The 142,500-nt window shown below is 43.9% G+C and overlaps 6 protein-coding genes, 1 long non-coding RNA gene and 1 other non-coding gene across 12 annotated transcripts in view; 2 read left to right on the forward strand and 6 right to left on the reverse strand.

The window, feature by feature from the left end:
• Positions 1 to 2,192: 2,192 nt before the first annotated feature.
• Positions 2,193 to 26,848, reverse strand: tbc1d16 (TBC1 domain family, member 16). The gene is made up of 13 exons (XM_071516236.1): positions 26,678 to 26,848; positions 23,169 to 23,381; positions 20,230 to 20,392; positions 19,098 to 19,409; positions 12,986 to 13,180; positions 12,459 to 12,606; positions 12,169 to 12,333; positions 11,172 to 11,320; positions 8,791 to 8,925; positions 7,719 to 7,905; positions 7,169 to 7,348; positions 5,129 to 5,275; positions 2,193 to 4,321 (listed from the first exon to the last, which is right to left on the reverse strand). Exons 2-13 carry the CDS (start codon positions 23,347 to 23,349, stop codon positions 4,022 to 4,024), a joined length of 2,262 nt encoding a protein of 753 aa, XP_071372337.1. The 5' UTR covers positions 23,350 to 23,381; positions 26,678 to 26,848; the 3' UTR covers positions 2,193 to 4,021.
• An 898-nt stretch (positions 26,849 to 27,746) lies between these two features.
• On the reverse strand, positions 27,747 to 36,689 carry gaa (alpha glucosidase). Its single transcript, XM_071516224.1, has 19 exons — positions 35,958 to 36,689; positions 35,499 to 35,650; positions 35,074 to 35,239; positions 34,829 to 34,925; positions 34,552 to 34,671; positions 34,258 to 34,376; positions 33,736 to 33,867; positions 33,369 to 33,479; positions 33,119 to 33,232; positions 32,872 to 32,956; positions 32,552 to 32,669; positions 31,846 to 31,979; positions 31,291 to 31,442; positions 30,827 to 30,975; positions 30,473 to 30,614; positions 29,854 to 29,952; positions 29,005 to 29,169; positions 28,704 to 28,856; positions 27,747 to 28,457 (listed from the first exon to the last, which is right to left on the reverse strand). Exons 1-19 carry the CDS (start codon positions 36,501 to 36,503, stop codon positions 28,392 to 28,394), a joined length of 2,820 nt encoding a protein of 939 aa, XP_071372325.1. The 5' UTR covers positions 36,504 to 36,689; the 3' UTR covers positions 27,747 to 28,391.
• A 2,571-nt stretch (positions 36,690 to 39,260) lies between these two features.
• Positions 39,261 to 47,634, reverse strand: samd9l (sterile alpha motif domain containing 9 like). 2 transcript variants are annotated; one of them, XM_071516225.1, is made up of 3 exons: positions 47,408 to 47,634; positions 46,601 to 46,696; positions 39,261 to 45,450 (listed from the first exon to the last, which is right to left on the reverse strand). In XM_071516225.1, the coding sequence occupies exons 2-3, from the start codon at positions 46,602 to 46,604 to the stop codon at positions 40,805 to 40,807; spliced, it is 4,650 nt and encodes a 1,549-aa protein (XP_071372326.1). In that variant the 5' UTR covers positions 46,605 to 46,696; positions 47,408 to 47,634; the 3' UTR covers positions 39,261 to 40,804. The 2 variants fall into 2 exon arrangements, with proteins under 2 accessions (XP_071372326.1, XP_071372327.1); XM_071516226.1 differs by having other exon boundaries at positions 47,390 to 47,634.
• A 2,793-nt stretch (positions 47,635 to 50,427) lies between these two features.
• ern1 (endoplasmic reticulum to nucleus signaling 1) lies at positions 50,428 to 70,796 on the reverse strand. 4 transcript variants are annotated; one of them, XM_071516220.1, is made up of 23 exons: positions 70,566 to 70,796; positions 66,997 to 67,016; positions 64,946 to 65,066; positions 62,672 to 62,705; positions 62,344 to 62,416; positions 62,052 to 62,124; positions 61,005 to 61,127; positions 60,177 to 60,278; positions 59,737 to 59,998; positions 58,679 to 58,757; positions 57,662 to 57,821; positions 56,624 to 56,739; positions 56,267 to 56,461; positions 55,605 to 55,872; positions 55,397 to 55,487; positions 55,031 to 55,220; positions 54,306 to 54,405; positions 53,974 to 54,173; positions 53,536 to 53,683; positions 52,844 to 52,971; positions 52,468 to 52,591; positions 51,638 to 51,705; positions 50,428 to 51,526 (listed from the first exon to the last, which is right to left on the reverse strand). In XM_071516220.1, the coding sequence occupies exons 1-23, from the start codon at positions 70,621 to 70,623 to the stop codon at positions 50,939 to 50,941; spliced, it is 3,321 nt and encodes a 1,106-aa protein (XP_071372321.1). In that variant the 5' UTR covers positions 70,624 to 70,796; the 3' UTR covers positions 50,428 to 50,938. The 4 variants fall into 4 exon arrangements, with proteins under 4 accessions (XP_071372321.1, XP_071372317.1, XP_071372320.1 ...); XM_071516216.1 differs by lacking the exon at positions 66,997 to 67,016 and having other exon boundaries at positions 70,546 to 70,796; XM_071516219.1 differs by lacking the exons at positions 66,997 to 67,016; positions 70,566 to 70,796 and adding an exon at positions 67,841 to 67,912.
• Positions 70,797 to 70,969: 173 nt separating this feature from the next.
• On the forward strand, positions 70,970 to 72,015 carry LOC139641693 (uncharacterized). The gene is made up of 4 exons (XR_011694983.1): positions 70,970 to 71,217; positions 71,298 to 71,409; positions 71,594 to 71,626; positions 71,806 to 72,015. It is a non-coding gene; the product is annotated as an uncharacterized lncRNA (long non-coding RNA).
• Positions 72,016 to 72,071: 56 nt separating this feature from the next.
• Positions 72,072 to 72,211, forward strand: LOC139641694 (small nucleolar RNA SNORA50). The gene has a single exon (XR_011694984.1). It is a non-coding gene; the product is annotated as a small nucleolar RNA SNORA50 (small nucleolar RNA).
• A 241-nt stretch (positions 72,212 to 72,452) lies between these two features.
• Positions 72,453 to 102,445, reverse strand: tex2 (testis expressed 2). Its single transcript, XM_071516221.1, has 13 exons — positions 102,334 to 102,445; positions 100,802 to 100,896; positions 85,541 to 87,329; positions 83,358 to 83,558; positions 82,055 to 82,418; positions 80,892 to 81,187; positions 80,553 to 80,696; positions 80,266 to 80,365; positions 78,113 to 78,233; positions 77,273 to 77,389; positions 76,759 to 76,968; positions 75,510 to 75,630; positions 72,453 to 74,665 (listed from the first exon to the last, which is right to left on the reverse strand). The coding sequence occupies exons 3-13, from the start codon at positions 87,302 to 87,304 to the stop codon at positions 74,516 to 74,518; spliced, it is 3,588 nt and encodes a 1,195-aa protein (XP_071372322.1). The 5' UTR covers positions 87,305 to 87,329; positions 100,802 to 100,896; positions 102,334 to 102,445; the 3' UTR covers positions 72,453 to 74,515.
• Positions 102,446 to 135,117: 32,672 nt separating this feature from the next.
• Positions 135,118 to 142,500, reverse strand: part of axin2 (axin 2 (conductin, axil)) — a 16,670-nt gene continuing 9,287 nt past the window's right edge. Inside the window, exons 6-11 of the mRNA XM_071516223.1 lie at positions 141,953 to 142,473; positions 141,649 to 141,825; positions 141,251 to 141,469; positions 140,809 to 140,943; positions 139,829 to 139,996; positions 135,118 to 136,859 (exon numbers count right to left, since the gene is read on the reverse strand). Of these exons, the coding sequence (XP_071372324.1) occupies positions 136,733 to 136,859; positions 139,829 to 139,996; positions 140,809 to 140,943; positions 141,251 to 141,469; positions 141,649 to 141,825; positions 141,953 to 142,473 (1,347 nt within the window). The 3' untranslated portion in view covers positions 135,118 to 136,732. The remainder of the gene's footprint in view (positions 136,860 to 139,828; positions 139,997 to 140,808; positions 140,944 to 141,250; positions 141,470 to 141,648; positions 141,826 to 141,952; positions 142,474 to 142,500) is intronic.

A 142,500-nucleotide genomic window follows, 5' to 3' on the forward strand; every position in this document is an offset into this window, starting at 1 on the left:
TGCCTTTTATTCTTGCAGAATTAAAGAAAGGCAACACGGAAAAACAACATACACCTAATTTAATAGGTCCTTAAGCGAACACAGCAGTGTCAGTGCTTCCAATTGGAAATACCAAATCTTCTTGAGTACTTTTATTTTCTTAAATCTGGGTTTCAGGATTTGCTACATCAAAATTATGTTACAAATTGCGTGGTTATTGTGAAAACTACAAGTAGTAGCAGATGGCTTTCTGTTGGCTCGACACTGTTTTGTTATGGGACTACGCAAAAAACAGAAAAGGCTAGCAAATTATCCTGTTAGCTAATGGACTCTGCTTACTTCCAAAAGCTGAGGTAACTATGGCTGCAGAGAGGAATGCCACTGTCGAAAATGTAATGGGCAACACTGTCAACCACATTTTATCAGAGTTCACACTTCAGCAATTCTTCACTGCTGAGGAGATTTTGCAAAAGAGGCAAGAGCTGCCACCATGAGACCAGCAGTTTCCCCGGGGAAAGAGTTGCTGGAACAGAGAGAGGGGCTGGAGAGGCTCGGGCGACCAGTGACAGGTGGATTTTGCACAGCCATGCCCACGAGATTGAGAGTATATGCTGCAATGATGGGAACATCACAGTTTTTGCTTGAATCCACAGCTGACAATGAAAGTGTCAATGCAAACATTGAACTTTGTGTAAGACAATCACTTTTTTGTGGCACCACAGAAGGTGACAGGCATGTTCGATTCTTTTTGCTCTTTTTATGTATCATTTGTACATCTGCTTGGCAACTATTTCTAGGCTAGTCCAGCTAAGTTAGCTAGCTTTGTGCTAAGCAAACAATGTTTTTCTTGCCTCTCCTGCCTCAGTTGGCCATGCCCATTTTTTTAATTAGTCGCACCCTGACATAATGGCATTCATCTGGGGGCGGGGGTGTAGTGCTCAGTGTAGTGCAACGCATGCTGGAAAACTGAGTATCTTAAAGTAAGTAAGTTGTCTCACGGTTTCTCCCCACGCTGTTTCTAGCAAAACTGGTGCACAATCCAGGTTATTATGGAATATAATAGGCATGGTTAAGCATTTTATATTAGTTATTCCTCCCGGTGTCACCTTCCATTAGGTTTAGAACTGGATACATAAATAATCGTTTTTTTGGGGCACACGGGTGGCACAGCAGGAAAACCATAGCCCACCACCGGGTTTGTATCCTGGCAGCAGTGCCTCAGGCTTGGCCAGGGGTCCTTACAAACACAATCAGCACTGATTGCAGGTGGGATGCCGGCAAGGGAGCCTGTCCTCGTCATTGAAAGAGGGACTTCTACTGGTTGGTCGGGGCACCTGCTCAGTGGGGAGGCGGGGATCTGGAGGAGATAGCATGAACCTTCGCACGCATTGCACTCTCCAGGAGAAACTTTAGTGGCTAGCGACTCCATGTCTGTCGGAGGAGACACCTGGTAGTCTACACCCTCCCCGGCTGACAGGGGGGACTGTGGAGTTCATTGGGAATTGGCAACTACAAAATTAGGAGAATATTAGGGTAGATGTTGTTATTCAGTAAAACATTATCTAGAAATGTTGCCAGAAAGTATGATCGTATTTTTTATTAAGACCCAGAATTAGAATAGCCTCTTTTTTCGGTGATGTTAACAGCAATACATTATCATAGAGCTTGACAGCAATATTGTACATTCAGTGATCACTGGTCACAACTCCTTTCAATAGGAGTAGCAATTAATGAAGCTAGTGACTTACAGTGTGTGCAGACAATGTGATTTCAATAAACATTTTAATAAAATTCATATGGGCCCATATAGGCCCCCCCACACACACACACACACACACACACACAAACACACAAACACACACACACACACACACACACACACACACACACACACACACACACACTCCAGTTACTTTCCATTTGTGCAGCTCTGGGTTAGCTCAATCTAAAGTGGCCGCCCAATCTCCAAAACTCTCCAGGCATTTTTAGCAAGCAGCTGCACATGATAACTAATAGGGAAAACGACCAGTAATGTATGTCATTTGCAGAGACTGCATGTTGAGAGAGAGAGAGAGAGGGAGAGGGAGGGGGAGAGAGAGGGTGGGAGAGAGGGAGGTGGAGGAAGGGAGATTTGAGATCCTAATGTTACCTTTTAGCAGCAATTTGAAGATGTTTCCCCCCCCCCCAGGAGTGTCACTCAAAGCCCTCCTGGGAATTTCTCAGAGTGGAGGCCATCTTTACAACTAGGACTTGCAAATCACAGAGGCAAGATGCAGATCGCTGTACTTCACTGTGTGAAGCCTAAAGCTTGCAAAATTACTCTGTGTAATAGTCCCTTTTGCTCTCCATCTCTCTTCCGTCCTCTTCTCTCTGCAGCGCAGAGCTGGAGAGTCTATACTACTGGCTTTTCTCTCTCTTCTTTCTCTCCCTGGTTCTCTCCATGATGAGTGGTATAATTAAGTAGATTGGTCAGGAGGAGGCCTTCTAAGGCTGTTCTCCAACTCATTACCAGATGTTTGGAGGTCACTACAGTTTATACACACACTTACACACACACACACACACACACACACCCACACACACACACACCCCAAAGCGAAGCACACTGTTTAGTGGAGTGAGAGAAGCAAAGAACTGATACATTCATGTGGACTGATTCTCTTGGTTTAGTGTTGATAGTGCGTTGTTGACAGTCATTCATTTGAAAGTGAGTGGGAAGAATGCTAGGAAACAAACAATGATACTGTGCTGTTGATTTTTCACCACCCTGTCTAAACATGATTAAACACAGAAGACAAAACTTCAAGTAAAAACAGAAGCCCATTGTTTTCTCTGTCGCGAAATAAGCATGATCTATGCCCTTACACTCCCTTTGGCTGACAATATTGTCACATCCATCCAATACCACAGTCAGGATGTGCTCTTGTATCTCTCCTCATTCATCAGACATTCCGCGGTAATGTTTCTGCATCTTCATATTTCAGCTCCTATTGCTTCGATAGGTAACATATTAATTTATATCTCACTTTATCAAAAGGAAACTTGCAGCTAGCTTCCTCCTTCCTGACGCGATGCGCCATTTGATACAGAGAGAAACCATGAGAAAGTTCCTTACCACAATCTGATAAGGAAATATGTGTAGCCCTATCCTGATGTGAGTGTTTGTCGTGTAAACACATTCTCACCTCTGTTTTGGGCTTAAGTGTTTTTCAACAAACAAGTTGTGCCCTATATATGTAAAGAATCGCTCATGCAAGGATATAACCATATAATATTGCTAAATATTTGTAATTGCTGACGTAAACGCAAACATACACTTATTGACTCTGAAAAATCTGAAAAATTAAATTGAACAAACTTAAAAGTACCAGTAATTCCTCATAATCCTATTTGTGGGTTGACCCTTCTTTGTTTACATCAAGGGTTTGGATTTCATGTTAAAAAGGTCTGTGTCTTGCTCAGACTTGAGATATGCACATATAATTTGATTATTCACACAAACATTCCATTGTGAGCATAGGAATATTTCCAAAGTTCAAGTTCAAGTCCCGTGAATGACTCCCCAGTCTCGTTTGACCCTTGAGAGAGTTTGCACGGATTCAACCCAGTAGCCTCAGACCCTACATGCGACCCCTTCCCACGAAGCCACTGGCAGCGTGCCAAGTCAGCAACAGACTAGAACCTGAAATTGCTCCAGACCAACATAGTGGCTGGTGATTGTCCATTCTCCTCCAAAAAGGAAAGCAGCTTCTTCACCTCTTGCCCATTCCACCCAACAGCAACGCATCCTCACCGTGCCGCCCGGAGGGATGTGATACTGAATGTTTGAAATACATTCTTATAAGGCAGTGTTCCACATTGCACCACATGAAAGGATCAAGTGACAAAACTCCTTATGAAGATGCTGATTGCAAACTAGAAGCAGGGACTGTGGAGAGAGGAGTCCGAGGGCAGCAAATAGTTCAGGAATCCAAGAGATGGATCCAACCCTTGCTGTACTAATTGCAGCCAACACCAGCAAAACCTCCCCATAATCTCCATCTCAGGACTGTTTCCGGAAGGTGAAAATATCCCGGGTCTTAGAGCCCTTCTTGCACTCCGGGGGAGGGGTGGGTGTGAGGTTCGGCGAGGGCGAGGGTGTGTTTGATGGGGAGGGCGAGGAGGGCTGGGGGGTGGAGGTGCCTCCATAGGGGCAGCTCTGTGAATCTGGGTGTTCACCAGAACATTCCACAGTGGGGATGTAGCGGCTGTCCCACATCCCTGGGCCACACAGTTTACAAAGGTCGTGTAGGCTACAAGGGATCCTGGGTAGGAGGCGGAACTGGTAGAGAAGGCTGCGGGCCTGGAAGAGCAAGAAGAGAGGCCTGAGAAAGGTATAGGCATGGAGTGGTTGTGAAAACAAGTGTGGCTGTGGTCATGTGCTGGTGAGATGGGGTAACAAAGGGAAACACGAGATATGGATGCAAAACAGCTAACTGCAAATATCAAACATAGTAGATTAAACATTTGAGTAAATCAATAGCCTTGTCCCTCGGGTAGAAGATAACAAAACAAAGTCAAGGTCAGTGTTACATTGTGGTAACTCCAGGGTAAAGCCAGCCGGTCTGCTTGTGGAGCAAGGGATGCAAAATCTCTTACGGGTGACAACAAAAGGGGTAACACCAGCTGCATGCTAACATGAACTCAGGCTATGCTGGCTGTGGTTGCAGCAGGACTAACGCAGCATCCATAAACATGAGGATGTGGACACAGACACAGTAGCAGGGATGCAGATCATAAATCCTCTGCATGGCATGGCAGCGTCGCACTTAGCACCTCAAGGCCTCTGTGGGCAGGCTACAGTGTGTCAAAGATATTTTCCTGCAGCATTGGGAAGGGCTCCTGGACACAAGCACTACACTGGCTTGGATTAATTGTAATGCTATGTGGAAGAAATGCTTTGAGCACGGTCATATAATGCTGGATATTATAATATTCTGAGAGTAATGGCTGGCCATGCACAGTGGGGGCAGAGAGGTGCAGAGAAACAAAACAGAACCGTTTAAACACATAATCATGACTTGCAAGGATATGATAGCAAAGCAAGAAAACAGACAATAGCATTTATTGTGTCATCCACGCATGACTTAGCCTTGTGCTAAGATATCACCTTGCGTAGCACCAGTTCTCCATTCATGTGCATGGAGAGGTTGCTGAAGTGGAGCAACATTTGGTCAGTGGCTAGCTGCTGTTCTGTTACATCCTCCCCATAGAGTACAATGATGGCCACACACAGGAACAGGTGGAAGTAGTCCGTCTGAAGAAAGGGAGAGGCTATTTATTATCGGGTAGCGCAGGACATCAATGACAAATTCATTTGATAGGAGGGGAGTTGTGGTGGTGGACAAATGCATATTCAGTAGAAAATAAATAGTATGTAATAGTAATAGTGAGTATCACCTACTTGACAGATGCATTATTCATAAAAAGCAGGAAATGGGCTGATCTAAAATCTCCCATTAGGATTAATTTTAAGGTTCTCTTTCAAATATTATTGCTATCTCAGTTTATCATCTTCTTGGAGCCCATTAGGCAGATGTTTTTGTGATTCCACCCAAAAATCCAATAATGTGATCTCAGGTCACCGCAATGACATCTTGCTGTGGTTGCTTGGGAACAAGTGCTTTAATTTGCCAAAACTGTAATACTGTATTCAGTCAATTCATGCCTTGCTCAGGGGTAAAATATTTGTATGCAAGAATATTTCTGTGGAATTTAAAACAAAGTGAAAGTTACCTTGGAACAAGGGAAGACAGAGAGCATATCTGCACAAAATGCACATTAAGATTCATTGAAATCTTGTTCAAAAATGTATCGCACTGCATTCAAAATTTTTGACATCTTCAGCCTCCCGAATGGCCTGAAATATACGGAATATGACCGCAGTTTAACTGAAACAGAGCGCTAAAGGTTTTCAGGTTCTGGGTACAGGAGAATATGCATGTATGCCAAGGGCAGATATTTTTATATTATTACACCTCATTCTTTGTCTTCCCGCTGACTGGGTACATCAAAGAGTGGCCATCTTTGACACCATGAAGGATTTCTCTGAGCCAGTCTGCTGCCAACACATTTTTTCCTCTTGCCTCTGGTTCCACGTCTCCCTCTTTCCTCTTTCCCTTCTCTAGCTTCTCAACGATCTCACTCTTTAATGGGAAGTCAATTTTTCTGGCATTGCTCCACATGTCCTTCTCTAGGTCATTCAGCCCTTCCTCAGCAGAACTCTTTATTCTTTTGCTATTTCACTGGATCGCTCCTTCCCCTTTTCCACCATGCAAATCGTCTCCAGAGAAGACCCACTGCTGCTGGCTGTTTGTTATGTTGGTTCTGAAATGTCTCTCTCTGACCACATTATCTCCCTCTTTTCTTGCTTATTTAACGTTTTTCTGGAGCGCAGACTCAATACTTCTGGTTTTATGTGGTTTTGGCTCTGAGATCGACACCAGAGCCTCTTTATATGGCCTCATGACCCAGAGTTGCTGGCTCTCCATGTCCAAAAACATCTTGCCTAGCAAATCCATGGGAGCTACTAATTGACTTGTGTCTAATAGCCAATATCAGTTGCCTTCAAAATCCATCTCCATGTCTGGATTAAAAACCTCTTTTTGATCCTTTTTAGGCAGTCAGAAAAGCTTCCTCTTGGTCTACAGCAGGGATCAGTCCATCCTGTATGTGACATTCTATCTAAAACCAACGTCTCACTTTCCTATCTCCTCCCCCGTCACCTGCAGCTGAAGCCGAGTGCCTCTCAGAGGGATTTTGAACAGATCGCTTGAAGCAGAAACAGCAATATTGGACACTACCCAGCTAGCAAAACGTGTCAAGTGCTGTCGTGCTGTCACTTGGTTACTGGACCCTGATACAAGACCATAAAGTAATATTACATTTTTATGGGCATTCAATTGGACTACAATGCTCTTCGGTGGCAAACTTTGAAGGAAAAACATGGACTCATTCTGTGAAATTGGTTTTCTGTCTAGGAGAATGTTAATGGTGCATTTCTGCATGCCCAGCTACAGGTTGAGAACCAAATGATTGGTTCTGTAGTGAATCAAACGGTGTATAGCCAAAGCCACGTTCACTGATATATATTCAAACTTCTTTTTACAAGCGTGTGTATGCAAAAGAGCTACTTGGACTTTGCCCTGACCTGGTAGTGTGCCCAGCAGGCCTCCCACATGCGCAGGGCCTCGGTGTCGGGGAACTCTCGTTTGAAGCAGAGCAGGATCCAGCGGTGGCAGAAGAGCAGCTGAAGGCCGTCCTCCCCCAGCCTGGTCAGGTGCTGGTGGAAGCGGGGCATCATCAGGCGCAGCAGCTCCCGCAGATACATCTGCAGGGTGGGGGGGTGGGGGGGGGGGTGGGGGGGGGGCGGTCAGGGAGGGAGGGTGAGCATGCATGGAAGCACATACATGTAAGCACTGTACATACATGCAAGCATAAACAGACAGGTGGGCGGGCACTCTCTCTCAAACACACACAAGCATTTCAACATGCAAATTCATGTACTCCCTCTCACACATACACACTGTGCTATACATGAGGATATTCCATTGACTTACAGTCATTATCTAATCTCATCCACTAAATGCCTAATTATATGACCCTACCTTATTCTTTGCATAACCGTAGTTCTAAGTCAAACCTTATCCTTATGAACACACACACACACACACACACACACACACACTCAACATCCTCACCAGCTGCCTCTCCATGTCCTCGTCACGTGGCGAGCTGATGAAGATGGTGTTCTCCATGAGGCCAACAAAGCACCAGAAGGTGTCGCTTTCATCCTGGACCTCAGTCAGCAGGGGGGCCACCAGGTCTGACATGCCCTGGCAGTAGCCCATGTCTGGATTAAACACGGCGTAGTTGAGCAGGATACGCCTGGGGCAGGAACAGCCACGGACATGTTAGTCCTATTATAATGTCTCAGCAGAAAACAGCACCTCTAATGTGAACATACTGTCAGTGTCCCACACAAACACTCCATTTGCTGCTTTTTTGGTTGCTATGCCAACTCTTGTGGTAACCGGGGAGCTAATTAATGATCTTTCTTGTTTTTCCCCTGTCTTTTATTTTTGTGTATAGATACAACCTTGAAGAAAATTTCCCAGACAGTACCCATGCATTGGTAAATATTGTATAAAATTATTGAGGACCTTGGGGATGTTTTATTGTGATTAGTGCTATATCAAATGTCAAAAAACATGAATGTCAATTGAATATATTTAATTTAGGTCAAATGAACTACTAATACTGAATGACCCAGTCGGTACAATAGATGTGAGATGAGAAACAGTGGGATAAAAGGCTCTGCCACTGGACATGTGCAGTGCTGCTATCAACCCACCCAGTCTCAACTACAGACATAATACCTACACAAATACCAGGAGCCGTGATGAGAGTCACTAAACTAATATGCTATTTAAATCCTCTTGCTCCTCGTTTAGAAAGCCATTAGCTCTGAGTATGCATCAAAAGTGCTCTAACAGCTTAGTCAGAGTCAATAAAGCATGAAACTCATTTGCTGCTCCCCCAGGGTTCAGAATATGAAATGAATAGGTACTCCTGTGCACTGGGCTATGGGATGGGAATGATAAGGACGGATTGAGAAGGTGACGGAGGGAAAGGGAGGGAGAGGCAAAGATAGACAGAGATTAGGAGGAGGCCAAAAAAGGACATGGAGAGGGTGAAAATGATGGAAAAAAATCTGAAGAGAGACAGAAAGAAAAGATAAAGAAGGGTGAAAATTAAGAGAGGTATTCTGACCTCATGATCTCCACATTGGGGTTGTTCTCCCCTCTGAAGAAGAGGTTGCTGCGGTCCGTTCTCACCACGTCTTTATCCACCGTGAACTGGACCTTCCTCCAGAACTCGCTGTGCTCCTCCGGGCTCATGGACAACCTGGACAAACACACAAACACCCGGCAGAAAAGGAGTTACATACGGGAAACAACAGGGAGTTTCATCCTGCAGCTATTTTCTTCATCAAGACTGAATTCAGCAGCTAATTAATGTAACATTTCTGTGAAATGGCGCAGTTATGATAGATTAGACAGACAGGAGCAAGGGAGTTAAAGGTCTTATGAACAAAATGCAATCATTTAGGTAAATATTGTATTGTGCAATGCCAGATAATTAGGGAAAAAAATAAAACATTATCACATAATCTTTACCGCAAATGTTACTCTGGTGTAAAAGACTAATGGTTAGCTAAAAATGAACTAAAAATGTGGAGGTGGGCAACCAGTGGGCTGAAGGGGCATTTCACCATCAAACGCTCCTTTGAGGATAAAACCACAACCATAAAATCCACATCTATCCCTCTAAATGTTACAGGATATATTAGTAGCATACTCCATGTACGGCACTAATGTAGTCAAGTCCTAACAAGCAGAGGGGATTTAATTAACACTGTTTGTTTTCCATGTGGCCCCACCAGGAATAATGAGAGCACACCTGATGCAACGCCGCGCAACTGTTTAGTTTCGAGGCCCTGTGTTTGTGTTGTTGGACCCTCCCTGCACACTCTCTCTCTCTTTTTTTTCTCTCTCTCTCTCTCTGGAGGTTGGAAGTCAGGAGTTCAGTACATGTTCTAATTACTTTATTTCTGAGGCTGTATTTACACAGGAAAAGAAAGTGCCTTTTTTGACACTACATGACCCAGGCATGATAGTTTTAGTACTTGTTTAAAAACAGAAAAAAAATATCACATCTGCACTGTATAATGTCAAAAGTCGGATTTTTAACATTCTGGTTCAATAACAGAACATAGAAAGGCAGAAATGGAAAGAATGGCAAGATGTGAGGAAAAAGAGGTAAAGAATGACAGAGGGAACGGAATGGAATTTCCTCCTTCTCTTCCACTAAGCCAGCAAGCAATAGAGCAATTTTGGCACCGTATTCACTGGTGCGCCAAAATTGAGATGTAACCATTTTCTCTTCATGCCAGCTGTCCATTTTCCTATATTCAGCATAGAGTAGGTTGCATTATTCAATCACAATTTATTACTGATCATTCAAACAAAAATCATGACCACAATAACTCTTTGAAGCAGCAGTGTTTCAGTGTTAGGGAGGGCGGTCATTCAACACAGTGATTTAGCACCAGCTTCTCCACAATGACAACAACTCAACTCCACAGTAGCAGATGCCTCAATATTTTAAACCTCATTCTCTCTCTCTCGCTCACTCTCTCTCCTTCACCACTTCTTCCCCTCCATCTGCAGTGATCTAGTCTTTCCTTAAGCGACTGTATATGAACTCATTGCAGCTGTGTTGCTTCCATATGCAGTTGCCTAGTTATCAGAAATGAGGGAGAGGAGAGATGTAACTGTTATCCTTGTTCCTTAATGATCAACCAGTGGCCCTGGAGGCTGCTCCAGTCAAGTGGTTTTTATAGGAATCCACATCAGAGTCAGACCAAGGGCTCTAATTACCTGACTTAGATAAGACCTTCTGATGTATTCAAAATGTTAATAGGCCATACGGCTGAAACCTGTCCAATTATCATTTTCATTACAGACGGAGAGGTGGTATGTGAGAAAATATGTGCACACACGCACACGCACACGCACACGCACACGCACACGCACATACACATACACACTCAACTGGCTGTGGGGCAGACTCAGAGACGTGTGTGTGTGTGTGCATGTGTGTGTGTGTGTGGGCGTGTGTGCTTGTGTGTGCGTACCAGAGCTGGGTTTTTCTTCCTACTGATGTGAGAGAATGATCTGATAAGCGCTGACATGTTTTTTCCCCAGAGACTTTTTATTTCACACCCGGCACCTCCCCTTAACACTTCCCTGATTGTGCCTATTGATTGCTCTGTGCCTGCGATGAGAAGCCACAAAAGACCCACATATGGTTTAATGTTTATTTGACTGAGCATTTGGCAGCCAATACCGCAGCCATGCGATGGTTTGTTCACTGTATCAATGTCAAAATACCGGCAAGTCTCTGTCAGATTTTTTAAAATGAATTGTCAGCGGTATCAATTTGTCTGCGCTGTTATAGCTCAGGATAACTCAGTGCTTGTCACTCAAAACTCATTTCAAGGCATGCACGTATACATTATCAGTTGCCAAGACATCTCCATCCTCCCATACCACACACACACACTTTGTCTTTCTCCTTGCTTCTCCCACCTTTTCTGCTGGATGTCGTGGTAGTCGGCGCGCTTTTGCAGCCTCCAGGCCTCTCTCTCCTGGGAGCTGGAGTCGCAGCTGTAGTAGTGCAGCAGGAAGGGCCACACCTCGCCACGGATGGACGGGTCGATACCGCCAAAGAAGATGGCCTGTTGAGGAGCGGGAGGTGAACGAACAGAGTGAGCACAGAGGGCGCGCTCTCAAACATTGGCGGGGCTAACGGAGGCAGCTAGCGTCAGCATTGGACCATCACCTCCGGTAGCAATTTGTGTGAATACAACACATGCATACAAGACATGCAGACAGCGGTGTAGGTGGCACAGTCTCTTCTGCGTTCAACTATGACTTTGCAAAACTAGTAGATGTACTATTTTTCATGGCTTTGAGAGTCAATGAGTCATTGAGAGCTGCTCGCGATTGATAGTCTGCCACTTACATTTGCAATGGGATGACGAATGTTGTTGCAATACTGAAACCCTTGAAGGACGCATCTTATAATTCACATGTCCAGTGAAAAAGCTGCTGCCTCGGCACTTATTAGTATACTGAGGAAACGTCTTGGCCGCAATCTAACTGCCGCTGAGTCATTTCAGCAACTTGGTTAACCTTGAATGAGCCAATCCCAGAGATGTCAAATGACTCAAACTGGCAGATTGGCCAAGACCAAACCCCCCCTCGTCATTTATAGACGAGAGGCAGAGCGGGGTGCTGATTAAGACTGAAACTTACACACTTTCAGGTTTGACTTTCAAGATGCATTTCAGTACATATAGTTGTGAGGAGGATGCGAAAAAAAAGCTGAGGCTTGACTACAGTAAACAGTATATGTGCAGTAGAGGGTGAGATCAACTTGTGGGCTTTTTCACTGGACTCATAGACACAGTGATACATTCTCTCCTGTACAGTCCTCAAATAAACACACAACTATTTTTCTATTCTTGTGGGGCCAATTGGATCCCATAGGATTGTAAAAATGCACACGCGCACACAGACATACCTTGCGTAGTTTATACTCCTCCTCCACCTGTCCATTTTGGTTGAGGTGGCGTAGCCAGGTGGTGACGTCCAGCCGCCGGTAAAGCTTTTCCTCTGGGTGGGTCTCAGCCGAGGGCAGGGTGGGCCTCCGGATGGAAAACTGCATACAGGACTTCTCATCTGACACCTGATAGAGAGAGAGAGACGCAGAGGGAGTGTGAGGGTGTATGTGACACAGGAAAAGAACGAACTGCCATTTGAAATTTACCCGTGAGGCTAGATGCCAAACTGGACTTTGTTTTATAGCCTGACCTGGTCTTTGAGCTGGGTCTCCCTGCAGCACTTCCACTGTTGGAAGACCTCAGCCAACTTGTCCAGGCCAGCGTGATGGAAGTGGAGGATCTTATACTGGCTCTCTCTGCTGGCTATTACCAGCTGGCCACTGGTACATGCCTCGTCACTGCAACAGTACAATACAGGCTGGTAAAGGTAAGAAAATAACATTGACCCAAACCTTTTTCTCCACAGATATGAAGGAATCTTTAATTTATTAGCGTAAACTAAGGAGAACATTAAAGTCAAAGACATTGTGAAGGGAAATAACACACAAATTCATGATTGATGAACCATTTTCTCAAAAACTCAGACTCAGACTCTCACCTAAATACTTTTCACATTCATTTCCATCCAAATGATGACAATTTCTCCACTCAGTATCATAAACCAAACAAACACTGTCCTGAAACCTACTGTTACAACCACACAACTCAGCGTGAGAGATCACACGAAACAACATGACCCCCCGTGACCTCCCTGTGACCCCTGCACTCCTGGCTGACCTGAAGAAGAGTCTGAGCGACCTCATGTGACCCAGGTCGACCCGGAACACTCCACACAACTGCTCCAGGGCCAGCACCTTCTGCTGCTCCTCCCACCGCACACCCTGCGATTGGCTGCAGCTCTCTGAGGGGGCGTGGCTGTCCAGGCTGGAGGCGGAGCTTGCCGAGTGGGTCATGGACTCGTCGCACAGCTCCCTGGGAAACAAAACAAGCTTTTAGGAATAAAGTTTTTAGGAATAAAGGTTTCAGATGCTGGGATGGATTGTAGGGAATGATGGTTGAAATTCTGAGTTGAATTTTAGGAAAGGGCATTTTAGATTATGAGCTGATTGTAGGGAATGACATTTGAAATTCTGAGTTGAACTTTAGGAAGCAAGATTTTGGGAGATTTGGATTGTGGAAATCAGACTTCAAATTCCAAGTTGGATACCAGGAAATAAGATTTGAACGTTTGATTGTGCTGTAGGGAACTGAGTCATAGGTTCCATGAAATCAAATGAATGATACCTCGGATCTTGTCTTGTCTCGCCCTGATGCCGAAACTTTGGATGTGTACAAAATCTGTCCTTCGTCGGGCCTCAGCCTAACTTTCAGATACTCAACCATTCTCATTCTCCATGATATTCATTAATAATGAATATCATGTAGACAGTGGCTGGTGGTGTTTAGCCCGGTGATGATTGTGCAGACATATAGGCTTATCCCAAGCTCAGTCCTGCCCTGTTGTTTTGTGTCTCAATATGGTTCCGCCAGGAGGCTGAGAATGGGAGGAATGCATGGCTTCTGAGGACACACACACACACACACACACACACACACACACACACACACAGTGCACACATCAGGAACTCTGTACACACACAAATCACACTGTCTGCCGTCCAATTTCCCCTGTCATTCCCCCATGGCCAGCATGTTGTTCCCGGCACTGAAACCTGAGCCTAGGGTTCCTCTGCTGCGGGAGTAGAACACACACGCACGCACACACACACACACACACATATATACAGGAAGACACACATACACAAAGACGCAGAAAATAGGACAAAATCTCTATGTGGCCAATACAAATACGCATCTGCACCCTAGCAAACAGGCACAAGTTTTTCTCCCACAAGAAACACTGGCAGGCATGCATTCTCTCTCTCTCGCTCGCTCTCTCTCTCTCTCTCTCACACACACACACACACACACTCACACAGTAAAAGAGTGAATGGACCATAGCTAATGACCATAATGCACTCTCAAACACGTCTCAAGACATACTAATGCTGAGAAACAGACCAACACTGAAATGTGTTAAACCCACTGACACTTGAGAAGTAGACATCTTAATAAAACGAATATATATAAAAAAATGCAAACATTTCATTGGACCAAAAATGTTAGAAGTTAAATATCTTGTAAAAAAAGAAGGTTACAAGCACTGTTTCCACCAATGTGTGAAGTCATAAATGTCCTTTTGTAAAAACACAGAACTATTTTCTAAACATACTTTTCACCCAGCTTGCTATTTATCAATTCAGCAACGCAGGCGGCATATCGGTGCTGTGAGAAGAACAGAGAGGCCAGGTCTGATCCATTACACCCTGAATCAATCATGTCTGGCTAATCATTTCCCTGTTAGCAGATGGGGAAATAACAAGCCTGATCAATCCAGGCTGCGCGGTTTCCTCTGCTATCTGGTGATTTACTGCTCTCTGTCTCATGTATCACACCACAAACCAGTACTGGGAGACTGGGAGAGAGGCAAGGAGAGCTCTGGTGAGGGAGTTGAGCAAGCTGGAATATGGAGGAGTTCTTCTAGATAACTACTGTACTCGTTTTCTCAGTAACTCCGATGGCTGTCAAACTCGGGGTGTTTACTAGGCCTGTGAGCCCGTTTAAAACAGCCATTTCCTTCATTGTGCTTGCACTTAAAGTACATATGGCGAAACGTTTTTGCATGTTTCTCTGCACTGGAATAAAAATGCAAAAAACATGTAAAATGAGTGCAGAAAGCAAATGAATCTTGCTGTTTCAGAGTGTGGGCTGTCTACTGCGCTGTATTCAAGTGGAAACTAAATGAGCGATTAACAACCTCTGTCGGTGTCAAAGGGTTCCATTCATATCTGACTCGAAACAAATGTAGGCAGTAGCCAAGCCATACGCTATACAGAGAGCAGATTATGTAAACAAGCTGTTTTGATGGAGTAAGGCTGCTGTAAATGGCATGTCCCTCCAGGCCTGGGTGAGATCAAACTGCCCTGAGGCAGTCCACAACACCTTGCTCCACAAGTGAGGCAAGTGAGTGATGAAGGGTGGATACTCCACACACACGCACACACACTGGAAAGTGGACAGCAAATGGTCTTTGGGGAAAGACGACGAAAATTCCCGGAAGAGACAATTTTGTGTTATTTGTTAATCATGTTTTTCGCAAGGGTGGAAGTAGCTAATTGCATTTACTCCCATAACTGTAATTGGGTAGCTTTTGTGTACTTGTACTTTTTAAAATATTTTGTTTAAGTGAGTAATTTTACTTTTACTTAAGTATGATTTCACTGAAGTATTGTACTTGGCTACATTTTAAATTACATCCATTACAGATAACAGATTTTGTGGCTCTCCATGAGCATCAGAAACTGGATAATCGTCAATTGACAAATTGAGGAGCCATTCACAGTGAACAGTCAGTCAGTAAAGAAGAGAAGAATAATCTGGCTTTACTTTGTTTGTGGACTTCATTGCATAATTTCTAATTTCGTCCAATTAAAAGAATCTAATTTGAACTCTGTCCTCTCCTCCTTTTAGATTTGCATGGAAAAGATCATATGCAACAATGTTCTCTTTTCTAAAAAGTCACTCAGTAAATTTTAAATTATACATGAGCTACTATTTACTTGACAAATTTTACTACTACTTAAGTAAAATTTCAGTAAAGTAACAGTCCTACTTGAGTAGGATGTTTAAGTGCTCTTTCCACCCCTGGTTATTCCTATTATCTCAGAAAAATCAGTATTGATGTAAACATGTTCGCAACTTCGCCCAAGGCTGGAAGCAAGAAAGTCTGGACTCTGCAGATGATATTAGTAAGAGGCAAAACCCTGGATGGGTTCACACCTGCTAGCACTGCAATAACACACAAACTATTTGGATGTAATAGCGTAACCAAACATTCCTGAGCCCACAAAAACTCTCCAAAAGTCTCCAATTCACTGACAGTTGTTCATCTACTGTTTTAAAGTGGATTTTGCTTATATGACTTTTCACAAAGGAAAACACACATCATATGTTAAAACTATCCAGTCTTTAAAGCCTCGAAAAGGGACAGCACATTGAAAGCAACAGTAGTTTATTACACTGTACTAAACTTTTAAGAAACTTGTTAAAAACATGTTGGAGATCGCTGAGGATTTCTCTCTCCCTCTCTCTCTTCTCTCTCCCCCTTTCATCCGCACTTGCACTCCCATACTCGGTTCTTTCTCTTTGAATGATTCCAAGTGACATGTTTCCAGTTCCTGGCCCCTTAACAGTGTCAATTAAAGCAAGAGAGAGAGAAAGAGAGATTGAGTGGGTTCCAGGGTTTTGGCTGCTGCACCGCTCTCTTCAGTCCTCTAATCCGGAGAGCTGACATTCAGCCCAGCACAACAACCCCGGGAGCACTGGGAATCAAAGGGCTTCACACAGACTTTAGGAAGGAGAGGGAGGGAGGGGAGGGGGAGAGGGCAAGATATTTGAGAGGTGGAGAGCACCGAAAGAAACAATATTGAGAGAATAACTTAGAGGAACAGATGTAAAAGGAGAAAATAAAGGGTTGAAGGAATGAACAGATAGAGGGATAGAGAGAGAAGCGAGGGGAAGGAGGGAAAATAGGAGCAGGGGGAAGCCGCACAAAGGATGAATCCGAGTGCCAGGGAAGCTGAAGTGGGGAGGCTAACAGCGAGCGAGGCGCAGAGGAGAAGAGGGAGAGGGGGGGACAGAGTAAAGGTTAGAAGCTGTGAAGGAGAGAGCGCTGCCAAGTCACACACTGACTGCACTTACAGCGAGCTGGGGTCTGAGAGTGGTTAAAAGGCTTAAACACACACTGACTCACTCTCTCGCACTCTCTGTCTCTCTCGCTCACACTCACGCTCACACACACACACACATACACACACAGGCATACACATTCTGGGCAACATGTCAGGCCAAATAGCTGTGTGTGGAAACGACCTCAGAGGGAATCATAAAGTCAAATGGCCGTGAGGTCAGAACAGCAACACAATCGCTGTCCAGATGGCTCCCTTGATTAGAGAACGGTCTCTGGCAGCACTGAGGTTGTAGGTTCAACGCCCTACTGGGACTTAGATGGAAAAGGATGAGGGCTTTGGGATTGGGCCATCTGCAACATTATAAAACATTTAGCAGAAGCTATTTTAGGTATATGGACGCATCTTATCAATACAACCCAATAACCATTTAATACGCCCCACTGAGCTCATCTACCTGCCTTCTACTTCCTGAGACATTCAATTCCCAGTGGAGTGCAGGGAGCCACCATGCGGCCTCAGGCTGTAAACCAGCACTTCTTGCCATCAATTCTTTTCTCTTTGGCTCCACCTTGTGGTAGCTAAGATACATTAAAAAAAAAAAAAAACATATTTAGGATGAATGGGGTAACTTGTGTGATAAACGACCATCTGGGCTACTATGGTCCAGTAGGATATTGCAGCATGTCGTTCAAGGTCATTTAGCTGAATACAGAAAACTGCTACTGTTTCTCTGTCTGGCAGTGGAGAAGCAATTAAATGCCTTGTCCTGAGAGCATAATGGGGCATGGTACACAGGACAGATGGACTACAAGTGACAATAAAGGTAAATTCCAAATATCAATCAAATATAATCAGTAAATTAGCTGTTAGTGCCGTTTTTGAATATAATAATAACTTTTCATACAGACTATGCAGCTCAAAGTGCTTTGACAGTTCAGCACACCCATATCACAAAGATGAATAGTTCGGCACAACCATATCACAACCATATCACAATAATGAGTAATAAGTAAAAGCAATATAATGAGTAAAAACAATAAAATAAGTAAAAACATTAAAAACAATAAAAGCAATAGAAAAACAATATATATATTAAAAAAAATAAAAATAAAAATAAAAAGAGTAGGAAAGAGGTATTAGTGATTGTATGCCAGGTTAAAAAGATATGTTTTTAGCTGACGTTTAAAAATGTCTACTGAGCCCACCTCTCTAATACCTTTAGGCAGGGAGTTCCACAATTTTGGCACGTAGTGAATGAAGGCAGCTTCCCCAATTTTCTTTTGGGGAACCTGCGGTACTTTTAAAAGACCTGCCTCAGAGGATATAAAGGGCAGCACTGGGGGAGTATTTTTCTAACCCCAACACAAATTATAAAGTGTAGTAATGAAAAAAAACACACAGAAAACACACCCTTACTGTATTTGTAGCACATTCTATTGACTTATATTTATTTCCTAATCCCTAACCCTAGGCCTCACGGCTGCATGACTAACCATGACTCTTTGCACAAATTCTATTTCAAAACCTAACCCTAAAAATAACCTTTTACCTAATTAGGTCTGAAAAACAGTGACAACTTTTCAGGAAGGCAAGTGAGCACTTTTGTAGGTTTTCCATTGAAGCGGGGACACTTGGATGTTGGCGGGGGAATTAAAATACAAAATAATTCAAATCTTTTAAGCACTTGTTAAAGCAATAAGTGCAGTAGCCCTTTATAGGTGCTCGGGTGGAGGGGTGGGGTGGGTGGTACACATGATTGAAGTGAGTTTGACTTTAAAATCTCTGTTATAACCAAAGTGCTGTGGTTGCACAGTGTTGTTGTAACTAAGAGAATATTTAACAAAATAGTACAATTACAAATTCATGCGTTGACTTAGTGTTCTCTTAAATCATAAGAAAGAGGTTCTGGTGTTGTTTTCATTGTTCCCACTTTTTATTCTTCATGGATTGGATTTGAGAAAGATGACAGTGTAACCTTGCCACCACTGACTCACACAACAAAGTATAAACACTAAATAAATAATAAACTCTTTCATGTAAAAAAATATAAATCACACACAAACACCTGCCACATCCAAAAATCCTACCCTGTTGCTGACCTGCTTTCATTGTCCAGGAAGACGGAGCCGCCGCTCTCGCAGAGGGCCTCGCTGACGGGGGACAGGCAGAAGGGGGAGGAGAAGGTGTCCGAGTCCGAGCCCATGGTGCTGTCCCGGCTCACCTCGTCCGACAGCTCGCAGGAGCCCTCGTCGCCCTCCTCCCCGGCCGGGGGCAGCGGCTGTTGGTGCGGAGAGGGCTCTGCGCTGGCCTCTCCCCCCAGGCTCTGGCTCTCTCCGGCGGCTGCGCTGCTGGTGAGGTTCCTCTCATCGTCCTCGTCCTCCTCCTGGGCTGCTGGGGGGCGGGAGTGGGGTCTGGAGGGGTAGGGGTGGTTGAAATCACAGTTGATATCATATGGTATTGAAGTAGGGCTGCACACGTAATAAAAAAATGTTGGTATAACAGCGATTTCCAAATTGCAGGAGGCTAGTTTACTAATCAAGCTGTATACAAATTCTAGACATCCTTCTCCTTCACAATAAGATTTTTGTCAATATTGTGCAGCACATACTGCGCACTTTCTCTAAAAGGGAATATCCTCAGGAGTGTACTTTAAGAGATGCATCATTGGTTATCATCATAATAACTTCCTCTTGATTTGATCACCTCAATCCACAGTAAGTCAATGAAAGACAGAGGATTTCACTGCTAGGACGTCTTGGGAAACGATGCTTTTGTGTGTTAACGTGTAGTATAATTGTAATATGATTGTTTTAAAGTACATGCATCGATAAATATTTGTTTGTTACTGAAGGGCCACAGACAGAGACTAATGCAAGTCCTCTCTGATTAGGGTTTCTCTTCGATAGCTATAATAGTAATCATGATATTAGCGGTCAGCAGCATATCCAGGGTGTCTGCAAGTGAAATTTAAGACTTTTTAGGACCTTTTCAGTGCTAGTTAGAATGATATATAGGACCAAATTCACAAGTGAAATTCAGGTGAAAATGAAAACAACTGTATATCTCTCAGAACACAGCGTGACTGGATGGATTTCACACCAGAAAAGGTAGAAACCACAACATTTTTTAAGACCTCTGAAACTGAATTTAAGACTTAAAATGCTATGTTTAACTGCATTCAAGACCCTTTAAAACCTTGTGTTTAAACAATATAATTTAAGATATCCCTACCGTCGGCCTCTGCGGCGTGCGTTCCTGCGTACGGGGGAGCTCTCCGGCGTGATGTAGCGCAGCGCCTCCTCATCCTGCCTCTGGATGCGGGAGTTGGGCACCCAGGTCAGGATCAGAGTGGTGCCCAGGCTGTCATCCTTCTCCATGTGCACGCACAGGTAGCCTGCAGGGGGCAACACACACCACGGTTCATTTTCATCTGCACTCTGCAATCATCAGGTATCGTGAGAGGAAATGACATGAGTGCTCAAAGGTAGCTGCAGGGAATCAAACACAGTCCCACCTGTAATCTGACACACACACACACACACGCATACACACACAAAAAGATGACTTGAAGCGATGTTGTAATATGCATATTTACACAAAGTTACTCAACACAGGGAAACCTGAGAGGTGAGTTAAGGCAATGCAACACACACACACACACATACGCACACAGATAAAGAGATGAGCATCACAGATGAATGGTAGAGAGATAAAGAGAAGGAGAGATGAAGGAAATGAATAAGTCATTTTCATTTCTTGGTGGTGGAACACTTTCAACTTTCAGTGCTCATACTTGTGTGAGTTATTATACAGGCCACTCTGTGGCTGTATAGTCACCACTCACTTACATTTTGAAAAATTCAATGTCAAAATCAGACATCCAAAACATGCACAAATAAGACAATGTAAACCCAGGTAATACTATTTCATTCTGCATCCACAAGGGTTCTAATTTTCAAGAAGTAATGTTCCCTGTTTACATGAAGCACTAGTGAGACTGTTAATGTTGGAGACTGACAATAATTTTGCCAGCAATGTTAGATTTAACTTTAATCTTAGTTTAAACAAACCTTTAATCACGTTTTAACCATGTATATCCAATTTTAGTTTTTATTAGTTTTAGTTAGCAAAATCTCTCTATATTTTAGTCTAGTTTTGTCACATTTCATACATTATATGCAATGTATGAAATCAACTTTTTGTCTCACCTGCCAAGGGCTGGTAAACAAGCAAATGCACTTACCAAGAGTCATTTTTACAAGCCAAAATTAATTTGTTTTCAATGCTATTTCATTTACAGAATCAGGTACTGTGTTTTACATTAAAACTGGCTCACTAACGTATACAATGGATCAAGTTGATATGTCATTATGAAGTGCAACAGAATTCAAAGTACAAGTAAACATGAAATGTAGACATAAGGGTTAAGTTGGTGGGGAGGACAGTGGTTAAGTGATGGTGGAGAGAGAGAGAGAGTGTAAAACAGATGGAGAGTGAGATAGATAGAAGGTATGTAGTGTTAGAGAGTGAGGAAGTGAGATCCAAATGGGGCTGTAAATAAGAATCTAGAAGAGATAGAAAAGGAAACAGTCGATCAAAGACAGAAGCGTGGGGAATGGGAGTAGAGGAGCAAAAACCTAATGTAGAGAGAAAGGCAAATGAAGAGCACCAGTCAGTGTCAGATGTTGCACAGGGGAAATCAGAGAATCCAGAAATAAAGCATCTGCACACACTGTATATAATGATAACCCCTGTGTACTTTATCCCTTAGCAGTGACAAGACACACTTGTTTTTTCAAAAATGTTTCATCAGGTCCAGAGAAACTGACCACACTCTCTCCAACTTCCTCCTTGGCCTTCCTTCTAGGAGTTTCATAGTCAGAAAAACAACATTTGTCACTTCACTGTGTCTTGTATCATGTGATTTTAGAAGCTTTCCACTAATGAACACCTTGCCCCATGTTTTTGGTGACTGATTATTTAATGATTGATGACTACACAGCTGCCATGAAGGAAAGGTGATTCTATTCTTGAAGTACACCTATTTATATATTCATCGGACAAGTCATACATCTTGTTCAACAACTGGCCATTTTACCAATACACAGGCTCTGATGTCACTATCCCTTGTGCCGTTTTGGGTGAGCACCTTGCCTGGATGTTTGAGAAAAGCAGGGTGGGCGAGAGCGGTTATGTCATGTGGGTGATGAAGAGAGCACCTCCCATCACACATCTGTGGGTGAACTAGGTCTATGGCACCTGCAGAAGGTTCAACAGAAAACTCCCTCCACCCTCATCCACACTGAGCTCTGACGCCTGATCAAAAATAGTATATAGTATTTACACCTTACTTGCCAATCCTCCTGTGATTTATATTGCCCATTTCTCCCGGTGTTCTCCCATGGTGTCATTTCTCCCAATTTTCTCCCATGTTTTGCTCAAATTTCAAAATCCTCATACTATATTTATTAGAGATAGTAACCCAGGCCGTATACTATCACCGCTGTCTCCAAACAGTCATCAAAATACGTTACATCAAAACGTAGTCTCTGCGGTTACATTATTATTACAGTGATGGTTGGAGCCAAATGCGTATATACCACGAAAAAAGAAATGGAGAGCTCGAAGAAAAAGAAATACGCCTGTAACTTTCAGTCGACGTGCAAGGACGAACTGACTTTTCAGACAGTTTTAAAGGATTTGCCTTCTGCAAGGTTTTTCAAGTTTATTTTTGTGTGGAGCACGGGGGTCAAAATGATGTCTGCCACCACAAAGAAGCAGATAACTAGTAAGAAGGCGATGGAAATGCATCAGAAGAAGCCCAGCGGGCTCGCGGGCATGCTGGGAAAAGGATTCTACTATATTTAGCCTACTACTATATTATGTACTATATTTTAATTGTTATTTTACACATAAAAAGTCACCAGAATGCAGGAAATAAGGTCTCTGAATCTTACAATTTTCCGGTGGAAAACCCCCACACCCCCTGCTTTGGGTTTGAAAATTTCCCTATTTCTGGACTCTCAGGGACAGCTGTTCCTGCTGGCCTGAAATGGCCCACTCAGCAATTGTATTCATACCACAGAGAAAAAACAGTTTCAACACTTGTGGAAAGATGTTCCTGTTCACCCTGCGGATGATTTCAGGAGCAGGTATGAGTGCAGCCTCACCTGGGTGGTGCTCTGCCAGGCCAGGCAGGGGCTCGGCGGGATGCACGCACACATTGTTTTTGGAGAAGATGATCTCTCCGTCCAGGCCCGAACGCGACGATGAGCCCCCTGCCCCGGGGTTAAAGGTCAGGAGGTCGGAGGCCTTGGAGGAGGCGCGCCGCAGGAGCCGACCCAGAGACATCTCCTCAGGCACCGGGACACTGGGCCCATCCTCTGGGAGCGGGGAGAAGGGAGGTATGGAGAGAGCGAGGTGGAAAAAGGGGGTTTTAGAGAGAGTGCAGAGGAGGGGCGAGGACAAACCAGGAGAGAAGAGTTAAAAGGCAGGGGGGAGTAGGAGAGGCAGAGGGAGTGAGAGATAAGGGCAGAAAAAAGGGAGTGTGAGAGTCGGATAAGTTTTTTGAGGACAGTGTGACACAGTTTTGCTGTGTGGGCCTGCACTGATCCAGACCTTTACCTTACCTACACTATCACATGTGTGCTTCTATTTACTGCAGTGTCCTTACTGCAGAGGGCAACCCGAGAATCCCCACTTCCCTCTGTACCTGTTCAGCGTTTCCTTATGCCACGTTTTCTTCGCATACAGACACACACACACACACAGAGCCCGGATACTGTAGTGTGTCACTAAATGTGTGTCCCACCTTATGTAAACAACACACACACACACACACAAAGACATGTGCAAACACAGTCCGCTCCATCCGTGTGAAATTCCAAGCAGTTATCAGTAGTCAACAGATGTCAGCAACATCAATACTGAAGTGAGCTCAAGATGTCATGCTACCAGCGCTCAACATGTCTACTGCAGTGAGAAAACTCTGTGTGATGTGACAAACCTCCAGTGAAGTAAAACAAAACGGGGCTTTTATCCTTTTGATGCACACCTTTCTTCTGTAAAAAGGCTCAGAAGGGATCTTACTGTTCAGGCTCAAAGGACACCAAAAGCAATTCATGTCAAAAGCATTAGTGAATATCTGTATACAGTAGTTTAACAGTTATATGTGTTTTTTTGTCCTATTCATTCTCTCTCACATATATAAAGCTTTTACATCTGTACTGTGTCTTTGGGCCCAGCTCATGTGTGAGAGTGTAACCTCGTCTTCATCTTTGCCAAACACTCGGACGTGTCATCACCGCTCCATCTGTGGAATGTTCCCTCCTTTTTCCTCAGAAGCCATGTTTACCCCCGCCTGATTAAGCAGGCACCCTGCTTCCTGATGCCAGGCCCCGGACAGGAAGTCTGCTGCCATGGAATCCAGGCATGACCCAGGAGGAGAGGGAGTCTGACTTGTACCATCATTTTGCCTACATAAAACAAAAGTGGAGTGTCCCTTTTGGTCCAGAATTTCCCCAGAATCGGTCGGTAAACGCTGTAAAAGGGGCCGCTGTTTGCTGCTGTTGTTAATGATCAACAGTGCATACATATACATAAGATAGATTGCAGTGATTTCTGAAAGAGCTGAGTATAAACTTCAGACAAAACAATCAACAAAAAACAGGACAAAGTTTGTGCTTGTCAATTCAGAGTTCCTACCTATCCAGCAAGCCCCTGCATCACTACTGAATATGAGCTGCTACTAGGCTATTTGCATGCTAACTGCTTAAAAAAGCACTAGGCTAATCCGCTTGTAAATGTGTGGTGAACCAGGGTCGACTCGTCATGCTGGGTATTCAGTGTCAAACATCCTCAGAGCCGCCATTCCTCACACACACACACACACACACACACACACTCATACACAAAAACATGCTACCTGACCATAATGCGGATAATGATAAGTTGGGTCTTAAAACATGACGCACAGCTGTTTTCAGTGGCCTGATAACAGCAATAATATGTTCCATGCTGTGTTCCTGGCCGGTGGTTATTTTGGTCTGTGTGTGATTACAGGACCTAGTGGGTCAGTTTGATAGGACGGGTCCAGGCTGGGAGCCCGGCTGATACAGCACAAAGTTCTCTCACTCCCTTCTTCTCGCTCCATCTTTTATGCTGTCAACACCTCAGTGTGTGTTCACACACGCTGCCTCTCCTCTCTGACCTAATGCTGCTGTCTCAAGTGACTTGGACGCTTTGGACTGAAATGCCATCCTAAACTCAAACTAATCCCACTGTGACCAACACAACACTTCACGTGTTTAACAAACTTTTAACAGATCGCCTGCCAAAGACAACTTTTAATAAGATCATGAACCTAAATCATGATAATTCTGCTATGAATAAAGCAGAAGCAGAAGGTTGGAGGGTCTCAGCTTCTTAGGGGAGCTGGGTTCACCTCTGGGTCACATTAATTAAGTTGTCACGCTGACATCTGAATAGAGCAGCCTATACTGAACTCCCCTTTTCATCCGCACTGTAGACTATAGTGCCTGGGGCAGCTGAAAGGAGCCCGGCTACAAAGAAGCTTGAAAAACGAGCTTCGTGTGGACTCTCCAACGGCTGTGTACGTTATGAGGAAACTTTATGAATGACTCAGTGACGGTCTGTGGAGGGAGTTGAAGCTTTGGCTTCATGTGAGGTTGTGAGTAAGTGGCACATGAGTAGCTGATGAAACCCATTTGATGTCCTAAAGTAACCCACCGCTTTGTGCCATAAAATTGAAATGCGTCTAGATGAAGATTAGAAATTAGATTAGATTAGAAATATCAAAAGAAGGTACTACATCCATATATTGCATGCTACCAATAGCTTATATCAAGTGATGTAGTGGTAAAGTATCAGGTGGGTAAAATATGAGCTCCAGTTGTCCAGTCATAAGGCAAACAATGACCATTACGAACAAAAATTAATTTGTGCTTTTCCCCCCCTTAAAACGCCCTATCTTCATATAGCTCACATCAGTTTGATCATTCTTGGTATGATGCATACTATGGATTTAGATCAAAAGTATTTATGTCACCTGTAAAGATGGGTAAACTCTACTCTACAAGGGAAATAAGAAGGTGAGTCAGCTGAGTTAAGGCGGGCTCATCCCTGGTTGTAGCAGATCTAGAGGAAATGCTACAGTAGTAACACTGTAGCCCGGCTGGAAGAGGCGTGCCACGATGACGGGGGGCTACATCAGCTATCAATACACTGAATCTCTGACAGGCAGCATCCGCCTGACAGGAGAGGGAAGGATGGGACGAAGCTTTTACCACCGCAGCACTATCAACCCACAGGCCCTCATTCATGACATTTGCTATAGGGGTTTTTGGCCCGAGCAGGGGGATTATATAGCCTCTCTGTACCGTCTTCAACATAAATATTTTAGTTTAGCTGGTTAGACCATGGCCGCAATTCATTCCCGGTCACATTCCGCACTGTCCACATCGCCAGGCAACTTTAAAGTTTGTTTTAGCAGCGCGTTGGAAAACACAAAATCAGTCCGGGCTATTTGTAATCACAGATAGATGTTTGTCTTGGCCGTCGGCGTACACCTGTCCGCGCAGGGGAAATGAATGAATGGCCCAACAGTAGCCAATGCATATAGCCTATGTACAAAAACGGGGGCAAACGCCTGAGCTCTCACCTTCAGTCCCGCCGGAGAAGCCTACAGCCCATGTCGGACATCCATCTCGTCAGGGAGGCAGGGGCTGTGCAGCATGTACCGGCCGTGTTTATGCTCCTTTTCTTCAGGATTTAGCTTAGTTATTATGAAGTGTAGCCTTGTTTGTATCCTTGCGGTCCGACAGTGACACCACACGTTTGACTGCTGCCGTTTCCAGACCCAACTACTGTCAAACCGACCAGAACAAAAATAAGACGTCCGGTCGTAACTTTCAAAATAAAAGCCTCCTTGATGACCATGTGCTGTAGGGCCTTTGGTGAGATTGTGAAGCTTTTATTTTGGAAGGAAATTGCTTTACTTTCGGTCGTAGTCCGGCTATGCCTGTATGGCTTGACGCAGATCTAGACCAACCCCCCAAAATCCCACTGCTTCCGGAATGGTGAAGGCTTTTTCCAAGACACGAACCGGGAATTTTAGACTTCAGATAGAAAACACAGAGAAAACACGAATCCTCTTAAAAAAATATAAGAATTAAAAACGTCAACCTCAAATGAACCAAAGTCATCATCCGACATAGCCTACGGTAAAAAGCTGACCATTTTCATCATAACGTGACGTTTTAGAGGTCACTAGCAAAAGCTTGAATGCAGTTGGTTCATCATCAGGACCAGAGCTGGAGTCAGAGCATCTCGTCACGGTGCGCAGGGAGAGAGCTGCTGTGGGCTTCACACTTAATACCCTTTACCTGTGGGATTAAACTGTTTTTTTTATGGATTTAGAAGGCAATCAATCATCTCTCCCTTTACCAAAACAAAACCGACAATAACGTACAGTAAACTGCCTACAACCAATAAATGCAGGAATTTAAAATATATTTATGTTTTCATTCTAAATTTGAATGTTATTTTGATTTTGACTGGGACAAAAAAATTGCAGCTCCTCTTATAATTAATATTTACAATTAATTATTTATATTTATATTTTTATTCAGTAAATACTGTACATTAATGGCACTACTATGCTGACTGCTAGAGGTCAGCATATTCACACCCATACGTTAGATTCCCTAACTGATGACACTGGAGCCTATAGTAAATGATTATTAACAAATTAGAGATATTTGGCTATGACCGCTTGTTGCCCCATAATTTTGTCAAACTACACTGATGATGAAAAGCAGGACCTAATGACACAAGCTGGTAAAATGGATCTTTTTTCAGAGCAAGATAAATAAGACAACATGAAACATCTACAGCAGGATCTCAAGAAATACTCAGTAAGTAATCTTAAACAGTAAGTAAATAAAACCATCTGATAAGGAGCGCTCAGCATATTACCATTGCTGTAGACAAATACATGTTTTTGCAAAAATATATATATGTAGTTATCACATTCATTAAAATTCAGAAGGCATGATAATTTCTTGATTCAGAGCAGCAATTAACACAGAGAGTGCTGAGTAAGGGAACCAGCCACATCAAGATGATGGCTTCCCGGTTTGATGTCATCACATTTTTAAATACATAGTACAAAGCTTCCAAATGTTAATATCCACTCTTGCCACTTTGGAGCAAAAGGCAGAGCAAATGTAAGGTGCACATTGCACTATTGGATGTTCTGGGGAAATCAAGTGGTGTCAGTCCAGGATAGTGCCATGTTAATGTAGCGGGTCTTTTCAGGGGCAGTACAGAATGCAAGGACTCCCTAAGGCACCTGGGTAATGAAGTCCAGTGGATCACAGAGTCCATTGGACTGTGAAGACCGCTGACATGGGCAGAGCCAGACTGGTCACTGTCAAAGCCTGTAGGGAGAGACAGACGTATAGACATAGTGTCAGACTGGTAGGATTTTCAGACAGATAGACCTGATATACAAGAGGAAGACACAAAAAACAACAGAATGACTACAAAGGGAGGGGGAAGGACAGACAGGACAATTAGGTATACAGGTGGAAAGACAGGCAGACGCTCATCTGTAGAATAACATCATTATCTGTCTCAGGAGGACAAACACCAAAGGAAGCAGTGCTGAGTCAGGCAGAAGTCACCTTGGTGTCAGTGCGGTAGGTGAAATCCCTGACTTTCTCCCCATTGGCCCATACATAGCGGGGCGGGGAAGGCACTCCGAACACCCGCAGCCCCCCCAGCACCAGGCCGTCCAGCGCCCCATTCAGCCTGAGAGGGTCACTCACCACCTGGGACTGAAGTAGAGAACATGTAGATGAGTATTTTTTGCATCATTTGGTAAAGCAGCTTTTGCAGCCGGTGCTAAAATGCTGGATTGAATTAGCAAAGCGCCATGTCATCAGCTTTTCAAAGGCACACAAAGGTCACTCGTCTGTTCCCTACCTGTCCAGCGATGAAGATGACGTAGCAGTAGTTTCCCGTCTCGAAGGTGTCAAGACTGTTCCCATCATCCCAGAACAAGTCTCCCCAGGCCCAGCCCCCCGATGACAGCGCCACCGTCAGGTAGAAAGGGTTTCCGCGTGAGGCTGTGGTTGTCAAGGCTGGCTCCTACACAACCAAAAGGGTATTGAAGAAAACATAAAAGATATGATGCAAAATGCTCTTCACTCACATGTGCTTCAGTTATTTTTCAGCTGCCTCTGTCTCTGATAGATCAACATGACCTTAAATTTCATCTGGTACCACATCTGCAAGCAATCACACCTGTACACCTGTAGTGTCAAATCATAGCTGTTTCATTAAATAATAAGGCGTACTGCTTTTATAAAGGTGTAACACACAACTGTATTAATAAGAATCAAAATGTTCAATGAATCCATCTTTTTTAAATCAATGATATATAATAATAATTAAATGTTATTCTTCCACCAAGGAATATAGTTCTTGAACAGTAGTTAAAGTGGTTGCTAAGCGAAACACTGTAATTGCTGCAATACTGAAAACTAACCAACAATAAATAATAATTAGGCCTAAATTTCGACCATCTGCCAAGGAACAGAACCAGAACCACACAGTGCATAACTGGTAAGCAGTTAAACCCAAAATTTATTTCAAAATTATCCATTGTAATATTCAATTCAGGTGTGCACTCAAATATTTTCATATTTGCAATTATATTTTATTGCATTTATCTGCCCCACCTCATCTCCCATTGAACCAAACACAATACGGAGAGTGCTAAGGCCAGCAAACCCAGCTGCATCTTGGGACCTCTCCAGAGCAGACACCCACCTGTTGAGGGATAATGTGTCCTTCCCCCACATGGACGTTAATGGTGTCCAGAGGGGCTGGCAGGAGCAGGTACTGGCCCTTACTGTAGAAGGGCTGACCCTGGGGACGGCAAAACACAGACAGACACACACCAAAAAGGACCAACATGACTAATGAAACAAGGTGAACACTTCAGTCATGCATTACCACAATAAGCCTCAAGCATGATGGGCTTTTGTCAGTGGACAAAAATATGTCCACGTCGATACTGGACTGGAACCTTTAGATTGATTGGAATCTTTTTTTTGGAATCCGCAGGCTTATTTAGAAGTCATCGCATTCTACTAGGCTCGGTTGATATCCAAAATGTAATATCGCGATACTGTCCCACCAAAATATCGTCGGCCGTTTTTTTTGTTTTGTTTCAGGGGTTTTTTCTTTGTTTATTTTTTACTTTATTTAATCTAAATTACATCAAATTTCTAGGCTATTGATAATAATAATGATTATTAATAGCCTAGTAAGAAAGTATTGAATAGTATCTTACTATTCAAGCATTGAAGGAATATTTGATTTGATTGAATATCAGCCCAAGCCTACATTCTATATACGAACATAAATTCTGGTAGAAGCTACTTACATTGTCAAGACTGTACCAAGTCCCCGGGGGGAGGTAGGCGGCCAGCTCCACTGCCCCTTGCTCTAAGACAGGACTAATGAGAAGTGAATTCCCCCACAGGAACTGTCTGTCTATGGCCTGACAGTTAGGGTCAGTGGGAAACCTGAGTGAGATGATACACATGGAAATAAAAGCTTATTGACAGTGAAGAGTGAACAGTGATGCAATTGTTGTTTGGTTATGTAGTAGATAGCTTATAGGAAAGAAAGGACTTGTGAGAGGAGAGGAGAGGAGAGGAAAGGAGAGGAAAGGAGAAGAGAGGAGAGGAGAGGAGAGGAGAGGAGAGGAAAGGAGAGGAGAGGAGAGGAGACATACTCCATGAAGAGAGGTCTGGCCACAGTGGCAGCAGAGGTGTGTGCGTGGTAGAAGAGTGTGTAGAGGAACGGAAGAAGGGAGTAACGGAGATTCAATGCGCTCCGCATGGCTGCCTGGGCCCGCTGCCCAAATACATAGGGTTCCTGAGGCTGTGGCACAGAGACACATACAAACACACACAATGAAAAGAGCTAGAGTTACCTCTATTCATAATACATGTAACAGATGGACTGCTCTAGACACAGTGGAAAGACATTGGCAGTGCAGGCACCATACTTCTTCACAAAAACACTGGGGCTGTTCTGACAACGTTGCACTTACAGCAGAAGTTTGCACTAACTTGTACTTGATTAAACTCAATGAAACACGATTAAGCACACAGATACACACATGCACATACGCAACACACATACTGTACACTCACAGACACACACACACACAGGCAGCCTCTCTCTCTCTCTCACAGCATTGGGTTCGTCGTTGTGGTTCCTCATGAACGGGTAGAAGGCCCCGAGCTGCATCCAGCGCACACACAGCTCCTCTGTGGTGTTGCCCCCAAAGCCACAGATGTCCGCCCCCACCAGCGGCACCCCGAACAGGCTGAACTGCAGCACCGCTGGGGGGAAGGGATGTAGAGGGGGGTGCAAAAGGTCATTCTAAATCTATCAGGCAGTGTGTAGCCACTTCAAAAAAGATAAAATACTCTTTCTGCTGGTTTGGTTGAAGCTTTTATTCTACCACATACAGGTCCATGACAAACTAGAGCTGAAACCGTTTCAAATCTTATCTCAGAGCACATTTTCAAAAAGAGACGTTACTCATTACTCTCCGACACCAAGAACAAAATCCCTTGCTCTATACATCAAGTGTCTGTCAGGAGAGAGAACCTTAAAACTAAATAATCACTGAATAACTACATGCATTCTTGTAAAAATATCATGGATGGAATAATAAGTATTATTCCATCTCAGATCATGACACATACACACAAAGATCTTTAAAAATCTAATCCTCCTCACCAGGGATGGAGTATCGCAGCTGCTCCCAGTCGCTCCTGACGTCTCCTGTCCACACCCCAGAGAAGCGTCCCATGCCGGGGAAGGAAGAGCGGGACAGAACAAAGGGTCGTTTCCCCCGTACCTTCACGAGAGCACTGAGGACAGCAACCAACCCCAAGATAAATGGACAGATCAACAAGTCCCAAAGAACATCCTGGTCCATATACTGTATATTGTCATAAAACGGATTGTTCCAGTCCTCATTTCTGATTGGCTAAGTCACATTCCATTGTACACCAGATAAACGTATACCTGCAACTGCATGATAGTTCATTTAAATATCCATGTGCTAAATCACCACTCGTACCAGTACTTATGTGTTGGTGAGCAGCCATGTTGTTTAGCTACTGTTCAAACTATATTGCTAGATGGGAAAATAACATTTAAATATCAGTTATTATTAATTAAAAATGTTTATTCTTTATTCTATCTTTTATTGCATTGGTGTGTTACAACCATTTTATAAAACCTCTGCCTAACAAAGCCCTCTTATTTTCTAATATCACTGTAAACCATGGCCTGTTGTCGTGGCTTATTGTTTAAGTTCACTTTACTAATCATAGTGAAACAACTCAACTATGTGCAAATATGGGCTGCAAAATTAACTGTGCAACTTCTTAACAATCAATAGCTCAGTGTGCTCAGTGTGATCCCTGCATGGTCTAACCTGTGGGTGGCACTAGCCTCCGTCAGCCCATAGACATTGTGCAGGTTGTAGTGAGTGGACAGCCTCTGCTGGGCGGACATACAAAGAGTTCCCGAGTTCAGCTGACCACCAACCACTCCTGTATGATGGGAGAGAGACACACAGGCTCCAAATGCATGTAACATATCTGGCAACTGCTAATGAATAGATCAACTAAATATCAATAGTCATCCACAGGGAGTCTTGTAGAGCTACAGTAGCGGATATGTGAATACTTTATATTAAAATATGAAGTGGATAAAGTTTACATTCCATTAAATCTCCAGATCCAGCACACTTACTTGGCGTATATGGGGGGTTCTCCAGATCACTCTCAGGACAGCCGTCCACTGAGCCCTGGACAAAACTGGCAGGTTCATTCATATCCTGGGAGGATCAATGGAGTCACTCTTTTTATGTTGCTAAGTTGCAAATTAAACATATCACCAATAAGTCCTTCAATACATGTTTTGGAGTGAAAGTTAAAAACCTGTCCTCTAGATGTGTGTGTGTGTGTGTGTGTGTGTGTGTGTGTGCGTGTTAACTCACAATCCACAGACCGTCCACAGGGACTTTAGAATGGAACTCTCTGATGCAGTCTTCCCACCAGTTTCTGGTCTCTGGGTTGGTGAAGTCTGGGAAGGCTGTTGGGCCAGGCCACACCTGGAGGAACAGTATGGGGATATAATACCACATGTACATAACGGCATGCATAAACACACGTGCACAGATTAACAGATGCACACACACCCCACATTTGGACAGAATGGCATAGATCCCCAGAAGAAAGAAGTCTGACCTTCCCTATCAGGGTCTGTCCTGTAGCATTTTTAATGAAGACCTCTCTTCTCAGCCCATCGTCAAAGGGAGGGTAAGTTCCCGGGGGACTGGTGCTGCTGATCCCAGGGTCCTGAGGCAGAGATCAAGAGAGAATGCCTCAGTGCTAAAAACAAGTTGAGACTCACAGTTTTTGCTGCCATCTGCTGGAGATAAACTGTTAATGATTCCTTACCCGACTTATCCAGTACTCTCACCAATTTAGGCAATCAAGTGTTGAGTTTTTTCTCAGTCATAATGCAAAAACTGTTTGATAAATCAGGGTCATTGTGTTTTAGAGTGCTGGTGAGTTTATTTTGAAGTTAGTGACGTTTTTGAAGATGTCTCACCAGGATAAGGATGTACTTCATGCCTCTCTGATGGAACTCCTCCACCATCTCTGGGAGGTCCCCGAATCGCCAGGGGTCAAAGGTGAATACCCTGCGCTTATCTGCATAGTCCAGGTCATTCCACTGCACATCCTGATGAAAGAAACAAAATCATCTCAGCTACAAAGTGGCCAATTAATGAGCAAGATAATGAGGAGTTAAATTCTAATTGGATGTAAAGATTGTCCAATGCTAGTATTAAACAAGAGTGATGTCATTATCTGATGTAATGTAAATATTTTCCTCAATGTTCATTTTATTGCATTGAAAGCATTACGTTTTGGCCACGATGGCCTTCATCAGATCCTATCAGATGAACATATCTGAACATACCTGTGAACATACCATGTTTTTAATGCAATAACGTCTATATTTAGCAAGTGTTGCATCTTACTTTTTTGTTCTCTTTTCTGACATTTTTATAGGCAGCACCTCAACTCTGGCTGCTTGAGCACAACTTAGTTAACCTCCATGTGCATTTACCAGAGGGAAGTTGGCACTGTGCATGTGTTGTGCCACCTGCCGGGTTGCATTAGTGGTTGTGTAGCCCCAACGACACAGATGGAAGCCCAGTGACCAATAGGGAGGCAGCATAGGATAGCCTGGGGATGGATGAACAAGCACATATGTTCACTCTTTTCCAGCAAACCCTATGGCCAATTCAAATATACTCACACTGACATGCTTTTAAAAATTCTTACACTTAGAGGTCCACATTTACCCTGTCTGTATGCATGCATGCCTACTGCTGTTGTTTTGGTTTTGAGAGTGACATACCAATAACCTGGAGGTACTGCCGGACTACACTCTGGGGGTCAGGACCCAAGAAAATGTACAGGTCCAGGATTCCACCGATGGCCACCCAGGTGAGAGCAGGGGTCGGCTGCAAAATCACCTCTACAGAGTAGTTTGTAAAGACAATTAGCAATAATATGTGCCCTCATAAGCTAGAAGGATAGTTTTTCAATACTAATATATGAGCTATGGAAAAGTACATGTCCAAAAATGGAAGTGTGATGCTATGAGTGTCTTAGATAAACAGATATCACTGTACCCATGGCATTGCTGTTGAGTAGGAAAACTCCATGTGCCAGGCCATCCTCCTCCTGCACAATGTAGAATGGGTGGGAGCCATAGAGGTTAGCATTACCCTGTGGAGAAAAACAGTCTTGACTTGCTTTGAGTACACAATGGGGGACATTTCATCTTGAAATGTTTGTTCTATTCAAAATATTCTCTCCATCTCCATAGTTTCAGGTCAGGTATCATTAAAATATATTCCACAGCCCACAGACTCACTTGAGGTGCCATGTCTTTGTTCCAGAGAGTGAGGGAGGTCCAGTTAAGGTCCAAGCGGAGGGAGGTGTAATGCTCCCCAAGCCCAGACACCAGAGAGGAGGCCAGGGTGGTGGACAGCTGCAGGTACTGGTCAGCAAACAGCAGCGGAGCGACCGTGGTGTTCATACTGGACAAGAAGGACAGAAAAGACAAACAAGTGGTATGCCATGGTCATGATCATGAAGAAGAAAATGACTATATCACTGGTCATTTTACACAAAAGTAGTCTGATACAATGACAAATGCTGACTATGTCAGAGTAAGTGGGCTGGTGATAAAGACAGAAATAGGTTAGGCTGTGCAACAGTAACTATTTAGTGAGTGCTATTAATGTGTATACTGCATCCTAAATAGATAGAGAGCTGAGGATATGAAGATCTACTCACATGACCCTTCCGTTGGATTTGCGTCGTACTATGAAGCCAAATGGGTCTGGGTGGAATTCGGTGGTGTAGAGGGGATCTTGGGTATCAACATTGCTCCGGGGCTTACCAGTGGGCAGCTGAACTTCATATCGCTGAGACGACGGGTCCTTCAACTAGAGGGAAATAAAATGTTGCTTCAATTTTAACAGGGTCAGATATGCACATCCTAACTAAATGTACATAGAAGAAAAGTAGCAGGTCTAATTTGTGTACTTGATCTAGACCCTATTCACATTCTTTAATTGTTTTATAGATTCTCTTCCATTCAGGCCAGAGTCCAATCTCCCAAACTCAGTAACTCATAGGGAACATAAGTGATCCTCTGTGCATTTCTTTCATTGCTTCTTATCATTTGGTATTATGAATGTTAGTGGAATAAGGGAGAGGAAAAGCAGAGTATTAACCCGTACAGGTACTCACAGTGAGGTGCAAGCGGCCTGCGGCCTCCTCCATGACCTCTAGGCAGAGAGTGGAGATATCTCTGGGGAGATAGGAGGGGTTGGGCCGCGTCAGGGTGGCAGCCTGGCCTCTCGGCGTGGGAGTGAGCGGACCCATTTTGTAGCCACTGTACGACCAGGGGTAGAAGCACCAAGGAGGTCCTCTGGAATTAGGCAGAGGGGCATAACAGCACCCTCTCTCCTCACACTCTCTCTGGCTAAGAGCTCTGTCCCTGGCACAGTCAAATCGACTCTCTAGGGCCATGGCACATTTATCATTTCTGAGAACATCAGTGGGGGTCTCCTGTGTGTGTGGTTGGAGGTTTCCCCATCCCTCCACTGAATTGTTATGTAGCTTTGCTGGATGATTGACATGTCTTGCAAATGCTAAGATTTTATTTTGCTTTGCATAGACTGACTTAATCAGTCTGACCTCGTGGTCAGAGAAATGGCTGATGTACAAGCATGTTAGCAAAGTCAAGGCCAGGAGGAGCACAGCTGGGGTGGCTGCAGCAGACAGCAGACCCATGCCCTCATCAAAGATGCTCTGCCAGGTCAAAGGGCTTTTAGGGTGAGTTGTGTTTCTGCAATAAACGACCCGTTATGGTGTAAACAGTCAGTAGCAGTTTGAAAGAAACATTGGCAGAAGCTGTTAATAAGGAAACATTTGATTTTACAGGGAGGCATCACATAATGAACATATAACTAATGGAGATTGTTTAGGCTCACTGTTTTGTTCATCTTGTGGTAAAAGTCTTCCTTGATGTGGATCGACTTGTTGCGTTTATAAACAAGGAACTGCACTCAGTTCAGTGGCAGTTGGATATTTGTTAGCTAGCTAGCTAGCTATCAAACAGCTCAGGTTGGGAGCCATTTACAGCTGTTCTCACAAGGCACATAACATGCTAGCAGTGGCAGAAAGCAATTTGTTAAAAAGTCGGCGCACAAGCACAATTGCCGTGAAAGTACAATTTGCAATGACATAACAGGCACAGTGAACCAGTCAGCAACTCTCACTAGTCGGTCGTTCGCAAACTAAGGCAAGCGTAGTAGGACAAAAGCGCTCAAACATACACGTTGAGGTAGCCTCTTGACTTTTTTTTTAATGAGGAATCTCATCAATAACCTTTTTGGAAATGCATATTGCTGTGTTTAGTTGTACTGAATGTAACAAGGATTTGTAAATTATTATTAGTAATCGAAAGCACAGCATTCCGTTTCTTTTCTTTAGTTTTTTTTAACTTGGACCACAAGGTGAGTGAAACAAGATGATGTGAGCTTCTACGCTACTTTAAATAGTAGGCTGTAAGTAACCGATAATGTGACGATCTTTAACATGATTTCTGTCCTTCACTGAAGCTGAACAGCATAGTATAGCCTACTATTTCAAGAAACTATCTTCTACTATCTGACTAATAGCCTACTATCTATTTCCATTTAGCCTATTGTTTTCATAATGGGTATTGTGTCCTTTGAGACTCTAACGTGATTAGTGATTAGGGTATAGCCTACAAATAAACTTGACTTGAATATTTTGTTTTTTATTTATGGGTTATAATTCATATAGAAAAATCATTACACATAGCCTAGTATAGTCCCATTGGGTCCAAGGGAAGTCTGGAGTGCGAAATGGTAATCCTAGTCATTTAGATCAAGATTTGGTCTCCTCAATGTTAGATTAGCCTATTCAACAAAACCGTTATCCATAGCCTAATGATTTTATCTCTTCTAACAGTCACAATTTCTTTATGGTGATTGAAACATAGTTAAACTGTAATGAAGTTTAGCCCCTAAATTAAGCTGCTATCTAATTTGTCTTACTTTACCAAACCCAAAATAATTTGGAGAATACTCATCTTTTCCAGACCAAAGACCAAATTGTTTACATTTAAAAAGAAACAGTCTATTTTATGTGTTGGTGTATCAACCTCTAAAATATTAGAACAACTTAATCCCTGAATTTTCAGATTTTTTATTGACTAGGTAGCCCACAACAAAAGTTCTCATTCTTGGAGACTTTAATGTATGTTGTAGAAATATTTGGGTCAAAAATGTTTACATCTAATTTTATCTATTAATCTTAAATTCAATCAGTAACAGGACCAACTCATAAACGCGACCATACACTTGATCTTGTAATCAAGCTTTGCTTTGAACAATTTAGAAACTAAGGATTTATTTGTTTCTGATGGTCTTGGTATTGTTGTTAATGTGCCTTGTTATTCTCCTAGTAAGATTGTATCAAATTCTCTAGAGGTTTCATGGGCCTAATTCAACAAAATATCTGTGATGGGAGGTGTCCACTTAACCCCAGTGACTCCGCACTCACACACTCAACCCTGTAACATTTAGATTAGGTGGCTGGTGAATGAGGCTGCTTGCCTGACGGTCCTGTAGATTTATAACAGAGCTTGATGTCCTTTTTATTCATCTGAGTCTGGCTTCTTCCTGAATGCTCACCTTGGATTATGGCACAGTGCATTGCAACATCAAATCCTGTGTAGGCCTATTGGTAAACTGAAAGCCACCAGAGCAAGCAAATATCAGTGGAACCACTTGTAGACATTGTATCTCATAAGAAACCCTCATCATGTTCTCTAGATATAATATGCATTTGTCTCTTAAAAGAGGTTACTGTAGGCTATGTCCTAATATTATCTCAAAAGAAATCTGATTCCAGTCCCTGTAACTTTAGCTAAGCATGGTGGACTTGTCTGGTGTTCATACCAGTTAAAAACATATGAAGGAATAACTGAATATGAGCATCAGTCGCACTGATGTACAAATGTGTAATCTTAGATCTACAGACAAAGCTCTCTTGACTGTTCCCAAGGCTAAAATAAAAAGGTGATTGAGCAATCAGGGCCCCTAAACTTTAGAACTTACCTGAATACAAACAGCTTACAATCAACAAACTGTTGTTTGTTGATGTTTTTCTTTTTTTCCTGGTATGATTTCATTTGCTGTATTTCCTTTTCCTTTTTTTATTCTATGTAAAGCATGCACTTTGTGACTTTGTTTTGAAAAGTGCTAACAAACAAAGTTTATTATAATATCAATAATCATTATTATTATGGAAATGGTCAATAATACAAACACTTGATGAGATAGTGACCTTCTGGGTCTAATCCAATCCTTTCCAATTAAGTAAGGGTTAGGTGAAACTTACAAAATATCTGCCTGTTCTATCACTATGAATGAATTTCTGCTGATAGATTTACTTTCAGTAGAACATGAAAAGGGCATATAATTAGTAAATTAATAAAGAATTATGAGAGAATGAAACTGAAATTGAAGAATATTTTTATTCTGGTTAGCAGTCTGCTTTTACATACAATTCAGAGCATTAAGTTTTACTGAGTCAAATCTTCATGTTAATATCAAACAACAATTTCATTCAGTATGAAAAAAACAACTACACACAGTAGCTTAATATCTACATAACTGTTAGCAATTTCATCATAAAGACAGGTTTGTCAGTTTGTGTCAAGGATGTTGTTCTATATACAAAGTAAATTCTGCACTTTAACATATTATATCTCTTACTATTGCATATCAACATGTTACATTGTCTGTTGGTCTTACACTCGTAATCTTTTTCATGTCAGGAAAATCCTCAATATATCTGTACATAGAAGTGGATGAGTGATTTCACTGACACTTCATACTGTATATTTTTAAGAGCAATTATAATGAAGGCACACATCTTACAGTATTTCTCTACAAATGAAACTCCATTATTACATTGCAGTTGAAAAAAATATCTCATAGTTTCATTGGAATCCCTGTTGACTCACAAACAAATTGCAAAATGTACATATCAAAACATCTTATATAGGCCAATTACAAAATAGAAACAGGTGCGCTTCTTCCAAAAGGCTGTAGCTGGGTGCTGGACTTCAATGATAAGAGTTTGAGTTGAAAGAAACCAGCACACCAATATAATAATATAAAAGAATATAACAAAAAAGACATCACCTCATTTTACCATGTATTTTTTGGCCATGACTGCTAACGCGTTTCGGTATTACACCTTCATCAGAGCATCAAGACAATAAGTAACAACACTTTCTATATATACTGTACAAATCAGTGTAACAAGCCGCACCTGCCGGGGGCAGTACCCTAATAAATATATAGTGATACCTGAATACGCATCGGTCAGCAGAATGAATCCAATCTACTACACGGACTATTAGGAAAAAAATATATACAGTACTGTGTAAAAGTCTTAGGCATATGTCAAAGAAATCCATAAGGCGAAGATGCTTTCAAAACTAATGAAATGAAAAGTTTGCGAATATCAAAAATTTACAATAAACAGCAGTCTACTCACACACTAATGCAGAAAACAAATAAACATCTAAGACTCCTAAGAAATTGATATAAAAAATCTAGGGTGCCTAAGACTTTTGCACAGTACTGTATATATACACACACACACATATGAATTTGCATACATATACAAACATAACACATCTGTGCAGGACAAAAAGATATATGCCTACACATAAATCATTAAAATCAGAAGATAATGAAGATAAATAAGCCCCAAAGAGCAACTAAATAATATCATAAGCTATATAAATGCAATCTACTGTACTTGCAAAACAATACATTATTAATACCATATCAGGCGGTTATGCATTTTTAGCTACCCCTTTTATTTGCTTCTTGAAAAATTTAAATTAGAAACTAACTTGTTTTTAAATGAAGCAACCTTTTGAGAATTTGTTCTCGGCCTAGGTAATGAGATGAAGATATTAGGTTCATGATCCAGCATGTTAACATGACAGCCATATACATCAAGACCATTGTTGAAGGGCAAAACTAGCTTTTCAAAGTGATGTTGTATGCAACAGGTCCTCTGAATGTAAATCCCAAGTAGAATGTGATGTTTTCATTACCATGAGGCACTGAAGGTGCATAAAGAGCGGGGATACTGAACTTCTTTTTCTGCGGACCCTCAAGGTACACTGTTCCATCTTCAGTCCAACCAGAGACACGTTTCAACATCTTGGCAATCTCTGGCATTTTCCATGCTTCTCCCCTGTACCATTTCATTCGTTTCTCAGAGACGGAGAGCACCTTTGTGATTGTTTCAAACTTGCTCTTGTGGACAATTTTGTTCAAGCCACTCCCATTACTCAGAAAGAAATGGGTGAAAATCCTTTTCTTTCGCTGAGGAATGTCCTTCATCTTGGTCCAGTAGTCTCTTTTCAGGTGTTCAACAGCCAACTGTACAATTTCATATTTGGTTTCTTTTTCATGATCTCTGTCATGATCCTCTGGCCAAAATAGCAAGGTAAGCAAGAACAGGGCACTAGGACTGCATCTCTTTTTCTCAGTTGGAAATTGGTGACTAAGTGCCTGTAGATCTTTCAGAGCAGCTACCTTTGCAGATTGAGGTGATAGGCAATTCAAAGCAATATGGGCCACTATGTAACTAACAAGATCCATTTGATTTAAGTTGGCCTTGAATGGATTGCTGGGGTAGAGCGATAGGATGGCCTCAAAAAGCCCTACTGGATCCTTTTCTTTCTGGTCAGTCAGTTTGGAGAGGATGGAGGTTATATTTCCCCCACCAAGATGATAGATAATCATGCGTTTCATGAAAGGAGTTAAATTGGCTGGGTTTGACAGACAGTACTTCAGAGGTGCGCAAGGATAAGCTTCACTGAAGTACTTCCCATACTCAGATGATTTTTTTGCCAACCATGACAGGGGATGGCTTGTCTTCGTATCAGGACCTTCAGTGATCTCTTCATGTGCACCAAAGTCTGTCTGGAAGTAACTGAGGTCCTCTGAGATCCATTCTAAGGCTTCATGCAGTGTCTTCTGGAGTTTTTTCAAACGGCCATGAAAGGACTCCCAGGGTTCTTTAACTTCCTCAGGAATGTAATCGGTTAGCAGGTACTTCATACATTCTGAATGGCCACTGTTTCTGTTTGAAAACACTTGCAACGAAAAAATCAGTTTGAGCAGGCTGCACCCAACCTCAACTTCAGCAAAAAATCCTGAATTGTTCATGGTTTCAATGTCTGCGACAGCTGCTTTCTCGCATTCTTTAAAACACTCCATGGCTTTCAATGCAGTGTCTACAGCATCTGCTGTATTTTGGGCGGTCTTTGTTACATTCTCAATGGCTTTGCACTTGGCTTGGAACCATTTTCTGTACACCTGGCCTTTTGTGTCTAGAATGTATGAATTGTTGGGCATCTGTTTGGCTGCCATCTCTGCCCAGTGTTTTGCCTCTTCGAACTTTTCATAGGTATAGTGAAGGCGAGCAAGTTGTTGTGCAAAGAATGCATCTTTATGGAAACGTTCGTATGCTTCCTTGAGTAATGTGATTGCTTCTTCTGGGTTTTCATTTTCACACACATGCTCAATCAGAGGGGAGAAAAAACTATCAAATTCATCCCCTTTGTTTATCCTGGAACGTCTTAAGAATAGTGCTCTCAAAAACGTCATGTAATCCTCCTTTCCAAATCTGTGCTCAAAAAGCACATTCTCGCAGAGCAGATTCATTGCCAAGCTACTTTGGCTCTTTTGGTCCTCCAGAAGTTGTTGGAGAATTTCCTTTGCAACGAGTGGATGGATGATTCTGATTGATTCAATGTGAGTCTTGTCATCTCTAAGGTGTAAGAAGACCAGTTCAGCCTGCTCACTCAGAGATTTCTCAAACCCATGCCGGCGAAACCTTTCCATGTGGAAGGTTAGTGCAAGCAGAGCTTCACAATGGGATTGAGAGATAAAAGAGTTCTGAACGTATGTATTCAGCAATGCCACATAGTGAATGAGGCGAGTGACAACAGATTCACGATCAATGTCTTGGAGCAAATGTTTCACAAATTGTCCAACATAATGCACAATCGTTTGATGGTTGAATTCTTCGCTCATCAAAACAAATGTGAGGATGAACTGAGGCTGATAGCATTCCTCAAGTGTCTGTCGCCTTCGGGCAAACTTTCTCTTCTCCTGATCAGATAGTTTGTGAGTGACAGATACATTCTGTAATGGAGACTCCTTGCATCTCTTCTCTGGATTATTGGATCGTCTGCAGCTCAGCAAAATGAAACATGGGTTTCCATACTGGATTCGCTTGGTGTGAATGGCAACCTCTAGCTCATTCCGTAGATCATCAAGGTATTCTTTGTCCGAGTCTTCAATGAGGAGCAGCACAGGAAGACACTTCTGCGGATCTTTTTCTTCATATTCTCTGAGCTCAGCTGCGTGTTGTGTGACATTAGCAGCTGAGTATGAGGGCTTCACAACAGCACATCTTAGGTCTTTCCTGTTGTTCCACAGCACTTGTCTTGCCACAGTGCTTCCACCACTTCCTGGATGATGGTAGATGTTGATACAACTCACAGGACTCTGATCGACATTCCATTTCAAAGCATCACTGAGAAGTTTCGAAGCGTCATGATAAGCATCCCTTTCAATTACCTCTCCAACATAGCTATGCTCAGCAAGCCAGAAATTCAACCAGGTCACTCTCCCTCCATGGTAGAACTGACATTCAATGTTAGATTTCTCTGCATTGATGTAGTCTTTGCTCGTTTCATCACAATGATCGGTGGTCAGAATTTCCAGAGAAGACATCCTTTCCTCTACATGTGTTTCAAGAAGACATTGCCCTTTTACAAAGATGGGTAAGTGTTTGGTAGCAGATGAGTTTACTTGTTGGACTGGCAGCAATGTTGCATTAACATGGCTCATTTTCATCCCAACAACACTGGAACGGTTCACCGTTTCTGTTCCACATGAGCCCTCAGCAAAGCTTTGCCACTTTTGAAAGTTTTCCTCAGATTCAGAGATGCAAACGATGTCTTCATGGCCTTCCATATCGGTGAAAAACTCATAAAAGGTGTGCAAGAGTGGTTTCTCGACTGGTGATGTGAGAAGGAAAAGTACCAGGAATGTGCCTTTTGGCAAGATTTGTTTGCAGATCAAGGACACAGATTCCCTCAGGAGAGTCATTTTTGTCTTGATCCAAGCCATTTCATCACAGGGGGTTTCATTTCCTTTGTAATCAGTACGGCCATTACAAAAGATCCAGCTAGTTTGCTCAAACAGATGCAAGTGGCTTTCGAATTCTTTGATGCTCATGTCACTGGATATCCTATAGCTCTGCATGAAGTGCATGTTTGCAGCATGATGCTGAATGTATCTACTGCAAAGTCCTGATAGCTTTGAGTCTGGGTCAAAGTCGAACACACAGAATATCTTCATGTTAAGTAGCCAGTCAATGTTGCAAAGGTCATCAGGATTGAATTTGTTTGTGACAAGTATGTACCATTTGTCCTTTTCAATGAATTTCTTTCCACTAGTCATAAGCATTGTGAGCTTCCGTCCAAGGTCTGGGCAGATGTCTGGTGTACTGAGGAACTGACAGTTCTCTGCTTCTTCTCTTTGAGCATCCCTGTCTCTGACTCGTTGGTAGAAATCACATTGGTCCTTCTCACTCACTGGCTCTGTTTTTGACCCCACCCGCCGAAAAATTGTTTCTTTCTCATGTTCTATTTTGTTAGCTGACTCTTTGAAGTTTGGCAGACGAACTGAATACACTCTGCTCTTGACAATACTTATTGATGGCACAATGTCAACCTCTACCACATACCTTTTTTCTGTACTTTTTCGATCCATCACTTCAATGAACCTAGGTGGCCGCACACACTGACGTACATGCTCCCTGTCAGAGGGAGAGAAACTCCTCTCAATGTGATCTAAAGCATCTACATACATGTCCTTCTCTTGTACAGGAATACCAATTATCTCACCATGTGTGTAGCCTGCATCATCTTTGCTGTCCATCACACCAAAGTGTATTGTGCCATTTGATCTGATATTCATACAGCCAGTCCCAAATTTAAGAACCTCTTTGGCAAATTTTGCTTGTAACCTTGTGCGGTCTAACGTAGCAGCTATAGCAAAAGACTTATATTCGTGGCAAGGAGATATCAGATCAAAGGCACCAGACTCAGGTTGCAGAACCCTGTGCTTAACATATGTGAAATCAATGCCTTCTTTATCAAATGGCCGTGGTTTGCAGTCTTCCTTTGAAGTAAAAACACAGACATACTGTTCTTGATCAGTTTGTTTCTCCTCTAAGACTCCTTGATCTGTCTCTGGAATCTGTGGTGGATGACTTTCAGTTGTCACAGGAAGTTGTTGAACTGATTTCTTTTTTGGTCCTGACTCACTTTTTTGGTCACCGATGGGCCTTTGCCTCTCCTGGGATTTTTGCTGGGAGTTAATAAGATCATCTCTCTTTTTGATGATCAAATGAGCAGGCCCTGATTTCATACCAGTCTCTGTCTTCAAAAAGTCCTCACTCAGTTCAAGGAGGATTCGTCCATCTACCTCTTCCTCAAACAGTTTTTTGATGTACTGCTCCTTCACTCCAATAGTTCTTAGCCAGGAGCTTACTTGAGATTCAGTCCATTTCTCAGGCGGTTGCTTGAGTTCGTCAGCTGTGTAATGAGAAAAGAGACAGAACAGCAGCTTTGATTGTAAATAATTTGATGATGGGACTTTTGAAATCACTGTACTTCAGTCACTTATCTAAGTTAAAGCTACATTCACTAAGATTGGAATGCAGACCATGTAGAATCAAACATGATACAATTACATCACAGACATAAGTCTTGGGGTCACTCTTTTTTTGTGGGGGGAGGGGGGGGGCGAATTTGCTCATGTAGGAAACACAAATCTAGACATAAAGTCACAATGACACCGCATTTTGAAAGCATCTTGCTTCCTTAATGTGATGCATTTACTGTTGAAACAGGATATTGGGGCGGGACATAACACAGGAAGGGATCATTCAAAAGTGTAAACCAATGGGATCAGTTAGGGCAGTTTTATTTAATGGGAAAGGAGGAGGGGTGGGAGGGATTGTTCAAAAATCTGAGATGGTGTTATTGGTTGGAATTTTTTTATGTACAAAAGTAATGAGATTTTGATATTAAAATATGAGAAAATAAACGTATAGTCATATTTTGGCATAAATTGTCAAATAGGCTAGATGTATGGTATGATAGAATGAGCTATAAAAGGCAGTGTGACTTTAATGTTACTTATGGGAATGACATGGGAATTCTGGTTTAGGGTGGGTTTTCACTTAAAGACAGCATATTTGATATAGGGGAAAATAAGGTCAGTTGACCCACTTTGACATTCTGAGTTTCCATGGAGAAGGAAATGCACTAATCTCTATCAAAGTGATCCACTTGGATCTTGCACCTCTATTAAAAACATCATCTGTCCTGTGAATGCTGCAATTTGAAAAATTATGATCATTCAAACAGAAGTTGATATTTTAGCTCAATTTACCCCTAGGTGGGCATAAGTTGTACAAGCGTTAGGGGTAAATAGTGTTAATTAATAATATTATTGATAGTGTTTAGTAAATGAATTAAAACACAAAAAAGCTGGTTCCTAGTATTGGCCACTGATCAGTGCAGGTTTCAGGGGATAACATGTCACACATCTCAACAAATAGTCTGATGTATTTTTATATTTATTGCCAACATTTCAGGATGTTTTCTGCATAATATGAAGGTCTAAAGCCGTTGTTCAAAAACACTTCAGACAAACGGCGACTTTTGCCAATGCACTTACCCATGGTGCTCGTTTCTTTCTCTTTGTTAGGCTACATAAACCCTCCTTGGATGTTACACCATCAACTTGGCCATGATGGAATGGATCAAATTACCTCTGGGGAAAAAAAAAAAAAAAAAAAAACACTGTTAGATTCAGCCTATTTTCATCCTGCAATAGATGAATACATGAAAACTGTCCACATGTAGGCCTGCTTCATCAAACTTGAGGCTGTGGCAAACATTCCAACTAGAATGAGATCGAGTTTTTTTTTTATCCCTTTTATGCCAACAAAATTTTGCTCTACCTGCCACGGTCGGCTAGCTACTGTAGTACTAAGAACATGTCATTCCAGATCATCAGTCATTAGGATCCACCATCAAAATAGAAATACATCCACCTAGCAACTCGAATTTCCATAAAATCTCAAGTTTTCTTTGTGTCCCTGTGCAATGCTTCTGGAATGGGATCCAGGATGGGCAGAATCCCCGCAATTACACTGTAAAATAATGGTCGATTGTTCTCTTGAAATCACTGAAATTCCCCTTAACGTTATTTTCAGTCCATGTACAGAGCCCGCGACTATAGGCTGCTGACTGACACACTGGCAGCGGGCAATCAGACCGAGAACAATATTACGGCCTAAAGCTTTTATGCAGTTAGTTTCCCTAGATGATGACGTAAGATTACAAAATCCAGACTCGATCATGAAAATAAGTTATAGTCCACGACATTTCACATGGGATCTGATCTGGATTTATTTGTTTAAGCATGATTTTAGCATCAAAACTCAAGAATAAGTAAACCCACTTGAGGGGGCGATGTTACCTTGAACTCCATGCAGCAAAATCCGTTTTTCCTTTTTTTGGTGTAGCCTAGTTTTTTGTTGTTGTTGTTGTTGTTTCTTTTAATCAAATACTTAAGTCGAATCCTTCCAGATGCTTCTGTTTGTACAAAAACTAAGATTAGATGTCAACACCCTCCTGCTGCTGCTGCACATCGACGCTTCTGTCTTTGAGGAAACCGTTCGCGTTTGTACCAGACCACTCCGTGTGTTTCGTTTCTGAGGAAATGCACAGGAGTACAGTCCGGTATTGTCTAGTTGATAAAATCAGGAACAACACCCAACGTGTCATGTTACTGGCTGGGCAGAAAAAATGATTTTATGATACATACAGTAGGCTAAACCTTTTTTTAATGAATACACTTGTTCTAGACGTATTGCTCTCATTGGCAATTGGCATTCAACATCATATGAAACGAATCAGTCAGGGCTTTGTTATAGCAGTATACTGTAAACCAGAAGATAGACAGCCATGTGCCACTGAGGGTAGAGTCTGCAGGTAGCAGCTGATTTAACTGATTAGATGATCCTCTGGTTGGAGGTGTGCTAATCAGTGAAATCAAAGTCCAGCCAGTTTCAAGACTGCAGTGAGTCTGTGCCTGGCAACTCATAACACGACTGTGCAGATAGATAGATAGATAAATAGATTCATACATACATACTTTAAGTAAAACACTCGAGACACAGTAAACAACATACAAGAAAGGTAACACACATATCTGTACCCACATATTCCGATATTGAGATATAGTGCAAATCCACATTTTGACTGTCCTTGTTCACCTAGCAAGTTGCAACATTGTGGTATGAACAAATCGCTGAAGGTGCATTTCATTTTAGTCAGCTTGTCATGGAGTTTTCAACCATTTTTATTTCCACCTCTGCCTCCAGTGATTTACACTTTATTCCAGTGACAGAGTTAACCTTAACTAGCTTGTTCAGCCTGTAGGTGTGCCCTGGGTCGATACTGCCACCACACCAAACAACAGCACAGAATCTGACATGGGTCCACAACAACAAGACACCACTGGAAGAATCTGCCCCTCCACCTCAGTGCTTGCTCTTTGCAGCACCATTCAGAACCATTACATAACTCCACAGGTGTTGTTTTTGAGAAAGTACACCACACCCCTGCATCAACCACAGAGGACATTCCAGTTATTGTCTAGCTGCTGGATCACCAACATGGAACAACACCAGAATGAGTCACGCTGGTTGGGCATAAAAAAGATTTATGCCCATGTCCTGACTCATTTGCTTTAAGAAAATTCAACATTTGGATTATTATATTGGATTATTCTGTATCCCATTATCATATGAACCTCAAAACAACAAAACATTACAATGACTGTATCCCTTCACTGGCTCCATGTTGCCTAGTGTTGGCCTCTGCTAGTCTCTGAGGGGCTGTGTCCTCTCTTCATCATTATGAATTTATACAGGGGAAATGGTTGCATTGAACTTTTTAGTCGTTTAGAATGTAGCACAATTTCAGTCTGACTTTTAAAGTTTTGGCCTATTGAATCTCCTGGTATTTCCTAGTATTGTTACTCTCTATTTATTGGTAAGAACACTGTAGAAAAACATCAGAAAGAACATGATTAGACAGAGCATGCTTGTCCTTGGCCCCTAGTGGGGTAATGAGCATGCATGAGAGAGATAACTTATCTAGTTTGAAGAGTGAGGTAGTTCGCTGCCATGTGCTGATGCCTGGTGTGTGATGTTGTACACACTTGAAAAAGAAGTGAAAGAAGAAATCACATGGTCCAGACATGTACACAGGACCAAAACCACCATGAGTTCCAGGTGGTGTTCAAAGAAGTAATGTTTGGGACAAAGCCTAAATGCAGGAAAAAGTGTTGCAGGATTTGTCTGAGGAGAGCTGTTAATTTTGGTCTGAAATAATGAATACATTTGGAATATCAAAATTCTGGGCAATCAGTAAATATTTAGAACAGCAGCTCTGACACGTCTTTCAAATTCATCAGTAAAGTCCATGCTCCCTCTCCTACTCAAAGTACAATTACAATCATCAAAGGTGGCAGCCTAAATAGAGTGGCATTTTCATGCCCACTGGTGCCAAATGGTTCCCTTTGGTGCAAAGGTCTTTGGGGTTGGCTGTGGTTTATCAACCTTGCCTGTATGATCATGCCACAATGACGCCATCTTCCCGTTTGACTGCTCTAGGGTGGAGTCCTATCTAGAATAAACATTTCATAGCTAAAAGGGGGGAACACACACAGGCAAAAAGGCGGTGACTCAAGCCATTGTGGTTCCCCTTCAACACGTCTCTGTTAACATGAATTAGGCTGTACTCCAATTCTGTTCATTACATGAAACCCGATATAGATTCTACAGTTGCAATTAGAGGTAACTAATAGAGGAAGTGTCTGTGGCAGTAGCTTCCCCAGATTCTTGAGTACAAACAAAAGGCTTGGAGGACCTGGAAATAAACATGTATTATTATTGTATATTCAGCAAGCATTCAGGAGCAACAATAATCAGTGCTGAAGTTGTCATTAGGCACTGATCATAATTCAGCTTTCCTGCCTTTTCTAATTTTAGGAAATGACAAAGCTGACCTCTGATCCCCCTCTTGAGGTATCTGTGCAAAGTGAAGGTAAAATCAAATGAACAGGCATACTCATTAATCTACGTATTTGAAAAAGCATTTAATGTGCAAGTTATTTACTTCACTCTCACTTTGATGACACCCTAAAAAAAAGTCATCATACATGAAAGCCTACTGCAGCCTAGTCAACATCTAAACTCAATGTTGACCACATATCAATCAAATGAGGATAAAATTACCTACTGTGTTCAGAATCAAATCTGAACACCCTTTGGAATACAGTCCGCTGTTGCTGAGCAAGTCAGTACAATAGTCTTGATTGACAAAAGAGAAGCAGTCTAGCAGCATCAACTGACAACAAGCGCATTTAGCATAGTCAATTTCAGAGATCTGTACCCTTACAGCACAGTGTTATTTAAAAAGGCACATTGGCCACATTAAATGATTCATTATCAATGATCCAAATTCTGAATCAATCTATACAAAAATATACATATCTGTGCAGTGAATAGGCTCACTGAGAAAAACAACATTGCACAATAAAACTACCCAAGTGTTCAACATCAAGACAGATATTCCCCACAATACAAGCCAGGTATTTGGGAAGAACAACACTATTTTTGGACATGCCATTGTAAAATAAAACAAATTCTCTTTGCACAGTACAGCTACAAGATAATGTCCAACAACACCCTGTTGACAGGACAGCCTCCGACTTCAAGGCAGAGAAAGACTTGTGGACGGTTCGGTTGGGAGTCATTTTAACCCAGGCGAGCAGAAGGCACTTAATTTGGGGTGCTGCTGCTCCGTGCCTAGCAGTGGATCCCAGGCACTGCAGGCCTGGTCCTCACCAGCACAGGGCACAACAGCAGAGCCCCAGCAGGTGTCCACTCGTTAAGGCAATGCTCCTCTCTGTGCTGCGTCCACCCGACTCCGGTCCAGTTCACACCGGTTCACTGACCAGCGGAGGAGGATCTGGTGGTGTGTGCGTTTCAGGCTGAACGGAATCTCTTTGCCCGAGAGAAACTGTGGATGATTCTGAGGCAAGTGTAGGGTTCACTGTCTGAACGGGCAAGTCTGTCAGTGTGGACGATGCTGGCGCAGTTGGCACCACTGTCTGAACTGGCAAAATTGAAGATACAGGCTCATCTGGTGATGTGGGTGGCACTGATTGAGTAGGTATTGTGTGTGAGACTGGCACTGGCTGTGGAGGTTCTGTGGTGGACAGTGGTTGAAGTGATTTGGATTCCTGGGGTTGTGAGGGTGACGATGTGTGTGTTGGCAATTGTTGCGTGTGTGGCTCGTCTTGTCTCTGTGGCCCGAGGTGTTTGTACAGGGCCTGTGTTCTTGCAAGCTGCTCTACACTGGGGTAGTAAGGCAGAAATGGCCTCTCATGCGCACAGGTTCGCATGGCCAGGTAGGTGTGCTTCAGCAGGTGGGGGAAGCGGGAGGTGAAGTAGGAGACAAAGTCATCAGGGATGGAGCCCAGAGTCTCCTGTACCTCAGCAGGCAGCTCCCGGTAATGGTGTTTCTGTTGAGGGCAGGAACAGGTTGTAAGTCTGACAGGTAACTACACAAAGGGAAAAATCTGTTTCATTTAATACAATGCAAATTGTCCTTGGCAATGAGAACACACACTTACCTTGTTTCTCATTGCACGGAGCAGATCTCTAACTGACCCCCCCTTATAGGAACGGAATTTGCGCAGATCTGCCAAAGAAAGAAACCACATCCAACGTGTCAAACACAGAGTGCATTCCAAATCATTATCTAGCAAGGCAGCAGTAAACAGGATGCCTTGGAATGATGCATCTCCCTACCAGTAACAAATATGTCACCTTGTTTTGACCTGTAATTGTAGTGAGCCCCCCCCCAGTCAGTGGAATTTTGAAAATACAACAGAGAGATGAAATGCATGATTTCCTCTAAGTTTCATTAAAATCCAGTCAGTGGTGTCTGAGATATTGACTGACAAATGGACAGAAAAACAAACAGTATGATACAAAAGAACGATACAGCCTTTAAAGAATGTAGTTGCTCTGTAAATATAGAAACACATGAGTATACATGTGCAAATAACAGTGTCACAGTGATCTGTCTCTTTACTGATCAATAAATGACTATATCTGTGCTATTTGCCTTACTGGTCAAAGTTAATCATTTCAAGAACATTTCCTGAGGTTTTGATACTCAGTGGGTAGCAATGCTGACAGGAAGCAGTGTGCTTGCTGCACCAAGCTCTGCAAAATTTTCTGGGTCAAGGATACAGCAAACACATCCAGTGCGACTGAAATTACACCACGCATGCAGGGCAAAACATTGCTCCAACTACTGCTAAACTACTGACTTAGCTACTAACTAGCCCATCTGCCTAGCAGCACAAAAACACATAGATCAAGACCACCGTTTTACAACAGAATGCTCCTGGAGCGGTATTTGACAGTTGCTGTGTAACTTAAGCCAGTCTCGTACCTGTCTGCAGAGGCACTGTGATATGTTCTCTCCAGTCACCCTTGACAACAGCCCTCCCCCCTCTCTCCAGCTGCCTCACGATTGGTCCGTCCAGCGGCTCCTTTTCTATTCTGTCACTCACGTCCTGCAAGGGACCACAGAATAATTGTCAGTGACTTGCCCAGTAATATGCCAGGCAGCCTGAAAACACTTGGAACATTCATAGCTTTATTATATGCAAAACCACACCTCTTTTACAACTTATGGTGTTAAGAGTCTAAAACATGTACCATTAAAACAAACAATATAGAATATATAATACATGCATTATGCAACAGCTATAAATGGACTTTATTCCACAAGAGGTGTATTTTCATATGTGACATGTGGCTCAGACCTGGAAGAACTGCAGCTCCCTCTCCAGGCTCCAGAAGAAAGGGTGTTTGAGAACGCTCTCAGCTGAAGGCCTCCTAAAGGGCTCCATGCTCAACATCTGCTCTATCAGATCTCTGGCCACAATGTCCTCTGGTGGAGTCAGGGATACAAACACGCTGGTCATTACAAAGTTTACTCAAGCTATAAACTACATATATAATACATATATAATACATATATAATACAAAATCTGTGATATTCACCATGGTCTGTGGTCTTTCATTCTCCTTTTAAATTTTCATTTTACTTCATTTCAGACCACAAAGTACTATCATCCATTTAAAACCATTAGCAAATTCTAGTCTATATTAATACACAGGAGCTGATGTAATTTTCTCTTCTGCTACATTGGGGGAGCACCTATGTTGAAATCTATCTTGGATTTCGGAGGAAAAAGGTGGGTGAGAATGGGTATGTCTTTGTGGTTATTAAGTGGGCGTCACCCATCACAGATGTTTAGTTGAATTTGGCCGTTAAGTGCCGTAAAGTAACCAGCCTCCTCCGCAATCGCTCTCAAAAGTGATCAGAACTACACTCATCTACACTACCCTCTACCTGCACTTAGTAATCTACATTGCCCAACAACCACATTACTATTGTTGTATATCTTGGGGAGCGAGTGATTTGGGACAGAAAGAGAAGTGTACTCCTCACCATGTTTGTCAGGTTGCAGATGGTCGAGGCTGTATGTGCCAAGTAGGATGTTGGCTTGCCTCTGCAGAGACTTGCCAAAGGGATGGCTACCTTGGGACACCACATAGTAAAACACACAGCCGGCAGAGAATATATCAACCGTGCAGGTCTACATAGGACAAAGGGAGAAAGAAAGGATGGAGGAAGGTCACTATCTGACATAAGAGGACACATAGAACATTTAACACCAACAATTGTACATAGTGTCAAAGATTAGATTTATTTTTTATTGGTTTATTTAGTTTACTCAATCATGGTTGTACTGGGTGCTATTGGACAAATGGACATTGCAACCTGTAATCAAGCAACTCTATATTGATCTATAATGGAGTTGTGCTGTTAATAAAGGACAAATCCATCCTTGGGCCTTTGCTTGGATTTTCATGACCACTGACATACCGGGTTGTCTTTGCAGTCCTCACTGAGGACCTCAGGGGCGATCCAGCCCTCAGTCCCTGGCACGCCAGACCTTCTGCTGAAACTGTGGCGGCCCACAGCTAACTTCTTACACAAGCCAAAGTCAGAGATCATGGCCCGGACTCGGCCGTGGGCATTGGGCATGGACACCAGGATGTTGTGGGGCTTCAGGTCTCTGTGGACTGGAGGAAGGGTATCAAGGTGAGAGAAGGAAATCGAGCCATGAGTCACTGTGGTCGTGCAGGTATTGGGCGGTAATACACAACCAATAATCATAAGGATGTAAACATGATTTTGTATTAACTGATGGATACCTATGTTGAGAGAGTGCAGGTGGGCCAGTCCTGACATGGTCTGCTGAAGAAGCATCACCGGCTCTAGTCCATGACGGTCAAAATCCTTCTTCTCCACATACTAGAAAAAGACACAAAAGAAACACCTCAAAATCACTGAGCAGGGTTGCATCCAGTGTAGTCAAATAATTATACGCGAGACGGCCTCATTTCACAGAGGTTGAAGTTGTGTAAAGCACTATTTAAACTGGATTAGTTTTAGTGTTGGAGGTCCTGTATTGTAGTTTTTAGGCACTGTGTGTGTAATTTCAATATGACCATTCATAGAGATAAAGAATCTCTGCCATTTCCATGAAATTACTGGTTGTAGCCCAGATGTAAAACGTTACGTGGTACACTGGCCACACAATCTGCTGGCTGCCAAAAACGTAATGCATCATTACAGAGACATCGATTCAAACTGGCTTGCTATTAGATGATCTCTGAATTTGCTGAAACACAGTAGACAATTTACACCAGATTTTCTTCTTCCTGGTCTAGTAAAAATTACTGACATGGTAGATTTGTACTGAATTACAATTATGGATGCGGTTGGTAATAACAACAATTGCAGGACCTGCCTCTGTAGTTCCTGCAAATAGTGCTTATGAGACTTACCTCACATATCATGCCTGTTAAATTTGTTGCGCCTGTATACAGTCAAATTACCAATGAGTGTTAAAGTGTTCTATCAAGCCATCCAGTACCTCCTGAAGTGAAGCAGCACACAGCTCAATGGCGATGTATTGGAACTGACGGTCCCTCTCAGTGCAGAAGTAACGGATGACATTGGGGTGCTCGTCTGATTCCCTCAGCAACTGCACCTCCCGGTCCGCAAAGCTGAAGCACTCTGGGAGAATTCTTTTCACTGCCACTGGACGGTTGTCAAACTGACCCCTGGTGGACAAGGAGTGGAAATACAGTGTTAGGGTGTGTTAGGATGTAGTGATATTAAAAACCCACACCAAATTTGGCCAATGCATTAGCCGTCAATGATGTGAGGATTAGAAAATTGAACAATTATTAAACCAAAAATTATGAGGGATAATTTGTAGACCGAGGATCAGACTTACTTGTACACAATGGTACCCTCAGCACCATGACCTAAGACATTCTTGGGATGGAAGGTTATGTTGCCCACTCTGGCAATATTGGAGTCCTCATCTGATACAACAAACACATAATGCACATCAGTATGATACACTTAAACTGTATTTCAGACTTCAAACTTCATTTCAGTGTGTGCGTGTATTCTTCATTTCTCAGATTGTCACTCCTTACCTCCGTCCTCGTGCTCATTGGCAGAGCTGCCCAACTCGGACACAGACAGGTTAGAGTGGTTGGAGGCACGAGGAGTGATGTTGGGACTGCTGTGGTCGGAGCTTTCAGAGCGGGCGCGGGCCACCTCTAGGTAGTCACTGTCCGGGGCCAATGCCAGGGCCAGGTCTGCAGGTGGGGGGAAGGGCTGCTGCCTCTGGAGAAGCTCCAGCTTCTCCTCCATCTGCCTCTGGAACTCCTGGTGCTGCAGCTGCTGCTGCTTGTGCACACTCTGGGGTAGGGGGGGGGGGGGGTAAGATTATGAAACCGGATCTGTCTTTGTTGTTGTACTGTATCTTCTGACTCCCTGGTAATTTGTAAAGTGCTTCATGATGTGTTTTTATTGTTTTTGTTTTCTCATGTGTTTTTCATGTATATTTTTACTGTAAACCCTATCTATTGACATATGTGACAATAAAGTTTCAATTGAATATGTAAGAGTTTTGAGGGGCTGATTCTGAGGGATGATTACCAGGATGCATTACATATCAAAAAGCAAATAGGTGACAAAACTGTGTGTACACACAGGTCAAAAATTTTATGCTGATATTTTTTCTCCACTCAACAAGTTTGTTTAGCCAGTAACAGGTCCACAATGGTCCACTAGATGGCGCTGTTTGACTTGCCTTTGGGTAGGTAATCACAAAGGCCACCCAGCCAGCCAGGAGGAAGGTGGAGAAGATGATGGTGGCCATGTCTTTGAGCATGGAGTCCACAGGGGCCTCTGGCCGGGCAGGGCGCCCACTGGCTCCGGGCTCCTGGATGGAGGTCTCAGGCTGAGGAGAAGGGGGACCATCATCCATACCACTCTCATTCACCTTCTACAACATGGAGGGAAGGGGCCCAAAGAAGTGAGGAGAGGTAGGTAGAGAGTTAGAAAATCTGTGTAGATATTTGGATAAAATTTGTACAATATGACTGAGGCAACATTTTAACACAGTATCTCATGGGCCACACACTGAGACACACACATACACACATACCTCCTCTATGGTCTTGTCAGTGGTAGGTGGGATCACGTTGCCCTGACTGCGAGGAATGCTGTCAGGGAACTTCTCCAGGATCTTGGTATGAGCTTCAGGGGGGGTCTCATGATGACCTGGAATAGAGAGAGAAATATATTCATCATCATCAGCATCATGAACGTCCAGCTAAACCAAACAGCCCCTTCAGTAAAACTGATGCCACTATAAATGTTGTTGCACCTTTTTTAAGATTCTTTTTGGGGCATTTTTGCCTTTATTAGACAGATCAAAGTGGAGACAGGCAGGAAAGACTGGGATGGAGATAGGTGGATGACATGCAACAAGGGACCTGAGCTGGATGGGATTTGAACCCAGGACGGTACGTACCAGGGTCACCAGGATGCCTCCACTTAGTGCCTTTTAACGTCCAGCAGAGGGCAGTCTCAATGCAACACAACTACTGAAAGTGCAGAGGAAGCCCATATTTGACCTGGGCCATAGGCACAGCAGCATACATTGCCCTAGAGTTTAACATGCTGCCAGTTTAACACTGTAAGTGTGCATGCCAGGAAGAAAGGCCACAACGGCCCATCCATCAGTAGAGACACCTAATCTTGTTTCATACTTCTCTTGCATCTTTCACTATATCAAGTTGAATCTCAGTTGAGGTTGACCCCATGTCAAACCAGACATGGGGTCAAATTGTAAATGAAACACTTGACAGGAATTTGTCCCATGGACCCCCATCTAATAAGCCTTTTGTTTTCCATCTGTACTGTAGGTGGAGGGGGGGGGACAGTGGTGAGAGTGAAATCTCTGAACAGACTAGCCATTCTTTCCTGATGAAATGTGAAACTAGACTTTTCCTCATTTCACTAGGGAGCCACTCGAACCCCCCCCCCCACCCTCCACCCCCAAGGACCCCTGAAGGTCCCTGGACCTCTGTTTGGAAACCACTGTTTCCAAACCACTGTACAGCACCAGGCAAGGCCAACTAAATCAGAGGGAATAGTGTTGACCTAGTAGTTTGGTCTGATTTATCGAGTGGTATAGTACCTATAAGGAGCAGGTAGTTCCTCATGAAGTTGATGCGATGTCGCTCCCGGAGGGCAGCATTGAACTTGACACTGGTGCTAGGGGTGATCACACACTCCTTGTCCTCCTCAGTCTCCTGGCTGTCAGGACCCTCCAGCATAGGGAAGGTGCTGCCGCGAGGCTGCACACACACAAACAAAAATTTTATTTGCATCCTACCTTCAACTGAAACTGAAAGTTCTTACAAACTTAATGTTTTGAGACTTGCCATCTTTATGCACACTCAATCAGAAGTCGAAATGAATGCCCTATCACAGTGGTTCTCAACCTGCGGGTTGAGGATAATTTTCAGGGGTCGCGAGATGATTTATGGGATAGGGTGGGAAAAAATCTATTTCTACTATACATACTATATTATTATCATGTCTATTTTTTCAGTTTTTTCTCAACTTTTTTTGCTTTTTTAGCAATACTAAACTAAGCAGAAATACTAAACAGCTTTCACTGAAACAAGCTGAAAAAAGATAAAACATCCTTTATATTGTTCTTTCTCTATGCGCTCCTGTAACGGGGATCGCCAGTAGGCATCAAGTGGTTTTAAGGGGTCACGAGCCAAAAAGGTTGAGAACCACTGCCCTATCAGACACATCACATGAGTACATGAAAAACTGTGTGAGAACTGTAAACTACTATTCCACAGAGCAAAGCCAGTAGGGTGAAGTGACCTGGGCCGGGGCAAGCTAAGCCCTCCAAGACACCAGTGGAACAGGGTCACACTGACTCACTAGCATACCCTCAATGCACTAACCAAGAACGAGGACCAATATAACGTATTCAACTAGGAAAACAACAAAACAGCATGACATATTTTTGGGGAAAGAGTAAATAAATACAAAACTTCCCAAGCAATGAAGGGCAATGCTAAAAAAAAAAAATACCAGTGAACCTACATACTCTTGGTGATGTATTATTGATCTGACAGGTTGTATTATGGTTGAACACAAAGATATGGGACAGAGACATGGAAGTGTCACTCACCACCACAGTGACTCCATCATGCACCAGGGAGGGAGAGGCATACAGACTTGTGGAGTATTTACCCACATACAAAGTAGCCCTGGGAAAGGAAAAAAACATGGTGAAGTAATTGTTTTCTTACTTGTGAGAATATATTAGTAGCACTTTCATAATTCTCCCTGACCTCACCCTCGAGGCAAAACTTGGCCGTTCTTTCACAGCACACACACTGTGGATCAACCACTGAAAGTCCTGTTTCTCTATTCCGCTGAGAGCAGGTGTGAATAAAAAAAAAATATATATAAAAACAGCAGCACTGTAATGTGAAACCAGGGCTGAAACCAGCACCATCCGCACCAACTTGTTCATAAATCCATCAGACATTGCATGTCTACACTCCATCCCCACCTTGGGCAATCTCACATAAATAAAAGTGTATCTTGATTTCACCTGTCAATGATTTAGGTGATGCATAGGCTACAAAGGCTCCAACATGTTTAAGAGAGTGTTAGGCCAGTGCTTGTTCCCTGGACGGTATTCAAGACCAAATGGGTTACTTCTTACAACATTAAGACTTGCTTCACTCGGTGCTACACTACTTCAGACTTCAAAGGCGGAATGAAGGCCTTTTCAAAGGTTTGGCTGATTCCTTAAAGGAAAAATGATCCAAATGATAAAAAAAAAAATCATCAAAAAGAGAATGTACCAACTAAACAGCATGCAAAATTCACTTTAGAAACCAAGTGCTTCAGTGACATTCAGAAAAAGATGAAACTCAAATTTCAAAAGGAATAGCCTTCAACAGCAGACCATGACAAAAAGCGGAGATGGAACAAGGCTGATTTTCTGGAATTTACATTGTTGAAATTTGCCTTTTAAGCATACATTTTCATTCAACAGTAGCAGAATAAACCCTTATCCCATATGTCTATGGACTGTGGAAACAATTTAGTGATGAAGCTTGAATTAGTCAATATTGAACTTCCATAAAATGAAAGTCAACAATAAAAATCTCTAGCCTGACTTTTATACTTCCAGGACAGTGAGCAAGTATCAGTCATCAGACCCAGCCTGCTTACATGAGCTTGTTCTTGGGCTTCTTCTCTTTGGGAAATGGGTACTTCCACTGGGTGATGCGGCCAACCTCTCCAGACATGAAAGTGAGGTAGCGCAGGGTCTCCACGGCCACATTGGTGTGGGAAACCTTGCGGAGGCCCTCGCGCTGCCAGATGTACATGGCCACCACCGGAGAGTTATAGTTCTGAACCCACTGAACGTCACCAGACTCGTTGTCCACAGTCACCACAAGGCCGTCACCGTTGGACACAAAGTGAGCCATCTCTGTGGGGGGGGCAGAGGACAGAGAAATGATCACATGTCAACAACATATTAGAGGACATTATAAGATTATAAGATGTGAAATTAACTGGTTGCACTGCCTGATGTGATCGCCATCATTTGGCTTGTGATGTGTTAGAAACTAAGGCTACAATAGAGCCAGTATGTGCAAGTGTCTTACTGTATTTGGTGTCGTCGTCCGGAAGGGTGGAGGCGTAGTCGGAGTAGGTGGCATTCCAGCGCAACTCTCTGCTCTTGGTGTCATACATGGTGATGGTATACTCTAAAGTGGAGATGAACAACGAAGAGGGGACATTACATATACACACAGGAAAATGAAATGCTGCTCCATAGGAGATTTAATACTCAGCTTCGCTCAAAACAGCACCAGTCTCCTTATGTAACTTGCAAAAAAAGTCAGGTTTTGTAGTATACATACAAGTATACATTGCTAGGTAAAAATGGTTAGCGGTGTTGAATTTCTTCTGCCTCAAAGGAAGGGATTCATAGAATGGGAGAGAGGGGGACTCAACGAAACAAGATCATGGATATATACAAGAGGCTGAGAAGCTGGGCTTTGCATTGACACCTAGCTTTGGTTTTACATAAGTGTCATTCAGTGGGCTCTCACGCTCTAGGTCCTTGTCTCCAATTACCATCCTAGCTTCCCCAGGCATGGAGGACCACAGGGACAGGGGGGGTGCTGGTCTAAGTGTTGGGACGGAGGTGGAATAGCTTAATAGATAAGCAAGAGGTGAATAGGGTGTGCAAGCAACTTGGGGTTAGAGAATGCAAGGCAAATAGGCCAAGTGGTTAGTAAGACTAAATCAACTGCTTAATTAAATGGGATGGGCAGCAATACAAATAGATGATGCCTTGAGATAATTAGACATTTTGGAGTGACAGACTGGCTAGGTGAGAAAATGACATTTGTGATTGTGAATGGAGAGGTAAGAATAGGGACTCTTTTTAAACTTAGTGTGTATTGTTGCAGGGTTTTTTTTTTTACCTGTACGTCCCAGATAGAGAAGAGAGGAGGACGGACACAACATCTCAGCAAAGGAGGAGGTCAGGGTCTGCTGTTTCTCACCAGTCAACAGGTCCACCACATACCATAGGTCTTGCTTCTTACCTGTGCACAAGTGCATACACATACAAATTTTTTTTTTTACCTCTGGCATGATGATAACACTTCTATTCTATTAAATTGTCCAAACTGTGGCCAAGAGGGTGCAATGTGTGCAAACCCAGTCAAGCAAAATCAACTGTAGCCATTTAAACATGTTACGTCCACATGGTATTGGGTGTTGCCTAATTACCATTAAATAACAAGCCTCTTTGGCCTCTTTGCACTGGCATCTCCACATTCAGTTGGTGCAGGGTGTGGCAGCAGTACCTAGGTAATAGTCTACTATGGCTGGCCCAAAAGTAGATGAGGAAACAGTGCCTTCTCTTTAGATAATTCTGGTGTGGCCTAAGCACTTCCTCAAACTCCACTCTGCACACACTTCTTAAATGGACAGGTGGGCGTTTGCCTGGCACAACATCAGTTGTGAAGAATGATTATTTAAGCCTGTAGCATTTACAGACCTTAGGATGTGCAACTTGCTTTGTGCTGGCAGTGGCTTCAGTTGAATGAAAACAAAAGCTGCACAGATAATGACCATGGGGAAGCAAATGTCACCCGTTTTTCTTCAAACAATGGCACAGTCACCAAGGTAGATTAGCTTTCCCAATCTGACTGTTGTAAATTCAAAAGAACACAGGCTACGACCACAAGTTGAGTGAAATGGAAATGCAGTGTAACGTCTTTTGTTCAAGCCAGATAACACCAATTAATTTAGGTGCGGAGACAGACTGGGACTTCGACTGCACCCGTTTATGGATGATGAAGCTCGTCACCACAACAATTCAATTCATCCCTGCTATCAATTTGTTCAAATGCCACATCAGTCAATACAAGAGGAGAATGCAACAAACAGAACAATCATTTCAATGCGCTCGATCAAAATGCATACTTCTATCTGGCATTATCTTTGTGAAAGTTGTGTCTTACCCATGTAAAGGACTCCATCAGAACTGCGACAGGGAGAGGCTTGGACCAACTCAGGGATAGTGAATGGTAATTTCTGTTTGAGTACAATGAATCAACATTATCATCCTTAGATAGCTATAGTGTGCTCTGTGTGCTATGGCAATATATTGGGTATATCTTGCATACATCAACACAACCTTGCACTACTTTCTGCAGAAAAGAAGATACACTCTTGTCTAGAAAGAGGGAACTGAGTAGTGTGTTTCTTGGCACTTAGAAGCGATGAATTTGTGATAAAGGTGTTTCCTCTTACCGTCAGCCCTTCGTTGTTCTTTCCTCCCAGAGAGTACAGGCTGCCATCATTGGGGTCAGGCAGAAATGCTGGCCTGGGGGGGGAAAGGGGAGATGAAACAAAATAGCCAAAGAGTTATATCTCATGATCCGTAGGTAAAGTTTTAGTGAAATACCACTTTTAGGAATCATGTAAGCAATAAAAAAAGCATTTTGTTTAAATTGAGAGATGTATGAGCTCAACAGCTTCCAATTCACACGTGTATTCACTGTCTTTGTTACACACACATGCAGGCCAACATACAATGTGCAGGGATACATACGCACACACACGTGTGACAAATACTTACTCTGCCACATGTGTGGGGACCTGAAGAACTGGATCTGTGAGTAGAGACAAAGATATAAGACGTAAGTCAAGACAGACAAGAATATTAATCAACAATGCAAACCATGGCCAGTAGCTGTTGAGCAAGAGTATGACATGAATATCCATGACAAACAATCGCACGCACGGAACACAAAGTCCAACTAAACAAATTCCTTTGTAGCAAACATGAAGACCGTCATCTCTGGAAACAGAACAGCTTTGCATGAATTCCTAGAAAGTTGCAGGCATGCAACAACAACAGTAAAAGAAATCATATTGTTTGTCTAATGAACTGATATTAGATCATATTCTCTAAAACACACTCTAGAACACACTAACGTTTCACTGATAAGAGGCCGATGACCCTGATACCAAATACCCATCCCACACACTGAAAACAAGGGGCTTATTCTAGGAAGCAGATTTTACACTTAGCCAGGTACAGTGAAAAAAAATGTGCGATGTGTTTTGGAAATTAATTTCTAAAACTTGAATATTAAAATTTGTCTGGTTTAGGTTGTAATTCCTCTTCCTGAAATTCCTCCCAGGGAAGGCTATCCAGACTTTAGCCAAACGTTGAGCCCCAACCTCCATTACTACTAGACAAACACACACCTCCCTACAGTGTGAACATACAGGGTGTGGGCCAGATGGTGTTGAGCTCGGTGGAGGTGCCTGAAGGGGTCAACAATAGTAGAGGGGTGGAGGATTACCTGAAGGTGTCAATGACTGCTATGCCCAGGGAGCATCAACATTCATTATATGTAATTGCACAGAGAGGGACGGTGAGCTGAAAAACAATAGTTTTCTATGTCGCATAGAAGGACATTCACCAAGGTTGGCTCACCGGCAAATGTCTGTTAGGAAAGCCAACAGGCAGCGACAGGCAGTGAGGGGATAGATGTGTTCTGTCACCGCTGACCTGGGTTGTACTGGCTAGGACCGAGCCAAAGGTTTCAGCTTCCCCCTGGTTCTAAGGGTGTATGGCTGCCTGACTAGAATACAACAGGTGTTTGTGAAGCGTGACCCAGAACTGTTTAGATCTATATTCAATAGCTGTTCCAGAAAAACAGATGATGCGGAGGAAGCAGCTCCTGCATTCATGTTTATTAATGATTTGGGTATTAGGTGTACCTAGCCAGGGCCTGTAGGCCCACACTGCAAAAAAATGCCCATCTTAACAAGTCATTTAGTATAGTACAGAGTAGAGTCTTAAAATCTTGTTTTCCTTAAATCAAGTAAAAGAAAATCTGCCTATGGGGTGAGATCATTTTACTTGTTTCCAATGCAATTTCACCTTTTTCCGAGAATGTTCTTGAAACAAGTGACATCTTAAATAAGGCACATCACTCCACTAGTATCAAGATAATGCCGCTTGATACAAGAAGATTCTTAAAACAAGGTGATTTTACATTGGAAACAGGTGAAATTCAATTCAATTCTCATTCCATTATCAGATATTTTTCACTTATTTTAAGAAAAATCCAATTTCAAGACTCAATAATAAACGACTTGTTAAGACAGACATTTGAGAACACTATTTCCGATAAGCCTGACTGATCTAATGTAATTACCTAGCATATGGTGCCTACATTAACATGTTAACCATAGTAAATGCTTACACAGTCAGAATGTTTAGATAGGAGTACAGGTGCTATTACAGCAGAGTAGCTCACCCTTGCCCACTGTGACCTTGATTACATTGCTGTATTTGCCCCCCTCTTTGTTAATGATTACATGTTTCCATGCCTAACAGGACATTTACTGACTTTAGTACAGGCTACACAACAGATACAATCCAAAACCATTTATTATCACAGTTCATAAATAAACACCTATAACTTATAATACCACTTTTATAAAATCATAACACCAAAGTTGAATAACCATAAAACTGAGGTGCAACTTCTGATTGGTATCCAGTGGCGATCAATGGAAACCAGTGTCCTCAGTTGTAAATAGTAAGAAACAGAACTTAGTAATTAAAGTAAGCAAGCTACATTCTTCCAACCTGTCTTGAATTGCTGTGCCCTAACTATAACCTTTGTGACAAATCAGATTGCATACAACAAAAGACAAAAACACCTCACTGGTCTTCAAAAAAGCAGTGGGATCTCATTGTCTTCCCTGTAGCAGCAGACAAAAGCACTTTGTTTTTGGAAATGTAACCTGAACATGGAACTGAGCCCTGAGAAAGGCACACAAACAAACACTTGCCAGTGAGTTACACTCGACTCTAGTCCTCTCCTCTTACCTTCTTTCAGCGTCCATTTGATAGAGCCCGATTTCTTGCTAACAGCATGCAGGTTTCCATCCAGAGTGGACACAAAGAGCAGGCTTTCAGGGAGGGAAACAGTGCTGGCACTGCAAAAGCCCTGCAAGACAGCAACACAACACAAAAGCAAGGTGATTAAAACAACCACATCTCTATGCAGCATTGAAAAATATTAGTCAAACATATTAAGAATGCACCTAAATGCCAAATTATTACCCTGCATGCATGCTCACACTCACACACAGAGGTCAGATCAAAATGTGTGCTCCTGCATTGAGATTGTGAATAATCGCCTCAGCGACTAATCACTCAGACATTATAATCTTTGCATCCACCTGGATTCATCAGGTGTTATCTCATGTTATTACATCAAGCTAATGAAATCATCCACACACTCTGATAGGGACAAACCCCACATAAAAAAGGAGATCAACTCCCTGGCAGGTTTTATGGCACTGTAGGAATGCTTACAGATGGAGAGGAGAGGACTGTTTCCCTCCTTACCCGGATATAGTTAGCCTTTTGTTGGAAGGGGGGATGGGGGATGCCTGAGGGATAACTGCTACCCTGTCCCACATTACAAATCAATGAACCCCGAGCCAAAAGCTTAGAATGGCTGTTGAAGAGCAAGCCAGGGGATAGGAAGCCAGCTAGCTAGCTACCTGGGGGCAGTAGGTAGCTGGGCGAACTCTGAGAGGGTTGGAGATAACAGTGGGACAGTTGAGATAAGGAGCTGAGGGTCACAATTGTTGGAGAATGGTGCACAAACAGTGTGAGGCTGAGCACGTGTGCATATTCTGAACTTCAGCAACACATCCATGCTGTTAAACAGCACAACCCTTAAGGTATGTTTTTTACAATGGAATGCACAACAAACAAAGTGAGAGAGTGCTTCAACTTCTCTCTGCACAGATGAAGAGTGGGCTGAGCTGGCCATGTGTGTGCCCTTCTCTCCAGTCCCCTCTACTCCCACTCAGAAATATGGGAGACATGAGCGCATATGGGAAGGCTTGGATGGGTTCAGAAAATGACAGAAAAGGACAATACATGTGAAAGAGGAGAGAAAGACTGACAGAGACAGACAGGGCTAGAGAGAGAAAGCACACAGAATGAGGAAAAACAAAGTGAAGATGCAGCAGGGAGATCGCAGATTCAAGCAACAACTGAACCCCTGACCACAACGCCGGCTAAGTGACCCAGCCTCATGACTAGGCTTGTGCCAGAATTAACAACACTGTGGGTGATGTGTGCTTTACTCACCCACCATGGAATTCTAAAAACGCTGCTCTCGATAACCAAGCTGTGGGCTTCCTCTTGTTTTTGGCACCAGTGTGCAGGGAGAGGTCCAGTGGGGGTGGCATTGCTTGAGAACTCTGCCTGCCCACCAGGCCACAGAGGAACACCTAAAACCAGCCTAGCCGCACTCTGTTTTGCACTTAGATAAAAAGTGCAGTCCCTATTCAAAATGATACCCAAATGGGCGTCCTGGTGATTCAGTAGGCTAAGACCAGTACCATGTAAAAACACGACGTCTTGGGTATGAATCCGACCCAAGACCTTTTGTCGCATATCATCCCTCTCTCTCTCCCAATCTTTCCTGTCTAATAAAGGCGAGAATGCCAAAAAAATTATCTGTACAAAAAAAAAAGATAAACTGAAACACATGACTTTTCTTTACCGTGAGAGTTGGGGAGGCTGGGATAACTATTCTAATAACTATTCTACTAATCTACAGTGGTCTTTTACATTTACATTTTAGGCATTTTTAGGCCAATATGGCACTCTCATCTAGACTGACCGAAAGTAAGTGAGCAGTTAGGGTTCAGTGTCTTAGTCAAAGACAAGTCAGTGGGATACATGGCTGGTGAAAGAATCAAACCTGTAATCTTTCTGCTATGGGATTGACAATCTAACCAATAAGCCTGCTGTCTTGACTATAAGAGTCTAAGAAAAGCTGAAAAGATACAGCAGAGTCAAGACAGGCCTCTTTCTCCTGCTGAACCACGGTGGTATTGATCAACATCCCCGACTAATCCCCCTGAACAGGACCCTGGGGGCAGTGCAACTACCCCCCTGTGTTTAATGCAGATTACAAATCTATAATTACTAAGACACTCTTCTGAGCACTTAGCCACTTATGGGGGAGAGAAGGAAGGTGGGAGCTGAAGTGCTCTTAACCCAGACACAAACAGCCTTCCAGAGCCAGTGAGCCAGGCCTGAGCACACAGCATGCAGAGCAAACACAACAGCCATCACCGAGTCACTCAGGGTGCTCTCTAGATCACACGGCCTTCATTTCCTCGCACCCAATGCCATGAAATAGGCCAGCACAAGACTACTCAAGCGTTGCCGGGGGGCCAAGCTGTTGTTTTACAATGTTCTACGCTTTCTCTCTGTGTGCTCTTCAGCTGGAACTGTAAATGGGGAAAATACTATGCCATCGTCACTGGGCCAACACGGGGAAACCAAGCGCAAAATGACTCCACAGTGAACAATGACTGAGGGCATTGTTCACTTCTGTTCTTTTAACACGTTTGCACTATCTTTAGGAGAAAACTGTGTCCTTCCACATTTAGATCCTCTGCTGTAATCTAACAGTCTACACACTGGCACGTGTGTCAATACAGCACACCTGTGACTGTTCCCACTGTGCTGCAAACTCACTAGTATCACATACCACAACTGTATTGAGAGAATAATAATAACTAATGTCTGTTTATTTGGCCCGTCGTAACCTCTTGGTTCTTGGTTTCACAAGCCAAAAAGTACCTTAACATCTGTTAGCCAACTACTTTTGGGTGGGAATTGATACACAAATGTTGAACATTTTAAAGTGTTAGGCTTTAGGAACGTTCTCATTTGTACAATGTTTACCAGGCTGCTCAGAGTGATTGAGGGGGTCCAGTTGTTTACAGCCATCTCTTAGAGGACACAGACATCAGGGCCTTCCCCTCTCATTTCCTTGTTCTAGTGCATTTTAACAGAGAAAAGTAAGACATTGCATAAGTGAGTTACATAATACAACAGAACTGGGCGAAACCAAATTCTTGGCAAGTTCTGTGCTCCTTACTTTCCCTTCTGCAATGAGGCCAGGCCATGGCTTAAAGGGACAGTGACTACAATGCTCATGATATCATTGGCGGCAGGCTGGGCTAGAATGTCATTGTGCTCAACAGCCTCCTGGATGGCTCACCAACCTTGACAGAGAGTAGGCTGTGATTGGCAGCTTTCTCTTCTGTCAATTGACAATGACACTGAGTGAACACAAGCACAATGGCAGTGTAATCGGATGTTCCTCAATTCTAAAACCTTAATTTTTGTCAGATACTTTGGCTTACATAATATCTATTGTCTCCATTGTCACACCTGCCTTGGTCAACAGGATGGTGAATTGTTATAAAGCACTGCCAGCAACCAATAGTTAGGGGTGCAAGGGTTAAAACTACAGTACCTAGACCACAGATGTAACAATGTATTCCTGTGTCTCTAGAGTGTGTGTGATAGGGTAAAGACATAAGAGCCAAGCAGAGAGAGGGCCTATTTATAAGACAGTAAAAAGACCAGATACAAGTAGTGGGGGTGGTGATTTATGGGAGAGAGGAAGGTAAAGGAGAATATTATGTGAAGAGTTTCTTCTTAATTTGGTCTAACCTAACCTCACCATTTCTTCATCTTCTGTGCTAAGTTTACAAAACAACCGGGCACTTTCCTACCATTGCCTTGTCTGCAAGCAATAAGCATCCTGTTTGCTACTTGCTTGAGTGCAGGCATTAAGTAGCACAGGAACTAACAAATACTTATCATCACATCTCTGGTTAGGCTATATGTCATGTGAGATGTAGGGCAGCCACAGATTCAAGTCACCAAAGATATGTTTTGAAAGGCAATGAAGAAATTGCTTACTGTATTTAAGGCAATGTGACTAACACAGTTTTAAACATAACCTGATGATCCATAAGTCTCAAAGCCCACACAGATGTTTTCATTTGAATTTTTCCTTCTGGGCTGTGTAAATGTGAAAGATCACGCAGGCCTGGGGATGTTTGATTTCTTTTATTGTGTCAACAGACACAAATAGTGGAATTGAACTTTACAAGAAGAGCACAGGCACAGACCTTTACCATGTGGAGACAAATGTTCGAGAACTAACATTTTTCACATGTTAGGCTTAAGTAGAGATCTCTGGAAAACCATTTGAACCACCTTCCCTGTCAACACATTCACTATCAGCTTGGCCTTGCTTCAGTGGGGGGTGTCACGTGTAGACCCTAGTTCAGGCACACTCAGACAGTCAATGCACAACCAATCTACTGTTGTGATAAGATAGTGTAAGTACCAACTTTGTTTCAGCAAATCAGCCTCTTAGTTCAATCTGAATTCAGTCTACAAAAAAGCAAAGTGCAAGAATGTGGCCATGGTGATGGAGAGATATGAATCTACCAATAAACGATGGCTGGGAGACTATTATCTTTTGTATGTTATCTTTGAAAACCATTTGTAGTCTAATGCCTGATGTCAGAGGTCTTATAAGGGATGCTAGTTCTATAAGGGACATGCAGGCATAGGCATAATGCGAGAAGATGAGGCTAAGTACAAACATAATAATGGTTATGCTGAAACAGCTAGCTAGCATTTAATCTCTTGCAGCCCCTCTTCACGCTGGCTGGGAAAATCAGCAGACCTTAATAGCTCAATTGTGAATGACAGACAAAGGACACTGGACAGAGAGACATTATCTATCTCACTCTCATTCCCTCTCTCTCTCTCTCACCCTAATTCTATATACTACACAGACACACACCTAATGCTATAATCTATACATCTATTGTATGTTTAATTTATTGTTTTGGCAGCCTGTGCTCTGGAAAGACTTGTTCCACTGCACCACCAGACTAATAACTGGATAAAAGGGCAGGTGAAGAACCAGAGAAATTATATAGGTTTACTAGGCTAATCTAATCTACTGCTTAGCTAACGTGGTTTACCAGCTGGGTTGCTAATCGTTTCTGCCTGGAGTCTTGTTATTAGGGCTTTGGTTTATCTTCAGCAAGTAGCTGGCTCCCTTGTCTACCAGCTACTTAGATGAGTAATGTTACCTATCCCTAGTTAACACTAGCATTCCTTGGTAGAAATCACCTTAGCTGATAATACCTGAGCAGAGTGATTTTTTAACTCACCAGGTACTGTGACAGGAGATGGAAAAGTTTCATAGCCTGACTGGGATATGCCTCCTTTATTAGTGACACTGAACCGACTGGCTGGACTGATCATTTAGAAATTATCTACGCTGGGCAAGTAAGATTTGTACATTTAACGTTAAGCATTTTAAAGCACAAATTAGCTTGCAATGAGCATTGCTTTTAGCTAGCAAGCCTGCTCACTTCTGTTATGTCAAGAAAACACGCAGCCAAAGACAGAATTCAACCATTCATTGAAAGCCATGAGTGATTGGGAGCTGATAACATACTCATGTTATTGAAGGCAGAGAATTAGGTCAGTAAAGGTAGTGTTTAACGTGATTTGTTTTATAATTATCGAGCTAGCTAACTTATGCTAGCGTATCCAGTTAGCACACTTACCTTTTGTGGGAGACCAACGCAGCAAAGCAACGCCAAAATGCACCACACAAGGGCCCGACTGCTTACTGTCCAGTCCATATTTTGTAGTCTCAAACCGGGATAGACAGTGGGTTTAAACGGCAAGCTAACTGTCGACTACATAGAAAATGTGACTTGGCTACAACCAAAGGCTACGAAATTAAATAAATGTTCATATATAAAAGGCATTTAGCCAGCTGTGGCGGAGCTGGATCTACTGTCGGTTGAGAATTTGTGCTTGCCTGCTTCTTCCTGAAATGAAAACTGTGGGGGTTGGACTTTGGGATAGCTGTCCACACTAGTGGAGGAGGGGGACTGGAGAATCCGTCTGAGCCAATGAGAGACATGTACAGTTACCGGATGTGGTATAAAATACTTCCGGGGGACATTTTCTACAGCAGTTCTCCTGGAGAGCACGCTGTTTGCTGTTAGCGAAGTCCGAGGCGAATTTACGCTCAATGTATTTATAATTATGTCTGTCACACTGCAGTGTGTTGAGCATAGTGTTAAAATGTCGAGGTGGGCGCGTACCTTCATATGTGAGGCAGTATCGTGATAGATACCTGGAGTTTAGAGAGGAATTACTCTCCGCCATGTGACCGTGCAGCATGTAGAGCCGCGTGAGCAGGCCGCAGCGGCCTGACACATGGAAAGGTAAGGTTGCATTCTTAAATCTAACATTGCACTGGACATCCAAGGCAGTACCTTGCTCTAACCTACAGTGCTTTACACAGGATCGGTGTTACAACTCTACCCATGTGAGCCCTGAGGAGATGTGTCTATCCACGTGGACCAAGTGTGGTGCATTTTCAGACGGAAGGCCGTGGATGGCTCCCATGCGTCACTGTAAGTGTTGCTTGGAGAAGGAATTTAATCTATGTTTTGGTTCATGAATGATGACCTTAATGCGTTAGACTTCTGATATGATAATGAAGTCAAAATTCAGTCTGACATAATCCACCATCAGCAGTCTTGGTGAGTAGGGGTGATTCAGTGATTGAGCTCACTCAAACTTGTGTTTGTCATGCAGGAAGCAGGGTGTGGATGGATCCCTGGAACAACTGTAAGTGCCTTCAGAAGAATTTTAATTTTGGCTTTTGGTTTATGAATGATGATCCCAATGCGTTAGACTTCTGATTCAATAGTGAAGTCAATTTTAAATCTGATGTAACCCACCTACAGCAGTCTGTGACAAATGATGTTTCAACAACAGCTCATTTAAAATTGTTTTACATTCTATAGGGATCAGACTGTGACACCTGTGGAATGGACATGGCTGTTGCAAGATGACATTACCAATCACGCCATAGAAATGATGGACAAAATCATTGAAATGCCAATGAGGAATGTGTGACTTTTTTTTTTTAAGTAAAACTTGGACCAAAGCATATTTCTGAACTGAAAGACTTAACAAACTTCTGTATGAATAAAGAGTTTGTCTATGGGCTTACACTGTCTTGCATTCATTTCATGTTACTGGTCCTTTATTTGATAAATGTGATGTATTTAAGCACTACCTTTGACCCTGATTGGCCTCTTCCATGGCCGCCCAGGCCAAGCTGTAGTGCAAGAACATACCATGGCTTGTTATAACTGGGGTTTCTTGGCAGTTCCACCCAAGTCTCTCTTTTAAAAGCAATTCACAGAATATAATTCATCAGTTCATGATGGTTAAAACTTCTCACGCATGCTTCAGCATTAACTTCAATTCTTCATAATTCTCACTTTAAAGTGCACCATCATCATTCTTTAAATGCATTAAAGAATTATCCTATTAAACTACATTTAACATATTCAGAGACAATACATTTGGAAAAATTAAAGTTGAAAGATATGGGGCATTCCTACTCTATCAGAGGTACAATTTCAGGTTTTTTGGACACAAAATGAGCAAGTTTTTTTTTTTTTGCTTCCTGATCATATCCCTTTCCTTGTTTTGGGCTGGTTCCCATCTCAATGGACCAAGATGTTCCAAGCACAAAGACACATTATTTCCAAGCAAAAGGTTTTTTATTGATCCACAACGATCGGAACCATAACATTCTGTGACATCACTGATCACAACAGCAATGTTTGATATTTTCATCACTGTGCAAATGAACTACACCAAAACTTGTGAAAACCAAGGACATGTCTTTATCAGACACACGGATGGCACAAATAACTTGTAGACGTTTTCTCTATCCTCAAACGATGCAACAAATGTGATGACTCACTATGGAGGAATGTTAGATTATTTTAAAGGCACTTTCTGCCTCATACACTTTGCCAACATTGGCTACACATTTGAACAGAAAACATGTAAACTCAAAGTAATCTATAAAGCAACAGAGTATATCTTGGCAAATTACAAATTTGCTGTCATTCGAGTTGGTAGTTATTCCTCTTGAATATGTACAGTACAGTAAAAACAGCAAATTAATAAATAAGAAAACAGAAGCATTCATCAGCTGGATGTCTCCTGACAACATTAGACAGTATGGCTAATATCCAGTGTGTGATTTATTCAAATGAAACAAGGGATGGTGGGGATGTTTTTCCTCTCTTTTCACCTAAATTCAAGGTGTATGTATTACATACTTGAGGTTAATGGGAGGGTTTCAAACTCCTTTCACCCCAACCCCTATCACTCCCTGTGGATATCTCTTTGTCTTATGAATTGCCAGCAATGGTCATCCAAACATTGGCTGTAGGCCTACATCTCAGTCGTTAGTGGCATATGTCTAGAATCCAGTCGGTCCAACCAAAGCAATGGGATCACTAGGTAATTAACCCACTGCTTATTTGTCACCGTTTACCACACACCTTCCAAACAGGACTGAATGATTGCTTTGGCAATTAAAACAGAAAAGTCACGTTACTTTTGTTCAACTCTCTGAATGTAATATGAAAATAACTTAAGAACATTGTGTTTATAAGCACATCATTAGCAAGTGAACTGCTCCATACACAGCTATGGGGAACTGCATTTCTTGTTATACATTCATCATACCTAGACAATGTTTAGCTGTTGTGTTTGCAGATTTATTTTAATTTGTACACCCACTCTAAAGTTAGTTTTAGTACTAAGGGCTACAAACACAGAGTGTCCAGTGCTTTCAGTAAGAGCACTCAGGATATTAACTATGACTAAGTGTTTGTCCATCTCCAGCAGTCCAGAGAGGGTGCTTTAGGGTTTGGAACTCACCTGGTATCATTGATGGACACAGTGGCATTGATCTGTTTGCATATAAGTGCCAGGCAGCTGGCACAGGCAGCAGTGTGGACGGGTGGGAGACCAGTCTTGACGTCCCTGTGAAATGTGCATTGGATGCAGGGGCCTATAGCAAAACCATCTCCAAATTTATGATAATTTCCTCAAACATTCGCTCGCTCAAACGCACACACACACACGCTTAATCAGTGGCCTAATAAAGTTCTCATGTAATAGCAACAATAAACCACTCATGTAGAAATGTCACACAAAAGTGTATACTGTACAACTATGATGTTTGGTGCAGCTGTACATCACAGGTATTATGGTTCTTCTTGTGGTTGAATCGGATGGTGACTTGTCTATCCACCTCACACACTGTTAACATTCCCAACATGCCCCATCTATTGTATTTCATCACAGAACCAACTATGATCAATATTTCATGTCACACAAATAAAACTGAGTGACTTGTAAATGCACTGATGACCAATCTAGCAGTCACCGTTCTCTTCCATTCACTTGTTTTTAGTGGCCACAGATGATTACGAGCTTGTCATCTCCCAGTCTTGTGAGTGACAAGTCTCTTCACTTCCTGAGTGGCCACAGACTGGTGCAGCAATGGGATTGGAATACGGTTACAAAGATTGGACAGTTGGCCCCGCCCTCTGCTGCACCCGTGGCTGCTGAGGGGGCGGGGACTTGTCATATTGCCATGGTAATAGAATGTCCATCAACATACGCTGTAAACAGCAGTCTTCACATATCAGAGACCTCAGATTCCAAGGGTTCTGGGTCCTTCAAGGCATCGTTTGTCACAGTAACCAAGTTGGCATTTGAACGTGTGTCCATGGCAGAGTGCATGATGGGTAGCCATACGTCATCCATGTTTGGCATCACAAATATTTTCTGTTGGAGGACAAAGACAATAGGGAGGCCAGTGGCAGTGCAAGAAAATTCAATCATGAGTTCAATAATAAAAAAAGTAGCAGGAGGTTCTGCCTTTTGAAATATGCCAGTTCATTACAAAACGCTAATGTGTCTAGATGTGGAAAAGGAGCGGCAACTACAGATTAATATGCATGTACAGCTAACAAATATTCACCAAATCATCAGATACAGGCATGAGATTACATCTGTAAACATGACAGATCTGGAACAACTTCTATAATACATCTTAGTTGTGCACCCAACCCTGCATTGTTATGTTTTCTAACCACTGAGACTTCTATTGACAGTCTAACTGTCTGAGCTTGGTATTTGTGGGGAGCCAGACATACACACTCACTCACAAGTGACAACACAAAGCATTGCAGCACTGTATTTTACTGGAGGCGGGATTGGAGGCGGTGGTACATAATAATAACTCCCAGAAGAGTCAGGCAGGGATAAATGTAGCTGTACAACAGAGTTGACGGAGAGACTTTGCTGCAATAGTCTGCAGGTGTGCCTCAGGCCAGTTATCTAGCAGTAGGTGTATGATTACTGTGGCTATATATGAAGAGTGGGAGAGCCACAGGCACACTGCTTTGAAGTGCGAGTTAGTGGGCAGCCGTAAATTAATCCCAGAGTCCTCTTTTATAACCTTGTTCTCCTCCTAAAATATTTTGGGTGGGGGCTTTCCCTTTGTGTCTCCTTGTTAAGCAAACCTTTCAACCCCTCAGTCAGGCCAGTATGTTCCTTAATTTGATTTCCTCAAACTTGTGACTAAACATTAGCATGCACACAATTTCCCGTGTTTCTCACTGTGTACCTGGAACTCCTGGTCCAGTTTCTTCTCGATCCAGTCCGTCACATGGGCTAAAGTGACCTCCCTCTCACCCAGCTTAGGCCGCGCTTTCAGCTCCAGGTGAGGGGGACTCCGGAAACCATACCTGCCAGCAAAACAAAGGTTCATGTTAATAACAATGCAGGTTCCACAGTCTAGAAAAAAAGAGGCAATTAGGCCTTTGCCATTAGGGCTCCTGGACTGGAATGACTATCCTGAAGGAGTGCTTTTAAATCTCTTCTTAAAACTCACTTTGATTTGACTTGCTTTTAAGTAATAATCTTGTATGAATCATTCTTGAAACATTCTTTTTTTGCGTTACTTTAAATGTTTAAATGTTTTGCTTTTACATTTTATGTTTTGCTTTGCTTTTATGTTTCTTGATGTGCTTACAGTATTCTTTACTTTTGATTTATCTTCTTTATTTTGTTTTACTAATTCATGAAGCACTTTATGACTGTATTGTGGAAAAGTGCTACACAAATAAAGATCTTCACTATCAGTAAGAGATTCATATTAATGAAGTTTATAAATGAAAATGTTTTAAATAAATTAAATTAAAAGTTTTAGAAATGAAGCATGCAACATGTATATTACAGTATCAAAGTGTAGGTACCTGTATTGAATCAGATAATCCAAATTTTAGATGTTCCATCTTTTTATTCATATCCTTATCATATCTTATTCTTAAATGCAAAGCGTATTACAATTCAGTTGTCAATAACATCTTCACCCCGCACCACTCCTTCTCTACAAGCATGCCTGTATTTGACCAGCAGAGGGTGCAGTGTTATATTCTTAATCCAGGACTCCCATACACTGACTACACTGCAACGCATTTCCTCCTTAACAAATCATTTAGTCTAGTATTCAGTCTCAAAATCTTATTTTTCTGAAAACAAGTGAAAATTTTGCCAATAGGGAGAGATAATTCCACTTGTTTCCAATGCAACTTGGAAACAAACATCAACTTGTTTAAAGATTTTTTTTGAATCAAACATCATTTTCCTGACACTAGTGGAGTGTTCTGCCTTACTCTACCTTGTCTCCTGATATTGACACTTATTCCTAGTAAATTCCTGGAACCGGTGAAACTTTACTTGTTTTTTTACTTGTTTTAAGAAAAGTAAGATTTTAAGACTGGAAATGAGAGTAAATTACTTGTTTTTTGCAGGGTATATCCTAATAATATACACACATTTTTCAATATTCTCCCCCCTAGAAGTGAACGTACCATATCCTGTCGGTGGGGGGAGGTGGGATGTTGACGGCCAACGTCCCGCGGCACTCTTGCACCTCCACGGTGAGCAGCAGGGGTGTATTGGACACCTCCTCCATCTTCTTCTTGATGAACTCCGTCTCTGTGGCCTTCTGGAAGTATTTTGACTTGGCTATCTTGTCCACAAAGCGCATGATCTTGCTGGGCCTGTGGCCTCCCACATAACTAAGTGAGCAGAGAAGGAGGATGGAAAAGAAGAGGAGGGGAGGCAAGGAGTGAGTCAGATTCATCATTTATTCATAACAGCATCTCTTGCTACTCAGCGCCCACGGTGGAGGGGAGTGAGTGGGTGCTACATTATATCAGCAGTAAGCTTTCAAATGTGCAGGTTGAAGTGGCTGGGTAGGCGGGAGGGTGGACCGACAGGGCAGAACATTCTGCTTCAGCACATCAGTGCGAGTAAGCTTCTGCCCATTTCCATTCTAATTCAGATGCGTGATGATGTCAGTGCAAAGAGACACTTGCTTACCCCTCGCCTCCAGGAAGAATGGCTTTATCAGTCAGGAGTTCTGGGGGATCCTCCTCATCAGATGAGCCGGCACTAGAGGATTCCTCATCGCTGTCTGCCAGACAGTATGTCCGAGGCCTGGGCCTGTCACACACACACACACACACACACACACACGCACACACATTCATTATTACAATGTCAGGCTCTAATGGCTTTTCACAGAATCATTAACCATTAAAACAAAATCCCATTTAATACAGCTATGCAAATTTTGCCAATTTATGTTACAATGTCCCCATTGCTAAATATCTCAGGGAATGGATCTATGCTAAATCACACTGGAACAGAAACTGTAATCTGGAATACAATTTATTATTTCAGTGACAGGCGTCTATTCCACAACTCACCAGTCACAGGACAAATCCAGTGATAAGCATCCAGAGAGGATTAGTACATGGAAAGAAGGGAGAAAGAGTCAACAGAAAAAGGAGAGGAATAGTGAAAAACAGATCTGACAACTAATATGGCTCCAAATACAAATCCACCCATTTAGCATCCAGCTCAGAGTTGTTTGTTACATCTAGGAATCGATTCTTTGTTTGACAAAAGAAGCTAATCCCTCCAACATCCTCTTATTTTGGCCCAGTCACTGAATATGCAGTGCAATACAATAACAAAGACAAAACGGGGGACTGATGATAAGCTGTGAAGGAAAAGAACTATATGAAAGACACTCAAAATCTTTAAGACTCCAAGATTTAAAAAAAAAAAATCTAACTCCATTTTATAAGCCTCACCATAACCTCACACAAAAATGCAGTAAATGCAGTAAATGCTGAATGTATTTCAAAGCCTCACCACTCTTTCCCCTGCTCCCCTATCCCCTCGCCCTCCTTCCCCAGACGGGCCAGGTTCATCTTGGTCTCCAGTGTCATGAGGAAGGAACCTGTGTAGGAGATCTCCAGATCAAACCACAGACCTGGAAAGAGAGGGAGAGAGAGAGAGAGAGAGAGAGAGAGAGAGAGAGAGAGAGAGAGAGAGAGAGAAAGAGAGAGAGAGAGAGAGACTGACAGAGAGAGAGAGAGAGATGTCAATGTCATGATTCCAACCACATTACACATCCTGTTCTGATGTCAAAATGACAATAGTTTTACATCATGTTTTACCACCATTAGCACCATTGTTCAACTCCCAACAAAACCACAACAGGGTCAAGCTCACAGACTCTGTGAATGCTATTTCTGTGGACAAAACAGCAGTCTCCTGCCTCGTTTCTAATTGCAGCGTGGCCCCCCTGCAGAGCTGCCAGGAAGAGGATTTATCCTCCAGCAAACACTGGAAAGGTCAGCTTGGGGGCAGCGGCGCCTCCTCATTGGCTAAGTTCGACAGGCTACTTCCTGTTCACACATCACACCTCTCAGCAGGGGACGGGAAAGGGATCCTGATTTCGACTCCCCTGCTGTTTGCTCAGTGAACCCTAACCTCTACAACTGAGCCTGCTAAGTGCGGCTTATTTTTGCTCTATCTCAATCATCCTTCCTCTTCATTTCCCACTCTCCATAAATGCTCATTGATTTGTGTGTGTGTGTGTGTGGCAGCGGTGTCAGAGAGACGCTAAATGACACCATTAAACCAGACCACGTCACAAAGTGTCTCCTCGCCCCTGTCTGGAACTTAGACACACGATAGAGAGAGACAGTCTGGAGGACCCTATTAATTTTGGAGTAATCAATATAATCTGCACCATTCGTACATGTCCATGTCCGTGTGTGTGTGTGTGTGTGCGTGTGTGTGTGTGCTTCTGCACAAGTGTGCGCAGTTAGTACCTCATGAAGCACAATATGAACATTCTAAGTCCAGTCTTCCTAACATTAAGGACTCCAATAGTAAGGACTCTCTCGGTTCTCTTCTTCTTCCCGCCATCAGCATGAGAGCAAAGAGATATCTATAGCATATGAAATGAAGTATAATGTAACTATAGGAAAACGTGCATAGATAACTGCCAAGTTTTACATGCAGGAGCACAGAGCTACTGGAGACACTATTTCCACAAGGCTAATTATGTGCTGGGATCAAATGATAATGCTTGGTAAGTAGACCTGTGGGCGTATGGGTTCAGTAAGACAGAACGTATTAATGAGCCTTGGAGACTCAGCCATGGAAACGTGGCTAACAGACAGGAAAAGGAATCGTGACTCGCTCCTACCACTTCATAGGAAAAGGTGCTGAGACTCTTGCCAACTCTCTTAGGTGGGCAGTCATTTGAGAAGACCTGGATATTCCCAAGATTAGATGTGAAGGATGTAAATAAGGCTACCAACCCAGAAAGCGCTGAGGAAGTTAAGAACGTACAGAAAAACCTCAACCCTGGCTCTAGCACTTAATAACTGAAACAATACACCCCTCCCTCTCCCCTTTTCCTCCTCCTGCTTTTCCTCCTCTTGATTTTCCTCTTCCTCTTCTCTCATCTACTCCCCCAAAACCAGTCGACTCTGTGAGGATTAATAAGCCCTGCATCTCTGCATTGTCTCTGGGTGTTGAACGAGTCCCTTAGCTGGGGCTCCAGGCAGGCGGCAGGCAGGGTGAGTCAGTGTCTCAGTAATGGATGAAGGGGACCCAGGACGTGAAGTTTAATTACTCTGGCTAATAGAGCGAGGCGCGCAGAGGGGAAAGTCAGAGAGGGGTTGGAGGATAGGGGAGATGTCTTAATCCAGACAGAAGAAAGGGTGAGAGAGGGGGAAAGATGGAGGGAGGGAGGAAAGTAAAGGGAGAGATGGAGGAGATGGATAGATTGAGGGGAGCAGAAGAGGGAGAGCATGTCTCAATAGTCCATCAGACAGGGGAGAGGGGGAACTGATAGACGCATGCATGGCTAAGAATTATGGATGGAGGAGAACACAGGAGGAGGGAGAAGACTGTGTAATGAAACTATGAACTGAAATAAATCTCCATTGTAGCAGACTAGCCAAGATGCTCAGTGAATAACATGACATAGTGTAGTCTTTTCCTACCTTGATGGTCCACAGAGGGTTTGGAGGCATGGAGTATCTTAGGGATGGCAAAGCCCATGTCTAGCTCTGTCAGAGTCAGCTCATTCATAAAGTATGGCAGCTGAAACACACAAAAAAGTAAAAGAATAAAGTAAAAAATATTTAGACTTACTTGTGGATATGATAAAAGTTTGCCAACAGAATTGGACTGATTGGAGTGATCACATCAATCAAACAAACCAAAAAAACATTGTTGTGCCTTTGTGGGTATAGATGTATATTTGTGCAGTAGTAGTAGCACTACCCACCCTGATCTTACTGAGCTTCATTTGGATTTTTTTGGAGACTACGTTGGCCCAGTACTTCTCTCCCAGGAAGTCCCAGAATATCCTTCCCAGTAAAGCATTAACCCAAGCCTCAGGCTCCACATTCTCTGCTGAACTCCTGGGCATCTGAAGGAGACACGTACAGCTGTGTGACTTGAATTTTCTTGACATAATTTTAAGCTAATAAATTAAAGATACTAATACTTAAAAAGTTAGTCAGGACAAGCAAGAATAAAGACATGGCAGCTGTTCAAGGTCCAGATCAAGCCTGTGTTTAACCCCATGGCCCTTCAGCCTTTCCCCCATCCCTCTATCCCCTACCTTCTTGGTGGCTCTGGGGCTGCTCTCAGGGCTGTGTCCGGGGCTGCCAGTGGCAGTTGGGCTGCCCAGCGGTGGCTGGGGGTTGACATACTTGGCCATGTAGATATTATAGTCCAGCAGCATCTTCTGCCTCATCCCTCCAGCAGACCCACAGGGCAGAGCAGAGGAAGGGTCTCTCTGGCGAGGCTGAGACTGAGGCAGCTCCTCCAGGCTTCCCCGGCTGCTGCTCCTGCTGTCGGCCTCCAGACCTCCGCCAGACTGGGTGCTGCCACTGCGGCTGTGGGAGGGCAAGAAGGCTGAAGGTGGGGTGTGAGTTAGGGATTTGAAACACAGGGGATAAGGGAAGGGAATGGATGACAGAAGGAATACAGGGTGGTGGGGAATAAGGGAGATACAGAGGGGAGGATGGGTTGATTAATTTGATACAATTATGCATCAATGGGCACACATCCTAATGAAATAAACTGTGCGTCCAATCAATGCATCACATTTGATATCTACATAATGCATGTTCAACACGTTCAGCAGGCTTGGATAGTTAGCATCTATTTTGCATTCATTTACTCACAACATATTGTACTGCAACACCCAGTACCAGCATGCCTCACACTGGATGATACACCAAACCATCTCTCTGACTCATACTCGTCCTGTAATAATCATATTCAACATCAACTTGATATTGGAAATCATCTTTCCAGTAATCCTATCCACCCTGCACTGGCCTGTGTCCGCCGGCATTACAGCGGCCCATGGACACACAATACCAGTGTTTCCTTTTGGATTGGGCCTTACACTCGCAGGCTTATATCTCACAGTGGAGGCCAGTGCTATAATATGGTGCGTCTCAGTGCATGTAATCCTCCTGACCCATTCACACTCATCTGTTGGCTCAGTTGAGGGGATTGGCAGTCCCTAAGCTGGGGCTTATGCACAGATCTGATGGCTGTGCAGTTACATACTCCAGAGAATGGTTAGTCAGACTGTGAGTCGTGATGTGTGTCTGTGTAAATGTGTGTGTAAGATTGTGTCTGTGGGTGTGTGCGAGTGTGTGTGAAGGGGGGAGAGAGTGAGGTAGAGAGAGACATAAATGCACATGCATGTGTGAGTTTGCGTGTGTATTTAGGTGTGTGACTGCGTATACGGCTGAGTGTCGTGCTCACCACTCTTGCAGATGCCAGGCAGACTGCCACTCCTCCCCTCTGACTTAAACCGGGACGCCAGCAGAAACCTGCGGAACCACTCCTCCTTCTCCCGACCTGTCCTCCCAAACAGGTAGATTATCAGATCCCCGCCTCCCGAAGCCGGTCTCTTGGTTTCCTCTCCTGCTCCCGGTGCTTCAACCTTCTCCAACTTGTCCAATCTGTCCAGCTTCTCACACACTCCGGCTGACCTCTCCTCCCCAGCTTCGACCCTCTCTCCCTGGGCCTTGGACATGAAGTCCTCCTGCTTAGCCAGCTCAATGCAGATGGGGTACTTCTTGTTCCAGACTCTCTTCCTGGCCAAGCTCTGGGGCACCAGGTGGATCTGTGGGACAGACGGACATAGTTTTTTTTTTTTTATCTAGACTAGTCCACATACTTGAGAAGCCAGGCCAACCATAATTTATACCATTACTTTATTAGACAGATTAAGAACTCAGGGTGTTTTTCTTTTTGATAGAGTCCCATGTTGAAATGAGGACAAACTGTGCAGACATAATTTGAGTCCAAGATTAATTGGTACTCATGCAATTTTGTAGAGCACATTGAGACTATACACATGGTTTGAGAAAGACAATATCAACTTTAGCCTCCATAAGCGTGCATAACTTTTTACTGCACTACACTGTTGCTCCAACCTTGGGAGGAATTATTTAGATTTTGTTGCCCTTTTTTCAGCCATTTGAAGGCACAAAGACTGATCTGGCTACTGGTCATTTTAGAGAAATTAATTTTATGTCACAATACTCGGCAGGGTTAGACGTCGGGTAGATGCACGATGGTGACAACTAAAGTGACTACCACTGCATGACACACTGGAACGACAAATGGCATGTTACTGTTGTGCCTTAAGATATGCAAAACCATACGGTCAGGAAGCATAAAAGCCCACAAGACACACAGCCATGTGTACAGGGCCATGACATTCACTCCCTGTTTACATGGAGTGTGTGACTCTGAAAATGAGTAGCTGTGTCACTGAACATGACCTATTAGCAAGAACACACTCAGACACAGACAAATATGGGGGGACGTGTGCTTGGTGTCACTGTCTGTTAAGCTCATACTCAAGTACCCAAATATACAGACATGCCAGCACACACACATATACACACACATGCTAAAACACAGTAATATTCCCCTTGTTTCTTTCCCTATCTCACACACATAAACACACTCATATCTCAAGCCCACACAAGCATACATGGCAAAACTTTGGCCTCGCTCTTTTTTTGTGGACCGCACACACCCACAACCACCGCACCTTGCTGTCGGTCAGGTCGTAGATCTTCTGGCTGATGTAGGTGACGTCGGGTTTGGGCTCGTTGTGTGTGGCGCGGCGGGCGATGTTGCGGTTGGGCTTGGACAGACGCAGGACGGAGCCCTCTAGGCGGACGTAGACGGAGTGGGTCAGGGTGGCGTGGTACATCTCCGGGTCGTAGCTGTGGATCTCGTTCATCCAGCCCTGGGTGTGGAGGGGTGAAGGAGAGGATTACTCACTGACACAGACTCAAAATGAATTCTCACGGCGCACATATACACATCAGGCGCCGAGTCAAATGCTGAGGATTTAGGGTTATAAATTTACTCAACTGCACTGTTTTTATTTTACATTTAGTGACTAAAGTATTGTATAGTTGACTTTCCATGTGGTTATTGGTGATTTGATATTGTATTAAATGTAGTTTTTGTTAGGATTATTTCTATTGTTGGTACGTACGTCTAGTCATGTGCCATGTTTTTTATGGCTTGGTCTTCCTTCTGTATTAGGTACTGCGTATCGTGTGTATTGTGTAGTGTGTAGTACCAACCTCATCTATTCTATTCTATTCCATTGTGTTCTACTTACTGTGCGTACATACAGGGAGATTTGAAGGACGATGAAGGAGGATGGTATCCTGTAGGTTAGCATGTTTTAAATGCATCCTCCTCTTCCAATATACTATAGACTTAAGGGAAGACAATATTTCACTGCCCATTCCTGCTCTTGATAAATATGAAATCACACTGTCCTAAGAGTATTCTCTAGAACCAGAATCAAATCACATATACTGTATGTCACCGCAAACATCAGCAGTGCCACAACGTTCATACCATACAACAAAACATATCAGCTGAAGCAGGGCATGTGGAAAGGCATTTGAAATGGACTTCTTGTTGATCCTCTGAAGAAGAGGAGGAGGAGGAAGATTATGCAGACTGGATGTGAGTGTGAGGTTTGTCCCCTCTGCTGTTGCCCTGCTCTGTGTGCGCTCTAGGGTCTATCATCCATATGCGCTGCCATCATGTTCCGCATGACTGCAGCGCTCCCCTCTTGGAACAGCTGTGCCCTCTAGGCATAAGGCCCTCCTGTGCAACAGCTTGGCGCCCACTAAGGCTAAACACTCACATGTATGCCGCCACCCCTCCTCCCCCCACCACACACACACACACACACACACACACACACACACGCTTACATAACTCCTGGCTAACTGCTAAACGTTTCTCCTCTGGAAGAGTTTCCACTACATTGAGTGAGTTTAAAGGAGAATAGGGGGCAAATGGTCTGGCTCTCTCATCTGATTGTTTGGTTCAAGGCAAAACTGCAGAAGTCGCTGGAAAAAGAATGTAATATAACCTCAATATGTTGTTGCTGGTCCCCATGTGGTTGTACACAGCATAATTCTCATCCAAACTGCTGTTTTATCAATCCCAAAGGGAGGCTCTGTGTGCAAAGCCAATTGAATTGAAACAACAGGGGAAATTTCAGTGCTTGGCTACAACGTCAGGATGGTAAAATGTTAGTGAAGAACAAATAGTCTAAAATAGATACAGAAAAACAGCCCAGCGAGTTACTTTTTTCTGATTGGTGAGGGACAATCCCACCAACTACAATAAATGCTTGATATTGAGTAGATAGCTGGAATTTGCTAATTTTCAGACATTAGGTATCCTGTGCACTATATGGTATCTACACTTAGCATAATTTCTCCAAGGTACTGTTATGTAAATGCAATGCACTAGGCACTTATCGTGTCGATGCTATCAACATGTGTACATCCTGCAAGGCTAAATCTAATATAGGCTGCAGCTGGGGGCCATCTATTTCAGGTAATGACTGTTGGCTACAGAGAACAAAGTCTGTGTAACTTGCCTTGAATATAATTTGTCTATATATAGCAACAAATGAAGATAACCACCATTTGAAACAAGTGCAAATCTGTACAGTAGCGCAAGATCTTCAAAATCCTGATGCAAAAGCCTGCACTTTGTTGGGTAAGTTAGGCTAGAGCAATATCAGTGATCAAACATATATCTATCCTGGAGAGCTGCTTAATGTTGAGATCTTTTTATAACCCATGTAGCTCTCATATTGTGGAGTTCCATCACGTTATAGTGTCGCCTGCTGTATGATAGCAGTGGTGACATCACAGCCTTGGCCATCCTTGCTGTGCTTTGTCTCACCTTGAATATGCCTGGTTCCTTGACATCCAGCTGGGCCACGTTCCAGTGCTCCACCCTCCGTCTCCCTGAAGAGGAGCGATGACTTGAGGACAGCCAAAGGACCAGGATGGCCAACATGAACCCCGCCACCATCCCATGCACGATCGCGCATACATACGGTGGCATGGGCAGGACCAAGTACCAGTACACCAACTGTGTCAGGAAGATGAGGGCAGTCACGGGCACAGACTCCGCCACCTCCTCCTCTTCCTCCTCTTCCTCCGTATCAAGTTCACTACACAACCCTGTGCTGCCGGTAAGGGGCTGCCGCGACCCGGGACGATCCCCGTCCGGCGTCTCCGTATCGGTGCACAACTCAAAGTCTTCGCTGTAGAGTTCACAGAAGTCCTCGTCTTCCTGCCGAGCCACCAGGGCCGACATAGAGCAGCGGCCCAGCGTGAGAGAGGGAGACTTGGAGAGAATGGAGGAGGAGGCCTGGGCGAGGGCCGGAGCTGGTGCCAGCGACGGGAAGGAGAAAAACACGGAGTCAGGACCCTCGCCGGTGGGAGTCTCCTCCTCTTCTTCCCCTTCACCCCCCTCCTCCTCCTTGATGCTGTAGTTGCTGTTGCCGTCCGCGTGCCCGTTCACGGCTGTCACGCTGCTGAGCTCCGACGCGCTGGAGGAGAGAGATTTGGCGCGGTGGATGGCACTTCCCACAGCTCCCGCGCCCGCTGTGCCCGACTCATCTCCCATGATCTTACTGAAAAGCTGCAGGGGGTCGGACATCACCTCTGACAGCCGGCGCTTGGTATCTTCTATCTTGGCCTCCACCTCTTGGACCTTGAAGAAGGACCTGCCATCTGGGGACGTGAGGGGGGAGGAGGGGGCTGTTTTGGAATCCCCCCCCGCCTGGGTGATGATGACAGTGCCGGTGGACAAGCGAGGCTGGGAGAACTGCTTGAAGAGCTGCATGTTGCGACGCGATTCCGGCGGTGGGCGTTGGGATGGCTGTGTCTGCTGATGATGGTGATGATAGGGATGAGGAGGCCCCTCCTGATGTTCGGGCTTGGAAGTGTCCGTGGAAAGAGACTTAACAAAAGATTTCATTAAGTGTCGGTGTCGCGCGTGGGCAGGTGGTGCGGCGGCAGACGCGGGCGTGCTTTCCCGAGACTCCACATCGTTGGAGAGGGACCTGACCAGGCTGAGGAAGGGCTTGGAGGAGGACAAGGCTGCGGACTTGCAAGGGGAGGAGGAACTGGAGCTCGTGGTAGGGGGATTGGCCGAGGGCCGGTCAGAGGGCCAGGAGGAACTGGCCGGAGGGGTGGTGCTCAGGTAGGAGTGGCTGGAGGTGGGGATAATAGTCACGGCTGGAGAGTGCGTGAGTGGGTGTGTGTGCTGGGCTGCGGGCTGCACAGACAGGGTGGTGGAGGACACGGGGAGCACGGCAGCTCCGGGGGCGGTATCCACACCCCCAGACTCAAACAGCAGCTCCTCACTCGCCTCCAACCCCGTGGCGACGCTCTGCTCCTCAGCCCCCGACGTCCCAGGACCGTGAATCCCCCCTGCACCCTCCGGCTCAGGTGAAGCCCCAACAGGACCAACAGGTGCCCCGTAGAGCTCCTCCTCCTCATCTTCCTCCTCCTTCCCCAGGGCAGAGAAGTGGATGGTGATGGTGTCTCGAGAGAGCGAGCGCTGTACCTGCAGCTTGGGTCCGGGGGCGTGGCGGGGGGGAGGAGTGTTAGCATGCTGGCCGCTTCCCCGACTGCCGCTGCCCTGGCTCGTCATCACCACCCTGCACAGGGCTTACAGCCTGGGAGAGAGAAGAGAGAGAGCGGGAGAGAGAGAGATGGAGGGAGAGAGAGAGAGAGCAGAAAGAAACAATTCACTGTTATTAACATTGACTCCCCTCCTCTTTGAAATATTGATGTGAGGAAGAGGGTAGGCAAACACATTGCAGTGCAAATCACCAACGCTAAACAGCTTCAGAGAATCCTACATACACTCCACACACTCCACACGTGGGCGCACGTACACACACACACACACACACACACACACACACACACACACACACACACACACACACACACACACACACACACAGGGCCTCGGACAGAAGAGAACAGCCTTGCAGCTCTCTATTCAGCCTAATGTGAGTAGACTGGGCAGGTATGTCTCTGCTCCCTCCATCCATTAGCGCTCATTATGCAGAGCCGGAGCTGACAGACTGTGTCGCTCTCAGGCCTGCCCTCTCCCGTCTCGCCCACGCCAGCCCCTCCCCGCCCCCACGATGGGAACATGATTAATGGGTTACTTCTGAACATAGAGCCTTAAGGAGAGGTGCCCATCACTTCAGCTGCATTTAACTCCATTCGCCATAGGGGGCACAGTGCAGCTGATGAGACGCTGTGGTGTGGGGAGGAGAAGGAAGGGGAAGACAGGGGAGCAGCGGCTGCTGTGGAGGACAAATCGTCACGCTCAAAAAAACAAACAAAAACAAAAAAATCATAACTCCAGTTCTGATGATGTGCATGTTTTAAGTTCAATTGGAGGATCACATGCTCCTCTGTCTGCTGAGAAAATTCTACCATGCTTGGGTTTAGGAAACAAAGAAGATATACTCAAAAATGCATAGCTGTCAAGCTGAAAACATGGCTGTTTTTCTTATTTACAAGTGCAAAAGCAATGGAAGCCACTGTCTTGCTCAAGCCCACACACATTAAAGCACATGTATTCTTACATGTTCAACATTCATAGTCAAGCGTGGTTGAATAAGGGTTAAAACATAACAAATACATAAGACACACCCTCCCTCCCCCCACACACAAACAAAACACACACGTGCAGGCTGTAATCACACAACAAAGTAGCTGTTAAGCCCCAGTAATCATAGAAACAAGGCATCTATTGTATATTCCCAACACAGCGGAACCAAAGTCATTCATCATGCAGTGATTTCACTAAATGAGGCCTCATGTTGTTATTGAGTTATTGTGCCTGTTTATTCTTCCACATCGCATAGAGTCCATCACCCCCAGTTAGCCTCATCAAACAGACGACGGCAAGCACACACACACACAGAACGATACACACACACACATTCACATATGCACACACAGAGTGTCGCTGGCTTTCAGGTGGTTGATAAAAATGGCCTGTAATGGAAGAAGGGGAGATGGGACGAAACAACACAGCAGTTAGCTTGTGTGATTGTCTGCATTTCTGAGAAAGCCTCGGCGCCCCTCAGGGCTCTCCGGCTGGCACAGAGATTGTATTTGCTGGGATGGAATAACAAAGCATTTGACTTTCCCAGCCAGCCCTTCGCTTGGCTGTGCTACAATGGGTTTTGTGTGTGTCTTTTTGAGTGTGTATGTGTGCCTTGCTTCTGTCATGGCCGTGCTAGGGGCGCAGGAGATCGGGGAAAAAAAACAGCGAAAGAAAAAGAGTGAGAAAAAGGCGAGGGAAAGAAAGAAAGACGAAGAGCCACAGGGGGTCTGTAGAGGCTGCGGACGACCTTTCAGAGACAAGCCTTTGAAGAAGAATTCACTTGGAGACAGAAAAAAAGCCTCCTTCTGAAGAGGGAGAACGGGGCAGAGACGGAGAGAGAGAGAGAGAGAGAGAGAGAAAAAGTGGGGAGGACGATAAAGAGGCGAGATAGCGGCAGAGAGAAGAGAGGAAGGAGGAGAGACAGAGCGGAGAGAGAGGCGGAGAGATGGAAGTTGTTGTGATCAAAGCCTGAAGGACAGACTAAAACAGTGGAGGTCGAGGGGGCGAGAGGAGAGAGAGAATGCTTCCAAGTGTTCCTGGTCTCAGCTTTAGGAGAGCATAGCCAAAAGACACAGAGCATCCCTCACCAAATCACCGTAAAACCGTACCACTGAAGAAGAAGTCACAAAACCGTACCACTGAAGAAGAAGTCCCAAAACCGTACCACTGAAGAAGAATTCACAAATAGAGGAACTGTGAAGACAAACACCCACATTCAAACAGGCAAACAAACCTCTATATCACTTGTGCATGTAGGATCAATAGACTGACACACTTGTCCAATGTGTGATTCCAATGTGTGTTTCCTCACACACCCACAGTTTTGGTAAATTCTCTCATCAAATGCGCCATTGCCATTAAAAGCTGTGTGTTTGTTTTAGCCATTTCTGGATCTTACAAAAGCTTTCACTTGTATCCGATTAGACTGGTGATCCTGAAATGTACTTTAGCTGAGAGGAGAGGAGAGGAGAGGAGAGGAGAGGAGAGGAGTCTGGCAAGGAAACAAGACTCCCATCCAATTAATCAAAGCAAGCAGGGCCACTCTAATCAGCTAAAGCCAGCCACCCTGGGAGAGGAGAGAGGAGGAGGGAGAGGAAGAGGTAGAAAACAGCAGGGTAAAGGAAGGATACAACAGGGAGAACAGGCAGAGAAGAAAGGGAAAAGGAAGAGCAAAGTAAACAGAGGAAGGGGAGACGAGGAGACAAGAGAAAAGCAGAAAGCGGCAGAGAAAAAGGTTTACTGAAAAGCTCAAGCAAGACGAGAGAGAAGATCAGAGAATAAGGGAGAAAAGAGAAAGTTCTTTTTGGAGAAAGAGGCTCATTGTACATGATGTAAGAAACTAGATATTCAAACTAGTCTATTCAAGATGTGTAATGATGACAGAAAGAGGGAAAAGGTGTACCTGCAGGATATTAGGTATGGTAATAAAGGAGCAAATACATCACTGATGCTAGTCTCAGTATGTGAGAGCATGAATGTCAGACTAAAAGCTCACTACTGAATGATAAGTAGTTGTCTGTATTCAGGAAACTTCACATACACATAAAAGCCGACCCAGCCAGTATACAACCATGCGTTGTATACTCATATTTGTATATTAGCAATCCATTAATGTTACTTCATGGAAAATGGTGTATCTTTAGTGGTTACTTCATCACATACCAGTAGTCATGGAATAGAATTTCCAACCAATAATACCATCACATATTTTTGAACAAGCCCCTGCTCCTCCACCCCTCCCATCATATAAAACCTGCAACTTTACAACTTTCAAAGTGACAGAGTGGCAACGTGGGACGGTGGTGCATTTTTGTTTGTGTGTGTGTGTGACCGAATTTTTATTCATTTTTTAGTTAGAAAGATAGAAGACAGATAGAAGAAAATGTACAAAAAATAAATGAATAAATAAATAAGTAAAGCAACAATTTGTAAAAACTGTCAAACATTTCATTGTATGTAACCCCAGCTGCTGGTATTCCCCATCCCAATCCAGCCCCAACTCTTGTACATGATTTTTCAAGAGCATTTTTTTTGGTTGCAGTCCTGGTGGCTTGAATTTATTCACTTTGAAGAATCCGAAATTTGTGACTGCTCAATATTATGCGCAAAGAATTTTTTAACTTTTAAAACAGTCCCTCCCTGCGTTACGTCCCACCGCATATATAATAATATAAACATAAATATATTAAGTTACAGGAGCAAGACACCATCGAAATGCCATCCACTTGCGACTTTAAGACTGAGAGCAAAAGGAAAATACATTGCGTAATCCCACCAAGAAGGAAAGGAGAGAGAGCTCAGAGGATGGAGTCAGATGGAGGAGGAGTGGTGAGGAGGGAGGTGGTGAGGGGTGGGTGGGGGGGTACAGAGTGGTTGCTGAAGGAGAGGCGGAGGCGTACAGTATATGGTCATCAGTGTGCGTCGCCTGCGGTGCATTCCAGCTCGTCTTCTCTCCACTGAATGAACCGCTGAATATCACCGATTCACTCCTTTCTCTAAGAGCCAAGAAGAGCGCTTAATTGATTTAACACACCGGGCTGCGCTTCAAAAAACAGTATTCGCTACAGTCTTGTGTTTTTTTTCTCGCCTTTTCACTCCTATTGAAACCACAGCTGGTATAGGCCTGACAGATGCTGCAGCGGATTTCATATATGCCTACTTCATGGTCTTTTTTTTTTTTTTTTTGGTTTGACAGATAGACAGAGACTCACCTGGCCCCCCCTCCCCCCTCTCTCTCTGTGTTTGATGGATGGGTAGATACTTCTGGACTGTCACGCACACTGACAAATATCAGGCCCTGTGGACTAAGGAGAGGGAAGTGGAGTTGGGGGGGGGGGGGAGTGTCCCGGTAGCTCTATCCCTGTGAGGACCCACTGTCCTTATAAAAGACAAAGAGTCACACAACACATGACAGGGAATGGGTTAGACTTAAGAATTTAGCGGTTATGGTTACTGTAAAGGTTAAGGTTGTGAATGAATGTAAGTCCACAAGCATAGCAATTAACATGAGCATTTGCTTTTACACTGTATGTGTCCAATATGAAACAATGTGCTTTTTTTGTGCTTTTTTAGTGCTTTTTCTATGCTAAATACCTCCAATAGAGGAATATCATATAAATAGTCATTTCTATCGATTCTGAATATATTGTAATATCGATAATTGAGACATTGCTGTTCACTTCACAAAGTATGACCTGAGGTTGACCTGTTTGGATCAATAGAGTTGGGAGTCTGTCTCCATAAGTAATAGAAACCATAGATTCAACCTTCCAATATGCTAGAGGTGGAGGATGGAATAACAGACAGCGCTCATGCCGTGAGAGAGGAAGGTGAGAGAAGCGTGAGATGGAGAGGAAACGGAGGAATAAATGAACGACATTGTGTGGTGCCAAGATCAATGGGTGTCAAGCAGAGTTAAAGGTGCATTAAGTGAGACTTTCACTATCCTATAGCACAAAATGACCATAATATATCTGGAGGGGGGTTATATAAGGATGATCAATTACTTTGTTGAAATTTCTGGCTTTCAAAAGCTCGATTTTGAACCTGTCCATGTTGTTGCAATTCCTTGATCACACATAGAGATCGGCAAAAGTCATAAATTAAATGATAGTGTGCAGATCTGACCTTGTGTTACGGTGTATAAAAAGTCTTGACACAATGTGGCCTGAAATGAGAAGCACTCACTGTATTATCTATGCTGTTCCTGACCAGTACCTACAATGATTTCTGTTGAAGTACATAAACTTAGGTTACACATCAATGTGTCAAATTACTAAAAAGGGCTTTTTCCTTGTAGGATCATATAGAATGATAAAAATAAGAAAAGAAATGAAGGCTAGCGCCGGGAACACGGTGAGTGGATGAAAACGCAGAGCAAGTCGAGTAAGAAGCGAGTCGGCGAGGCATTAAAAGGGAGGGTGACAGCGGGAAGATAGATAGGGCGAGACAGAGAGAGATGAGATGAACGAGGGATGAGAAGAGAGAGAGAGAGAGAGAGAGAGGGAGGCTGACGGGGAGCAGTCGATTGTCACTAACAGCCCAGAGACACACACACACACACACACACACAAGCCTGACGAGAGTTTTCTCACTAATAGGCACGCACGCTCGCAGGCACACACACTTACACATGCATACACACAAGAAATGAAGCTCCTCTGTCACAACAGTACAGAATAGTACTATTGAATAGTACACAATGGTATAGAGGCCTAGACGTAGATGCACACAAACACTCACACAGAGAGAGAGAGAGAGAGAGGGAGAGAGAGAGAGAGAGACAGAGGGAGAGAGAAAGAGAGTCAGTTAATGAGCAGAAAGCAGGTAAACCAGGTAGAGGGTGAGAGAAATAGAGACAGGGAGAAAGACAGAATGAAACAGAAAGAAGAGAGAGAGAAAAAGAGAGAGAGAAAGAGAGAGAGAGAGAGAGAGAGAGAGAGCCTTTGCCACCCAGCACAGTACAGTACAGACCACAGACAAACACACACAGAGTCACATAATAAGCAGAGAGCAGGTAAACACACTGCAGGGCTTCTTTTCATGCTCCACTGCTCTCTCCTGGGAACGCAGGTTCCAGTCGTCACTAATGCCCTGGTTACACCACACACATACACACACACACACACACACACATAAATATATATACACAGATGCACACACACAAGTGCAGCGAGGGCACAGTTAGGGGAGAAATTACAAGAAAAACAACAACCTATGGTAAAGATGTTGACTGGTCGTCTCTATTTTGCCTCAATAAAAACACCAAAACAAGGCAGGAAAATAGACAAGGGGGGGCTTGAGAGAGAGGAGCTGTGAAAGATGGAGAGACTGCGGGTGACAGGTGGTTTACTCTTCCCACATCATCTCTGCAAGGAAACATGAAAGCCGAAGGTCATCCACTCCCTCTTACCAAGGAAACTCTGATCTGACTGCGACCGTGAGTAAGCAACAAGCGCAGTTCTTAAAATAGCACGGGGGTTGTCGAGGTGTTAGTCCCACAACACAGTCCCAGCCACTTAAAGCTATAGCTGGAGGGCATAGATAGATGGAGCAATGAACGGAGGTGGAGAGAGAGAGAGAGAGGACAGGAGGAAGGGAGGGCGAGGACAGATAAGTGGTCCTCTAAGGAGAGGAGACTCACTTTCCAGGCAAAACAAAAATAAAAAAAATATGACGCATGCACAAAGTCATGTGTGTTGACTGCTCTTTTCACACCCCTGTGCACTCACAAATAGACACACACACGCCAACACACATTAGGGTTTGACCAACATGGGTTTTTGAAGGCTGATGCTGTTATTTTTAGACTGAAGTTAATGATAGCCTATAATCAATATCTTTCAAGCTGACAATTTTCATGCCAAAACATTACAAGTATGCAGTGTTTCCCCCAGAACTGTATCACTGGCAGGGTTGCAAAATCCTCTGAAACAGCATTTAGATCATGGGACTCTAAAACTCTCCAGTGCACATAGACAATGGTAGGGTAAACTCTGGGATACATTAGGCCTTTAATTGAAGAATTAATTGAATTTACAAAAACATAATTGAACAATTACATGAAAAAAAGGAAAAGAAAGAAAAGAAAATCTCATTACACGTTTTATAGGCTGTTTTATGTAGCTGTGGTCAGGCAGGAACCACCATCATATCAGCAGTGGACGACATGAAATGGCCAAACTAGTATATTGGTCTGGCCCTAATATACATACACTCAAACTTCCAAATGCACACACACATTCATTGACACAAAGCCTGCTCCAGGGTTTGAGTACACAGGCTGGATGATAGGATCCAGCAGCAGCAGAAGAGTACATCTCTTTCTTGAACCAGAAATACTAGGAAGAGATGCTGTGGTGAGTCTCACTGCTCTGAATCATGCAGCGCTCTCTTAGGGAAGGAGGAGTGAGAAAAAAACCAACAACAAACAGCCAGGCAGATAAAGAACACTCACGCAGTCGCACTGGATCAAACCGGTTTTCTTCACCTCTCTCTCTCTCTATCCCTTCCTCTCTCTACCCCCGAATCTACCATCGACGCGTCAAACATCAAACCTTGCCATGCAGATGATCGGCTGGTTGCCATGCCAACAGCGAAGCTTTCATCTCGTTCTGCTATTATCCCTTTGTCCTTTTGTTTGGCAGCTCCTCCTCACAGTATAACCTTGGTCTTCCAGGAGTGTGTGGAGTGTTTGTTAGCACAAGATCTTCAGTGAAGGGTTCCAGTTGCGTGTGTGTGTGTGTGTGTGTGTGTGTGTATTTCTGTGTGGGATGCGTAGGCGCTAATTGAAAGTGCAAGGAAGAAAAAGGAGAGAGCTCAGATCCAGGAGCCTGCTTGAGAAGAGAGAGAGACAGAAGGAGAGAGAGAGCGAGAAAGAGAGAGAGAGAGAGTGTGCGTGTGTGTGTGTGTGTGTGTGTGTGTGAATCATGTACCACCTTACCATAGATGCAAGAGCGCCTCATCAATTAGTAACCCCTAATTACGGTTGTCACAGCCAATACACTTTCTCCTGACAACTTCAGCTGTTGATGGCAGTCTGAGAGGAAGATGAAGATGTGTGCGCTGCTCGACATTACAGGCTGCAGAGCTGCTCAAAGCGCCAAATGGCCTTTACTCTTCACTTCGATAAATGACGGATTTGCATCGGATATCAATGTCTGGTTCCCGCCTAACCTGATTTGACGGTGCAGAGATCAAAAGGTGGATAGACGCGCAATCCCAACCGCACCCACACGATCTCACACACAACCACATAGGCATCCAAATATATTAAGCAATTCATAATCTGTGTGAAAGCTGCTTGACAGCCAGCAAACAGCCAGAGGGTTGGTATTAGTCATAATCCACCCAATTACATGATGAATAGGGTGATGGAGGGGAGTGAGACAGAGGGGTGGTGGGGTAAGGGGGGGCTGGGGGTGCAAGAGAGACAGAGAGTGAGTGACAGAGACAGACAGAGTGAAAGAAAGACAGAAACATAATCAGTAAGCGTATATATGCACACAAAGCTGAATATTGAAATACTGTAATGCTACTGTCCCATATGACCCTCCAGAGACACGAAGTGGCCCATATTACTTTTAGGATTACTGTGTTACAGAGTGAGTGCCGTCGCACACAGCGTCTGGTTGTGAGCTTTACACACAATCTCCGATTAGTAAGAGAGAGCGATGAAAGGAGAGACAGAACGGGAAAAGGAGGACAAGGAGACAATATCCTGCGGCTGATACAGTAAGAGACAGAAAGAACGAGAAATAGGAATGAATCATAAATATAACATCTGAAATAAGTATTCATGGATAACTATGTAAAGTTGCTGCAAGCCTTCAAGGCGTTTAAATGAGACTCTACAAAGAAGCAAAATTATATTTGTACATTGTATTGTACCCCAAACACCTTCTGCTACACACTCCCAGCATCTGCACTGCCTACCAGACATCATGAAAAGATTCTAGGCGCCAAAAATGTATTTATTTTCCCCAATTTTTTATTGCACTGAGCCAGACGATAGAGGCGTCTGCAAAGAGCCTGAATGGAATTACCATTACAGTTACATTAAACCAGGAAGAAGTAGATTTCTAAGGCTTAATCTGCATATGAAAAGGCGCAATCTTTTCTACATCTACCTTTCTGCATCTGTGGTGACACTGTGGCAACAGTACTGGTGGGAACCCAGCCGGCCAACTCTCTCCTGAACTATCATTAATATAAAAGCTCCTTTCCTCCATCTAAAGTGGCGAGGCCCTGAAACAGCTATCAGCTACTGGCGTCTATACAAGCTCTTAGGTGATTTAACATAAGGCTGTGCATAGACAATCTCAGGAGTAATCCCCCTGTAATGGATAATATAATGACTCTAACTTTTAAACAGTATGACGCAGGGGCGAGTCACGCCTGAGGAGAAGGGCGAGACAGGATGAGAAAAGGAGAGGAGAGATAGTAACGGCTGAGAGGAGGAAGAATAGGAGAGAGGAGGAACAGACTGCGATTGACACACACACATAACATGCACATGTCAAATATACAAAGTCCAGCTTATTCTCCATATTCCTAGACTAAAACTTCCAGGATGCTGTTAGCATATACTGTAGCATAGTGGTAGTATACTGTAACTCTACCATCCAATTAAGCCGATAATTAAAAAAGACAGTGGGGAAAGGTCGTCCAAGGTAGCCTTAAAGATAAATCAAAAATAAACAGCTAGGAAGTACTTTGAATGCAAAATGGGAAAGTGTATTAATGCCACACATAAGCGCACAAATGAACAATGAACAATGAACAAGCGTAAGCAAGGGATGAACACAATAGAGGCTTTTGTGTCTGTCCCTTTGCTTACTTATGCGCTTGCTTACAAAAAGCGCATAATGAGGGCTTGGAGCCATAAGTGTGATTTTGGGCAAATATGAGTATTATATATCAATTGAAAGGTCTCAGTGAGATCTTTTCAGTGCCAAAAGGACACAACTGAAATCATGACCCATAAGTTTTAATTAAACAAAAACTGAAAGCCGTAACAGTAAAAGTAGGGTTTTGTTTGCTGCCATAAGTGCGTAACTGCACTTACGCCCTTTTGACACCAAAACCCTACTTTTGACACTGAACAGCATTGTGGGCAGAGGACTCTAACAGCACTTCGGTCAACTCAAAATGCATGCTGACGTAAGTAATACTAGCATGGCAGCATGATCACATCATTTGTAGTATCCTATTCATATCCTAATTAATATTCTAGGTCAATATTAGATGAATGTAAATATGTTAATATCCCCATGAAATACTTAGTCCTTAGATTCAAAGTGTTATTTTATAATGTTAGGAGTGTGAACTGGTCAAGATGAGCTCTGATAGTCAGACTGCTGGTAGCTGAAGTCCTCCCTCAGTGTTATGAGGAGTTTTACAGATCTTTGTATGTGTCCCACATCATGTGTCCTGGAACACATACAAAAATGTATTATACTAGCAAAAGAAAAAAAAAAGTAGTAGTTTAGAATCAAAAGTAGTTTCTTATGTCTATAGAGGTTTATTAAAATGGTTTATTAAAAGTTTTTAACAGAAAAAAATGTATCAATCAATTTGATATGTTCCATGTAGCCTACAATTTTAAAGGCCTTGGTGAAAAGTTGCTGAGCATTACTTCAAGATAAAGATATTCATTCTGATCTTGTTTTATATTTCAGTATTGATTGAAGTGTAATTGCTAGATTTGTATTAAAATGAATGTGTTTTACTTACATACGCCCGTATTCTGCATGGCTGTATTGGGACAATGTTTGAGCCAAAAAGGCGTATTTCACTCTTTTGCCATTTTTAAAAAAGTTAACAAATATAATTCAACTTAAACTGTAGCAGTATTGTTTTTATAGTAATGCGCAATCTGACAACACAAAAAGTTAAAATATTGTGCTTAGTATGTGGTAACAGCAGTTGATCCAAGTTTGATCAAAATTTGTTTTGGCTCTCCTGTAAAATCTACTATATCGCACTTACGCCCCCTTGGCTCCAAGAAGTAAGCAAGGGACGAGCACAAAAAATACTTTTGTGCATTTGTGCATTTATACGTAGCAATAAAAAACATTAATTTTTGCATTCTGTTTATTTCTTTATTTATATTCTCTGATACCCAGTAAAAAAGGTGGGAATACAGCATGTACCTCCATATATTCCCAATTACACTAATGATATACTATATATACAGTATATATATACAGTTTGATTTGATTGATGAGAATTTGAGAATTTGAGAATGTGAGGATGAGAGAACGAGCGACACCTGCCACAACAAGCCTTCCTGTAGGACTGGAGCAGTGCAGAAGTGTCTGCCCATAATCCCACTACTAAAGGTTATCTGCCCAAATCCCTCTCTCTCTCACTCAAAATTCCCCTCTTTATAATCCTCTTTTTCAACTCCTGTAGCTCTTCAACTTCTTATGGCATTAGAAAAACTGGCACAAAGAGTGACTTTCATGCAGCATTTTCCACATTCTTTACACTGTGTAGGTCCATACAATAATAGGTCATATGGATGCATCGTCTTTATCTATTTGCATTGATCATATCTGAGTCCTCTGTGGTATCCCAGTCTGATGGAGATGTGCCACAGCAGCTCATCTCAAAACGGTCTAATAAGCTCAGTATCTCCATTTTGTTTGGTGAGGGGGAGGAGTGCATCGCCTATCCCACAGCACTAGAATTACATTGCATTCACCTCAGTTACGTATTATCCACAGCTGAACCGAACAGTAGCCCGCGAGTTGAGTACAGTGTGTGCATGCTCAGTTTGTGTTCAGTGTGCAGGTCAAATCTGTAAGATCTGGTAAACAATGACTTCCTCCTCTCTCTGGCTGCAATTCACTTCCTGTTTGGTAAGATAGCATCGATGGGAGGAAAACACACCCATGACTCTGACATGACTTTGGTGTATGCTTTGTTAATGTAGACTGTTGAATTTATATGCTGGTAACAGGTCTGTGAACACACACACACACACACACACAGCGCAGGTAGTGTCAAAACCCATTAGCTGTGACACTTGTGGCTGGTCGTCACAGTGACAAGTGAGTCAAATGGCTGCTCCACTGCGTTTCCATTTAAACTCTGTGTGTTTGGTATGTGTGTGTGTATGTATGTGTCCAGTCAGGCATGCAGAACTGTGTGTGTCCTTCCTGATCCTATACACCACCCACGCACATCCAAACCAACATACACACACACACATACACATACACACACACACACATCCTTGTACTTCTATCCTTTTGAGGACCTTCCAATGACGACATTCATTCAGTTATTCCTAACCATTAACCCTAACTTTACCCTCACCAATACATGGCTAACATTAAATTAACCTTAACCATAACCTAACCATTATCTAATCCCAATTCTAACGTTAACCCTAACATTAACCTTGACCTTATACTTAACCTTAACCCTAACCTAAACCTAATTCTAACTCTAACCTTAACCCTAAACCCAAATCCTAACCCTAAAACTAGCTTCTTGAAGCAGTGAAGACCGGTGTAAATGACCTCACTTCATAATGATGTCCTCACTCCAAGGGTCCTAAAACTCAGACTGGCTCTTACAGGCACAGTGGTACAAGAACACACACACACACACACACACACTGATACACATAAATATATCCTGTCCTGCCCTTGACCACCACAGTGAGCGACCATTTGGGCTTAACACATCCCAGCCACTGGTCCACTAGTTCAAACCATGAGGAGGGGATGTTAAGGCTGACTGCATGCTGACTCAGCCTGTTAGAGACGGCTGGCCAGACACCCTCAAGCTGAATTTATTTCAATTTTGGAGAAAATCTGCACTGCAGTTCAACCTGAAAAGCAGCCCGCAGCACACACATATAAACATAGACGCATCCAAACACACTCACTCATCTTCACACTTACACACACACACACACACACACATAGCTGGGTTTTTTTGGTCATATTGTGTTTTGTGCTTTTCCATGCCTCTCCACAGTTACATAATGAGGGGGTCTTGTGACAGAAAGTGTGCCGTCAAGCTCTTTCTATCCGCTCAATAGCTCATTCAGGCGGTTCAGCTGCCACTGTTTGCTTTTAACCTCACAGCCATTTGTCTAATTAAGCTAAAAAAAGGATTCCCTTTAGACTGGTTGACAAAAAACAAGAGATTTACACAACCCTCAGCTGCAAACACGCCTTAGTATGGGACACAGATGTTGGTACAAAAATGGGCCCAAATGCACACGTGTACAAGTGCAAAGGTATACGCACACACACACAGATGTACAAGGAGAGAGTGATGAAGGGGACGAAAGGAAGGTAGGAGAAGTGAGGCAGGGAGTGGCCGTTCAAGGCCATGGATCAATTCCAGCTCTCCCACCCCACCGTCACCCTCTCTCTCACAAACACACACACACACACACACACACACACACACAGTCACCAAGGGGTGTACTGATCAATATGAGCTGTGACACAGTGGAGAGGAGAGGAGAGGAGAGGAGAGGAGAGGGCTTACCTTGAGACTTTAGTGGCATTCAATCTCCCCCTGCAACACAGCCTGCACTATCACTGACACACACAGCACAGCCATGTATCATGGTGCTAACAGGCCTACGGAGAGAGAGAGAGAGAGAGAGAGAGAGAGAGAGAGAGAGAGAGAGAGAGAGAGAGAGAGAGAGAGAGAGAGAGAGAGAGAGAGAGAGAGAGAGAGAGAGAGAGATGGAAACAGGGAGACAGAAACAGGGAGACAGACACACACGGAGAGAAATCTGTTTAATGGGAGGGGTGTGAGTAGAGGAAGTTGGGGTAAGCAGCAAGCACACTTTGGAAAAAGACACACACCCACTGCAGCATTCTTGTGTGCATGCACATTCACAAGTATATACAGATGCAACCACATACACACACACATTCATAAAACTTTCTCACTGACAGTTGACACATCATGGTCAGCTAATATTGTAATATATCAGTCTAAGATGAACCCATCTACTCTCAGACCAGCGTTAGTTGTTTTACCATGAGTGACCAAGGAGTGATATATTAATGTTATGAACCACTGATGTTTTGAACGCACATCACTTCTAGAGGGACAGAGAGTGGGGTGTGGGGGTGGGGGAGTGGTACTTTTGTTATAAAATCATGTAGAGGAAGAACAAACCTGAGTCACCCCAGTGTCATGCAACACCTCACTATTATGAGCTCTACTGTATGTGGTATGTAGCCAACTCTGTGCACATATATCCATAATCACATGCATTAGAAGCCATGTCACAGTAGTAACCCTTTCAGGAATAGTGGTTATTACAAGACGGGTTACCAGTGGACATGAGGACACCCATCGGTAACTAGCCCCAAATTTTCTGATAGGCAACGTCATATATTTTACCCTGGGATAAAGAAAGGATTTGGTATAGACCTAGTTAGGTTATGTCTGGCTGATCCATCTCTTGCATGGCTATGAAGCTGTGGCCCGCTACCAAAGGCCCATGTGGACTTGTACAGTTCACAGCAGGATACATGGGAGTCTACTTGCTCCACAGATGCATCCGCTCATGCCCACAGTCGGCTATCTAGACAGTGTCATTTCCTAGAAATAAATCCATCCCACATGGCAGCTGCGAATAACCCACGTCAGTCCATATAGCCATATGGCAGACAGTACGATGCACTAACCGCTGTGAACGTTATAAATCTATAATAGAAAGTAAACATATGGTTTAATAGGGAAGTGTAGCCTACAGCTGTAAACATGTATGCTACAGTAGCCCATTATAACCTGCTGTAGCACACTGACAGCGTAGGATAAATTGATATAATTAACGCCTGCGTGCATTGTTGTTGTTGTATTCTATTTACACTTCATCCACAATAGTTTAAGCTACGGGTCTTATTGCTCCAGCCGGCCCTTTGTCCTCCTCATATCTAGGCTTTAGCTCAAGGTCTGGGTGAACTGGACTACCAAAACAGCCACGGACAAAACAGCCGATACTGAGTGAACAAAACGACAAAAAGGATGAAAGCCAAACCAACGCACCTTGATCTTACCGTATCTCATCTTCATGTGGAGGCCATCGGGTTGGTTTGCTGATATCAACGGAAAGCATCCAGGCTATCAATCTGCGTAACGCAATGAGCCTCCTGCGTGGAGCGCCTTATCTGCAGCCGGGCGGCAGCAGAGGGACGACGGCTGATCTGCACACCAAACAAGAGCCACGGAATAATCAAATCTGATCCCACGACACGGGCCTATCACGGCTTCAGCCCCTAGACGCCACCATTCATGGCTCGGGGATGGATTAAAAATACACGAGACCTGGGCGTGTATTGTTTTGGTGAATGAGATAGCCTAGTCAACGCCACACCCCCCCCTCATCCCATTTAAATCATATTTCACACCACCACAATCATCCCATCATCGCCCATACAGTGGCAGAGAAGAATTCATATTTTATAATATTGCAGCGGGAGAGTGTGAATTGCGTCATGGCATTGCAGTAAATGACACCAATTCCCCCCACCACAAACAGCATTACCAATCACCTCTTGTCATACAGCTTTAAGCAAGCACCCGGTTTCATTCCATGCCACCTAGCTGCATGTTAAAAAGCCGAAAACGTAGATGGGGTAAAGACACAGGCTATGATTAATATGATAACATTATTGAAATGATGCTTAAGAAAAACTAAGTGCACCAGAGTGTAAAAATAGCTGACAGCATAACCTACCAGCGGGAAATCTCCATCAGGCATGTATCTGGTAGCCAATACATCCATCCGAATTTTGGTTCAGTTCATCTCATTATATTTGCTTGGATAGACTGCCACCTACCGGGTTGAGATGATTACGTCAGGAGGAACTATGCACGTGAATCTTGTGAGAGCACAGAGGTGAGATGTGTTCAGCAATTTCCTCTTTCAGTATCACAATAATCACTAATGAAAGTATGATCCAGAATTCATCCAGTTTAATGTATGACTAAGCATGTAAACTCACCTTCCATGTGTTAATCACTGCATGTTTTGTGGTTCTCAGCAGCAGGTATTTTATTCTCATCTGATTGGTCTAGATCCATCTAGTGGATATTAGCGCATCAACCAGGAGTAAATGATGATAAATGTTGTCTATTTATGAATCCAGCTTCAATTCATACTGAGTCACTGACTGAGAGGAAAACATATGGAGAACACTTCTTATTGTTCAAGAGTCTAGATTATATCCAACATTATATCAGCTATTTTCCATCAGAACCCCTAAATTTGCCTCAGGAAATAAGATTAGCAAACTATATCTTTATAAAAGACAAAAGTCATTTTGAAACTGATCACCTGTTTTCAATATGCTGTGGTAATATTGTTGCTTTTGTTTGTTGGAAGTCTTATATGGTGTCTAAATGTTGCACAGCAGCACCCTCAGGGAAGAGTGAGTATACAATTTACAATTTACAATTTCACATTTGGCAGACGCTTTTATCCAAAGCGACTTACACATGAGATTTGCATACAACACAAGCAAGTTTCTAGATAGGAGAGAACAACGAGAGTAAGTGCTATAGAGCTAAGTTCTGGTCCAACAGGACAAAGGTGCTACGAGACAGTGCTACAAGCTAAGTTCTGGTCCAACAGGACATAGGTGCTACGAGGGAGTGCAACAAGTATACATTACAGTCAAATACATCCTGAGATTTGCTCATATTTTAGATCATAAAAAGGGACAATGAAGAACAAGAACGTTGAGCTCTTGTGTTTTTATTCTACAATTAAAATATGTGGAGAGACTCCATTGAGGGGAAAAAAGGATCCGTCTAATCTGGTAACCAAAGCACGGTCACACTTTATTTGGATAGACCAAAGCTGATACTTTACTATCTGACTTACCATGTGACTATAATGTGTCACTAAAAAGTCTGCTGAGTTTCAGCTGATACTCACAACAGTGTGAAAATGAGTCTATAGATATTCAATGTCTGGGTTAGGGTTAATTTTAGGGTTGGGTTTAAAAGGCATCAGGGTTATGGTTACACAGTCTGTAGAGATGCAAGTGACAGACAAGTGTTGAACATCTACTTTTTGTCATCTGATAGTTTACTGAGTACAAACACTGGACTATCTAAATAAAGTGTACCAAAAGTACAGCAGAAATAGATCCATTGTAAAACATTTTGTCCTCCAACTGGTAAACTAACAGTGTCTCCTTTCTCTTGTATCAGACCTGGGTGCTGAGCATCCAGCTACGTATCAGGAAACTTGAGCAGGAGGCTCTGCTGATGTTCAACTGAAAGCAAACAAACTCACGCCTCCTTGATCAGCAGGTCACATAAACCTCTTCTCCTCATGTTCCAGGCCTTCATAAAGCCTGACGGGACAGAAAAGGGCATAACGGCCACAATGAGGTGAGAAGAACCACTTTATTGCTGTTACATAGATATACTGTATGTAGTCATGCATTAAACATAGTAAGCCATTTGTAATGCCTGATAAAACATATTTCTCTACCACCCCTGTCCTGTTGTTGATGGGGCTCTGGTCACCACAATTACTGCTGAAGATGGGAATCCTGTCACTGCTTCCCTGTTGTGAATGAGGTCCCTCCCTCCACTCTTCACACGGATAAGAACATCAGCACCACCCCCTAATATAGCCAACATCCCTCCTCCCATCATCCCATACCAGCAGGGTATCATCAGCCCAAACACCACCTCCCCTGTAACATCATGGATGGGGCCTTCTCTATTAAAGCTAATAAAAAGGAGGTGTGAGACAAAGCCAGACTTAATCTGTATTGTGATGTGTGTGATGTGTTGACTTAATTTGCAGAGGTCAAGACTAAGAAGATGATCAGCCAATTGTTCTGCAGGGTGATGAAAGCAATATGTTGCTGTTGTGTTTGTGGCATGGAGTGAAGCCTCATGAGGACGTCTACATATGAGTAAATTCTTTGTTGTCTTCGTGTAAAAATCAACCAAACAGAAAGAAAGAAAGAAAGAAAGAAAGATGTGTGTCAGTTATTACTCCTAACAGTGGGGCCTGGGTCTTTTGTTAGGTTTCAGTGGCTCCCTCTACCTCTCACAAGTTATTTAGCAGTGTGAGTCACATCAAAGCGCTCCGGTCCCCTGCTGTTAAACTCAAAGGCCAGACAGCCCATCTCACTCTGATGCTCTAATAACCATCCCCTTTATGAAGTTCATGAAGCCCTCTCCTCACTAGATCACTGCAGATGGTGGGCCAAGCTAATAACTGGAAAAGTAGTACAGACAGCCACCTCACTCCGACTCCTTTGAACTGAACCATATGCAGATTGAGTGGGGGGCAACAGTATGCATGTTTCTCTGTGTATTTGAAGGGAGGGTGGGCTCAGTGTGTCGGTGTATGTGTGTATGTGTGTGTGTGTGTGTGTGTATTTGTGTGTCCTCATCCTAATCCTGTCACTGCAGGGGAGAGACATGAAAGCTTTTTACTGTGTTTGGTAATTGCAAGGTCCTCCATGCTGCTTAAACAGCACAGAAGACGACAACCTCATCAGGACACGGTTGGATCCAGACATCGCCTCTCATGTGTGCATGAACACTCACGTACACAAACACGTGCGTGCACACACACACACACACACACACACACACTCACACACACAAATGTACACACACCCCTCTGGGGCGGTTGACCAATCAATAGTCTTGACAGTGTAAAAGTACACAGAAGTGCGTACGGGGCGCTTTCTCTTTTCCACACAGCCCTTTCTTTGTTGTGTGTAACCTTTTGATCTAAATGAAAAAAAAAAAAAAAAAAAACAGGGCTTAGGTAGGCCAATGTGTTTGAGAGGGGAGGGGGGAGGTTATGCTAAAAGGGGTAGAGGGGGGTGAGTTGCTACCTTTTCATGTTACCTCTGCTCTGTTCAGCTTTATAACGAATGTCAGCGCTGATAACAAAGCTCCATTTGCATATCATAATCCCCATCTCTCGACCTTCTGATCAGGTGTACTTGGAAGCATGGCTCTGTTCTTTCAAAAAGAGTGAGAGAGAGGAAGAAAAAGAGATAGAGAGAGAGAGTGAGAGAGAGAGAGAGAGAGAGAAAGGGAGGAAAACTCACTTTGAAAGCCGTTTGAAGTTCTCTGCCAGAGTTCAAATAACACTAAAACATGTGCATGGCATTGAGTGGCTGATTTGTATTAAAGAGAAGGAAGGCGGAGGGATGGAGGGATGAAAGGAGGTCAGGGAGGGGAGAGAGAGGGAACTTTCGGGAACTGGTCCGACCAAAAACCTTTGAATCTTGTGTCACTGCACTGTCAAAGGAGAGAGGGCGCTTTTTGATTCCATCTGTGCCCCTTAAAGATGATGAACGGTGAGCCATGCTCTCCACCAGAGAAAACAAAACCACAGCAAATTTAATTCACATTTACCTCAAATTTTGTTTTCTTGTTATACACTTGATAAGGTAATAATTTACCTTTTCAACCTGCCCCTGATTGCATATAAAGATCAGTGGATTGGTGCTCTTTTCATCTGGCTGTAGGCGGTTAGGCAGGGAAATGTCCTCTTATGAAATCTTGATTTTAATCATGAGCAAGGCAACTTCTTTTCTTTTTGTCTCATTCAAGTTTCAAGACAGAGCATCCAGCGTCACCTCATCCGTCCCTAGTTCACCTAGGTGGGAGACACAGGGAGAGGCGTTTCTGAAATCAAAGGCTGCCTCTTGCACACAGTCAGACAGCCGAGCAAAACTGCTCCGCCAAGCTTCAAAGGAGCTGCTGCTCTGGGGGATGGCAGAGGAGGAGAGGCGTGGAATCATGGAATGCATTCTGGAGAGGTGAAGGTGTGTGTGTGTGTGTGTGTGTGTGTGTGTGTGTGTGTGTGTGTGTGTGTGTGTGTGTGTGTGTGTTCTTATTAGTCTTTACTCTCCATGTCATAGCAACAGATCCAAAGGTCATGGACCACCCTAACTGTGTGTTCACACACTTCATCATCCACCACCACGCTGATCAACAGTGGCTGGACTGTTCATATGGGGGCAGAAGGTTTGGATTGCTACCAATACACTATGTATCTGCCCTTTCTCCACACAGCGCTGTCAGATACTCCTTCTTGGCTTGGACAGCCTGTTCTCAGCAGCCTATGGTTTGTGAATCCCGGTTGTGAAGACCAGACGTCCTTTCCCATGTGTGAAGAAGGCCTCCAACAGAGCTGGGTTCAGCTCCTCCACATTCTCATAGTCCCCCGTTTGGCCGGAGTTGTAAAGCCGGGCCCTGGGAGTCGCCCGCCTCCACTCTGATCCACTCCTTCAGCCTAGCTCTGCAGAAGAGGCTGTCCTGCCAGCTCCTTTATCCCAGCCACCGCACACTCAGGGCGGGCAAAGCCAGACTGACAGTCCCCCGCTGCCTCCGGAGCCTCCGTCTCATTTCCCCCTGTAGCCGCCCACCGCCCCTCACGGCTTTTCAATCTTCGAGGCAATTAGAGGGAGATCCCTTTCTTTTGTTGTCCATCCGTGGAAAGAAGAAAAGGGAGAGAATGAGAAAAAAAGAAGAAGGAGGGCCAAGTTGTTGGTGGTGGTGGAGCTCGGGCCTAGCCAGGAGCCACTTGTGAAGCCCTGGGTATTAGGACTCACATGGTTTGTTTGGAAAGGCTTCTCCAGGGGCCAAAGTGGGATTACGTTGCAGATTGCAAGTTCCCATGGAAGGGGCCTATACCAGCAAGGGCTTTGGTGGGTGGGTTTCAGGTTGGGGGCCATAGAAGAGGTCTTTATGAGTTTGGGGTCTGTCTGAATGGAAAGGGCCAACTCCCAGCATGCTAGCCCTCCATATTAGATGGACACAGAGAGGCTATTGAAGTTACCCAGACATCCCCCCTTTATTTCTTTCTTTCTTTCTCTCTCTCTCTCCCTCTCTCTCTCTCTCTCTCTCTCTCTCTCTCTCTCTCTCTCTCCTCTTGAAGGCTTAACTGTTTGCCAGTCGAGAAAAGAGTGAAAGACTGTTTTGGGGACTGGCAGAGAGCTGAAATGATTCCTGAATTCATCTTGATGATCAAAATGCCTTTTGTAATTTCAGACAAACATAATATGATATGACTGTTAGATGGTGGAGTTAAGTTTAAACTTCAATGCAAAACCATGGCTGTGAGAACTCAAGGAGATCACCTTGAACAAGCAGGATTGTCTAAAAGCCTCTTAGCAGCAAGATCATCTTTTTTTGCATTCACTTACAATAGAGTGAAGATTATCTTGGGGTTAAGATGCTATATGGAAACTGGAAAACTGAAGAAAAAATAACAAAGATGACAATTGTTTTTATTCTAAAACTCTATAAATCCATACTATAAGGTTATCCAATGGTCACTCCTCAATAATAATAAAATGCAGATGTTACTATTTTGCAAGCAAAGTTCTTCAAGGATATTAAAGGATATTACCCATTCCAAGAGTTTTATCATCAAATCAGCAACCATTTTTTAAGAATACATATCACAGTCTTCAAATGGGGGATATCTAATTTTGGAATTAAACTCTGCATGTCTTGTGAGTTTTTATTTTTATCTTGATCTTATGTCTTTAGTGATGGATGTAAGGTAGAATGCATACTGTAGAGAAAATACTTGAGAATACTGGATCACAATATTAAAGAAAATGATGGAAAGAATGAGCAGAATTCAGAGACAAGATAATAAAATGACAGCAAACGTGCTAATGTGAGAACCAGGTGAAGGAGTAGAGGGAAGGAAGAAAGATAGAAAATGAACTGAGAAAGAGCATGAGAAAAGCCCCTGGTGGGACCAGTGTGGCAGTGGCAGCATCTGATTGGATAATCTCATGGTCGGATTATCATTCTGATGTCCAATCAGGTGAGGGTATCAATTAAAACCACTGTTAAGGAAATAGCAGAACCTGAACCAGAACCTACAGAGAGCACACAGGAGTGGAAGGCTTGTTTAGATGTCAGGTTTTGGTGTCAGTCCCTTAGAGTCAAGGAGCGAGGGTTTCTTCCTAGACTCTCCATTTTGCACCGACTTTCGACAATCATACAGGGAGAAATCCATCGTAGAAGAGACAGATATACCAATTTCTCCACCAACAGGAGCCTCAATAGACTAGAATGCAATGCAGCCACAAGACATGTTGAGTTTTGAGTACGGGCTCTTGCTTTTTCTCAACTTGAAAAACTCTTGCTCACTTGCTACACTATCACTCTATCACCTTTGCTCTGACCACCAAGTGTCTGACCACCAAGCATACAACAAGTTCAAGTTCAAGCAGAAGTAGACGAAGCAGGTTGAGGGAATGTGGATGCGAAGAAAAATTGCAGCACTTCATCACAAAATAACTCCTGGAATGCTTTGAACATCACAGATTGATGACACATCACAGCATAACAGTATCTGACGGTGGAATTTTCCTTTAAGGAAAACAGGTGAGCGACAACGTGTGCCAATCAAAGATGACATCATACATCAGGCATTCCGAATAAATGGAAAACAGTCTATGTGCACTTGTTCTGATGCACACAACACTCACACATACAGAACGATCTAATTTTATCCACCCAGAATTTGACTTTTTTAGATATTCTACGTCATATATAGTTCACATATAATAATATCAATTTCAACCCACAAATCAGTTATGATCAGTTTTCAGCCGTGTGTGAGTTTTCTCTGCTGTTCACACACACACATCTGACCCACACCACTACTGCCACAGATGAAGGGAAGCGTCTACACATCTCTCTGTCTCTGTACATCCATCTATCCATATGTACCAGCGCCGATGGGGGCCTAGACACATTCAATAATTCATGCTTCCTGTAATATTCATACCATCAACAAGACATGTAACTCCCTGTACAATATAACTTTCTCCACATATTGAAAATCTTCCTCTCACAAAGCATCAATATAAAAAAAACACTTAGACCCAAGGATCATGGTGGCAGACCGCATAGTACAAACAGTACAGTAGCTTTTACTTCCCTAAATACAGCCTATCACGTGTCAGTTAAATACTGATGGTTGCTTTCTACCTGGGTTTGAAAATGATACTGTTGCGTTGGTAAATACGATAGGATGAGTTTTCTTATCGCCCCTAACAACCGTTGCCAGTTCCTATTGTTTCAGGACCATCAAGGTGGGTGATGTTGTTCAATTCAGTTGCTTTTTGAAAATATGAGAAAGTTTCCAAACTCAAACACCCTATTTCAACTGAAGTAAATAGGATTTGGTCTTCTGTAGAAGCGCATTTCTCTACCCTCTAGTGTTGTACTTATGGTACTGCAGGCTGTGTATTGTTGCTGTGATAGAGCTGCAGCAACATGACTGTTCTCAAGAGCTCACTTTAAAACACATATATTGCATTCATAACATTGTAAAATATGGCTTAAAATGGAAAGTGCAGACAATGGAAGATAAATTCATGGCTTCAGACTACATTTCTTTCTATCAGACAGCTGCAGGATGAGAACATGGTAGATGACGATCTGATACATTGCTGTGCATATCCTGATTTTGCCTGTGATTATTGGGGATTTATTATAATCCGGCTATTAAACATTCCAATTCTTCTATGTATTTGTAATCTGAACTTCAAAAGGAGCAAAAAAGCTCCAGTGTCAACTGAAAGACCCTCATGAAATTATGATGAAGACAATTCTCTTAACCTGACTCAATACTTTTGTAGTTTTTGCAAGAAATACCTAGGCTACGTGTGTGTGTGTGTGTGTGTGTGTGTGTGTGTGTGTGTGTGTGTGTGTGTGTGTGTGTGTGTGTGTGAGGGACGGAACAAAGAGAAAGAAAGAAGAAAGACAGAGACAAATTAAGAGAGCCACAGAGATTGTGTGTGTGTGTGTGTGTGTGTGTGTGTGTGTGTGTATGTGTGTGTGTGGCACCAAGCAACCATTCGCCAGCAGAACTTCTGGCATGACTGAAGCTTTAACCTGTGAATCAGCATCATCGCTCTCCAGATGTCTCCTACCTCCTACCCTCCTACCCTTCAGTCTCTCCTGTCACCTATAGCCTACCCCCCACCACCCCAACCCCGCCAACCCCCCCCAGTACCCCATCAGTCACCGTCTGCAGCCGAAACAACCTCACTCCCCTTCTACTCTCCCCCGACCCCCTCCAGCCATATCCCTTTGAGCTGTGCCGCCACAGTGCATAAATACATAAATCTGGTGTCAGTGTGTGTGTGTGTGTGTGTGTGTGTGTGTGTAGGGTGGGGGATGTCAACATATAGACGATGGGCCGGCAACCCCACAGGCAGACCCTTTTATGTGTCACCAGATCACAGACGCTCAGTGTTTACACACCAGACTCATCCAGACACCCAACCAGACCCCCCCCCCCCCCCCGCCCCCCCACTCCGCCCCAGCCGTGTCCCCCAGAACCTGTCACCCTGGCTGGGGAAGCTGGTGGGACAAAGGCTGGGGGTGAACCTGGAGGTGGTGGTGCCAGACTGGCTCTCTGATGTGGCCGACTGCCGCAGACCTGATGGGAGATACGGCCAAAGGTCAGAGGTCAGAGAGGCCCCCGAGGGTCAGCTGACCCCCTCTACTTCGGCTCCATCTCACCCCCCCCCCCCTACACACACATGATTTCAAGTCTTCTGATTAAAGGGACTTGAATGTCAGACATGGATCCATCTGTCCCTGTGAACTGGGCTCGGTCTGTCACAACTCACAGCACAGAAAAGCACATTTGAGATAATTATTCCAGTGGCAACATGCGATTTCATGGGCGACAGTGCCATTTTTTCGTGAGACTCATTCATATCATCATCATCTTCAAATTATAAACTTCACAGAGCGTCACAGTAAAAACTAGTGGTAATGGATGGTTAAAGCCAGAATGTGAACACAATGATGATTTGTGTGGGGAGATTTAGTTTTAAAATCCAGTCGACTTTAAAATGCAAACGTTATTTTCACACATGAAAGACATATCTCGCCATCAGCGCGTTTAAAATTGATGAGTGAGAAAACAAGAGGAAAAGATCAAAAAATCTCAAATCACTACAGCGCTGTATAAAGATAACATCACTCTCTTGCTACACATATTCATTTATGCTTTCCATAAAACAGTATAATTAGTATTGGATTCAACACACTCTTAAAGTTTCGCAATAACGACCATGAACCTTACAGCGCGCTGAATCCCTTTATTCCTCGCTGCAAAAAAACGGTAAGAGGAGCGGAGGAAAATGAGAGGAAAGGAAAAGAGCAGAAAACAACAAAGCTAAAGGAAGCATTTTATCCTGCTGTGTTAAATTGGGTGTGACTATGAAAGATTCTGAGGGCTTGAGAAGGAAGAGAAAATACACTCACGCGTGCGCGCACACACACACACACACACACACACACACACACACACACACACAACAAAAACAAATTAACATCTAAAATGCTTCGGCTCGTTTCAACCGCTCTCTTCAAACCGTCATCAGCCCTCTAATGGGGGCCAAGTTCAAAGCTCCACTAGACTCCCGCTGCTTTGCTGAGATGGAGGAACAACACTTCCGTCTCCATCTCCCTCCCTGTGTTTGTTTATCCTTTGCGTTCCTCTCTCTCTCCCCCCCTCTCTCTTTCTTTTTTGAACTCACTCTTTCATTCCTTCCTTCCTTTCTTTTTCGTTTCCCCTTCTCTTCTCTCTTCATTTTTCATCCATGCCTTCTCTTCTAGTTCTCTTCCTCTTTGCCTTTTTCGTCAGCCCTCGCTCCGTCTCTTCCTCTTATTTTTCCAATATTTGATTCTACAGTACATTCAGCTCTCTGCATCCCTCTTGTTCTCTCTCTTGCTCCCTCTTTCTCTTTGTATCTCCATCTACCTTTTATCACATGCGCCAGTCTTTCAAATCTGACAGACATTGATCAATACGCAGCAGCAGGGGTGCTGTCCTGGTGCAGGTTTGTTCTGAGAGGCCCCATCTAACCCGAACGGATCCTTGAACGGTGGGCCCTCAAAAGGAAGCCAACGGTACCCAGATAGAGAGTTTCTCAGCACTGCCCTGCAGATATCTGCCAGCATCAAAGACCCTTCCCGTCTCCCCCTCTTCCTCTCTCCCCTCTCCCCCCCCCCCCTTTCTCTTTCGAAGATGGCACTTCCACAAATTCCAAATGTTTAACTCCGGCTATCTGCTCATTAAGAGGTCTTCAAAGCCTTCCATTGATGTAAAAGCATCCATTTGAATTTGTAATCACCCTTTACTGTACGGCTGCTGCGCTCAGCGTAATTTCCCCCGGATTTTCTGATAGCCACCTCAAAGCGCTAACAACCCGTCTCTCCTCTCCGAGTAGCTGGAGAGAGAGAGAGAGAGAGAGAGAGGGGCTTTATCGAACTTTTGGAAGCAGGGAGGCGCATATTTGTGAAGGCCTTGGGTTGTTTATATATGCTGACAAAGTAAGTAAGAATATATAGGAATTCACTCTGCCGACAACGCACATAAGAAGATAAGAGCGGTGAAAAAACCCCACTAGAGTTGGATAAGGTTTGTTTGAAGATTAAAGTTCTGTCGTCATCGTAGGAGAGGCTATTTTCTTGAAAGGCACTTAAATGGCCTGGAAATTGGTTTGTCTATACTGGGCGCCTTTAACTGATATCCCCTTTAATGGTAGGTATTTTTTAATATTCTCCTGCATAAACTTAAAGGTGTCTGAGGCGCTGAGAAAACACACCTTCCCCACATGATGAATTTCAAAATAATGCCAAGCAACACATTCAGCAGCGACCTGTATGCATATTTAGCTCAAACATCCTCTGTGTGTTGCGATGATGGAGAGCCAAGCTGTGTCACTCCATTGCGACAAGAAGGAGACGAAAGCAAAAAAAAAAACAGAAAGAGAGAAAAAGAAGAAGAAATCCGTCAGATCCTTAAGGCAGAAGAACATACCTTTACATCTGGATTTCCTCGCAGGAAGGAAGTGTTTGAAATCTAATGCATAAACATTACCCCCCCCACCCCCACCCCCCTCCCGTTGCTAGTTTCCCTTCACCTGCGGAAAAGCGGGCTCTTCTTCTGAGCCACTTTGGAGAACTTTTCCACAACACAGTCCTTCAGTAAGTTCAATAAGAGGGCTGACTGGGATTTGGCTCCTGCCATGTTTCATCAAACATACTCGTCCTCAGCCATCGCAGACCTGTCTGTCTGTCAAATGGCTCCTCACAAATAGCACTTTCCTTAGGTTTCCATCGCTGTCTAAAGAAATATGGATACTGAATGAGCTCTATCCAGGGGAAGTTAAAAGAATTTACTGTTGAATTCTCAAGGCTCCAGGCAAAAAGTTACTGGGAATATTATAGGTTATACTATTACTAATACTAAAATTAATACTAATAACAATGCTAATGCTAATACTAATGTCAATTCTATATCTATGCTAACGTTAATGCTAATGCTAACACTAATACAATTAATAATACTAATTCTAATGCTAATACTAATACTAACACTAATACAAATACGAATACTAATTCTAATGCTTATACTAATGCTAATTCTAAGACTTATGCTAATTCTATTTCTTATGCTAATACTAATACTTAGACTAATGCTAATACTAATACTAACACTAATGCTTATACAAATGCTAATTCTAATGCTAATTCTAATACAAATATAAATACAAATACTAACACCTATACTAACACTAATACTAATGCTAATACTAATGCTAATGCTAGCACTAATGCTAATACTAATACCAATACTAATAGTGGTTTTCTTTTGGTTGTTAGTCTTTGCATGAGGTGGGGAACGTTAACTGTGATCTAGGTATTCAAAAGAAAACATGAAATCTTGTGTGTGTGTGTGTGTGTGTGTGTGTGTGTGTGTTTGTGTGCGTGTGTGCGTGTGTGTGTGTGAAGTGAGATGGTGGCAGACATGTCACCAGGACCATTGACTCCAGCCTAATCCCTTCCTGATGGCCTTTTCTTCAGACGCAGATGGAGACTAGGGGCTCTTGACCTTTGACCTGCACCACTAAATCACATCAGTCGCTGGCTGCCAGGGCCGCAGGGCCCCGGTTCCCCACCAGGCAGATGGGCTGCTGTCCACACACACAAGTGCACACACATGTGCACGCTCCTATACACACAGAGACACTCAGACAGCCAGAGAAGTGCATAAACAGAAACACATTCATACCCATATCTGTATATGACCATCCATTCACCCCACAAAACACATACAGGTCAATACATCCTTCTCAAACTCTCTCCCTCTCTCTCTCTCTCTCTCTCTCACACACACACACACACACACACACACACACATACACAAACGACACCACTAAATAATGTTCTTTTATATCGGAGTCTTAAGTATTCTCTGTCATCTGTGTCCTTTTACCCGGCCACAACACACACACGCTCTCTCCAGCTCTCTCCTACACTTTGTTTTAAACTAAACTTTACCCTTTCTTCTTCTCTCTCTCTCTCTCTCTCTCTCTCTCTGGCCATCCATCCTCCTCCTTTTCAAACCCTTCTGTTCTCCCTGTGATGTGGCTTCTCTGTTTCTGCTGAATAAAACAGACTGGAAGAGAGAGAGACAGAGAAAGAGAGAGAGAGTGAGAGAGATGAAGAAAGAGACAGAGATAGAAGAGAGAAAGAAAGACTGAAAGAAAGAGGTAGAGCCTAAAGGAAGCAGACAGAACGAGAAAGAGAGACAGACAGACTGTCAGAACCTCCTCAATCTCTCTTTTTTTTATTTTTTTTATTCTGTCTTTGCCACCCAGCACAGCACAGCCCACCCTGCTATTCTTTGTCATACTGGAGGAACTGCGGGTGGGTGGCACACACATGCACAAACACACAATACACATGCACACACTCACACACACAGACACACACACACACACACACATACACTAACATTTCCTAAAGCTGTGTCTGAAAAGGCTGAGAGACGATTGAACATGTACTGTATGTACCTCATCATTGATACCTTTAAGTGAATGTTCCACAGTCAGTCTTATTTTCACACAGTAGCCTATACATAAAGACTGTTTCCCATTCATTGCACAGTTTGCACCTTGAAAAAAACTATTTCAGGGACGCTTCCCGGCTATCTATACACAAATACCTGCAGACATAAAGTCGAAATGTTTGTGTGCAAAAATGTTTCCCATTTATGTCTGGTGTGGCTCAGGAGCTTCAGACCAGCTCTCATGGAATCATCTGAGTAGCCTCAACGCCAGGTCAGGCCATCGAAAACACAACTTTGAACAACTGCTTTGCATGAGAAGCGACGGCAGGCGAGTGAAGTTGAAACGCGGTGCGGGTTCCCTCACACCGACGTGCCGCTCGCCCACGCAGCTCTCCTATGGAGGTCCTCCTCACTTTGTTGTCCTCACAGCAGGCACCTGCATTCCTGGCATAGCTGTCTCCGAAGTTTCAAGAGCAACTCTCTCTCTCTCTCTTTCTCTCTCTCTCTCTTTCTCTCTCTCTGTTGGTCTCTGTCTCTCTCTGCTCAGACCTCCATTCCCTTGTTGCCTAGAGACGAAAAGGAGAGAGAATGGGGACAACGGAGGGAGAGGAAGAGGGGGCCTTGCCAAAGGAGGATGAAAGAAGAGCGAGATCAGAGGGGAGGACAGGCCAACAGGGGAGTGATGGAGTTTGTTTGGGATAGTTTGGATTTTTATGGCTATTGTTTGGTACCAATATCCTCTCTCTACTTCCTGGCTTCCAGCCTGGGGAGGAGGGTTTCTAAAGGTAATGGTCAGTCGCTCAGGGTTTTTCCAACCCAACAAGGAACACATGGTTAAGATTACTGATTCTGTTCAATGCACTTAAGTGTAGATGCAGTGTAATGTAGATGAGTATGGTTCTGATGAGTGTGTGTGTGTGTGTGTGTGTGTGTGTGTGTGTGTGTGTGTGTGTGTGTGTAAAAAACAGCTATTGCGTTCCTGCTGTTCTTGTTGTTTGGTGGTGGTGATAGTTCCGTTACACCAACAATAGCGTTTGATAGCAAGACATTCTTCACCTACCTAAAACATTGATGGCAGACTCTCTCCAACAAGCATACAACAACTTCACACCCATTCTCTGGATGTTGTTGAAAGGCATTCTGGGAAATGTAGGAAATCACTAAGGCAGAAAAAACGTAAATCACAACACTTCACAAAATAACTTCTGGATATAACAGTGTAAGAATATCAGAGGGTGAATTTTTCCTGTAATGTTGAGCCTTCTGGAGGTGTAATGGGCTTATTCAACAAAATACCTGTGATGGGAGGTGGCCACTTGTTAACCCCAGTGTACCGACTCCCACACACACATCCCTTTACGTTAACATCCATGATAGGTTTCTATATAGCCGTTCACCCAAAATAGTAGTATATGGCCAGCTCTCTTGCTGTTAGCATCATTTCTTTTACTCCAAGGCTAGCAGACTGAGAGGCATGATGTAAAACATACGCTCTCTACTGGCACTCAGCAGTGGAAGGGAGTTGTTGTGAAAGCCTGTCATTTGAAAACAAATCCATAACAAACTTCTAAAACTCATGTTCCATGGTTACAAAACACACACACATATGCATGCATGCAGACACACACACACACACACACACAAATAAAACTCTGTTTACCTCTCCATTCCATGAAAACCTATGTGTGTGTGTGTGTGTGTGTGTGTGTGTCTGTGTGTGTGTGTGTGTGTGTGTGGTGGATTTTCCGTTTGGAATCTCAACATTCCTATTTCCTCCCTGCCTCTCTTTGTGCAGCCATCCTGGCTTATTTATCTTTCCCTCCTATCCCAAACACGGGAATGCTCCCCCTAGCTCTGATCTCGCCTGGTGCCCTGTGTGCACAAACCGACCCCTGTGAACCCTGGTTGCTCTCTCTCTCTCTCTCTCTCTCTCTCTCTCTCTCTCTCTCTCTCTCTCTCCCTGTCTCATTAAACCCCCATTTTTTTGTATGAGTCTTCTTTTTTCTCACATGGCCCTATGTTTGTGCTGTGGGGTGGGATGAGAAGGGGTGGTGAACGTCCTGGAGCCAATCCATCTGGAGCCAATCAGGTCTGGGCCTCTCCGTGACATCATCAGCCAGTGACGAACGCTACCGTTCTCTGCCACAGCGCCTGAGGTTTGCCTTTGAAGCCGAGGGCTGCTCTTCAAGACGCGTCTGATGGCTTTTGCCCTCTCTTTCATTCGCTCACTTTCATCCCTCCGTGCAGCGACAGACATTAAGGGAGATTCCTAACAAGCATGTCATTTAGGCGGTGATGTCATGGCCGTGGGGACGTTGTGTTATGTCTGGGGCCGGGCAGCACCGGAAGGGAGAAAACACAGGACTTAGTCGCGGTTCAGTCTGGCTGCAGCAACCAAAATATAATGACAGTAGACTGTTATATCATGGACTGCTCTGTTTGGGGAGGCCCAAGGCACTCCCTGTGTGTTTCCTCTCAATGTTCTCCTCTCACTCTCTCTCTCTCTCTCTCTCTCTCACACACACACACACACACACACACACACACACACACACATCCACCCACACACGCCACACACTCTCACTCTGTCCTTCTCTTATGCTCTCTCTTTCTCTCTCTCTCTCTCTCTCTGTTTCTGTCCCTGTTGTACTGTCAAATTTTACCAAAGCTGCCCAGATCTGAGGAAGTCCATCTAGCAACAACTCAGAAGCTGCGTGTATTTTATGGTTACAAGCACAGAGAATTGTTGAGAGAGAGAGAGAGTTGCATTTGCTCTTGGATAAAACCATCTGCACATAGAGTATGATAGAGTTATGACACTGTTTGGATAATATCCCTGTTCTGGCGGATGATGTTACTGTTGAAGCCACAGATAAAAGCATAACACCATGTATATTGACTGGCGCGTTTTTAACTAACCTTCAGGAGCCTTGCGGTCTTTGCAAATGTTCAGATCCAAGTTCTCGATAGAGGGCCTTCTGGGTCAGCAGTGTGCCCACCCTGAATAAGGCTTCTATTGTTGAGTGCAGGTGTGTGTGTGTGTATCAGTGGTACTTGGCAGAGGGGAGGGGGACAAAGCGAGGGGTAAGGGAACACCTTGAGTCAGCGTATGGAGGTGAGAGGTCTGGAGGGGAGGAAGGGAGGGAGGGATAAAGAGAAAATGGCTAAGGAAGGAGATGCGGGCAATAGAGAGATAATAGAGAAAGGTGGTAAGGATGTAACAGGTATGGAGAAAGGTTGGAGGAAGGCCAGTGGAGCAGAGTGGTAGCATGTATAACCGTCTCCGGCCAGCTCCTCTAACATTAATAATCAAGACTAAACACTGTTCAGATGAACGTTTGTGTCGATTCTCCTGGCACTGGGTGAAATGCTATCCTTTGAAAATAATGAATCTTCAGAGAACCCAGGCATCATGGCTATGCATAAATTCAAGTGTGAACACATATATGCTCTGCTATGAGCACATGCATTTGTGTCTCTAACATGTCTTGAAGTTACAAAGAGTGAAAACAGGAGTGCAGGAAAAGAAGAAAGATAAAAAGAGGATATGTTTACAATCCCGGGGAGAAAAATGAGGAGCACATATCTGTCTGTAAGCTACACCAAAACATTGTGTTGAAAAGCGTGCTGCTGAAACTTGGTATGGGCTGGCCCAGAGCAGAGGTGTGTGTGTGTGTGTGTGTGTGTGTGTGTGTATGTGTGTGTGGAGTGTGGGGGTTGGAGGGGGTACAGGAGCTAATTTGAGAAGATGAGAGGTGACAGTCATCCTATCTGGCCAAACAGGTCTGGCACCGCTGCAGACACACCAACACACACAGGCACACGCAGACAGACATAAACACATACACACAGACATACACAGACACACACACACACACACACACACACACACACACACGCACGCGCACACACATACACACAGGTAATTAAAGTGTTGGGTGACAGAGTGTCGCTTCCTTTGGCACCTCGGAGTTGGAGCAGCCATTGGACACCTCTCTCTCTCTCTCTCTCTTTCTCTCTCTCTCTCTCTCTCTGTCTCTGGGTTTGTCTGTCTTTTCAATTCTGTGTCTTCCAGTCTGAGTGTCTGGTTTGCCGGCTTGGCTGACTAGCTGGTTGACTGACAGCCTGACTAAATGTTTGTCTGGCTGCCGGACTGATCAGCCGACTGACAAACTGGCGGGCTTTCCTCTCTGTCTCTGTCTGTATTCCTCCCTCTCTCTTTTTTCTGTTTGCTTGGCTGCGTATCTGTCTGGCTGATTACTGTCATCATTGTTATTTATGTGCATGCCTCTTGCTTTTATCAACATCTTTTTTCGACAGCTGAGAGCAGAACGTATGCTTCCTCAAAGGGTTAAGGAATTTTCGATTTTTAAAGGTAGAGGATGTGCCAAGCCCCAAACTGAGCCAAGCCCTCGAGCCAACGCATTCTCACATTTCAGCCACCAGGAATGGGCAAAGGTGAGATGAGAGGTAGATTCACTACAAAGAGTTGTGTGTGCGTACGCACATTTGCATGTGTGTGTATGTGCGCTCGCGTGTGTGTTGTGTGTATGTGTGTATGTGTGTGTTCAGTTTGTAACCCAACCCTGCCAGACAGCTCCAGGGAGAAGGACATTCTCTGTTGTTGTTTCCCCTTTCCTGCATTCCTGCCTCCCCTTGACGTGTGGCACCAGAGAGGGAGGAGGAGGAGGAGGAGGAGGAAGAGGAGGAGGGGATGAGTGAGGGAGGAAGAGAGGTAACAGGTTGTTTCATCCTAAACTGATAGCCTCCACACTCCATCCCAGGAATTAATCACATTCATTCCACCAAGCACCTGTTCTCATCAAGACCGAAAAAACACACGCACGCACAAACACACACACACATTCACACATGTGTACACACACACTTGGTCTGTACTGTCTCCTTTGAACCGGTGCACAGCTTCCAAGCACATTGCTCCACTGTCAGGACTCGGAGCAAACAAGAGTCTGCCCTGCTCAGAAGTGAGAGCAACACTCTATTTTTGAGTATAGTGGATGATGAGGCCACACAGAAGCTTTGTGCCAAGCGCTCAGGGCTGGGGAAGCCAAGAATATACAATATAAAAGCAGAGCGTGACAGTGGGAAAAGAAGTTATGCTCAGGTATTGTTTGGAGTCGAGCCTACTGTGTGTGCAGCATATTCAGAACTTTGTTACAAAGAGTAAAGTAACTCTGCTCCTGGGGGAAGCTGTACATCAACTTGCCTGCACTGAATTCTAATATAAGCCACTTAAAGTATGTAAATATACTGTATAACCAGTATCACTGTGTAAACAGTATCCAAACTGTGTGTGTGCGACGTAAAACTGTGCAAGTAGTATGCAAACAATGTGAGTATAGTATGTAAAACTGACCTAATATCAGCATTCATATTCGCGATGTATGAAATCCCCAGCAGAGTTGAATTCATAACCAAACAGAACTGTCCTGCCAAAATAGACATGCATGGCTGAATGGACTGATATGGAATAGAACTTCCTAAAATCGTTGATTCATATCAGCATCTCTCTCTCTCTCTCTCTCTCTCTCTCTCTCTTTCTCTCTTTCTTTCTCTTAGTTTTCAGTCAGGAATTAAAGCGTGATGCCGGGCTGTAAACTAGATGTTTGTGGATGTGAGTGTTGGCTGGGAGCCATAGCTTTGTGTTGCTGTGGTGTTGTTCTGTGTTAGATGAGACCTTAGCATGCTTCCCAAACACACAATCACACCCGCACCCGCACGCGCGCACACACACACACACACACACACACACACACACACACACACAGCCACATCATCGTCTCAGCTCTTGCCCAGCCTTCCATCTGGGGATTAGGCAAGCTTTGTTAACATGATGTCAAGCAAACTTCAAAACAACCCCCATCTCAATCCCCTGCTCTCCTCCACCCCCTCTCTTTCTCACTCTCTCTCTCCCTCTCTTCCTCACTCTCCGTCTCGCTCACTGTCTCTCCCTCCTTCCCTTTCTCTCTCTCTCTCCCTTTCTTCCTCACTCTCTGTCTCGCTCACTGTCTCTCCCTCCTTCCCTCTCTCTCTTTCTCTCTCTCTCTCTCAGACACTGCTGCATTGCTGACAGGAGAAAAAAACTGATCAGAAGCAAGCAAGAAGTGATCATGGCAGTGACTCTTGCTACAACACACACAGACACACATACATGAACACACACACGTGCACATGCACTTACACATACACACCACACGTATCCCAACGCGCACACTACTAACGTCTGTTAATCGAGTCACACACATTAATTAGCTTGAGGGATCCACAGCTTGACGCCCAACTGAAACCACTCGAGAAGTGGGTAGACGTAACACGCATGTGTACGTGCGTGTGTGTGTGTGTGTGTGTGTGTGTGTGTGTGTGTGTGTGTGTGCATCGTCCCTACAGCGCGTCCTGAGCCTTGTGTGCAGCTCCAGCGTTAGGCGAGCTAATTAAAGCAGAGCGTGTGGCGGGGGGTCAGCGGGCCTGTGTGACACGGCCCTGACATGATTGATGGTGACTGTCAGGGCTCTCGGCTGGGCGTCCCCCCGCGCCGGGCCCCGAAGAAAGGATTACACAGGCCCTCGCTAACCTTGGCTGCCATTGTGTGCCTGGGTCCCACATCAAAGACCCGGCGGGAGACATTAGCATTTTTAATGAGAAGGCCGGGCCCCATGCTGGCACAGGATGCCCGATCACTTTCATCAGCACTACACAGCGCACAGAGACGGGAGGGTGGCACAGGCAAGCGCACAAATGCAGGCCAGCAGACACACACACACACACACACACAGATATGTACAAGAAATCACGTACATACAGGCAGGCCGACACACGGACATGAGAACATGTATGAGAACATATTTACACACACATAGCAACATCCACTAATGCACAGCTGACCCCTAACACCAGCGGTGGAGCCAAACACATCATCTTTCTTTATCGTCCTTCTTTTTAGCTGGCACACTGAACCATCGCTATAGCAGGACCTCTACATGAGCATCGCCTCGCCTGTGCTGGTGCAGAGCTTCTGTTCCCCCAGAAAGAGAGGGATAAAGACGTAAAGCTTCACATCTCCCTCTGACTCAATCCATACCCCCCCACACCCACACCCACACACACACACACACACACACACACACACACCCCCACCCTTTCCTCAGAAACCACAGCATTAAAGGCAGGATGAAGCCCGTTGCGTTTAAGAAAGCGCTCCATGTTCAATTAAGTGGGGACCTTTAAGTGGCCTTTGAGAAGTTCAAATAAAAAGCGGAGGGTGAGAAAGCCTGATCTGTGCGCCCTTGATTCTTCAACCCACTTTTTGAAGCGGCAGAGCCGTCTAAAACAAACAGATGCGTCTCTGCCTCGCCATTCTTCGGGACAATAAGCATGAAACTGGCTGGAGTCGAACAAAAGCCCAGCAGAAAGAGAGTGAGGCGATTCAGTGGCAGAGCGAAAAAACAGTGAGAAGGAATGAAGTGCCCTTGCCTTGAGTGGAGGATATAAGTTGAAAAACAACACCAAAACATTTCCAACTGGAGAACATCTACTTGGTACCTTACTATACTGACTGCATGGTGTCGACACCAACATTTCTAGGATATATTGAATAAATGCATGCCACCTAGATCCTCTCTGGCAGAATGTATATTGAGAGAGAGAGTAGCGACGAGGGCAAACATATGCCGTCTGCCACGTGGTGCCACGCGACAAGCGCATTAAAACTTCATCACAGGAAAAAGCCTCTTTATTGGCAGCTGTATATTCAGCACGATGCCAACAAGAGCCAGAGGACAAAACAATGGAGGAAAATAGGAGTAGAAGAAAAGAAAACAACATCAACAATGATGGCAGCGGCAAGAAGAGCAACAAGGAAACAGGTAGAAGATACAGAAGAAATTCAAATGCAGTTTGGTAATATCATCAATCTGTTTATCAGTCTTTCATGTTTGCTTTCTGCTCTCAGTGGCGCGCTATCATCACAGGCTCCTCGCAAGCACATGAAGGCTTGGAATAAGCCGCGTTGCAGAAACAGTCGTTTTCTCCAATGTCTGAGATGCAAATTCACCACGGTAGCGAGAATAGCGCCAAAATCTCTGCCCATGAATAGCCCGGCGAGAGACTTCCAAGTCTTAATATCCCTCAGAAGTCTATTATCTCTCCCTGGCAACCTGCATCTCAACAAAACACACCACACAAACACACACACACCCTCGCATATGCGCAGCTTTAAAGTAAACCGCAATCCTCACGTCTTGCACTTTCAAATATGGTTTTAGTCAAGCTTATCAACAGCTCGCCCCAGTAAAACAAAGACAACTGTTTATGTGTGTCTCTGTGGGCTGTTTTTTTATTTCTATATCTACCTTTCTCCTCTTTTTTTCCTCCCGTAGTTTTTCCTCTGAGGATGACGTTTAGATACGGACGGCGTTTGATGTGGCTCATCAAAGCGGGGATCGGGGTGTGACAGGAGCGTCTCCTGATGTTTCCCTCGCTCTCCCGCTGTTAGCCGAGCGGACGCACAGCCAGGCGCCGGGAGGTGACCACTGGAAACTTTCTATTTGATCAGCTGATAGATGCCACATACAGGGCCTTCTCCAGCTCGGTTCAAAACAGGAGCATAGGGATAAAGGATACGGAGATGGTTAAGATGCATATGCAGAGCGCGGTTCCCCGTTGGGCTGATGTGTTCCACTGTATATGTGGAACATAAAGGACCAAGGACATGAAGGTGTGCCAAAGGCGCATGTGTGTGTGTGTATGTGTATGTGTGTGTATAGTGGTCTGTATGTTTTTCACAACATCTGTGGTCTGTACTCTCTCTCCTGAGAGAAGAGAGATAGAAAGAGAGAGAGAGAGATGAGATGAGAACAAACGAGTGCAGGAGAAGAGAGGCAGCTCTCAGCAGTATCCTGCCTGTTTGACTTTAAAGAGCAGGAAGGAGACTGCTCTCCCTTTCTAGCCTGCTAGCTCCAACAGATAAGGAGAGACGCACCAAAAGGAACAGAGGGAGAGAGAAGGAGAAAGAGAGAGAGAATAATAAACAGACAAGCCTGTTCAAGATGATAACGGGTATAAAAAATCCATAAATCTGTACCGAATCCACGATGGTAATTACCTGCAGCGTGTTTTATTCAATCGGTGTGAGAAATCAGAGATACTGCTTAAAGATTTCCTCAGATTTTCCTGAGTTGTCATGAGTTAATGGGACCCAAATGGATCTTTATGGACTATTCATGCTGCCTGTGATGAATATGCCTTTCTTTAACAATCCATTTTGGAAGTTGTTTACCACATTCCAAACATTAGATTCACTGTGTTTCTCAGAGGGGAAAAAGTTGAGCCGAGAGACGTCATGTTCAGACCAGTTGTCTGTTCTGCCACATCAAAGGCCTATCTCTGCTTTTATAAACGGTGCTGCACGCCCTCGCCCACTGCTATGCAGTTAGTGTGGCTGGTGTGATGGTTTTTAATGGCAGAGGCTATAGTGTGGCGGCGCAAGGGCAACTTTAGCTAGTTCAGCTAAAGTGGTGAAACGACTGCAGAGTCTACAGCTGCAGTTCAAAGCCTATCAGCGTTTGAATCTTAACAAGAAGGAAAAAAGGCCCCTGTGCATAGGGAGAGAGGGCAGAGCCTGGCTTAGATCTTCAACCCCTGTGTGCGCACGCACGCACACACACACACACACACACACACACACACACACACACACACAAAGTCACGGCACAGGCAAACGCATACACTGACATCAAAACACAAACATTAAAGGGCACACAGACAATCACATCAAGACACACAGCAAGAGCCACAAGAGTGCTGACACACAAACATACAAAAAACAAACAAGCACGCACACACACACACATCAAGAAGTCACATACACACACACACGCGCGCGGCATGAGCCCTGTGTCCCTGGTTGGCCAGCTGTGGGAGGTCACACAGACACGACAGTTTTGCTATCAGGCCAGCATTAAGGCCTGCCGCTTTAAACACAGCCTTTTGAAGTCACACCAAAGTCAGACACTAGGATCTCTCATCTCCCATCTCCCTTTTAACACTGCAGTGCCGACATTTCAGTCTTCTCCCCGCCTTTTCATGCTCCCGGCTTTGAATTCCGCCTTTTAAAAGACTAATTTTAACTTCTTCAAGGCTGAAAAAACAGGCAAAGGCGTGTCGTTAAGATTCTTCCGCCTGACGTGCTTCTTTTTCAGCCAAGTAACGAGCGTTCAAAGGTAGCCGAGGTCCACCAAAGTAGCGCTGTGCCTCTGATGTTCAATGTCAGTGGGCTGCTAAACGTAGCATTGTGCCTTTGACAAGTCTTGCATGGCGGCTTTCATCTTGAGGATGCTGCGACGTTTCAATTCTATCACCGAGTTTATGCATCTTTATGGTGGAAATGATTATATTATCAAAGTATTTTGAGGAATTATCCTTGTAGAATGTCTGATAATGTGTTAGTGCCCAGAACAATTGGGTAACTTGTTATTATTTTAGGTGAAGGCCACGGCTCCTTTTCATGAGCTGGCATGAACTAGCGTACAACATGAGCTAGCATTAGCTGAGCCAGTTACTAGCTGGTAACCATCATCAACGTAGCAAACTACTGCTGTTGAGTGAAAACCTGACTTTGGTTTTGCCGTTTGTTTAACTTCAATTAAAACTTTACATCCTTCAGGTTTTGAGTGAGTTCATGAGCAAAGGGCAGAAATAAACACACGTAATGGAGTTGTGGGAGTCAGTAAACTCATTCCCGTATCCTTGTCCAATTCAGCTCACTTTTTTGGAACCACGCTTCATTGAAACTCAAAATAAGTGTTGACAGACTGAGTCTGAGGTGATGAGAAATGGGCTTCTTGATACTTATTATTGGCTATGGTAAGAACCTTCCCTTCCATTCGCTTTTGGGTTGGAACAGCTAACTCTTTTGGAGGTTTGAGTTTTCTTCCGGCAACAGGGTTACATTCCCCTTTAGCCTCAGTGGTGTGTCTTCCCACATTGGCCTTATTCACAGCCCCCCCCCCCCCGTAGCTGACCCAGGCTAATTTTCCTGTTTACTCCACTCAGTGTTTCACGGTTCAACAGATCAAACACACTGCTAAGCTGTGGGTTTGTTTACTCCGGCTCTGACCCACGCCCAGCCAGAGACGCGCAAGTACTGCAGCTCTTTTTCCACATTTGGCCTTTTTTTGCCTGTTTTTTTTTTTTGGGGGGGGGGGGGGGGGGGTCGGAGCCCTCTCTACCCTCCCCTCCTTCATTCTCTTTGACTCCCCTGCCCTTTTTGCCCCGAGAACTTTCGTTCACCAGATATCCATGGATTTTTATTTTTATTTCTATTTCTCTGTTTCCTGTCCACACCTCAGTTTTATGGATTACCCCTTTTTCTCCTGCACCTGCCCTCCACCTCCTTCCGCCGTCACACCTCTCATGCCTTGTCTCATCGCGATTGTGGACCGTTTTCTGACTCCCACCCTCTCCCTGATTCTCCCTGCCTTCTTACACTACCCCCGTTATCCTCTCTAATGCTCTCCTTTGAAACAATCCTCCTCCCTCTGCTCCTCTCTCTCTGTAATGCTGAACAGTCAAACAGAAGCATACACACACAGACCTGCTCGCTTGCAAGCAAATACACATGCATGCACGTACGCACACACACACACACACACACACACACACACACACACACACACACACCCTCTCTGGTCTGATGCAGGCTGAAATGATGTGTGTGATGTCCAGCCAGGTCTGTTCCTTTCCCAGACAGACCAGCAGGAGTGAGGATCACAGCCATTACGGCGTACAGCTCAACTCCCTCCCTCTCTCTCTTTCCTCCCTCTCTCGTTTTCCTTCCAACAAGGTAAAGGAGGAGGATGGAGAGATGACATCATTCTAGGGGAATCCAGGTGGACTGGGGCTTGAAACACTGCATCCCACTGTAACATAATGAGAGCCAAATAACTAGCAATGATGAATACTGTAGAAGCACGTGGGAATCAAGCAATCCCAAGTAGACATGTTCCAGGGGTTTTGATGCAGTAGTTTACACTGGTCCTCATTGTCCTCTATCATTGAGGTCCCATTGTGTAAAACTTTTTTCCTTGCCCTTCCATATGTAAGCATTTTGTCATCGTATCTAATAGCTGAGAAAATGTGAAATCTGAAACTCCTCCAGTTTTGCCATATTTTCCTTATTTTAAAGTCATGTGATTCTACAAGCCATTTTTGATTAGGATCCCTTAGTGACATCACTCAGGACTGACAATCTGTGTTTGACCAACCCAAGGTGAATAACCTCTCCCACTCACCCAGTCTCATTTTCTAATTTTTCTCGTCAGAGCTGAAAGCCCTACCCTCCAATGAGGCGGCCAATTAGAGCAGTGGCTCATTAGCATAAAATCAGTGGCCACAGAAAACGTTCACACACTACAAAAGCTGCATTTAGTGTTTTTTTTGTATTTTTTGCTATAGCCTACACTTCACAAACATTTTTTAAACACCAGAGGGAACTCAACTGTTTAGCTTTAAAGTCATGTAAATTATCTATTATTAATTCATCCTTAACCACTGGTTTTGCCCTCACCTACTATGAATGCTATTGTTGAACCTCTCCTTAAGAAACCTCTTGACCCTCATTCCCTAAACAATTATGGACCAATAATTCCCATTTCTGTCCAAAGTTTTGTAAAAAACCTAACTAATTATCAAAAAGTTTCAAGCTGGAGCTCTTATTACGGTGAGGAATCCTGATGAAATTATTGTTTTAGTTTAGATCAGTTTAGATATTAATGCAGTTTTTTTTATATGGTTGATCATTCTCTACTACTTGAGCGTCTCAAACACTGAACTGTCATATCTGGTACTTTGCTGGACTGGTTTCCTTCTGATCTGCAGGACAGACCTTTCTGTGCTGCTGTTGAGGAATCCAGGTCATCATTGGTAAAGACTTGTTACTTACCTGGAGGTCTATTCTGGGTCCAGTCTTTTTCTCCATATACTGCATATGCTACCCTTGGGCCATGTAATTCGCAAACATAATATTAGTTTCCGCTGTTATGCTGATGATACCCAGCTGTACCTCTGGGTAAATCCAAGTGATATCAAGCAGTTGGCCACTTGACTGTTCTTGATATTCAAAGCTGAATGCCTCTTAAATTCTTACAACTGAATACAGATAAATTAATATTATTGGGCCCACTACAGTCAGTGCTCAAATCAATAACCATCTTGGCCCACTCTCTACTAATGTATCTTCAAACTGCAGGAATCTTTGAGTCATTTTTGATTACGATCTAAGCCAATTACAATGTTATGCCAGGTGTGCAAGGACGCATAGAGCTTTTTTGTCTTTTAATCACCTGTAAACTGTGATCCATGCTTTTATTTCATCACCCTTGACTATTGTAGCTCTCTGTACACCAGTCTGCTGTCTTATCCAGCACAGTATATTAACTACAGATTCCAAAATATTGCAGCCAGACTCCTGACAGGAACCAAGAAGGAGACAGCATATTGCCTGCTTTTCAACTGCTCTTCAATGGCTGCCAGCACAATTTATGATTGATTTGAACATTTCATTGATCACCTTTAAGGCACATTTTGAACTATCTATATCTCTGAGATTTTCACCCATATGAGCCCAAGCATATTGATATTTCAGTTTTATTGTTGTTTCAGTTATGCTGTACATTTGTATTTTATAATTTTTTCTATATGCATTGTTCATATTTTATTTATTTTGTATAGCATTTTGTAACATTATTTTAATAAATGCTCTATAATTAACACAATACAGCTGGGGATTTCACATGACCCTGCGTTAAAGAAATAGTCTATAACTAATGTAAAATGTAGGTAGGAAATAAATTACTTAAAAGTCAAAAATACTTGCAATTTCCTTTCAGGCGATGATCCAAGAGCAACAATTACAGGCAATGTAGATGGGAAATGCAACAGAGAGGGGATCTGACAGGAGGAACAAAATCACTGTGGATTACATCGTGAGCGATAATGATGATCTATAATGATGATATCATGACAAAATACTAATGCTTATGTTTGTAGATGGGTAATTGTTGCCAAAGATTACATTGCTTCAAATTATTGCCCTTGCATCATGGTCTTTATAGTTTTCGGAGGTGTGTGCACATGTAAAATAGCACATTACCCAGAGGGCAGTGCAGTTATGTGGGCGTTGCTTACGTCTCCTCACACAGACACAAGGCGGGCTGCGGTTTGGTGTTCACATGGTTCACAGTCTAACTTTATTACATACAGTACTGAATTCACAGAGCCCAGAGGCACAATGCAAATCTGCTCCCTCTCAGATACAACCAATGGAAGGCCTGCTGTAAAACCTGATCTGGGACATCGGAGATATGGAATATATTACAAAGACAATATGCTATATTCAAAGATATTTCATATGTGAACGTGCGTCCTCTAATTCTGTGATGCTGACTTTGATGAGGGAAAAAGCTTGCCTTTACAATCTCTGATTTGAAAATAAAGAGGACTGTGTGGCTTATTTGTTGTGATCTGGGTATGTTTATGTGTTTCTGGTTCACATCGAGGGGGCATGAGAGCATCCATATTGTTTAATAATCAGGGGGATGTTTAGATTGCAGATGCAGGTTGGAGCAAAGAGAAGCCAGACCCGCCATCTCTGCATGCAGCGCCCCAAACAAGAACCACATGTCCAAGAGTCTCTCTCTCTCTCCCTCTCATTCTGCCTTGTTCACCCCCCCCCCCCCTCTAATTCTCTCTCTCATTCCCCACTTCCCTCACTCCACCCTCTTTCGCTCACAGACTCTCCCCAACCCCTCACCCTGGGAAAAAACGTGGAAGCTCAAAGATCCAAAAACACATGTGGTTAGCCATAAAACTTCACATGCACTCTCTGTACCCAACCCCCCCACCCCCCATCCCCCATCCCCTCCAACCACTCAGCCAACCGACACACACACATAGACCTACAAGGAGGAGAAAAGGCATACATGAGAGGAGACATGGAAACAATGGGACGAGAGGAAGCAACATCAGGCAACAATCTGAGCTGTCTGTGGCGCGGAGCAAAAACAAAGAGGTTTGGGGGGTTGGTGGTGGGACAATGGCGACAGTCAGGGAGAAGGTGACTGCAGGCTACCATTCCAGCACGGGCCCAGAACAATGCCTATCCTGTGGCTCGGTGGGGCTGTGCTATGCGCTAGGTGAAACTTTAGACAAACGTAAACACGAAAGGAGGACAATGGCGCTCACTCTCTTTACAATAGATGCTTTTCCTTCAGCCGCGGGGAGGATGCACACTGAGAAATCCCCCAATGCGGCCGGGCCGGCTATCATACCTCACGTCCTCAGTGCCCTTTTTACCAGCGCCGCATCCGATACTGCCGCGCTACACTGGTGGCAGATTGTATTTCTGGCCCTCAACGTCAAACCCCTGTCTTCTCCATTTCCCAAAGCATTTGTGAGATACATAATCTCTTCAGATCCTTGCCATGTGATTGGGGAGTGAAATATAATTCCCTTTTTTTCTGTCAGTGCTGTTGAAAAAAAAAGCCTACTTTGCAAGATTTGTTTCAGCCTTCAAATGTTTTGGTCACATATGTTGGTCATTAAGTTACCAGGCGCTTGTCTCCTCAAAACAGGGGCTATCTGATGTTTTGTTTCCAAGCTTATAGACTTAGGATCCCAGATAACTTCTCTAAGGATATTTTGTGTTACCTCACTCTCCTATAATGCATATCTAAGTGGTGCCTATCCCACTCTGTCACTTGAACAGTAATACTAAAATTGAACAGTCCACCGTAAGCTAAAATAATAACCCTCTTAATTTGTTTTTGATGGATAGGTTCTCGTTCTTCATGGCCAAGCGGCTGTCATTCAAGGATGTCAGGGAAGTCAGCATTGGTAGAGACTGAAGGCTGGGGACGCTGTCATTGGTTAGCGCAGAGAATCAGGCAGTATAAAGTCACATGATTGGTCACATGGCAGGGGCTCTGCTACCACAGCGGCGCCTGGCCAGGTTCCAGACGAGGCCCCCTGGTTGACCACAGTCCCACGGCTGTCTGGGGTGATGCCTGAGTGGAACAACTGCATGGCTGATCCAGGCTCCAAATGAAGGGGTTCAGGACCCAAAATTGGGGGTCTCACTCCCTTATATCCGTCTATGGTGGAATAACTGTGGGAGGGTTTTGGGGGGACTTGAGGTTCGCAGTGACAGACAGTGAGCAGGGCTTTTTCCCATGGCCTCTGTGTCTGCTGTGATTTGGTTTGATGTGTTTGACTCTACATTCACCTATGTTGTACCTTCATAGTGCCATGGGTTTATGTGTTGGCAATAAAATCCCTCACAGTCTGGACTGCTTGTACACACTGAAAAAAACCTTAATCCATGGGATCTCCATTGCTTTGTAATGGATTCTCTTTGTTGAGGTCAAGGTCGCATTCTTTTGTACCATAACAGCACATTTTGGAAAGTGACGCACAGTGATGTCTGCATATGGACGTCAAAGCCTTGCCTCAACCAATCACAGTGCATCTGTGTGATCCTGGTTTCACCTCCTGTTTTGGTCCCGGCATGGGTTGTTCACCGACGGAGCCTTTGATCTTGCCTCTTGTGGGCGGGACAGGTAGCAGATGTTGGCTATCACCAGGGAAACAATAGCAGGCAGAGATGTGGACAGGAGGGGGTTGAGGTGGCAGATTGGCACAAAGGCGTGCCAATTCATTACAGTCCACAGTTTTGTTTTAGTGGGGAACAGTCAAGGCCCTGATAGCTGTCAGTATTCATTGTAAAAGACAAGTACCTGAGATCATGAATGTATGGATGTGGGGCGAGGCGTGAGCTGATGTGGATAACACCATGATTATGGTGATGAGTGGGCACTGAGGGAATTAATTTCTCCTTACATGCACTGCTCTTGTCGACGTGAGGAGAGTCAGTGATGACCTACAGCCTTATATCAATGAGCAAAGAATCAGCTAAACAATTTTCTGTAGACTTACCAAAGGATTTGAGTCATAAAAATGGATGAAATAAATTCTTATTCTTCAAAGCACTTTCTATCAGCCTTCAAATGCCCCCAAATCTTAATATCAGTCTACTTTTAAAAAAAGCACCTACACAATTTTGAATAGCGGTCCAGGGTCTATCTAGCCCAGAGCACCCTTCAAAAAGATGACCCTATCTAAAATAGCCCTCTTTACAAAGAGCAGTTCACAGGGCCTTCTGACAGGGAGCGCTGCTGAATAAGAGCCTCTTAGTTCTAAAGACTCCAAAAGATGGCCTTCAAGTGTATGCACTGACCTTTGCTGATGAAAGCGCTGAAAATGGTATTTTAACAATATCATGATGCCCTTTCAGTATGAAAGGCAGCATAAGCAACACGCCAATGAAAGTGCAAAGAGAGAGGATGGTGGAGGGCCATGGAGTGCAAAGGTGTGTGAAGATGTGCATGTCTGTGTACAAGCATAAGCAATTACATATTGAGATTGGATATGGTATTCTATAAGGTGTCTAGGCGTAAAGATTCCAAGGCACACTGCTAATTACATTACGTAAACATGTATGATCATCTCTCTCTCTCACACACACACACACACACACACACACAAGAAGACCAGCAACCAATGAGCTGCTGGACTCAGCAAAAACTGCATTAACATGGAGGAAAAGCTTGAGTACATGCTCAATAAAATTTTAATTGCGTAAATATATAATTGTGTTAGACAAATTGTCTTTTGAACAAAATTTGAAGGCACACCTAGAGCCTTATTTAAAAATACACTTGGATTTTCATCTTTCAGCTTGATTTTAAAGGATAGGTAAGGGATTTTTGACCTATATATTATGTATAACTCCCATACAGGCCTGCCAACAGCCTCTGAGAACATTATGATCTGTGACAGCTGTAGTGTACTTCAAACGATGAGCCTGTGGTGTTATCCTTCTCGCTTCTGCTTGCAAAACAATGCTGTATGTGTGAAGGTCCCACAAGAAGTTCCTCCAAAAGCAGCAAAATAATCTACCAAGTGACTCCATGTTTTGGTGGTTTGTTACAGAGTATAAACCCACATATCTTTGATCCACATGGCATGTAAATTAGGTTACCATAGGCTGCATGCAAATCACTGTGGCGTTTTAGCTTTTATTACATCTATACTTGTGTAGCCTATGTGCCATGTGAAGGGCTGATTTAGAGGTAGAACCTTTTCAATGTCAATTTCAGATTGGACAGTATAAATAATGATATTGACTTGGATTTCTACTAATGCACAATTCTAATTTCAAATTTGATCTTTCAACATTTTTAATAAACACAGCACAAAGCCACATCAGGTTGCTCTGCCACATGGGTAGAGAACCACTGATGGCCTATACCTATGTTACATTTATGCAGCAGCCTGACTTATTTGTCAGCTACCTGCTGTAGTTATCATCTTATACACTGGGATCTAATAGGGTCTAAGAAAAAGCCTACATACACTCACACAGTTCATAAAGTGCCACAGGAGGCATGTTTTACCATGTAAATAGCTGGATGACATCTACTTATGGCACACATCTGCCTAATATCTCATTAACACACATTAGTCTCTCTCTCTCTCTCTCTCTCTCTCTCTCTCTCACACACACACACACACACACACAGAGGCTCTGGTGGCCAAATTAATGCTGCTGTTTTAATTTCCAACAGGGAGTAAATTAAGAGCTGATAATGGATGCAAATCTGGCTGAGATTTCTCACTGGGTCCAATGAGTTGCACTCTCCACAGCGGGGTGTGTGTGTGTGTCGAGTTTGTTCTGCACACAACACCATCCCACGTCCCAATTAGAGCTAGGAAAATCCATAGGAACACCCCACCCCACTGTGCACAACACACACACACACACACACACACACACACACACTACACGATAGGAAGCCATTTGCTCATTTGAAAAATATAACATTTTAATAAAGGCTACATCTCTTCATAATTACAATAATTAAAGTACCGAGGCATCTTTTCAACGGAGCTCTATAGAACGCATAATTTACAGTTTACAAGTGGAACCAAGGAAGCCATGAAAAATATTAGAAAACATAAACATGATGAAACGGATACTAAAGGCATAAAAATATCTTTTCAACATAAAGGCCCCTTGTAAAAACCAAGGGAGTAATAGGACCCTGAAAACTGGGTAAAACACGGCACGGAATCCATGTAGGCACAGCTACTGTACTCAATTAAAACACTATGGGCATAGTGTATCACCACCATCATTTTCATCTGCAGCTGACAGAGCAGGCTTGCAATACACACAGAGTAACCCTAGTCAAAAGCAACTCAATCACACATACACATAGGTAAGCAATTTGGGGAGCACATAATAGAGCTTTTGTTGGTATAACGTTAATATTGGTGCCAAGTGTAAACACGTTTTGGGGACTTGAGGACCTTTTCAGGGCAGTTTCCTCTTAGTAAAAAAAGGTAGGCTATTTGTGCGATGCCTGCGCCACTGAAACAAAGGCACTAAGACGTGACAGATCAAGGCTAGCTGGGCAGAGTCCCAGAGAAGGGATCAAACATTAATAGCATTTTCTTTCCTTTTTTTTTTTTTTATAGTACACTCGGGGGGCCCTTCAGAGCAGATGGGGACACAGCCACAAATAGCACTGCAGTAGTATAATATTATCATAATTCAACTGATTGGGAGCCATTCTCAAAGCTTCAGCAGTGAGCTCTCCAGCCAAGAGATCAGAGATGTCCCACTAAATATATGGGAGAACAGGAGTGGGGTGTTGAAGTGGAAGTTTACAGTCCAACATGATGAGCCACAAATGAATAAAACTGTATTTTCTTTGCTTGACAATTTTGCACCCAAAAGGGGAAATCTTGGATGTGGAAAATTGGAGAACTTTCTCTGTCTCCAAGCAGCTTGTCCATGGCAGGACAATGGGGGTTGGGACAGGGACATTTTCAATAAATAGCAATATAAATCTTTACACAGCAACACGAGCATCACAATACAATGCAATGTACATGTATATCTGCATATACATATTAGCGGTGTGCTAGCGGTGCCAATGGGCAGGACGCTGGCAGAGGCAGGGTCAGGTAGGGTGCCAGTCTCAAATTTGTACCCACTGCCCCGCCTCTTCGAAGAGTGGTCATTCACCTAGAGTCTCTAGAGTTCTCTCTTCTGGAAACATGGAGATGTTTCAGAGTCCACCAATACAGAGTCCGTCATTTCTTCACTTCAAGGAGGGATGTTCACATGAATAGTCCTGTAATGGCGATAACTTGTCCTCCTTCCCTACTCCCTTCTCTCTCCGCGTTTCATCCGGTCCGTCTATCCGAATCTTCATCAACATTCCTTCAGCAACATCTCCAGTCCCACAGTCTTAGCTTAAAGGACACACCAATCCTGCTTTGAGTGTTTGTGTGTGTGTGTGTGTGTGTGTGTGTTGTGTGTGTGTGTGTGTGTGTGTGTGTGTGTGTGTGTGAAGGAGGATATCCATGGAGGTGTGAGGCGTCTGTAGGAGTGTATTCCATAACATGGGGAGGTCTCACTCCATCCTCTCCACCTTGCCTAGGATCTTGCCCTCGTAGGTGGGCAGCAGGGAGCAGTCATCTAACACCTCCTCGAACACCGCGCCGCACTCAAACTCATCACTGGCCTTCTTGAAGTAGTACCTGCAACATAGACAGAGGGCAAAGGGTTAGACAGGCAGACAGTCAGACGATCATTTTACACAACATAAAAAGAGCATCAAGCACTACTCAAAATACATTTTCTCTGACATAAAGTATATGACGATAGGGGCTAAAATCTGTGTGAATGTTTATGTGTGCATGTCTGTTAGTTAGCCTGTCCTAGGTTTAGCATGTTACCCCATCTAAATGAACAATTGTTAAGAGGCCAGAGGACACAGGCACTGCCGATGACCCTAAAGGTCAAAAAGGCCTCTCTCTTTCCACCTTTTGACTTCAGGCCTCAGTTCTACCATCCACGAAAAGCCACTCTGAAAGCACAATTAACCAAGCCTGCTGAGCCTATAGGCTCCGGCTTTTCAGGACGGGGTGGAACCTGCTGCTATAAAGGCTTAGTCTAAAATAAGAGGCTCTCTCTTTATCCCTCCCTCCACCCCCTCTCTCCTTCTTTTACTTCTTCTTTCCTTTTCTCCATCTCTTCGTTGTGAGTTTTGCCCTGGCTAACAGGGGCCAATTAGGCCCTCGCGCAAATGAAGGGGTCCTTTGACAAAGGCTGAAATTTTGGGTGCCTGCAAGTCTGCTGTCATAACCCCCGACTCCTACACACCCGCTTGCGCACACGTGTTAGCAGACACAGACACACAGGAGCACAGGCTTTCGCTCACTCCTCATCCCCGTTTCATTATTATAGGAACAAAGAAAAGAACAGAGAGTGAAGGAGGAGAAAGAGCAAGCAGTACACTGTGTCCTGCCTTACCCCTGTTGATAGCATGAGCCCCGGGCTCCCACTGAGAGCTATAGGAAGGGCAGCAGACGGCCAGCTTTTGGTGTGTGTGTGTGTGTCCAAAAAAAAAAATCTAAGGAGGGCTTCTCGTCAGCCATGACTTCACTGGGCCATTAATGATGCAACCCCCCCATCCTCATTTTAGAGGAAGAGAAACCAGCAGGGGTGGGAGGGTTAGGGGTCTCAGAATTCACTCATTAACTATGTAATGGAAAAATGCCTCGTTTTGCTCCATGTGTGGGGTGGTGTGCTGGAATGTGTGTATATTTGTGTGTGTTTGTGTGCATTTTGCTTTTTAATGAGAAGGGAGGCTGACGAAGTCATACAAACAATAGTTATAAAATGAGCGCTATAGTTTAAAAAAAAAAAAAAAATCCTTGCAAAGGTGCCTGTGCGCGCACATATCCCAATCAGCATAAGGGTGGTCACTAATAAAAGCAGCTACTTTTGAAATGCAGGAAGGCTTCAACTAAACGGGATACAAGAGGTCTCTCTCAGGGGGAAAAAAAACTACTTTTAAAGTCTGAATAAGAATCATAATACTAATGCTGCTTTGCTGGGAAGTCCACCATTGTTCTTTCTCCCTGGCCAAGTTGAACTGGGTAAATAAGACGACATGAAAGAGCACAAGACACGCCTGATAATTGTATCCTTCTTTCTTTCTGGAGGAAGAAGAAGAGAAAAGAAAAAGTTGAGCCATCCTCCTCTTAAAAAAAAAATCTTCAAAGAGCCACGGTTCTTATTTGCTGAGAGAGAGAGAGAGAGAGAGAGAGAGAGAGAGAGAGAGAGAGAGAGAGAGAGAGAGAGAGAGAGAGAGAGAGAGAGAGAGAGAGAGAGAGAGAGAGAGAGAGAGAGAGAGACTGACTTTCCACTGGAACATGTTTTATGTGGCTAGATCTGTTTTTCCCCCCTTTCTCCCCTTCTCTCTCCGTTTGCACTGACATCTGGCACCAATATCGTCTGGCAGGGCCCGGCGGTACTGTTCTTTGTTGAACCACTGCCATGTTGAAATGACCCAACTCCACACATTCTCTGGCTGCTATTAAAGCCCTGCACAGCTCTCTTTCCAAAAATGTGGATGGTATGACACAGGAACTGAGAGAGAGAGAGAGAAGAGGGGGGCTTCTCCACAGACAGATGTGGAGAACTTGGACTAAGTGCTCGTCACACTTGATGATCGAAAAAGCTGCACACATCTGGCTAGGGAGGAAAGTTCCATCACTTCTTTTTGTTGCAGAAATCACTTGTTTGGGAATATTGGAATTATTGACACAATACTCAATACATGACTGTCCCGGAGACCACGGCCGGCGAAACAAGAGGTGAATGTTTGATCCTTTCCTTCTAATGCCCACTGGAAGGGGGCAATCAAAGTCAAATCTCTCTCCGTAAACACACACTGAAGCTGTGCGGCCTCAGTCGGGGCTCTGTAGTATGGCAAACAAGCGGATCTGGCATTTAACAATCCGCCTTTCAAAAAATATCCATAAAATGATTACAACGTGTGTAAACATTGTGCGCGCTCAACGCAAGCACATTCATGCGTAAACACATGTACACATACACACACACACACACACACACACACCAGGGCAGAAAAAGAGCCCCTGATAGCATCAGTGAAGAATTTGCACGCTGGCCATTTGTGTGAGTCTTTGTTGGTTGAAATGAAAGGGGCCGGGGCTTCAAAGCCATGTGTATTAAGTGTGCCTTAGCATGGAAATCAATACCAGATGGGACCCAAATCGCTGCAGTTCAAACTCTCCCACTAACCCCCCCCCCCTTCCTCCTCTCTCTCGTCCTTTCCTTTTCATTGCCCCCCACCCCCACCCCTCATCCTCCTCCTCCCTAACCACAAACACAGGCCTGAATCTGACTGATTGCACACATACAAATAAACATTACGATGACAATACTCCACATACACTAGGATGAAGCACAAATGTGGATGTGAATGTAGGGAATTAAGTCTGTAACGCATTTCACTGGGGACTGGACCCTTTCCTATCCATTATTTCCAATTTTAGGCTGCAACCTGTACACTATCTGCAAGTCAGTCTGTGTGTGTGTGTGTGTCTAAACACCATAAGACAAAGGTCAAGCTCAACAGGGCATTAGTTCACTAGCTCTTTCACTGTGTATTTCTCCAGACGTTCTCTGTACCCACCTGTAGCTGCCCTTCTTGCGGAGCTGCTCCTTGAAGTGGCCCAGGGTGAGGCTGTGGCTCTTCATGGTCCTGCGGTAGGGGATCTCCTCACCGCAGAAGAAATACGTCACCACTGTCTCCCCGCTGCACACCCCGTGGCTTCCTGAACCCTTCTTACTCTCCTTCATCCTGACAGGAGAGAGAGAGAGGGAGAGTGTGAGGAGCAGTGGACACCCTCATGATGCTTCACAAGATAAATTATCAGAATGTTTACTATGACTAACAGTAGAGAAACCAGAAATAGAGCAACGCTTGGGAGGGACTATCACTAACAATCTGCTACTTAGATGGCTACAACGTAACAGCACTGAACTCGACATAACAGTATTCTGACTGATGAACAACACTAGTGAGAGTGACCCAGTGCCATCAGTGAGTGTGTGCTTGTGTGTTATGTGTGCTATGTGTGCATGGAGGGGAGGTTGACAGAGTATAATCAATTCCCCTTTAGCCATGTCCAAGGCTTTGTAGGCCTACTTCAGAGGAGCTCTCTCTCTTTTTGCAAAGCCCTGCTAGCCCCAGCCGGCTGCCAGCTCACTGAAGGGCAGCCAATTAAAAATTATATATATATGAAAGGAATGTCTCAGTCAGGTGGTACACCACACACTCCCCACACAGCACAAATACACAACAAGATTCATACACGTATAGGCAGAGTCATGCTTCTGTGCACACACACTACGCTTTGTAAAGGAGGTCATCTTCTCTTTGGGGTGTGTGTATGTCTGTGTGTACACGCGTGTGCAATGTGTATGCATGTACATGAGTACTCATCTAACTCTTCTCCCTACGTGTGCAGTGATCTAGCAGTGCAGGTGATGAGAAATAAGAGTTAAAAGGGTAGAAGTACACTGCAAGTTGGAGGCTAGGGCTGAGAGGAGGAGGAAGAGGAGCAGAAAGTAGGAGAGGAGAGGGAGGGCGGGACGCTAGAGGCATCGTACTCTTCTGATTGGAGACTGGGGCTGGTGGTGAGGAGGCCAGCAGGGCTGGGATTGGCTAGAGACAGGGGGGCAGACCCCCCACACTGGACAGGCACTAGGTGGCTCTTCTCTCGCTGGAGATTCGATATTGAATGCCTGTGGAGAGATAGACCAGGAACTTTATTAATATGACTAATATTATACTGATATTTCTTTTGGTAATGTGCATGTAATGTGAAAAATCAATACAGTTTGAGTTGTCTTAAAAAATGAAAAAACAAGTCTGGCATTGCCTTTGGATAGTTTAAAAACTGGGAGACCAAGCAGAAGTTCAAGAAAGCTAAAACTTCCAAATGAGTTGAAAAGCAGCCCTAGTCGAACGGCATTATTTGGAAACTGTCAAGAACTTCTCTTTGTGCAGCGCTGTACAAAATCTAAGGAGTTAGATTCTATGGAGCTGTACCTCTGCTTGGGGGTCTTGGTGGAGACCTCCTCCAGTCTGCGGCAGGCCTCCTCCAGCTGGGCCAGGGTGTTGGGAGGGGGCAGGGGTGGCATGGCAGGGTCCTGGATGAAGGGGTGGGCTGGCTGGTGGCTGCGCAGGTGGCCACAGCTGCCCCCACCACCCCAAGTGTGAGTCTGAGTAGAGGCGCCTCCACCAAAGGATTTCTTGGGGTTCTGGGTACTGCAAGGCAGAGAGGGGAGGAAAAACAGCCAGTCAGACTGGAGGCAATGGCAGCGTGGAATGATGGGACCAACAGGATGGGAGCTCATTACATAGTTGAAAAATGAATTTCACATGTTCTTGATGCTATAAAAAGGCTGAAAACTCCAGAAACACTTAAGGTAATAGCCACTGCTCACCTGTGAGACTTGTGCCTGCCCTGCCGTTCACTCTCTAGCATCCACTGCCAGACATTCTGGGAGCGGTCGGTGGTGTCGGTGGGCAGCTGTAGGGGCCCGCCATCCTCCATACACCTTTCTGCTACTCCATCCTCAGCCCCGGAACGACACACACGCCTGGACAGAGAGCTAGAACGCCTGAGTGGGAGGAAGAAAGGGATTAATGTTAGCATTGTTTTTATGCAATGGGCCCAAGAAAACAGGAATTAGAAAAGGACAAGAGAATCTAAAGGGATTTAAGCTCAAAGAAGTGCTTGGAACTGACCCTATACTGTTGTCCACCGGGGTGGCCCCACAAATCTCCCTGCCCAGGCTGCGGCTGCGCTGGTAAGGCAGACAGGGCGGGCACTCGCCGCTCCCCGAGCACAGGCCATGCACCCTGAGGGCCGCCTCCCTTTCAATCTGCTCCTTGCTCTTCGGACTGGCATGGTGGTGGATGTAGTGGTGGTGGATGTGCTTGGTGTTCTGCCTGCTCACCAGGGCCCTGCTGGGGCCCAAGGCCAGAGTGAAGGCCCCCAGGTCAGGACTGGAGACAGAAGAAGGCTTCACGAGGGCCTTGATTCCAGAGCCTCCCCGGGGTAAGGGCCTGTGCTCCGGGGAGCGGGAACGCGGTGAGTGGCGGACCACGGCGGGGGATTGGCAGCCGGGGGTCTTAAGGACGCGAGAGAGGTGCTCGTCCAGGATAGCCTGGGGATCTTCATCAGAGGAGCCAGAGAGGAGAGCCAGGGGGTGGGGGGAGAGCTGGGGAGCACTTCCCATCATCTCTGCCTCTTCTCTTTCCTCCTCCTGGAAAAAAAGACACCTATTGTGAAA

The sequence above is a fragment of the Centroberyx affinis genome, unplaced genomic scaffold (genome assembly GCF_046629955.1).
Source record: "Centroberyx affinis isolate AG114_WGS23_722 - 3 ecotype Tasmania unplaced genomic scaffold, CSIRO-AGI_Caff_v1 ptg000395l_1, whole genome shotgun sequence".
Taxonomy (NCBI): domain Eukaryota; kingdom Metazoa; phylum Chordata; class Actinopteri; order Beryciformes; family Berycidae; genus Centroberyx; species Centroberyx affinis.

Coding starts and splice junctions, on each gene's coding strand:
- ern1 (XM_071516220.1), bottom strand. CDS start 70,623: ATGGACTGGACAGTAAGCAGTCGGGCCCTTGTGTGGTGCATTTTGGCG. Junction 55,488..55,604: donor CAATGAGCACGAGGACGGAG/GTAAGGAGTGAC, acceptor TTGTTGTATCAG/ATGAGGACTCCAATATTGCC. Junction 53,684..53,973: donor AGGACTGCAAAGACAACCCG/GTATGTCAGTGG, acceptor TGTCCTATGTAG/ACCTGCACGGTTGATATATT.
- tbc1d16 (XM_071516236.1), bottom strand. CDS start 23,349: ATGTCTCTGGGTCGGCTCCTGCGGCGCGCCTCCTCCAAGGCCTCCGAC. Junction 13,181..19,097: donor TTCCTGGACAATGAAAGCAG/GTCAGCAACAGG, acceptor TTTGTTTCCCAG/GGAGCTGTGCGACGAGTCCA. Junction 8,926..11,171: donor CACGACATCCAGCAGAAAAG/GTGGGAGAAGCA, acceptor GTGTTTGTCCAG/GTTGTCCATGAGCCCGGAGG.
- tex2 (XM_071516221.1), bottom strand. CDS start 87,304: ATGACGAGCCAGGGCAGCGGCAGTCGGGGAAGCGGCCAGCATGCTAAC. Junction 83,559..85,540: donor AGGAACCAGGCATATTCAAG/GTGAGACAAAGC, acceptor CTCCACACCCAG/GGCTGGATGAACGAGATCCA. Junction 77,390..78,112: donor GGGGAGCAGGGGAAAGAGTG/GTGAGGCTTTGA, acceptor TGACAGGCCCAG/GCCTCGGACATACTGTCTGG.
- gaa (XM_071516224.1), bottom strand. CDS start 36,503: ATGGGTCTGCTGTCTGCTGCAGCCACCCCAGCTGTGCTCCTCCTGGCC. Junction 34,672..34,828: donor ACTCAACAGCAATGCCATGG/GTACAGTGATAT, acceptor ACTACTCTGTAG/AGGTGATTTTGCAGCCGACC. Junction 29,170..29,853: donor GACACATTATCCCTCAACAG/GTGGGTGTCTGC, acceptor TTGGTTGTGTAG/GAGCCAGCCTTGACAACCAC.